Raw genomic sequence first — 139,347 nt, forward strand, 5'->3', positions numbered from 1 at the left:
CATTAAAAAAAAAAAAAACTTTGGTGTTTCACAGAAGAAAGAAAGTCATACAGATTTGAAACAACATGAGGGTGAGTAAATGAGTAAATTATAAAACAGATACATACCATTTAAAAGTTTTAAGTTGGTAAGACATTAAAATGTTTTGAAAGTCTCTTATGCTCATAAAAGCTGATTTTATTTTATGAAAAATACAGTAAAAACAGTAATATTGTAAAATAGTATTTAAAACAACTGTTTTCTACTTTAATATATATAACAAATAAAGCTGAATTTTCAGCAGCCATTACTCCAGTCTTCAGTGTCACATGATCCTTCAGAAATCATTCTAATTAATTTGGTGCTGAAAAAAACATTTATTATTCTGTGTTGAAAACAATTGGTTAATGAACAGAAAGAACAGCATTTATTTGAAATAGAAATCTTTAGTAAAAATGTAAGTCCTTGCTGAATAAAAGTCATTTAAAAGTAATTTCTTAAAATATATTTGAATATATATTTAAAATATAACCACAGATATATTGTTCCACATTAACACAAAAGACACTTTTTACAGCTGTGAGAACTGACAAAGCTACACTGCAAAATAATTGCAAAAAAAAATGTTCTGAGAAATGGTCTAGCATTATTTGTTTGACAATTCCTAATGCAATGACATTCAGATTGTTTAAGTGAGGCTCGAGCATACAAATACTCTTTGAGGCCACTGTATAATACATCGCATTGATTCTATTTGGCCTTAAAAAGGAATGGTCTCCTATAATTCTTCTAAGGGGAGGTTAAAAAGTTTAGATGTCAGTTCTGGTCACACCTCTATTACAGTAGAAAGAGAAAGTCTTCCTCTGTTCCTCTTAGAAAGTAAATGGCCAAAGCCCCTTGAGGGATCTTTTCTTGTCTGCCATCAGTGTTTGCTGGTATGTTGCCATGGAAACTGCTCATGGTGATGGCCACTGCTGAGTGGGAGTTTAATGAAGGGGGGGGTTCTCCCATACATTAGGATGCAGACATCATAACAACTGCAGAACATAGAGTCTCACACCATCAAGAGCTTGTAGGTGTGTGTTCGTGCTTGTATATGTGTGTATGGTGGCAGCACGTTTGTTCTTTGTGTGTGTCATGTGATAGAGGCTTATGTGTGTGTGGACAGATCTTATCATTCAAAGCTGGACCCTTTGTTGATGAGAAGACGTCAGAGGGAGTGATTGATGGAGATGTGAGTGATTCAGTGAGATGAAAGGATGGAGGGTCCTCGCTCACCAAACACACACACACACACACACACACACACGTTATGACTGATACATTCAAACCTATTGTATGCAATACACGACCCGTCAAAAGTTTGGAATAATTAAGATTTTTTTCAAAATGTTTTTGTAAGAAGTCTCTTATGCTCACCAAGACTGCATTTATTTTATCACTAGACAGTAAAATTGTGAAATATTATTACAATTTTAAAAGAACTGTTTTATATTTGAATATAGTATTTAAAACTTAATTTATTCCTGGGATGAAAAGCTGATTTTTTCAGCAGCCATTGTCACATGCTGATTTGCTGCTCAATTATTACTGGTACTCAATTATTAATGTTTGTTCTTATTGTTGTTGTTGAAAGCATTTTTTCTGCTTAATATTTTAGTGAAAATAATGATTTTCACTTTTTCTTTTTAGGATTTCAACTTTTTTGATGAATAGAAATTTAGAACTATTTGAAACAGAAATCTTTTGTAACACTATAAATGTATTTACTGTCTCTTTTAATCAATTTAATCCATCCTTGCTGAATAAAAGTATATATTTATTTATTTAAATCTTACTTCAACTCTGATAATAAGAAACGTTTCTTATGCAACAAATCAGTACATTATGATTTCTGAAGGATCATGTGACACTGAAGACTGAAGTAATGGCTGCTATTCAGCTTTGCCATCACAGGAATAGATTACATTTTAAAATATACTAATAATTATAATGTGTCAAAATATTACTGTATTTTTAATCAAATAAATCCAGTATTGGTGTGCAAAACAGACTTCTTTTAACAGCATTAAAAAAAACATAAGTATTCCATTTTGCCTGGAGAATCCTGATCAATCTTTTTTTTGTTCAAAAAATTATTTAGATTTAAAAAAAAAAAAAAAAAAATGCAAAAAAGCAGCTTGGATATCATGCTAAATACCTACGACACTGAAGTGAACAAATGATAACAGAAATTTTGGGTGAACTATCCCTTTAATGGTCTCTAATCATGTCACAGTGCACATACACACATATATGCACACCACGTGACAACCAGGCACACACATAAACTCGTACACACGTGTCATGCTGATATTGATTGATTGCATGGCCCCGAGAGTGAATCTGCCGACACCAAAGAATGAAAATGGAGTAGAATGGCTGAGGGCTTTACGCTCTCTGTACTGACTCAGCATGCAGACAGAGTCGCACACACATACACGGCCAACCCCCCGTCAGCTGAGAGCACAGCAGACCGCTGAGGTCTGGAGGCTTTTCTTGCCACGCTGATGCTGCTGCCACATTCTTCACTGGCTCAATGTCGGCTGCGCACACACACACACACACACGCACAAACAATACAGACAATGTGCTCTCTCTCAGTGTCATTGTCACACTCACATGGACTGTGTATTTGTGTGCGTCTGTGAAAGCATGTGTTATATGAGCTATATTCTGGGTGTGTGTGTACTGTATGTGTCAAGGAGGACTGTAGTACCTGCGGAGAGCTATCCGTTAGCATTCACAATCTTCTCAAAGAAAGTTGCTCCACAGGCACATGCAGCCACTTAAGTATGCAAACTGGATGCTATTTTCTGTGCTACATGGGCACTCAATTCTGAAAAAAAACTTTCTTTTGTCTGAGCTTTAAATGCCAAGTGCTTAAAAAGTAACTAAAAATAAAGAATGTATGTACACTACTGTTTAAAGGTTTGGGGTCAGTACGATTGATTAAAAAAAGAAAAATACTTTGATGCAGCAAGGACACGTTAAATTTAGCAAAAGTGACAAAAAAGCCATTTATAATGTCTCAAAAGATTTATATTTCACATAAATGCTGTTCTTTTGAACTTCTTTGACCTGAAAAAAAGAGAAAATATTTAATGGTTTCCACAAAAATATGCGCACAACTGCAAACTACAAAACTGTACTAATATTTCACAATATTACTGTGTTTTTGTTTAAAAAAAAGCAGCTTTGGTGAGCATAAGAGACTTTCAAACACATTTTTTAAAAATTGCAACAATCCCAAATTTGTTAACTGTATGGTTTATAAAATTATTATTAATAATATTTTTTTTTTCCCTATAGAATTTATGAGACTAATTTTCCAATAATTATGTATTTTAAATATTCTATGCTATTTTATTATGTGCATGTGTGTATATTAACAAAGCTCCAACATTAAAAAATGAACACCTTTGAATATAAATATAAAACAATTACAATAAATAATGTACATCTATTCAATTATTGTACATAATTGAATTATATTAATGAATAATCTACTTTTACATAATGCAAATTTGTTTCTATTTATCTGTTGCATGCAAAAATCTGTCAGAATACACAGCACCTTCTAAATTGTCATCAGAAATTGTCCTTTTTTTCTTTGCTTTTTTTGCCTGCATAGTGATGTAGTTATGGCATATACCAACACTGGCTAACTGCTGAAGCTAACCAGCCAAATCTTGACTGTCCTTGTGTGTGTGTGTGTGCCTGGCATAATTTGGCGGAGCACTCATGATACACTCATGCTGATAAAAGCCTTTTTGAAGTGCCAGCCAGAGAACGCTTCCTTTCCATTTCGAGCTACACTTTTAAAGAAGCAAATGTGACCCAGTACACATCTCTTCCTAAATGTCCAATATTGCCATGGTTTCTCATTGATCCTGGCCACACCTCTTCTGAATAATGACAGACTTCTGAGACTGTTGCACCAAACGATTGCCTTGAAAACACTGGTATGCTCAATTATATTAAAACCATCAATGTCTTTTGTAAAATGAGAAAAAGAGATTTGTGTGTCACTGTTGAATCGCTTTGAAGAGATGCCTATTACTTTCAATCAACACTCTCTTAACACCTACTCATTAGTCCGGTCCAGATGTTCTACGTATTTGTTCTCTGTTTGCATACATTTCTCTCTCTTTCTTTTCTACACGTGCATCACCACCAGCCATCTGTCTCTCATAAGGGGGCTTGCAGGTCCATCTCTCTTCTCCATCACACACACACAACTCACGTCACACACCCCGTCCTGAAGAATGCAGTGAGTGGAACGGGATAGCAACAGCTGGATACACAGGAGAGAGACAGCAAGACAGATAAACATGTGGAACAGTAAACAGAATATACAAATCCTTTTATGGCTTACAAACATAGGGACAGTAAACAAAGCCGGAATGACTGTGGTTCATTAGCCTCGGCTGCAATGTGGAAATCTTTAGTATGACCAGACTCTGATCATCACTATAATTATTTACCAAAAAACTGATTGCCAGTCTGGTTTTGGTCTGTGTTGTTGTGACGGGTGATCTGTCCACTCGGTTTTCTTAACTTAACTACATAGGTTTGACAGAGCAGTCTATCTAGATGAAATTTCTATTACACTGAACTGTTCTGTTACAAATTACTGTTACACCTAAAACGTACTCGGTTACTATCATAACCTCGGTTCCCTGAGATATGGGAATGAGTAGCCTACTGCGTCGTAAGAGGACACATTTTTCTTCTTCTTTTTTGCCAGTGGAGTGGGAAACAAATATTGGACAAGCAAAACTAATTCAGAGCTTTAAATAATTCTGTTAATTTTAAAAGTGATTTCGTAAAAAGTTACTTTACATAAAGTTACTTTTTTAAAATTTTTATTTTATGAATCAAGTCTGATCCATCACACTTATGGAGATTACCGGCTGATTTCGGAAAAGGAGCAAATGAGGCTTCTCAGTATAGTGATCTGATTGGCTGTTTGGGCTGTCACTCATTCATCTGTTGTAAGGTCATAATTTACTTCTGTCATTTATTTTTAATTGGCAGTCCTAGTCCACTATATACACAGTCCAAAAATTTTAATTAATAAATAAACATACAATATTATCACAGACAGAGAAAATGAATCAACGGCTCTCAAGTCTACCTCGGACAAGTTGACAAACCTGACTGCAGAATGGATTACTGTGAAATAACAACAATATATTCATTTAAAAAAGCCCCCCTTTTTTAAAGTCTATTAAATGCTTAAATCATCCACCATAATAAATGTAATTTTCTTAATTTGGGGGCTCAGCCAATATTGATGTATGCAATTAATTGTAATTAATTTGATTAATTAACTGGCATATCATGTAACTAATTCAATTAAAATTTTAATAGTTTTAGCCCTAGTTTTTTAACTTTCAGACAAGGTTTTATCAAGCCAACATCAAGTTTTTCTTGACAAACTTTCCTTTTCTAGTTTGATTTTGAAGCTCTCCTCTGATGTGAAGTGGGGCATCGGCAGGCAGGAGAGGCCTTGCTTGCTTTGGAGAGGCAGATGTCTGGGAAAGCTTATCTGGGCCAGTTTGCAAGATACTGCAGTTGCTAGATGCTTCTACCCCATGGAGCATCAACATGGCACTGCAGGGGGAGCATCAGGCGTGTATGACTGCACCAACATGTGTAAGTGGTTACAAAGATCAGCTACCACCAGATGAGCTTAGCATGGGCAATATCGATGCCAGAGGCAAAAGCTTATGTACACACAAACACAGATCCCTCGTCACAAGTGCTAACAGATTTGTACTCATCATACACTTCTTCTTTTCCCTCCAACCCTCATTCAAACAAATTCACTTTCACTTGTCTAAGAAAACAACGTTGTGTGCACGTGAACATTTATGTATCAACATAAGACACTGCTGCACATAAATTACACATTTTAAACAAACAATACCAAATATACTAAAATACAGCTTTATACTTTATTGTGTAGGGGTGGGCGATATACCGGTAGACATGATTAACCAGTAGACATTTGTTAGGTGGATAGTTTGGACTATCGTCTCTATAGCGGTTACATGCTCACGTGACATTGCTGTGCTACGTGGTCATGAAAACTGATCATTTTCATGTGTTTTTAAGCATTGCGGTTTAAAAACAAGTGATTTTAAGCTGTTGAAATACAATCCGCAGCGAAAGACAACTCATTTTGCTATATGGTTATTTTTGCCTCTTTATAGGCCTTGAATGGTTAAATATGCACACTTGCACTGTATGTGTCAAAATGCCCATCTTTGCAAATTTCTTTGTAAACATAGTAACTTTGGTCTTAAGTGGAAGCAAAATGCAGAGAAAAAAACCCCTGTTACACGTGTAACAGTATCCTGGATCCGGGTAGGTCTTAAAGTGACAGCAGTTATTCATGTTAATCCAACAACACAAATTTCCTTTAGTGTTCCACAGAGCAAGAAGGTTATATGGGTTTGGAACTAATTAAATGATGACAGATTTTTATCTTTGGATGAACTATCCCTTTATATGTAATCAAAAAAATTAAGCAGCTGGATATATAAAAAAATTGATCACTTCCATGATGTCATATGCATTGTTTGTGGCTTCCTGTATGGGAGTGGATTTCCAGTCTAAGTTTACAATAAATGTATTTTTAGTTTCACAGTTTAGGGAAGAGGGAGAGGAAAGCAGCACAGAGCCAAGGTGTGTTGATGGAGCTGCAATCCTGACCATCCCCTGGGCAGCACGCGGAGTTACAGTTACATGGACGAGGGGTGTGTGCGAGATCAAATATTCACTTGTGAAAAGTCCACAGAGGCTGCAGCCTCCTCCCATTAATATCAGCTTCCGTCTGGATTTTGTCAGCCAAACCCAGTGGGAGGAAATCGTCTGTCATCAGAACTGTACACGTGTGCGCTCACATATAGGCTACAATCACACACACACACACATACACACACACACGCGCGCGCTATTACAATGCAATGTAAGGAGAGGCATGCAGCACACAATGTCGATTTTAGAATTTAGTGCTGTCGGAATTTTATACGCGTGATATCATTCAGCCGACAAGTGTAGCAGACCGTGAGAAAATTTTGAGTGGTGTGAGAATGACGCCTGGCCCTGCCCCCTCCTGTTCCTGTATTAGTGAATCACGGTTTGGCTGGTTAGCCTTAAAGTTGTCATTTAATCAAAATTGACAATTCCTATTTTTATGGAATATTGTATGAATGATATTATGAATTATTATGTCTATTATGAATGATCTGTCATGTGCTCTCATAATCTTTATTCACAAAAAAGAAGTGCCCATTGTCCTGACTGGGCGGTATATCGAGTTTGTACGACATAGCGATATATTTTTATAAGCGATACGGTATAAAGCAATACCCTTAATATCGATATACAGTAGTTTGATACGAGCGCATCTGAAAAAAAATATCTAAGGAGGACACAGACTGAACTGCTGCGGTGAAAGTGCATAATACAGTTTGTTCTAAACATGTGACAAGCTTTATATGAAGGGCTTTAAAAAACCCAAGATATAGTAGCCTATATTTAATAGTTTCAGTTTAAAGCGGCTCGCGCTCGCACCGTCAGATGCTCTGATAGAGACTCTACTCGCGCAGTTTAATGTGTTTGAGATGTGCTGTTTTCCTTAATGCATAACTTACATTACACAGGTATATTCTCCATCTGTAAATGTTAGAAAGCCATGGAAATATTTCCATTTTGCTGTCAGAAGTGCATGAGCTTTTGCTTTGTGATTCTGCGCTAAACTTCACAGACTTCTCTTAGAACGAGCGCCGCAGCGCGCATGCGCGCCAAACAGACGGCGCTCAATGAAATAGAAGCGCAATAATTCTGACTAAAATATGTATTTTGCTGAAATATTTGTAGTTGGACAATAAATGTGACAAACGTAGAATTTTAAACTTACAAGTAACTGTAAAGTGCTTGTAGGTTTGGTAGTACAACTGTAAAGTAAGGCTGAACGATTAATTGCATTTGAGATAATATGGCGATATGAAAAAACATGATTTTTCAACCGCAGAGGCTGCGATTACACGTGACACGCAAGAGTAAAGAGGTGAGGCTTCCTCTGAAGACTGCTTAGACGTGTTCGACTTGAAGAAGCGCTGCTAGACCGATCGGTGTATGACATCATCAAAGTACGGCGAGAGAAAGCATTAAGGAGACGTCCGCTCTCGGTACGACACACACCGATCGGTCTAGCAGCGCTGCTTCAAGTCGAACACGTCTAAGCAGTCTTCAGAGGAAGCATCAAGTTGGCACGCTACAATGTTGCCATGTCCGTGGTTTGCCTCCAAAAATCTGATATTTAGCCCCTGAAATGTTAACCCTAAATATTAAGGTTCTGCAATATATAAATATATTGTGGAGACTTAATTTCCTGTAGAGCTGCTTTGCAATGATTTGTATCGTAAAATGCGCTATACAAATAAACTTGAACTTGAACTTATTTATTTAAAGTCTGTCTGAAGTTTACAGACAGTGTTTAAAAAGTGCAATCCACATGTTTACAGATATGTTTATTACAGTGACTTTGAATTACCTACATATTGAGTGTGGTAAAGCAATATATTTGTTTTTATATTTCTGCAATCTACTTTAGTTTGTGTGATTTGTTACTGACTTTCATATTAATGTTTACATCAGGCTTATTTGACAGTGCTTTATGTTGTCATAATTATTACATGCTTACAAGGCTGGAAGTTCAACAAATTAGTTAATATACTACTGTGATTGTAGCTGTTAAATAAAAATGTCATTCATATCAATTCATGCATCACCTAATTTCATCGTAACATATGCCTTGCCTACAGAAAAGAACATTTAGGTAATATGTACATTTTATGTAATATATTTATTTAATATTGTGTTGGTCATACTATACAATGATTTATTGCTTGTCTTTGTTGAACAATACAGAACCTAAAGAGCTTTAAAAAATAATTGCATATTAAATCGCAATCACAATATTGGTAAAAAAAAAAAAAAAAAATCGCAATTAGATTATTTTCCAAAATCGTTCAGCCCTACTGTAAAGTGTAATGGGGTAATCAAAATAGCCTTTTTTCAATTACTCAATTAGTCTGTGCTTTTTTATTATTTTCATTTTTAGTTTAAATTTAACTTCTGCTTTAAAAGCATTATGTTTTTTTTAGATTGCAATGTTGCAATTTTAGAATATAGGCTAATGTTATTTTAACCCTTTTTTGCACAATATATGCCATACGTTCACTTTATTTGTTTAATCCAAATACAAAATACAGAGATATATACAGTATAACGAAAATCAGCCAAAAAATACAGAGATATCAATTTTTGCTCATATCGCCCAGCCCTAGATGAGATGTGCACTGGCATTAGGGTGGGACAAAAAAATTTTGTCCCACTCCAGCAAACTGCCACTCACATGACTTAGAAAACAACATTGATCCACCAATCCAATGGACACAATGAACAGTCAAGCCATGGCCTACATTTTTTCTCAAATAAAGAAGCCATCTCATGCCAATAATCATCACAACAGAGAAAATAAAAACAATTACAATATGTATTTGATGCCTTTTACAGTTAGTTCCTGCAACTACAGCATTTTGTGAGCAAAGAGCCTATTTCTCCGTATCTGATGGAATACAAAATTTTCAAAAAAAACAACACGATTTTCACCAGGGACAGATTTTTTAAACAGGGCAAGATTACATTGAATCCTGTTTTAGACATTTGATCTTTTGTGAGATCAAAATTAGTAAAACAAGAATTTTCCAATGGGGTAAGAAAAATGAACTTGTTTTCCCTTTGAATAATGTTTATTTTTCTTACCCCACTGGCAAATAGTTTTTTTCTTGTTTTAGTGAGCTGACTTAACCAAAAATAAAAAATATATATTTTTTTAATATTTTAATTTTGCCTTTTTCCTTCTCAGATAAATATACATTGTTTTAAGGATGTTTACAGTAAAAAAAAATTCACAAGACAAAATTACTATTTTTTTAAACAGTACAAAAATACATCAATGACTGCACACAACGATAGTAGTATCCAGGTCGTGTACTTTTGAGGCTCAATGCACCAGCCGAGCAACTACCATTAAGATGAGTGGGAATGTTTACAGATATCTGAAGAATGCGATGCTCATGGCATGAAAAAGTACAAAAACAGCGAGGCAGTGCTGCGGTCAAAAATATGCATGTGCACATAGATCAACATTATCATTTTTTCATTTTTTATAATTTTATATATTTATATATATATAAATTAGTAAACCTCTCAATCATGCCAATTCCAATTCTAGGCATTTCAGACATTTATTGTGGCATACAGTCCTGCTCATCTTCTTCAGCATGGAGAGGTGGGAGAAAAATAAAAAGGAAAAAAGCAGAGAAAACTATTAACCACACAACAGCTTTGTTGTGTTTGTATTCCTCTCCTTCCTTTCAGACTACATTGCTTTTACCAGCACGGTCCAATACACATGCAAACACACATTCACACATGCACAAGGACTCACTATATGAGGGCAGGCAAAGGGGTGTACTGGGTTTAACCTGTCTGATAAATAGCCTGTTTACTTATAGAATACGTCAGACAGAGACTATGATGGATGAGAAAGACAGTAGCATCTCCTAACACATACAGTACTATCCATAAGACACACACCTGCCAGACACACAGAACACACACACTATTTCATAGCGCTTACTCACACTCCAGTCTCCAGACCTTTGACTAAACAGCAAGGTTTCTGAACCACACTGCAGCTTACACTGGCCAAGAACCGCCCACTTAGACAGGAAGAGACTGTCTGACCAAAATGTAAAACGACCAACCACAGTTCAGTTTTTACATGCTATTAACGGAATGGAATGACCTGAAATAGATAATACATGCACTGAAAATTTTATTTCAATAATGATAAAATAGAAACATAGCAACTACATCAAATTAAATAATCAAAAACAGTACCAAAATAAGTAAATAATACAAAATGTAATTTAAAAAAATTGTGTAAAACACATTTTTTTTTTTAAGTAATACTGTCCAATAGCAATAACAGAAGAGGCAGCATCAAAACAAAACAACAAAAAACAAAACACAAAACATCTTTGACTGAAATAAAACAATCTGTGAGTGTGAGTTAAATGCTGTTTTATACAGTATGTCTTTTATGAGAAAACTGTAAATATCAAATAAAAATTTAATATTCAGAAGTCTGCAGCAGTGGCGTGTGGTGGACTTCTGAATATTAAATTTTCATATCATATCCACTGCTCACATGCACAAAAGCACACCTGCATATATATGCATAGGAAATCCCCCTGCCAAGTAGAAAACTCAGACTTCTCCTTTTCCTTTCCTGTCCCTCTCAAATTCATCCACAATCCGAGAACACACACAAAGACAAAAGAGAAATAGAGAGAGATTTATCACTTTGTTTGTGCATCTCACTCAAATGGAGGCTTTTAAAACGCAGAACGGTGAGTAAGCGGAGTGAGGTTTCATGGTTACACTCATATTATCACAGAGACAAAATACAGCCATTGCATGCTGGTCCGGCTGACACCCCCAGTTACTGCTTGAGCAAGCGAACACATCAGCGGAGAGACTAAAAGATGAGACGTGATTAGACAAGATGAAGAGATTGTGCTGGACTGTTACTGGCTGCATGTTCATAATTTCAAGAGGAAAAACTCAACTGCACTGTGGGAACAGAGACACTATATATAGGGTCTCCATTAACTTTTTGGGTTAACTTTTTGGCCAATTTTATTATTTTAGTCTTTAATGGAACACAAAATGAGAAGCTAGTCAGAATGTTCATGCAGCTCTTTTCCAGACAATGAAAATAAATGGGGGCAAATACCAAAAAAGGAACCACATCATTAAAGTTGTCTATATGACTCATGAACTATATTTCAAGTGTTCTGCAGCTATAATTTGGCTATGTGTGACAAACAGAGCAATATTTAAATCCTATGAAATATTCTGTAAAATGTAATTTGTCCTTCTACATTATTTCAACCTGCAAAATTTTATATCAATTATGCCAAACGTTATTAGTATTTGCTGGTTCTTCAAAGCTATCATATGGCTTCAGAAGACTTGGAAAATAGTGTTGCTTTTGTTTTGTTCTGGTTCTTTGTTCCTTTTGGAGCTTGACATTTTTTGACAGGAATTGAAAATAATCTTAAAATATATATATTTTTTAAATGTAATAAATGATTAAAACTGTGCCAAAATAAAACTAAATATTACAAATTATTAAATAAAACAGTTTGTAAAGTACTTATTTTTCTTAAGATATACTGTCAAACAGTAACACCAGCAGATAAAGTTTAAGGAGGCAGCATCACATTTGCCTCAAGCTTGGTATGTTCTTATCTTAAAATAAATAAAATAAAATAAAATAGCTTGACAGCCCCTGCTCACTGACCATCGCTTACATTGTTTGAAAATCATCAACATGAAATTTCTTCAACATTTTTAAAGAAAAAAACTATTTATTGTGCAACATGAGTGCAACTTAACGACAGAATCTGAAAATTCTGTAATCATTTGCTCATGATGTTCCAATCTTACATTACATTCTTTTTTTGTGGAACACATTTTGTGTGTTAAAAAAAAATTCTCAAATGTATTTTTTTTGTAAAATGTCAATGGGCTCTGCAAAATTTATTCTATTGTGTTCCACAGAAGAACGAAAATCATACAGGTCTGTAATGACACCATTAAATGAAAACCGAATGTTCATATGTAGGTGACCTATCCCTTTAAGAATAATAAGCCAATGCATTATGCTTATGCGGTTGCTTCTCCAAGCAGAGCTCCTAGTGTCTCTCCAGGCGTCTGCCCCAGTTCCCATAGCAAGAGCCCCTTCCCCCTTGTTTCCCCTGTGTTGTCTCTGCGGGCCTTGGACCGCCTGCCCGAGGGACACGGGAAAATCTGCATAGCTGGCTTGTCTGACAGACGGGGATGTGTGTTGTTTGGCCGAAAGAGGTATGTGCGAGAGTGAGCATTCTGTGCCATGGCTGCGTTATTGCTGCCCAACTCTGCCAGTTCTTCCCTTCCTGCGTGACATCCGCCTGATTTACAGCACCCTGCGGGGGTCCCCAGCTGCCTGACGCCCACCCTGATACCAACACGCCTGCCCGGGCTCCATATGTAGGGGCGACGCACCTGCTTACATAAAGTCAAAGTAAAGATGCAGTAGGCATGATGTTTACAGCAGGCGGATGTATATATTTATATATGCTTTTTATTATCAGAGTTGTTGGCAGCAGAAGGAGTTATGATGGAAAACATACTAGGTGCGGGGCATTTAGAGGGGGACAGTCTCAGGTTCCTGACGGATGCTGTGCAGGTGAAAAACCAGTGTGGTTTGAGCACAAGCATACGCACACATACTGATAAATTCGAGTTTGTGGGGGGTTACAGAAGTGGTCTTGCCAAGAGCCTTACTCTGCCTTGGAGACAGCAGGTGAACATATATTTATAAACACAGATAGCAAAAACTGTCTGCCTCACACTGACGCATTCACCTGCTACATATTAAACAGGATTTACAGGGTGTGGATTCAAATATACCCCCATAAAATGTCCACAGTAAAACTGGTTCACCTGGAGTCAGGTGGTCTATCAGATCTGAACCCGGGAGTCCTGTTACTGTTTTAAATTACACCCTTCTCTTTATATTTCAGCTTTACATACAAGAAACAAATCTACCTCAGTGGTTCTCAACAGGGCAAAAAACTAAACAAAATGCAATTAATGAGATAACATTAATCTTGGCTTGTGCAACTTATGTACTATCATACATAAAACTGAAATATGTGACCCTGGACCACAAAACCAGTCTTAAGTCGCTGGGGTATATTTGTAGCAATAGCCAGAAATACATTGTATGGGTCAAAATTATTGATTTTCCTTTATACCAAAAATCATTAGGATATTAAGTAAAGATCATGTTCCATGAAGATATTTTGTAAATTTCCTACTGTAAATATATCAAAACTTCATTTTTGATTAGTAATATGCATTACTAAGAACTTCATTTGGACAACTTTAAAGGCGATTTTCTCAATATTTAGATTTTTTGCACCCTCAGATTCCAGATTTTCAGATAGTTGCATCTCGGCCAAATATTTTCAACAAACCATACATAAATGGAAAGCTTATTTATTCAGCTTTCAGATGATGTATAAATCTCAATTTCAAAAATTGACCCTTATGGCTGGTTTTGTGGTCCAAGGTCACATATGGTTAAAAGTAATGCAATTTTTTGATGTTTTTGAAAGAAGTCTGTTCATGGCTCATGATGGCTGCACTTATTTGATTGAAAATACAGCAAAAATGGTAATATTGTGAAATATTATTACAATTTAAAACCATTTTAAAACAGAATTTACTCCTGTGATGTCAAAGCTGTTCATTGTAACATGATCCTTCAGTAAAATGCTGCTTTGCTGCTCAAGAAACATTTTTATTATTCAAATGTAAAAAATATTTTTGTTGCTTAATATTTTTCTGTAAACTCTGATATACCATTAAAAAAAATATGGATATATGATTATTTTCAGTTATCACTTTAATTTTAGTTTAAACTTGTTGTTTGGTTATGTATGTTTATGTCATTTTTAATTATTATTGTTGGTGGTTTTTTTCTTCAGTTTTTTAAAGCTGCAGTCCATAAGTTTTGCCTCTTTGTCGCCATTTCTGTGTGAAACCTGCAATTGCAGTTATTTGCAGAATTATTTTCTTAATGTGGGTCGTCTCCAGCAGACGAATCTAATGCTTTGATGTGTGGCTGTCAGTGACTGCACTGGTGTGGATACTGTACTTCAGAAATCACAAATTCTACATCTTGAAAGTATGACCCAAATAAGAAATTTTCACCAGATATTGTCATCTGAACAAGCAAGTAACAAGTCTGTCAATTTTGTTCTGACCAACTGAGAAAAAAACCATTACAATAAATCGTGCTACCAATGGTGATTACATTTACATTTAGTCATTTGGCAGACGCTTTTATCCAAAGCGACTTACAATTGGGGAATACAAAAAGCGATTCATCTTGAAGAGGCAATTAGACAGCGGAAGTGCTCGTAACACCAAGTCTCAGTCATTGTTCAAATAAGTACAAGCAAGTAAGGAAGGGAGAGAAGGATAGAGGGAAAGATTAAGATTTTTTTTTTTTTTTTTTTTTTTTTGAGTTTAGGATGAAGTCAAGTACTGACGAAAGAGATGTGTTTTCAGATGTTTCTTGAAGATTGACAGGGATCCAGCATTCCGGATAGGGGTAGGAAGATTATTCCACCAGCCAGGAATGGTGAACGAGAATGTTCTGGAGAGTGATTTTGAGCCTCTCTGTGATGGTACCACAAGGCGTCGCTCACTAGCAGATCTCAGACTTCTGGAGGGGATGTAGGTTCGTAATAGCGAGTGGAAGTAGGAGGGTGCTGAGCCTGTGGTAGTTCTGTATGCAAGCATCAGTGTCTTGAACTTGTTGCGAGCTGCCACTGGTAGCCAGTGCAAGGAGATGAAGAGAGGTGTAACATGCGCTCTTTTGGGCTCGTTGAAGATCAGTCGTGCCGCTGCATTCTGAATCATTTGGAGAGGTTTGATTGTGTTTGCTGGCAGACCAGCCAGAAGAGCATTGCAGTAGTCCAGCCTAGAAACGACAAGGGCCTGGACAAGAAGTTGTGCATCATGCTGTGTCAGAAAGGGCCTGATCTTTCTGATGTTGTGTAGTGCAAGCCTGCAGGATCGAGCAGTCTTTGCAATGTGCTCGTTGAAGGTCAGCTGGTCATCAAAGATCACACCAAGATTTCTGACCGAAGTTGATGGAGTAATCATTGATGATCCTAACTGAATCGTGAAGTCATGCTGTAGAGTCGGAGTGGCAGGGAAGACAAGAAGCTCCGTCTTTGCCAGATTGAGCTGTAGGTGATGTTCTTTCATCCATGCCGAGATGTCCGCCAGGCAGCCTGAGATCCGTGCAGCTACCGTTGGGTCATCTGGTTGAAAAGAGAGACAGAGCGGTGTGTCATCGGCGTAGCAGTGATAGGAGAAGCCATGTGCATGTATGATGGGACCCAGCGATGTAGTGTATGTGGAGAAGAGGAGGGGTCCAAGAACCGATCCCTGAGGAACTCCAGTGAACAGTTGATGTGGTTTGGATACCTCTCCTCCCCAGGCCACCCTGAAAGATCTACCGGTGAGATAGGATTCAAACCAGCGAAGTGGAATCCCAGTGATGCCCAGTGACGAGAGGGTAGACCGGAGAATCTGATGATTGACAGTGTCAAAAGCAGCAGAAAGATCCAGCAGAATGAGGACTGATGATTTGGAATCGGCCTTTGCAATTCGCAGAGCTTCAGTGACAGAGTAGCGCAGTCTCTGTTGAATGGCCACTCCTGAAGCCTGACTGTTTAGCATCCAGTTTGTTGTACTGCGAAAGAAACCGTGAGAGCTGGTTGAAGACAAGTCGTTCGAGTGTTTTCCATACAAATGGAAGGAGAGAGACAGGTCTGTAATTTTCTAAAACAGAAGTGTTTAATGTAGGCTTTTTGAGCAGTGGCATTACCCGAGCCTGCTTGAATGCTGTGGGGAAGATGCCCGTGAGGAGAGATGTGTTGATAATGTGTGTGAGTGCCGGTAAGAGTGTGGGAGAGATTGATTGGAGAAGGTGTGAGGGGATTGGGTCGAGAGGACATGTTGTAGGATGGCTGGAGAGGAGAAGTTCGGATACTTCTGCCTCGGTGAGTGGACAGAAGGAGAAGATGGGAGTTAGAGCAGTGGATGCGGTTGATTGGAGGTCCTGTGGAGTTGAGAACTGGTTACTGATTGTTCTAGTTTTGTCTGTGAAAAAAGAAGCAAAGTCATCAGCGGTTATCGAAGTGGTGGGAGGTGGAGGAGGGGGACAGAGGAGAGAATTAAATGTTCTGAAGAGCTTACGCATGTCTGGAGCGCTGTTGATCTTGTTGTGGAAATGTGAAGATTTGGCAGTGTGAACTTCAGTAGAGAAAGATGAAAGCAAAGACTGATACCTACTCCGGTCCGACGGATCGTTAGACTTGCGCCATTTTCTCTCTGCCACTCTGAGTTTGGTCCGATTCTCACAAAGTACATCGGATAACCAGGGGTTAGAAGGGGCAGCTTGTGCTGGCCTGGAGGAGAGAGGACAGATGTCGTCTAGACAAGAGGTTAAGGTAGAGCATAAAGTGTCAGTAGCTGCATTCACATCCAGAGAAGAGAAATGGGTAGGCGAGGGAAGAGAGGAGGATACTACAGAGGAAAGAAGGGAGGAGGAAAGCGAGCGTAGGTTGCGTCTGAAAGTAATCGGTGAGGGAGATGGTGGCACCTGGGTAGAAAAATGTAAAGTAAATGTAATGAAGAAATGGTCAGAGATATGTAGCGGTTGTACCAGAATGTTATCTGTAGTACAATTGTGTGTGTAAATTAAGTCAAGTTGATTGCCCGATTTGTGCGTGCTAGTAGTGGTGAGGCGTTTGAGATCAAATGAAGCTAGGAGTGAATGGAAGTCTGTAGCATAAGGCCTGTCTAGGTGAATGTTGAAGTCGCCGAAGACTAAGAGTGGAGTGCCAGCCTCCATGAAAGAGGACAGCAGTCCGTCCAGCTCATCTAGGAAGGTTGCTAGAATTTGGCCAGGGGGATGGTAGACTACCACAATCTGGAGTTTTATAGGAGCTGTTACTGTAATAGCATGATATTCAAATGAGTTGAGATTGCCTAGGAGAGAGTGGGTTGAGTATTTCCAATTGTTTGAAATGAGCAGACCAGTGCCCCCACCCCGACCAACTTGCCTATAGGGGTGTGAGAGAAAGACAAATTGTTAGAGAGAGCAGCTGGGGTTGCCGAGTCTTCTGGATGAATCCATGTCTCAGTCAAGCCCAGGATGCTGAGTGTGGATTGTAAGGAAAAAGCAGAAATGAAGTTGGCTTTGTTGACAGCTGACTGGCAATTCCAAAGACCCACAGAGAAAGAAAGAGGTGCAGTGGAAGATGTAGCGAAAGGGCGCAGGTTAGCAAGGTTACGTAGCCTTCTGTGTGTGTTTTTAGAGCGAGGTTGAGAGAGAACCGGAATGCTTTGGAAACACATGATAGACGTTGGAGGATAGAGGATAGGAAAGTGTGAGGGAAGATAAAAACGGTACTTAAGTGTGTACTCGGTGTAGTTGCTCGGTCAATGTCGCGGAGGAAAAAGTCGTCTGTCTTTACACTCGTTGGTCTTCACACGAGGAGGCTGAACTGACATCAAATAAATACAGTCTAAGAAACTAGAGTGAAAACAGCTGTGTCCGGCTTCTGATCAGCCCAGCCAATAAGGTTAAAGGACTGCTAATAGCTCAAGAAGAAACTAACACTTCCACAAATCACACACGCTCGTTCTCAGCTGACGCGCAAATTATTCTAATTACCAGTAAGTGCAATCAAACATAAAAAGCTCAACGAAAATGCAGAGTAGAAATAGGTAGGAAACGAACTATGCCTTCCTAGCAGCAAGTAAATAATTTAAACAATAGAACTGCGACCAAGTATTTAAAAACATTTACGCAAGCTGTCGTCTGTCCGTCTCTCCTGGTGACAAATCGTTTGATTACATCTAACGATCGGTTAGCTCATATCACATTAAACCATTCAGGTTATTATTATAGTTATACTTTGTTCTCAAACTGATAACGTTAACAACATCAGCATTGCGTGACTACGTTTAGTGTATTAGCATTACTTAGATTATTTTAACCCAAAAAGCAAATTATTATTCCTTAGAACTGGTTCTTTTTAAAATCCAAAACTTGTGTAATCCATGTAATCAGATGCACATTTTAAACTGGAATATAGTCTAATTTCAGTCACTTGTGTTTCATAAACACATAAACATTACAATCCGCCATCAAAATGATGAATTTAATCATTCCAGCTGCTGCGAAAAAAGGCTATAAAGGATCCACCACCTGCAGCATCCTCACATATGATGTAGTTTATTAGCCGATATGTCTTCTTCATGTTTACAGACGTGCCGTAATGACGCTGTGTCATACTGGAATTTCCCTCAAATTTCTACCAGTAGCACTCAAATTAGAAAACATTACTATAAGCTTACTGTTGTGAATCATTTTGAACACTGGCTGGTTATGTTCTTGTTCAAAAATTGACTGTAGCTTTAAATATTCAAATATTTCAAATACTAGTTTTATATTGTTTTTGTTTCAGTTTTAGTAACTTTAACTTTATTCATTTCTATTGTGACATTTCTTTTACATTTTTTAAGTTTTTCATCTAATATTTATATTTCATTTTATTTTATTTCATCTTTATTTCAATTAATGAAAACAATCTCTAATTGTTTTAGTTAACAATAACAACACTGGTCATCACTCCGATTTAAATCTCAATCCTAAACAAAACCTTTTGAGAACCTCTGCTCTATCCCGACTCCCAAACAAATCTCATGTGAAAAAATGAGAGGGTCTCACAATGGCATAGCAAGCATTAACCAAAGGGGGAAAAGATAGAGACAAGGAAAAAACCATCAACAAATGCAGTCTTGCGCAAGGGCAGAGAGCAATATAATCGCTGGCACGTCGTTCCGCGCATTGACCTGAAAGTGCACACTGAATGTGCTGTGGATGGATATGTTGTGTGCACAGGGGCCCCGGCTGTAAGAGGGATAGATGGGGTGAGCTGGATGGGTTCCATGCCCATAATCCCCCTCCTCAACCTCCGCAGCAATGGTCTGGATCACCATATCCAGCACTTTTACGCAGCTGACAGCCATTCATTTACACACGTGGCTCATAGAGAGATGCATCAAATTTAGAATGGAAAGGGTGTTAGAAAAATGCCATGTTGGGAAACATTACTTTCAATAGTACTCCACTTACTTTTTCTGCAGAAATAAAAGAACAGCTTAAAACAGCCTAAACAGGTCTTCCAGCCTGATCGGGTTTGTCTATTGGCCATTTTAGAGGATTTTTGTGTACTTTTCATCTGGAAAACAAGCTGGTTTACCAACTAAACCAAGCCTGGCAACCAGTTAGACCAGCTTGTCCAGGCTGTGAGACCATCCTAAACCAGTAAAGACCAGCAAACAAGCTTAGACTGGTTTAGTTTTTTTTTGGAAGTATATGGCTTAAATTTAAAACATAACATGTTCTTCTTACTTATAAACTCTGGTGATGTACAGCTGACGACATCTTGTCCTTCACAAGCATTTCTGTTGGGTCAACAAAAGGCCTGTAGATAACGCCAATTCTTCACATATCGATGTCTGTCACTGCCAACATAAACTAAAAGACAGTAAAACTGATTTACAGCAGAAGCCCCTCTGTAACCCTATTAATATTTAATGATAGGAAATACAGCTGAATCTCCACACACACACAACTTAATGTCAAATATGAGCAAATAACTCCAGATCACGAATGTATTACACCACAGAAATGATGTCTATTCCAGCATTAGAGAAGATTTTGCCAGTATATCTGTTCAGGAAACAGCCTAATCCTGTGTAATTCCAGGTTAAAGGCGTCCTCAAATCCAGTGCATCAGAAATTCAGTAAATGTCAGAAATGATAAGTGGCAGGTGGATAGTGGATTTAGAGAGTTAGTAGTTTAGGGATATTCAGTGTATGGATATGCACATGAGGTATTTTGGGAGCACACAAAGACACTGAAAGTCATTGTTGCAAATGTTGTTAAGCTATAGAGTGTGTTGACAGACAATATAAAGATAGATGATTTTTTTTCTCTAGTTTAGCTGTCTAACATATGTTCATGTTTTTCTCCCTGTGCAATGGCTAAATTCAGTTCTTAAATCCCTAAATATTCTGGATGCTCTGACTACAGGAGCCTGATGGCATAATTTGTGCATAAATCTCATTCACTGTCTCAGTGTCTGCTTTTTTGTATGTTAGTTTGAGCACTGTTATTTATCTGCCTAGTATCTGCACTTATCTGAATTGAAACACAATTAAGCAGTATATTTTATCAAAGCAAACCAAACAAGCCATTCCAGCTAACGTGGCAGCTTTCAAAAAATTATTATTCAAAATTATTAGTCTTTTATGCACGCTACATCTACATTCATTTGATCAAAAATAAAGTAAAAACAGTAATATTGTGAATATTTTTTTTCAGAATATTTTTTGCATTTTAATATAAGCCTACTTTAAACTGCACCCTAATCTTGTGATGACAAAGGTAAGCCACTCTTCCAGTGTTCAGTGTCATGAGATCCTTCAGAAAACATTCTAATATGATGATTTGTGCTCAAGAAACATTTCTTACTATTTTCAATGTTGAAAACAGTTATAATATTTTTGTGGGAACCGTGATCCATTATTTCAGAATTCTTTAATAAACAGTTTAAAGGAACATTTATTTGAAATAGCATTATAATGGCAAATTGTGGTGTATTTGTACTGCTGAAGCAGTATCAGGTTAGATACTCTCTCTCACACACATCTCCATGTATGTGTCTGCTCTCTGCTCAGGCCTTTCACACACCGACAGGTTTGGGACCCTTGAGCAGCATGACACTGCATGATGGATGAGCTCTCGGACCTTCAAACCACCCCCACCATAGGAGGGGTCTGTGTGTGCTCTCCGTCTCCCCACCAGCACCTCATTCAGAATGCCAAACCCCCACCCCACCCCATCCCACTCCACACACTCTCCTCTCGTCCTCCTGAGAGCCACTCAGCAGGCGGGCCAGAAGAGGTCATGCCGAGGGCAGGACATTTATGAGGTGTAGATGTTTGCCTTCTCTCACAAAAACACACTGTGGCATTGACACGGTCTGGCTTCTGCTCTTTCAGGTTTTCAAGTTTCAGGTTCAGCGAGTTGCTGGAATAGCCGGCTGTGTCTGATAGAGCTAGCAAAAACAGAATATTTGTTTATTTGTGTCAGTATCCGTGTCAGTGAGCTATACATGAACGAATCCTGGAGTGCTGCCCATAAGATACTGTAAAAGTAAACTGCCGTTATAGTGAACAAACTGCTAAAAAAGTCCTCCCTCAGTGGTCACATGCGTCTGATGCATGAACAGGCCTCCGGCTCTGGGTTTGACTGATGTGCACTCATTAACTGGTTCTTCAGGTCAGCTTCTCCCTCCAGTACTAAAGTAGTCACAAGCATCCCAAACCTTACTTTCTCACCGAGGTGACATAGCAAACACGGAAACCTTGCCTGAAAATAAAGGTTAAGAGACAGTTACTGAAAAAAATACCCCTGCTGATTCTACAAAAGATTTTCTTTATATACATTGATTATAAATTATTATTAGAAGGGATAAGGAGAACTGATTTTAACATGATAATAATAATTAATGTTTCTTGTGCACTAAATCAGCATATTAGAATGATTTATGAAAGATCATGTAGCAATGAAGACTAGAGTAATGATGCTGAATATTCAGCTAATCACAGGAATAAATTACATTTTAAAATACATTACAATATTTTAATATAACTGTTTTTGCTGTATCTTTTACCTAATAAATGCAACCTTGATGAGTATAAGAGACTTCTTTTAACAACATAAAAAAATAATTTATTCCAGACTTTTCATAAGTAGTGTATAAAGTATGAAATGTTAAAATTAGGTATAGGTTTTCTTCTCTTTTTTTCTGATTTAACACATAAGATAACTTTGAGGAAACACAATTAGACATGTAGCGGCAGAAAAAAAGGTTACAGAAGTGTTCCTGCTGTGTTTTGAATATTAATGTACTGGTGTCTCCACGAATCTTCATCAGAAGAACCTGTTTTCACTCATTGTTTTGCTTAGGGAAAAGCCCCTTTCCAAAAATAAGGAGTTATCAAGAACATAAATCACACACAGGATACAGAACAATCTTCTACCGGTTGCACTTTTAGCTTTGTGCACAAGCCATCTTCTTGCTGCATTGTGAAGGTGTTTATAATACAATTACATTACACATACACACACAAAACTTTCAAAATGGTTTTACTGCATGATGCATATGAAAACTTTTTAAGTGGTTCTTTTGAAAGCCTTCTATGGTGCTTCAAAGAAACCAGAAAGGCTTAATTTGTCCGGAACCAAAACAATGAACTGAAGACCCTATAGCCTAACGCAACATCAAGACCTTTTTTAATCTCCAGAAAACCATAAAGCCAAGTAAAACATGATTTTGCTGTTCCTAAGGTGCTACAAAGTGCCTTTATGTCTAGTGTAGGTGAGTGAATCGACACAAATGCTGTATTCATTCTGTAGTCATTTTTCTCAACAAAATCAAAAGAGAATTTTTTCAAGAAATAGAATTACGTGCAATTATCATGATTGTTGTGTAATTTTCATGAAAATGTTACAATGTAAATCATTTTTAATTACGCATGATTCATTTCCTTTATACAAAATATTTAATTTCTTTCTGTTGATTTTAAAGTGACATGTTCCTGACATTCACCCAGGTTTAATCTGTTTTAGCATTCAGGTTTTTTATTAGTGAAGTGAAGTGAAGTGACATACTGCCAAGTATGGTGACCCATACTCGGAATTCGTGCTCTGCATTTAACCCATCCAAAGTGCACACACACAGCAGTGAACACACACACCGTGAACACACACCCGGAGCAGTGGGCAGCCATTTATGCTGCGGCGCCCGGGGAGCAGTTGGGGGTTCGGTGCCTTGCTCAAGGGCACCTCAGTCGTGGTATTGAGGGTGGAGAGAGCGCTGTACATTCACTCCCTCCACCTACAATTCCTGCCGGCCCGAGACTCGAACCCGCAACCTTTGGATTACAAGGCCGACTCTCTAACCATTAGGCCACGTTATTGTTTGCAGACTTTACAGTATATCTCTATATTTTTCCATGTCCTCTGTTTCGCCGCTGTACATCTCTCTCTCTTTATCTCTCCATTCTCAAAAGGGTACTGGAGGAAAATGACCGGCATGTGTTCATGACCTTAGTTAGCCAGCTGTCTGCTCTTTGCTGCAAAACTGCTGAGCTCAAACTGAACAACAACAGATCAGTTGATACTCAAAATATTTTTAACATTATTTGGTGTTTGCAGACAGTTAATCAGATTAAGGTGCAAAGACATTAATATAATATGCATATACATTCAAGTAAATCAAAGGTTTCAATATACATGTATCAAACAAGCTTGAATAAAATACAATGAGGCATGGTAATTTAGAATTTTTTTAATTAAATGCAACACGAATGCAATAAAATTAAGATAAATAACATATTTTAACAGTGGAAATATCTTAGAGTTATATTCCCCACAAGGTCAAAAAGAACATCCACCGTAAAAATCAGTTCCAAGTGGGTCTCAAATTCAGGCTACACAATGATTCTATTTCCTTTGAGGCTTGGCCAACTTCCTGGCACGCTGGTGGTGCCAATGCTACCATATCAAGCGTTGAATCCAGTGTTTGTTTATAAAAATACCATTTTTCTTTTTTTTTATAGACCCAGAAAGTGACATTACATTTATTTTCACATCAGATTTCTTAAAGCTTTAGCTTCTGCAGTGTAACAGCAACAATGTCTTTAAAAAAGTAAGTCATCCTTTAGGATTGAAAGGCATATCTGTCCTTTTTCACAATTCCAACACGGAACAATCTGTACAGGCTTGCATATTGAACAAATAAGAGTACAACGTTGACAATGGAAAAGAAAAAGAAAAAAAAAAAGGAACAATTTTTGGCAAAGCAGGAAGAAAAAGTGACAAGAGGCAATATTTTAGATTAGATCTGTTTTAAACTGCCCTCACTTACAGGTTATGATTGTCCTTCATGATCACGTGACACAGGACAGCAGGAGGCTTCAAGTGCTGGATGCGTCTGTTCACGCTTTACATTTCCATACCCACTCCTTGCAGACATAAAATCCTTGGCCCACACTTTGCTACAACATTGCTGAAATATTGTGAGAACAATATTTCAGCTGTTTTCAAACACAAACGCATTTAAAAAGTTATCTGCAAACGTAGTTGTCAGTCATCTAAAGTACATCAGGCAAAAACATTGCAAGTGCCCCTTGTTTATGATTCAGTCTACATATTTATTGCAGCTGGAAGTATAGTAATTCCAAGGACATACTTTGGTTTGACATTTTGGAGGCCAGATTCCTTCAGTCAGTATTTAAAATTAATTTCCGGACGGTAAAACCACCTCCACATGTGCTATACGGACCTGGCACTTTTAACTACGGAGTGTTAGCTTTTTGCGCAAATTGTTACCAATTAGATCACACAAAGATGATGAAATGCAATAGAAACAAACCATTCTTTCAAAGCCAAAATCAAACTCCAAAAGAAAAGATGAAAGAGTGAACACAGACAGCCTGTTTCCTCTGACTGGACTGCATTGTGTCGGTTCTAGCGTTTGCTCCGTGAGCAGAACGTCTCCCAACCCTCCCTTCCCTCCTATACAACAGTGAAGAGGGTATTCAGTAACTAAGGTCTCCCAAATCATGCCTGTCCCCAAAACAAACCTCCCAATCAGAACAGTTATTTCATTTAAAAAAAATAACACAATCAAGAGCAATAAAGAGGATTAGAGTTCTCTCTTCATTTATATTATATTTACAGTTTGTAGTTTTTAATATATATTTATATATTTACACACATCAAATAAATCAATTGTACAACTATACACCTGAATGAGAAGATACGCAAGAGGTACAGAAGTGTATGGCTTGACTGGAAAAATCATTCCTTTTGTTTTTTGTCTGTTTGTTTTTTGTTTGCTCATAAACCGACTTATTAATATATTGACATTAGCGCCAAAATGAACGAGAAAAGAACAATAAAAAAATCCCTGGTATTGTCAAAAGAGGTCATTAGACTGTACACATATGAGAGCATCATTCAATTTAAAACACCAGTTAGGCCTCTAATCTCCAGGTTAACACCCATTCCTGTTTCTTTTGTTTGTCTTTTTTGTGGCTGATCTCTACATACAAACATGGTTGTTCACATATTTGCATACGGCAAAAAATGACCCTCTCATTCACATCTCCTCTCACACAAACATACAAACAAACAGATCATACCACAGCTCAAAGTAACAGTGTATTTGGTCCTGCTGGGATATCAAAAAGTCCTGGGGACATCAGTTTGACGTGCTTGACCAGTGAAGATCTTTCTCAAAGAAATTTCCCCAAATCCAAAAACACAGTCAGTGTTTTTCAGCTCCGATTCATTGTCGTCAGTCTAAATATCCTACTCTGAATGAGTCCAGTGCCTTTTTCACTAAAATATAAAAAAATCATTCCATGTCTGTGGAACCTTCTCAGAGCGATCACCACGAGTTGTCCTCCCCACGATCCATTCAATAATATACTGATACTCCAAGAGTAGAGATGAAAGTGGCTACAGAAACCCATGGTTGTGGGTTACACTCACTTTCCACATCATGCTAGTTTTGTAAGACTGGCCTGATTATCAGCCATTTCTTGTATCTCACGATTTCAGTAGTGCTTTCAGCCATTTTTTAACGTTAGCAGATGATCGACTCTCCCTCAGCTGTCACTAGTTGGCCACTGGTGGGGTCGTAGGTTCCAGCCAGGTAGTAAAGATCTTGACTGTTGCTGTTTGGTTTTCTGATACGGCTCAGACGCTCATATTCAGCTCGGCTTACCACCTGGCACTTATGGGAGATGGTTTGGACGTCATTTTCATCCTCATGGGAACTTTGGTACAAGGCATGCTGTGAAGAGAGAAGAAAAATAGGTTAGGTATGCAATATCTACCTAAAATCAATCAAAACCAAACAAGACCTCTGGTTACTACTGTACCTTCCCATCCCGGTGCCTTTTTCCAAGCTTGGTCTCCTCAGGGTGGTAGAACCACTTTACTTTGACCACCATGTTGCTGGACCAGGATTCCCAAAGACTCTCAATGCGACCAATGAAGGGGAGATGGGGCCGACCAGCCGAGAGGAAAACTGCACAGTCGCCAACTTGGACGGTGTCTTTCCCCCTAACAATGGCCTTGTAGAAGAGCTTCCGAGCTTTTCCTTTCAAACCCCGTCTCTGATGACAAGAAAGTGAAGTTTAAGGGACTCTTTCAGAAACTGCAACCGTCCATTTTGGACTGGCATTAAAACAGAAAAATCAGGACAGGAAATTACCTGAGTGGGGTTCCCAGACCACCTCCACAGCTGCCGTCCTGGCATGAATGAGGATGAGTTGGGTGGACCCTCTGAAGATGGTATCTTCTGTTTTTTAGAGAAGTCTTTGGAAGATTTGGACTGAACTACAGAGGAAGAGTTGTTGGCAATCTCCTTTCTCCTCTGAGGTTTTCCTGTACTACTATTGACTGCGGTCTTTGAATTAGAGATAGTCATAGTTTTGGCTCCGAAAGTGTGCCGTGGTGGGGCGGAGGGAGGTTCAGGATGCTGCTGCTGTTGGAGCAATGTATGATGAGAAGAAAGGCAACCCTGAAGCAGAAGGCGTGATGCCTCTTCTTCATCCGAACTATAGGACGAGTCATTGTCAGATGAACAAATGCTAGAGCTGGACAATGAGCCTGAACTAGATACGCTGGAGGACCCTGAGGATGATGACGAAACAGAAAGACGAGATAGAAAGCGCCCAGAGGTGCGCATTGCCGCCCTTCTAGCATCTTCTTCCTCGTCTTCATCTTCATCCATATCTGAATAGGAGCTTAGGCAGTCGCTGTGGCAGTTTGGCCCATAATCTGCATATTCAGTAAGCCCGAGACCCTGAGGGTGCTTACGCATGTCTGAGGAACTTTTGAGAAGATGGCAACTGTTCCTTTTGGCATCTTTGACTAGAAGAACGGACTGGGAGTAGCCCATTGTTGAGGTCAGTTCTCCTATTCCTTTGGCTCCAAAGCCCTTTTCCATCCGTCCACCTCTTTGTACCTCTCGGTTTCCAAGAAGCAACAATGCTTTTCCGTTCTTAGTTTTCGGGGACGTTACCCCTTCATGGTCCAGTTTGACCAGAAATTCCTTCCTGTCTCCTGACTTTCTACCCCGTAAGCCAGGGATGCCTTTGTGACAAAGAGGCAGACCTCTTGCCAACTGCTGATTTCCAAAGGAAGTACAACCATTCGCAATGCTGCTGAAGGAGTCCACCTCAAAGGAAGTGCTGAAGATGCCTTTGGCTGGAGTGGTCACGGTGGAGCTAAGTAAGGGGAACATGTCTGACTCCTTTCCCCTTAGAGCTCTCTTTGTTAACCCATTAAACTGGAACAAATCCATGGAGGGTTTCCTCCTAGACATGGCATCAACCGGCCAGCCAAGAAGAGGGGAAGCAGTTTCAGTCACATTCTCAGATGCACAGCTCTTTGATGATGCATTGACGGATTTGGGTCTTCCTGTTGAGGGAGACAAACAAAGGTATTGCTATGGGGATGTAGGAAAACAACCGTTCCATCAATGCTCACTTATTTGGATTTTCTAAGCTCTGTTACTACCATACTACCTTTAGTCCCTTAGAGAAAACAGATACAAACAGATATGCCTGACAGCGGAACATCTGATGACTCCATGTTGTTATATCTTTGCAGATAACATCTGATGAGTTAGAGCTGCTGGACTGGTAGTTCAGGGCTTTAAGTTAGACTCTATACTTAAGTGGCGTTCAACCTTGAGGCCAGTTTCCCTCATCCATTTGTTCAGTCAAATATGTCTCATTCCATTAGTCAACCAAACACTGATCTCATCAATGCTGATGTGTTAATTGCACAGGGTGAGTTAAAGTAATGAGCGAAAATGTTTTTTTTCTCTCGCATTTACACAGATTATCCAACCTTACATCTGATAAGACTTTTAGGGCTCTTGACAAACATTAAATAAATCATTTTTTGGGAGTGCCAGTTCCAGGAACAAGAACCAAAGAAAGTAGTGAAGCATTAGCCTTAGGGACAAACAGGTTGAGAAACATCTACCCAGCAAGTTTCCCTGACAGTCCTTGTGATCAGTGTGTAAAACACTAAATCACAAAAACCCGTTGTGGAATCTTGTTTGATATATGTTTCTTAATGTGCCTTTGATGTTTAATCTCTTGCATTGTAGGTTCAACGTAACACTTTAGGGATATATGTGAATTATGAGAGATTTTAATCTTAGAATGCAAAAAGCATCAGATTAAATTGTATAACCCAAAATATTTTTAATCCAACCAATGTGGAATTTGGGAAACCATAAGAATGTGGATACTGCAGCTGTCATCACGCACCTGGCTTGGCTTTCACAACATTCTTCCTGGGCTCTGAGTTAATGGAACACTCTGAGGACACATCAGCCTGTTGAGTCATCTTCTCTTGAGTGGAGGTCTTCCTTCTGCGGCAGCTAGGTGAGACCAGGTGGGCTGGTGATGGCTCTGCACCTGCAAACCATCAACAATGCCATAGGCTTAATGACAAGCATGGAAACTTGGCACAATGTCGAGCATTGCTAAACACGAGACACTTTGTTTATACTGGAGATGAAATGTGTTTATCTGCAGACACGTACAGTGGATTTGGTAGCCTGGCGGAAGCAGGCGAATATTCGAAAGAGAAATCCATCCCCGGTCTCCATCGTCAAACTCTACCATGATGCAGCCCTCCTTCTGTTCCTCACCTGGACTTCCTGTGGAAGACACAAACATACAGCTCTGAACCACAAACATAAATGATTAGTAATGCAATTTTTTTTATTTAGATATGGATTATAATCCTTATATATCAAGAAATAATGAAAAAAGGCAACATTATAGGTGATGGGTATCTAGGTTGCTTTTGAGTGTAGACGGAGTGTGAGTGTTTGCACATGTGAGAATGATCTCACCTTTACGGACATATCCAGGATACAGACAGCGGGAACGTTCACTCCAGTAAGCGCACACTCTTGTTCCAGCCGTCAGAATTTCCACCGTCTCAGGCTGCACATCTAAAACCTGAAACACATGGATGACTTTAAAAATTAACCTACATATTTTGCAGACAGGCAGCTTATCAAGCATAAAAAGTTAATTTAGTTAAAAGGCACACATGAAGAACATGAGACACGTCCACTTTGCAAAAGCATAGATATCTTTGAGGCCCTCCCCTTAAGGCAATTACAACCATGGGTATACCTTTCTCAAGAGACGCTGTTGTTTGATTTTGTTCCCATTGACATTTTCTAATACTGAACTAGAATAAAAAGAGAAAATCAGCAGCACTGAATGGGGTGTCTGCTTTGAAATAATGGAATAAAAGAACAGAAAGGTGAAAAAGGCCTAAATCGATGACTTTATTGTGAGGCTGCCAGCTCCCCTCCCACTACACAGAACACATGCACTGAGGGCTCTTTCAGGCCCAGTTCAAATGGGTCTGCTGTAGATATGGCCTTTCTGACAGACAGAACAAACGGCGAGCTGGGAACTTTTTGCCCTGGATATGCAGGTAGTGGTGTTGGAAGCAAACGACTGATAAGATGTCTTGAAAGCAGCACAGGAAAAAGTGGGTATCACTGCACTGGGGTGGGAGGGGGGGGGGGGGGGGGGGGCTAATGGCTAGCAGTGTTTCCTTTAAAGTTTTTTGTAGCCTGATTCCCCTTGCCCAAACATTGCTTCAACCAATCACATGCGTTTGGGGCAGGACTGTGTTTATATGACCTAATGGCAAATGGGGGAATGCTTAGGCAACCTGTTTGAATACAGTCATTATATAAGTAATTCACATGTGTAGAAATGACAGGATCCAGAGAAAATGGTGAGTAATACAGAAGGGACGAGCCCCTCAATTGTTACGACCCTGTCTAGGGTAACATATTGTATATTTATTTAGTTTTTCTTTTGTTAGGGAATTTAGTCTTTTTTGTTAGGAGCTAGCTTGGTGTTTGTTTGTTGTTTTGGCCTTTGTTCACCCCTGAAGTTGAGCTTTCACTTGTGGTTCTGTAAATAAATGTATAAAGGATCTTTGATTGTCGATTTCAGTTTATGTTGTGGCCTTACCCTAGACAGGGTCATAACAAAACCAAAAATATTTGATTACCAACATTCTTCAAAATATTCTTCTGTGTTTTGCAGAAGAAAGATATGCATACAGAATTAAAATAGTTTTAATGCATACAGCATTAAAAGATTTTAGCCATTGGTAATGGATTGGGATGGACTATGAAAAGTGGGATTTACACACCAAAATTGACCAGACAAAATGAATTTGAATTACCGAAAAAAATACGGTGAATTTTGGTTTCACGTTCAAGTTTATGTAAACCAGAGCTGTGCTTGCTTTGTAATTCCACTCTAGATCCAGTAATGCTGATACATAAACATACTCATAGGAACAATGCTGCAGGCTTATGGGCAAGTCTAATTTGTTGGAGTAGAGTGTAGCGTTCAATGTCAAATCTTTTACTCTGCTAGCCTTCTCATTCTTTCTGTTCTCCCAGCTTTATCTCTCCCACAACTATGCACAATCGCATCCAACACTGACACAAATGACAACCTCCTCTCTTTGTTTTGCATTTTGTAAACAATCAAGAGCTTTTTGTGTTGCAGCTTGTGGATTGTATCAAGAAGAGATATCTTCAGAAGTTTTGTGTACTGTACTGAATTTGAGAGTTGCACAGAGTATGCTCATTAATACGTCTTTGAGGGAAACTGGGGACGGGTGGGTAAAGCTTGCAATAGGCGGTCCCTAGGCAGCGAGACTCTTTTTTTCAGCCTATGATACTGAGAGAGATGAATGAGAGAAGTAACGCATGTAATATATTCAAATTAATGCATGCCAACAAAGAGCTGTTGGTTTACGGTGTGTAATCAGCTCCCTTTTTCCCCGTCGGCTTAGATAAACTATGCGTGTAAGTGTAACCCCCAGTAAATAAAAAAGGGATAAAACATGCTCCTCTGTACGTCCTCCTGGGGGGCCACGCAGAACTAATAAGGAACAGTTATATACAATCACAACGTGAAACTGTATATGCAGGAATCTAATGGACTGCTGGACCGCATTAGAAGCAGCTAACGAAGGGTACCGCCTAAAAAAAGGCTATATTAGCGAGTTCCTTGGGTTGTCTACTTTTCTCTATCACAACCAGATGCTGAAATGTTCCTTTACAGATGAATTTGATGCTCAATGAGATAAAAAAATAAGCAATAAAAGACGCAAATGTGAAAGAATGCCTGAGAGTCCTTCACACATTGATCATGACAGTTTACATGCTTCATGGCTAAGTATATATGCCTATCAGTGCACACATGCTCACACAACCTCAGATGCTATGTTCTTAACTGTTTTAGCAGAGAAAGTCACTGAGCTGGGCTGGATTCAGCCTTGAGCTGATGGGGCTCTTGGGGGAGAACAAGGGGTCTGTGAGAGCCTGTGAGGGTGGCCTGAAGGGCTGGTTCGACCCTAGGCCTGTATGGGAAGATGGAGGAGGTCTTTAGGGGAACGAGTCCCCTGAAGAAGCTTTTTAAAGGGTCTCACCGCTTCCTGAAGCAGCTGCTCCAGAGTGTAGATCCTCTGCCTGTTTCTGCGCTCTCCTTCAACAACAACACTATAGCTGAAGAGACAGAAATAAAGAAAGATTTTTTCATTATTTGAAATTCTGAATGTAATCAACCATCCATCCATCCATCCATCCATCCATCCATCCATCCATCCATCCATCCATCCATCCATCCATCCATCTATCTATCTATCTATCTATCTATCCCTTCATCATTCTATCCATCCATCGTTCAATCCATCTATTTAATTCTCCATCTTTCCATCCATGTATATATGAAGAGTTAATTTGCAAAAACCGATAAACGCCACTTTAAAAAAAATTGAGCTGATTGCCATGCATTATTCTCCACATATAGCGCGATCTGAACCCTAAACACGTTTTGTCAAAAAAGACGGTTTTGTCCAGTTTCAAGGCATCGTGAATTCACGTTTTACTGCAGAAGCCAGCAAACCGATAAGTCCATTTTAGCAAATCAGCACGCTGTATTCAGGTCAGGTGACAAGGCTACTGTCACTTTGAAAAGACGTGCTAGCTGAAAGGAGTTTCGTCAAAGCTGACTAAAAGTGATCAAGGACGGATCATTTCGACGAACATGAACCTGTGATATCTTCTTCAGGGCGAAAAAGGAAAATAAAAGCTGAAACGTTTTCACGGAGCCTTGCAAAAGCAGCACGTTACAATTGTGAGGAAAAAGCTCCGTATTGCGTGTAATCACATCCATACAGTTTATGATCACAACAACAACAACGTTTGTCAGGTATTTACATTGTCATCTGAGGAGATTACAAAGATTAAACTAATGTTTTTTTTGTTTGTCTATCTATCTATCCAGCTGTCTGTCTGTCCCTTGATCATTCTATCCATCTAACGTTATCTAATCCATCTATGTATTTAAGCTCCATCCATCTATCATTCCATCCCTCCATCATCCATCCGTCCATATATCTATACATCCATCCATCTGTCTATCCAGCGGTCTATCTATCTATCTATCTATAGATCTCTTCATCATTCCATCCATCCAGTGTTCAATCCATCTATGTATTTATATCTCCATCCTTATATCTATATATCTATTTATTCATTCATCCATCTTATGGAAAATACAGAGTGGTTGTCTTACATATCAGGTATGTCCAGTGTATGTACATAGGCAGCATACAGTAACTCGTCCTCTTTTGAGATTAACACTTTCAGTCCGTCCCTCAGGATTTCTTTGGTGAGAATGCAGTTGGGCAGGGCTGGTTGTGACAAAGGCAGATTAAAGTAAGAGGGCATCCTCCTTTTACCACATGCATATCCTGTCTCAACATGCATGCAAATGTAACAGCATTATGCATGTTTGTTTGTATATATCTTACCTGGTAGTGCACTGCCCATTGGCTCTGGTTCCTCCTCCTCCTTTTCTTCTTCCTCTCCCTCTGAGAAGCTGCTGTCGTCATCCATCCAGAATCCCTCATCGGCAGCAAAGCTCTCCAGCAAACGACTGACTGCTCGCCCCTTAGCCTGCTAACAGTCACGAAATTACATGTGAGTCCCTCTCTCATGCACACACACACACACACACACATACACACACTCGTAATGGCCCCGGAGAGAGTGATTCAGGGCTCCAACATTCATTCAAACTCCCATCCAAATATATCATAACCTCTCGCACCTTAACAGGTCCATTCTTGAGCACTCGGTACTTAACATTGCTCAAAAAACTGTCATATATTAATGTGATGGAGGTTTCGTCACTTGGGGTGATGCTGTTCGGTTTTCATTTTACAAGTGTGTCTCTAGGGTGAGGCCCAGGTGAAGAATGATGCGTGTCTTAGTTCTCTATCGCTCTCTTTGAGCAAAGCAGGAATTTTTCCCGCCCGCTGATTAGGCAGGCAAAGTCCCCTCGCATGCCTCGCTGATGACCTCACAATGATGACAGCCTTGATGCCTATGGTGTAAATCCTTTCAAAACTATTGACTGTTTTATTTAGACAATGCATGATTCAGCCTGTGAATTAGCAGGCAGATCCCATCTTATCTTTATTGTGAGCAGATTTACGAGAGCCCCTGACAGGACAAACCACGCGAGATTGCATTACTTTTTATGGGCGCCAAGAGGGCAAGGCAGATAGATCTAGGCCACTAGGGGGTAATTCGCTATGTGGCGCAGCAGCCTCGCTAGATCTCAACAACTTTCATTAGAACTCTAATAAATAAGCTCAAAAGTACCTTGCATTGCTGTTCACCAGTAAACCTTGTGTTTTGGATGCCTACTAGGTGTTTTAACTAGCTTAGCCTAACCAGTAAGACTTTTAATAAAAGTGGGAACCATTCCATACCTGCTTGTTTCTGATTCGTCTGCTCCAAGTGATGTCATCATACTGAGACGACAGTGCTTCTAACCAACAGCTTTTCCTCTGAAACAACCAGAGGGAACACGTTAGCACAGTTAGACCTCCATAGAGCCTTGTTTGTAGCTATAGTATTGCTATAAATCATAGATATACCTTTCCAAGAAGCACAGCGCTCTTCCTGGTGGTCTTTTCTCGTGGAGTAGGTGAGGTATTGAGAACCCTAGTGTGGTCAAAGGTGTTCTCCCTTGACCCCTCTCTCCACTTGGGGCCAGTCAATCTCCTCTCCTCCTTCAGTTCTGAGTGGTTATGGTCAGCACTGACCAGGGCCGGCCTACAGGGGGCCTTCCTTCTCTTCACCTCTTCTTTAGCGATGGACACATTCATAGACCCTGAAGGGAACACAAAAAGAGCATTAAGTGTGAGAGTGAAAAATGAGTGTTTGCAAACTAAGGTGATATCTGTTCATCTCTGCTGTCTAATTAAATAAGGATGTAACATTTACCGAATCCTTGTCTTTCCGTTTTGTTCTTGGCTTTGTGATTGGCCTCAAGCCTCACGATGGAGCACTTTGAAGGATGGCCGACTCCAGACAGTTGCTCTTTAGATGATAGATTCTTGATGCCCTCTGCCCCTTCTTCGCTGTCATAGATGCCGTCATCTTCCTCCTCTGTGAAAATGATAGATCGATTGAATGCATTGACATCTTGACTGGACTACAGTTCACAGCGGGCATCTGAATCGGTCATGGTGAATGCAGCCTGACGCTTTCTCTCACTGTATGATTTGTTCGATATTTAGCAAAGTTCATGAAATGGGTGCCAAATGTGGCTGTGACTGTCAACGTTCACAGGAACTGTGGCGGTCAGAGAAGTCTAGTCACTGACAGGTTTGACCACCAGACCTTTGCTTCCCACAAGTGTCTGATTCCTGTTTACAGCCACATATACATGATTATTCACAGGTTTGGAGTCACTATAAAACTATGTTTTTGAAAGAAATTCACCAAGTATCAGCAAAAATGGCAAATGATTATATTTCTATTTGAAATGAATTCTGTTCTTTAAACATTCTAAATAATTTTGGAATAATACACATAAATCGCTGAATGAAAACACTAAGATGAAAATATAATTAACATTTTCTGAAACTAATACACTTTCTGCACTGAAAACTAAAACTTTTAAAAAATGTTGGTAATTGAGATGAAGCTGAAATAAAATATATATATATAAAAAAAAACTAAAACTGAAACTTGGCAACTAATGTAAGTATTGAAATAAATAAATAAGTTGAAGTGCTAAAATTGCTTAAAACTAAAATTGAACTAAAAATAAAGCTACTGAAAAGACAAAAATATATAAAAACCTGAAAAGATTATTTAAAAAAAGCTTATACAAAATGTTAATACTCTGATATTATATAAATAATCTTAAAATCACACTGTTTCCCAATGCCTACAACTTAATAGAAACAGTTATTGACACCTTATGCATTCTAGCTGTCATTTTATTAAGATATTCAGATAAAGTTACATCTCATGCTTTCTGTGGCATTGTTTTTGAATCATTTTGTATTTTGTACTGTATTTTTGATCACTTAAATTTGAATTTCTTTCAATCACCTTTTTGAATCACGTTTGTGATTCCAAATCTTTTGACCTGTAATGTACGCACAAAAAGTCATGCTCGCATACTTGGGTGTCACAGATACGTATTGGCAGATGCCGTCTGTGGGCTATGTGTCTCACATAGAGCGGAGATGGCACGGTGGCAGCAGTGTCGGGTGTCAACCCAGTGCTGACACACTTGTCACTTACAAGGCGCTCGTCAACACTCTCGTAAGCTCGTGAAATGTGAAAAGGATAACTTTCAGGGCAATTAACAGAGCAGCGACAACACCGCCTAGCTCGACCGCAGGCGTAGCTCACATTAGCGTTCATTACCGCCATGATTTCATCTCCACTTTGTTCACTTACTGAAGTGTGTTTGCAGGCAGTGTGGACTAAAACGTAGCGGAACTGGGGCAGTGGAGGGAGTGCATCTCTTTTTTCCCTGTAGGTGTGGCATTCTAAACACAGCATGACGCAGGCTAGCATTACGGCTTGGGTTTTGCCCAATGCATGCCTGAGGAGGTGTCGTTAATTTTTTTTAATGGCATGACAGTCGAGCAGGGAAATGAGAGGATCCGCTGATCGTCATGGTGGGATGCATCTCTCTCAGCCCATAACTTACCTGTGTCGCTGTCAGTGGGAGAGATGTCCTTCTCGGTAGCTTCTAGTTTGCTATTGGTCACAGCTGTATTGCATAGCAGCTGCTGAGTTCGGGTTGGCATTAGTGAGGAGCTCAGGATGGCCTTTGACCTCGCACCTCTTCTTATCATAGTCCCCTTCCCATCTGATCTCTGGTGGACTGCTGCTCCACTGCCTGTTGGGACAGATTAATTGTACATTAATCTAAAATAATCTAAAGTTATCTACATATCAATGCAATTAAAATACCTGTCCTATACATCTAGCATGTATTATGTTTACCTGTGTCACTGTGCTCTCCAGTTTTATTACTATGTGTGTGTTCTTCTTTTCCACTGTGCTCTCGGGACAGATGTTCAGTAATGGCGCTTGGTGTATTGGTTTCTCTGTGACACAACAGGTTCACCAGTCTCGATCCACGATTGGCTTTGGCTTTCTGCTTCAGCTGTGAGCAAGCTTTCTGTTTAAACTTAGTGCTGAGCAGTCTCGGCCTGCCTCTTGGCCTACAGTGAGCCTTCATCTGAAACAAAGAGAGAAAGAGAATTAAACTAAAGGCAAAATTCAGTTGCATTATTACAAGACAGTACAAATGTTGATGTTTCTCAACCAATCCTTCTCTAAATATTTTAATTAATTTTGTCATAACCGAATGTTTGTCTCCTTCACTAAAATTCATAGTCCAAAATCAGCATTCAAAATCTTACAACAACGGTGACATAACTGTGATTTTGACAAACTGAATTGTGATTGGTCTCATTTCTTATGTTTATTTGAATGGGTTTTTAATGTTTTACCTGTATTTAACCATGCAAGTCAGAAAACAACTAACCAATAGAGGGAAACAGTGTTAAGCATCATGACAACAGCAAAGTTTAAGGTGGTATTTCAAAAAACAGGAAGAATGGACTTAAAGGGGTCATATGATGCGATTTCAAGTTTTCCTTTCTCTTTGGAGTGATACAAGCTGTTTGTGCGTAGATGAGATCCCTAAAGTTGCAAAGACTAAAGTCTCAAACCCAAAGAGATATTCTTTATAAAAGTTAAGACTCGTCCACGCCCCCCTAAAACAGCTCATTCAAATACACCCCACGTGTCTATGTCACGATGTGGAAATATTTGTGTAATGCTAAATTGTGATTTGTCTCTTTCTTGCATTTATTTGAATGCTACATTGTGATGGGTCTTTATACATTTTTAACCATGTGAGAGAAGAAATAACTGACCAACTGACAGAAAGCAGTGTTGAGATTCATGATAATAGCAAAGTTTAAGATGACATTTAAAAAAACAGTAAGAATTAACTTAACTATTTAATATACATTCAAAATCTACCTGATAACAATTATTTAAATGTGATATTTGCACACAGTTGTGACTGTTCTCTTCGTACATTTAGCTGAATGCTAAAATAGATAAGTCTTTCTATTTTTACATGTATTTAACCACGTGACAGAAATCCAACAAACCAACAGACAGAAAACAGCTTATAACAGCATACTTAGGATGACATTTCCAAAAACATAACACAGTTTTTCAGCCGTTTAAAATTGATTAGCTACAAACCTGTGTGCTACTGAGATGGTGGTAAGGGCTACTGGTCATCCTTCTCTTCTTCCTCTTCCTGTCTCCGCCTCCAGTCAAGTCCTCCGCCGTAAGCAGGCCCGGCCCCGCCCCCGCTCCAGCCAACCTGTCCATCACAACAGAGAGGTATTCATGAGGGGAGAGAAGAACGAAGGATGAAAAGGAGAGATCAGAGGCGAGCGGAGGGCTTGCCTTCCCTCTCTGTGGCTCTCTAATAACCTTCTTTTCAGGCTTTGATGAATGGAGAGGCAGGGGCCTGGTTCCCCGCTGCACGCTTGAAAAATTGGGATCTGACGCCAAACCGAGAAATATCTGAGAGAAGTGCTGGTAAAGCAACCTCCCACTCATAATTTTGTTTGTTCTTTTTTCCTCGCTCTCCCTCATCTCAGTCTCTCCGTCTCTGCTTACTCCTTTTCCATTCTGTGCCAATGGTTTCGGGGCTGTGAATTCCAGCATTACATTAATAAAAAAAACCTTCTCTGTCTTATTACCATATCAATGCATCTATTCCTGCACAAAGCAGCACAATGCACAGGCCTTCAGGAGGGCAACGAGAGTGAGTGGGTGTGTGTGTGTAGCCAACCATCTAGCAGACCTATTACACTGAAATAAGGCTCATACACTCGCTCTGCGGCAATCAGCATCTCGTTTTGCAGTGTGTAAGCATCAGTGTTTTTACTCCAGAGAAGCAGACAGCTACTTCAAACCCTGCCACGGGCTGCCTTAGTCGGTGCTCGGGGCGGGGGGTGGCGGCACAGACATCAGCTGGCCTGTCAGTCACCGGGATGATTGGCAGGTGAGTGTCGGAATCAGTGTCGACATGTGGTTGGTGAATTCCAGCCTTCCTTCTGTGTCCTAGAGATAGCTATAGTCAGTCACTTGCAAAGTGACTCCCGAGTCAAGCCATGAAGACATTTTTTATTTTTCTAGCTAATCGAGGTGCCACATCACCAACTTGACCCCATGATTTCTACAATGTTGGATGCTGGACTGTTACCCAGCATGCACCACAGTATGCATAAATCACTTACTGTCTCTTTGTTTTAATGTTAATTACAATTTATGCAACTGCATTGTAGTGTTTCCTTGAGTTGCGCTCAACTTATTGTGTATCAATTTAAGTGTATCTTTACCATTATGACGTGTATGATGTTAATGGTTATATGAAAGGTTCTTAGCATATACTTGTTCCTATTGGTCAGAAATTCTAATTTTAAAATATTGCTAATGGCAACATCTCCTAATTTATACATCATATAATTCTGCAACATAAAAGTGGACCAGTTTTGCATGGTGCGTCCCAACTGGGCGTACCGTTTATTTGTGTGACTCACTAATAGTGAAGCACTGGCCAAATTGATCGGTGCATAACCAATCTGCACTGTCCACTGGGTTGCACATGGACAATTTGTCATGAATAATTAATATAAAAATAATTGATTAATGAATAATGAAATACTGAATCATTTGTTCAGCTGAACAACGCAGTCTTGTCCTACTTTTGGAGCATTTGGACTCCCATACAACTAGCAGCTAAAAAAAAAAGTCTGCATGAAGATGAAGAAGATTAGTTTGGCATGCATATGCGAAGAATAAACATATCAAAACAAAATAAATACATGTGATATTTCAGGATTACTCATCCAATTAGAAGAAGACCTGATAGAAATGTATGATGCATATACACATGCATGAAGGCATTCGTTTAGACAGACACACATTCACCGTACAGGACCAGCATTGGCTGCGTTGTGTTCCACTCTTCCTGTCAGCTGTCTGAACACTGGCTGTCTGCCCTTTACTCTGGCCGGTGCTGTCAGAAAGAATCAGTGTCCTCCTCAATACAAAGAGCCCCTGCTTTATCTGGAGATGGAGGGAGGATCCCGCAGAGACAGAGAGGCACAGATACATGACCAGGACAGATGGGTGGAAAAACATAGACCGTGGTCCAAAAGCCTCAGCAGAACATAAAGCCCTGGTCTACAATAATGTTTGTGTGTGAAAAGTCATTTCGATTTGCAGACTGCAACTTTCTAAACTAATATAACAGTTCATAATGCTCACCAAAGTTGCCAAATACACATCTGCAAAGGTTGAGTAAACTCATCATGAGTCTGTTTTCATGTCTTAGGGCTTGTAGGTGAGATAAAACATACTATCTAACTACCTTTGAAACAATATTATAGTATTATATATAAAATTAATTTAATGTAATTAGTATAATAAACATATACAATTTATTATCTATTTTATTATAGATATTTAATAAATAAATTAGTTTTATGCTCACCAAACATTTACCTTAAATCAAAAACAATATTACTGTGAAATATTAATGTAATTGAAAATATGTGAATATATTTCAAAATGTAATTTATTACTGTGATGGCAATATTTTCCAGCGGTTGATTTTTTGAATTACTCCAGTCTTTAGTGTCACATGATTGTTCAGAAATCTTTCTAATATGCTGATTTGGTGCACAAGCGACATTTCTTATTCTCATGGGTTGTGCAGTTTAAAACATTTTTTAGAAACCATGACTATTTTTTTTAGGATTCTTTGATGAATAGAATGTTTAAAAGAGCAACATTTATTGTTAATAAACATGTTTGTAACAATATAAAAGTCTTCTCTGTCACATGATTTAATGAGTCAGTGCTTTAAATGACTCAAAATGTTTGAATGGTTTTAAATTCATTAAATATCTATATTTATATATAAATATGTAATTTGCTTGTGCAAATAAAAGTCATTATGGAAATTAGTATTACTATGGACAAATGCAACTTAGTCAGCGTAAACAAAACCAGAAAAGCCAGAACACCACTCAAACAATACTATAGAGAAAGAGAAATGGCTCAAGATCAAAGAGGACACAAATGAGAACAACTGATGTAGTGAAGTGAAAGAAAGAAGAGAAAGAGAGAGAGCAATCCAGCGGGAGTCACTCGACTGACCAGAGCTGGATCAATGGACACTAACCTCTATCGACCTGCTACCACATGCAACATGAACATGCCCGTCTATGCACCATTCTCCAATAAATTCATCCAAAAACATTATATTATCACTCCAAATGCTCCTTCAAAACACACCTGGAGATTAATTATTGTTTTTTGGGGAGACATTGCAATGAGCACAACAAAACTGAGTGGAACTGTAGGAAATGTCTTAAAGAACAAAAGCATTACCAAGAGTAAACTGTTCAGCTCTGAACAGAGTAAAGAGAGTGCCGAGTGCACTTCCCTTTCTCCTCCTTGTGGCACAAGTACATCTATCTATAGATCCTCAACTACGGCCTTATGAAGTCGTTAAGGCCCTGTTTTTATCAAAACAGAGAATAAAGTTTTGGTCTGTAGCAGGTAGGTATTTTCTCCCTGACCGTGTGCATCTCCGATTCACTTCTACTGCATTTAAATGCCACAGAGTCTCTAAAACCCCCAAGGCCCAGGAGACCAGGTAACCGTGGAAACCTGATTAGTAACCCGACACCAGGTCCAAGGCAGGGTTTGGTGTGCGGTTGCTTCGGCTTGATGAGGACTGTGGCATGGGCGTCTATTAAAGAGCAGAGCTGACAGCCCCCCGCCCTCCTCTCTGCTCTGCCTGTCGCCACCCAAAGGCGACCTTCTGACCTCCTGACCCCGAAAGGCCCCTCTAGTCCTTATGTCAACTCCATGTCACATTCCTGCTGTTGAGAGAGAGAATGTGTGTGTGTGTGTGTGTATATATATGTGTGTGTACTTGAGCGAGCATGCTAGTAGGAGAATTCTCAGTCCTCTAATTACAAACCCCTTCCCCTCAGAGAGGTCAGGATTACACAGTAATGCTATTCAGGGAAGGGCATTGATTAGCAAGACACAATCATCAAGAAGAGAGAGAGAAAAGAGAAGAGGAAGACAGCCAAAGAGAGCAGGAGAAAACGGTCATGTGTGTGTGCGTGTTCCTGCCATGGTCTCCTTCACAGTCCAATAATCAAATTCTAGGAACTGAAAAAGATGCTGTATGTTGCTATTATTTACCATTGAAACCCTCAATCATTCCAGCAAATGAATATATATCGGCATAAATCCCAGCATATGAACATTCTGCTGAGTTTTCATATGCAGGAAACCGTTTGACAACCACAAAGTGCCCAAATATGTTTTATTTTGGTCTAACCCAAAACACTTGGGTAAAATGTGTACTTTTGCTATTTTTCACCTCCTTAAAATAAATGTCACTTGCTTTCATGTGTTAGCTAATGTAATAAAATGTACACAGTGTCCTATATATATTTTGAGGCTAAAGTACAATACCATTTAAAATTTGTATGATTTTTTAAAACGTATCTTATGGTCAACAAGGCTGCATTTATTTGATGAAAAAAACAGTGAAATATAGTAATATTATGACATTATTGCAACTTAAAATAACTGATTCTATTTTAATATATTTTAAAATATAATTTATTCCTACCTCATTACTTCAGTCTTCAGTGTCCCATGCTCATTCAGAAATCATTCTAATGTGCTGATTTGGTGCTTAAGAAACATTTCTTATTATACCAATGTTGAAAACAGTTGTGCTGCTTAACATTTAAATTTTTTCAGGATTCTTGGATTAAGAGTACTGCATTTGATGAAGAACCTACATAATGACCATTAAAATATTCTATAATTTTTGCAAAAAACCAAACACTTGTCTAATTTGAGTTAAAATATGAAAAAAAATTATTTGAACAAGATGAATTTGCCTGAGAAGCAACACTCCTTAAGATATGTGGCTTGTTTTTTAGTGAATGTATCTTTAATGTACGTGTATTTTGTCTGCACTAACACTCAATTCAAAAAGTTTAAGAAGTCTGCAGTGCAGCCAGACAAGATACACTTATATTCAAGATCTAAGAATCTATGAAAACAAGTCTTAATATCTTCACCAGGGTTGCATCATAAGTAAATCTGTTTTTGCATTTTGTATTTGTTGGTTTTACTCATTTTTAGATATTTTTTCCTGGAAAAGTCAAAGTCAAACAAGTGTACTCCCATGGCCTCTTGGGACAGTAAAGTGTTCATCAAAGAAAACCAAGCATATTCAGACACAGAGTTAGGTGTGGTCCAGTCTAAAATCTGCAGACTGTGCAGGTCGCCAACCCATGCTCCCAGGATGCACTGGGGCAAAAGGCGCAGCGTGCACACGCACACATCACATGACAAGCCTGTTCCTCATGCTCAGATGGGATTTGATCCTCTTGGCAATGCCGCAACGACCCGTCAACACCCTTAACCTTGTGTAATGACCTTTGACCTCAAACAGATTTGGCCCGACGCCGAAGGATGTTACACTTTTTAGTACGCAAATGCATGAGGGGAATGAGAGATGGAAAAAAAAAACACAGAGCCGACACATAACCTCAAATCCAATAATGCAGACAAACACTACAATAAATGTTACCGTTCAATTGCTCAACAATTCATGTTGTCTGCCATCAAACTGACGTAAACCATGATGAGAAAGTCAAACCTCGGCTTCTCTCTGCCATTCCCTAAAGGGACTCTAAAAAAGGCTTTTTATGACTCGGATAAATTTTAGTGGCGGGAAGTTGTCATTTGTTTTATTTGGCAGGGGAGCTTTATTAACGACAGGGATAAATGTGCGCTGGGTATAGCATGTGTAATTAAGCTCTGGCTCCTGCTTTTCATTAGCACGCTGCTAATCAACCAGGCTAGTAATAAAATGGGAGTTTTGTTAATCAGGTAGGGTAAACTTGATTTGACCGAGTTTATCAAAATGTCTAAGGCCTGGCGTAAACAGAGGTGTATCTCAGGGGAAAACGCTCATCCATCAGAGTGATAACTTAAAGCCCTGACTTGGTGCAGGCAATTGGTCTCCGTACTTTATCAAATTAATATCGCAGACGCGTCATGGGTTAGAAGGGAGTCGCAACACTTGTAGATAATCAATGGAAGTTGTAAATATGATTAATGACGGCTCTTTGCACTGATTAAGTACTTAGTCTGCCTTATATGAACTGATAGGAGCCTTCTAGACTTATTTACATACACACTCATAATACGTGGTAGCGTCGGATTGCACATACACGTACAAAATGAGTTCACAAACATAATCTTTCAAAACATCTCCTATCTAGACTGTTATTAATGCATGTGAAGCGTTTGGCGACAGGTAATGAATTGTTTCCTGAGCTAGGCTTCATACTGGTCACAGTAAAGTACTAATTTAATCCCAACTTTTCCTCTAGAAACTGTGGAAGAACATTTTCATTATTACTATAAAAGAGCAATAGAACAATAACACTATTTACTGCTCTGCAGGATTATATGATTTTAAATGTACACACACAACTTGTACATTTATACTTGTGAGAACCTCCTATACTTATACAGCACGTACATAAGGCTAATTACAACTAGATTTTTGTTAACTAGTCGCAAGGAAAGTAGTGAGAAATTTTTTCTTCTGTATTGTGACATTTAACAGGTTATCAAAAAAGTTAAAAAAATGATTAATTAATATATGCATCATTGGAATCAATAAACCAAAACACAAAGTAAATTACAACTCTATTGAACTATAAAATTAAAATATGAATTAGAGGAATATCTCCAGAGAGTCAAAGACACAAAGCAGAGGCATTCTGACCAAGTACGGGCTCAGTGAGCACAGACTAGCCATCGAGCCCGGCAGACACAAAAAGAGCTGGTTACCCAGAGAGCAAAGAGTGTGTGTTCACTGTGAGACGGGAGAGATCGAGACAGAGACACACTTCCTACTTCACTGTTACCAATTTAAATCAATCAGAGACATATACATCAACAAATTCACAAACATCACAAGAACTTTACAGCCATGACTGAAGAAGAACAAATAAAGATAATACTAGGAGAGGGACAGACAGCAGCACACGTGTAGATGTGCCACAGCCTGAGAGACAGCAGGTGAATGTACATAATGTGTGTAATATGTGTATTATGTCAGACCTCAATGTGTTTCCCTACCGTCTACCACAGTTACCCTCAGCCTGTGTGTGTTTATATGTTAAACATTGTGGTATGAAATGTTCACACAAGTTCTTATTTGTTACACTGTTTATTTAAGTTTATATTGTTATAATGTTTTTATTCTATTATTTTTATATTTTCATTGTTATTATATTTCTCTATATATATTTCAAGCTTTGGCAATATTGTATTTTTTACAGTCATGCCAATAAAGCAATATTGAATTGAATTGAATTGAATTGAATTGAATTGAATTGAAAGAGAGAGAGCGAGAGAGAGAGAGAGAGTGAGAAAGAGAGAGCTGGGTAGATTACTTACGAATTGTAGTCCATTACTGATTCCAAATTACATGACAAAAATTGTAGTTAGTAACGTAATCCATTACATTACACATTTTAGGTAATATAATCAGAGTTATTTTTACATTACTTTTAACGTAACTCGTTTATCACATTGATTTAAATAGGATAATATTGTACTACTGATATTAAAATGCAAAGAAGATATATTCATTTTGTTGTTATTAACAACATAAAGTGATGCTATTACATAACATCAAGGTTTCCCAAACTGGGGTTTGTGAAAGAACTGCAGGGGGTTTGTGAGTTTAATGAAAAGCTAATAATTAATTAAGTCATAAAAATGTAAAATTAAAATAAATAATTTTAAAATAACTTCAATGAAAATAAAACACTTACCAAAAATGAAATATGTTTTTTGCCTGCATGACACAATTTTAGAAAGGAAAATTTTAAAATTTTAAATAATTAGGAATTTATTGCTATTGTGTGAATATATGGAATCAAGTAATCAATAAAAAAGTAACTAGTGTAATTACGAGTATTTTAAAATGTAATTTAATCTAATTACAAATACTTAATTTTCTGAATCCTGATTATGTAATCCTGATTACATGTAATCAGTTACTACCCAACTCTGTATATACTGTAAATTATATACAGCTGCTAAGGTGTATATATCATGTTGTCAAGCCTAGATATGGCCCTAGATATGTCACTTTTTTAAATCAATTTGCTAGGGTAAAATCGTGAGTCCAACTTCTTAGAAATACAACAGCATAGTTTGAGGTATCATTAAATTTAATTACAACAAAATCATGAACCTTTCTTCTATCAAGGAAAGTTTCTGCAAGTCAGTTGTACTGCATTTGTACTATATTTCAGGAATTTGGCCTTGAAAAACACGTCGAAACTGTAAGTACAGTGAAACTAGTACAAAAGGAAACACTCACTTGACTTTTTTAGGGGCATCTGTGGGGATAGGGGGTGCCGACGTGGACTTGCGCTTCCTTGGCCTTCCGGGTCCTCGACGAGCCGGACTGCGTGAGGTCTCTTCTTTCCTGTAAACACACAAACACGCGCACACACACAGCCTGTCAATCACTCTAATTCACATTAACGATGTTGAATGGAACGAAACACTAAGCCATCCTAATTGTGAGAGTGGACTAGAGGAAAGACTGAAGCACAGCTCAGGCTTATGCAAAGAGGGCTCAGCACACACTGGGTGGTCTCAGCAGAGCGTTGCGAGGGGACAGAGAAAGAGCTGGAGAGGGACTGTGAGAGTGTGTGTGCTGGAGGATCGAAGAGAGTTCGATCTCTCCGCGCATGTGTGTAAATGGGTTTTGAAAGGTGTGCGGAGTGCATTTATATGTGGAGGGTGTGTATTTGTGAAAGTGGTCTGTGGTTTGCTCACTGGTGGTCATGTTTTCTCTGTAGTTTGGCCAGCTCCCTCTGTTTTTCCTTGTAACACCGCTGCAGTTCTGCCAGCCGCACACGCATTGCTAGCTCCTCCCGGTCCAGCGTTTCCATGGTACCCTTAACAGGACACACCTACACATGGAACGAATAATCTCCAGTGAGTTTATAGTTTCTAAATGACAGACAACATTGTGCCGCTTTGTATGATTTCTTTCTTCCGCAGAACACAAACGGAAATATTTTGAATAATGTTCACAATATTCTTTTCCATACAGTGAAAGGATACAGCGATTGAGTTTTAAAAATGATCTTTAAAATTGGTCCATATGACTCATGCGTTATATTTCAAATCTTATGAAACCAAACCATTTGTGTAAGAAACAAATCGATATTTGAAAATAATCGAATTACAATTTTTCTGATAAAAATGGCAATTTTTTGTGTTGGCAGAAAAAAGCAGGGAGCCATTAAAGCTTTTCTTTTGTTGAAAACAGCTGGTTTTTGAGTCTTATTTTAAGTATGGGAAAATTGTTGCCACATGTTTTATTCCGTTAATAAATTAAAAAATTTAAAATACATAAATGTTAATAAATAACCACGAGTTACGTGTACCGGTTCAGGACGTGGCATCCACTTGCACTTCCTTCGCAGATTGAGGATTCTGCGAAGGGGTGGAGTTGAGTCTACTGGTATGGGTGGGACCAGTTCCAAGGCCCGGGCGGCAGCTAGGGTCGCCAAACTTTGGAGGTCAAAGGTCAACATGTCGTCTTCTACACAGAATGAGAAGAAATAAAGGAATTGAAGGAGAAATCACATCATCTGATCTTACAATGACAGAAAAGAAGAATATACAGGGAGACATCCATCTAGGATGGGATGTCCGATTCTGTTTCTAGAAGGCCAACTTCCTGCAGAGCCTGGCTCCAACCTGGAAGCTTCGAATAATTCTGAAGACCTTGATTGTATTTAATGAGATTTTAAGCAAATTTGAAGTTCATTTGAAGCCAAAGTTCAAAACCCAAAGAGCAATTATTCAAGGGATATTTCACCCAAAAATGAAAATTCTGTCACCTACTCGCCTTCATGTCGTTCCAAACCTGTATGATTTTCTTTCCTCTGTGGAACATAAAAGATGTTTTGAAAAATGTTGATAACCAAATCATTTGAGTTAAAACTGACTTTCAAAATTGTCAAAATTTTTCAAAATATCTTCTTTTGTGTTCCACAGAAAAAAGTCAGTTATGCGGTTGAGTAAACAATATCAGAATGTGCCCTTTTGGTTGAACTATCAGTTGACCAATTGATCATTGATGCATGTCTGAGATGCATTAGGATATGGTCACATGTTTTTTTTTTGTTTTTGTTTTTTTACCCTTTTCAAATGTGGTTTAAGGGATAGACCCGGTTTACATGTGTATTTAGTGAAAATCACTCGAGACAGATGTTAATACCAGGTGTAAACAGAGGCCTCTGTCTCTCCATGTATATTCAAAAGTGACCTAGCAAAACAGACATCCAGCCTGTCCCAGAAGATGCAAGCAGAAAAACCTGTAAAGGAGCAAAAATAAAAAGAGTCGAAGAGAGAGAGAGAAAGAGGAAAGACTCAAACGGTACAAAGCCGCCTCCAAGCACGCCGCTGTTTCCTGACAGCACTTTGTGCTTTCAGAGGCTGAATGAGCAATGATGATAGCTATTAACCAGAGAGCTTATCTCTGTACATGAGGCTTAGATGCCAGGAGCCATGTTACAGAGAGAAAGAGAGAGAGAGGGAGAACGAGAGAGAGAGAGATGCAAAAGGGCGAATTCTCAACATTTATCACTGTCATTAGGGCAGGCCACATGCTCAGACTCCACTCAGCCAATGAGGCTCGAATATTCATGACAGCCAAAACTGGCCTGGGGATACTGAGAAGACTGCACGAGTGTGTATGTGTGAGCAGCTGTGTCTGTGTTAGTGGGTGTCCACGGCTCGCTATTTTGTTGCGTCACGGCAAGGCAGGGGCACAGTATGGTATTGGCGAGGAGAGAGACTGAATAAGGGGGGAAACAGGGAGGGAGGGGAGGGGAGACAGGCAATAAGAAGTAAAGTGTTTATTGAGCTATCTATTTATTCGCAAACATCCCCTCATTACTAACATGGAAAGAATCCAATTTTCTCCTCCGAGGGGAAATGCATGGTGCACGAGCAGACCTGCGCGCAGAGGGCAGAGAGCAAGAGAGAAAGAGAGCAAGAGATCAAAACCGAACGAGAGGACAGGAGAACTCGGGGGAGAAAACTGTCAGAGAACATTTTATCAAAAAAAAAAAAAATGTTTTGCATTAAAAAATAAATAAAGCCTATTATTAAGATCAGGTGAGGTGATCAGGTGTGTTGTGACACGTCTTTTAAAAGTTGAAATTCTTTTAACGTGGTGCTTTTAAGCCACAAAATGTTGAAAACACAACAAGACGATGCAACAAAGAAATCTGTCTAGCATGTTTACAAAGAAAGACATTTTCCCCACAAATTCTCTGTATCACAATGTTTCACACTTCATGTATTTCCCATTATTCTCAATGGTGATTCTAATTTTAAACAGTGATATATGGTAATGATAAATTACTGTAATCATGAAGGTATCCTTTCAGCATTACAGTAATGAGAACTGATGGAAAATGTTTTTAATTGTCATTAAAATAAGGTAAAATATAGCATGTTTTTAAAATGGTCCTAAAATAAGCTTAATTTTATAAATGAAATTGAGACTAAATAAATAATACATTTATTTTAAATAAATGAAAACAATTATTCTCTTTTTTTTTTTTTCTTTTCTTTTTGTTTTTGGGCTGTAATGTAATGTGACTGTAATATAATGTGTGTAAAGTTCATGACAAATTCTGTGAGATTCACCTAAAATCAGAGTAAAAGGAGGAAGAAATTTGAAAGACAAGTTGTACAGGCTTTAAAAGAATTATAGCATGAAGGAAATCTCTCAGCTGAAACGGAAAGTGAGAGAGACAAGTGAACTGAAAGAAAAAAAAGAAAGAAAGATAAGATGAGGAAGACTGGATTATGGTGGTCTGGGAGGGTCTTCGGTTTCCCACCTAGCTGAAATCATCATGGCACTTTTAGCCCTGTGGTGGTCTTTTTGAAATCGATGCCCATCGGCCTGCAGTAACGAGGCCGGTGGGGACCGGAGCCACGGAACGGCACATGGATAGAGTGATAGCATGAAAGCAAGACGCACAAGTGTGATGGAAAATCTGAGGCCCAAAAAAGTAATGAAAATGAGAGAGGGAAGGAGAGAAGACAGATAACGCTCTCTGAGAGCATTTAGCCTAGAGATCTGTGGGGGGAAAAAAAGAGCGGGAACGCTGTGGTATCACTGACCAATCAATAACAACTACCAACAATACTTCAAAGAACCTCTCAAAATCTATATAATTTTATCACACGTTATTTGTCCGTACTTCACAATGCCCATAACACCACAAGGGATGTTAGCAGAGCGCCTGAGACGTCTGCCATAGATAAGAATGCTTGAAATCAAATCCGTAAATCACTGAAGAGTAAACCTAATCGCATATGAAATCTTTAGCCAGCGAGAGACCGGGTCCTGACAGCCCGCGCGACCGTCTCACCTCCAGTTCTTTAATAATTCAGTGGCGGGCGTGTTTATTGATGACTTCTTCCCCACTGCAAAGAGCTTCATCATATTCTCTTATTAGTCCCTTTAGTGCAGCTTGCTTAGACAAGAATTACACAGCAGATTACATCGCTATTTTAATATGGGTGGAAAACACAAACAGCGAAAACGCTGCACGCCGCCAAATGCGGTTAGATTTTTTTTCCCTGCACGGTGTGAGCGTTGGGGATTTCTTTGCTGCTAGAGGATGCTGGCGTAAATAAAAACATCCTTTGGCAGGGAGACCCTAAACGGTCCCTGGAAAAGCAACAAGCCTTTAAAACAGCGCTCACAACAATGGGGCCTAATTAGCCGACAAAAAAAGCTGTCGTCCTGAGAGGAAAAAGATCAGCTGTTTTTACTATTTCATCAACTTCGCACTGAGGGACTCAGAAAGCTGTGGGAAAGCGCCAAGGCTTTTTTCCATCTAAAATGAGGCTTATAAAAGTGATCAAACAGGTTTGAGGAGCAGGGGCAGGGGAGCCGTCCCTCAGGATGAGTGAGTGGACACAGTCCAATCCGGCAGACCCGGGGGGAACTAGCTATCATTAGAGCTGCCTTTTAAGACAGGCTAAAGCCCTTTAAAAACACGGCCCCCTCCTCACCGCTCCATCTTAGTCTCTCCCACAGGAAGTGCTGAACCCCAAAAGGCTGGGGAGCATTTGATCTGTAGGCAGAAAAAGAAGGCAAGAGCGCGAGCTTGTGCGCAGTCGAGTAAGCGAGTGTGTGTGTTCCTATGAAAGTAGAAAGCTGGATGGTCAGCTGAGAGTTAGCATTTGTGTGCATTTCGGTGTGTCTCTGCATGTATTGTCGGGATGGTGGTATGGGGGGGGGCTTTGTTATCTTTCCTTCACACAAAGCCTGGATATCTGGCTGGGCTGAAAACCCTATTTTTTGCACCTCTTTTTGTGAGGAGAGAAAAAGCAAAATGAAAGCCTCCATCGTGGTCTTCCCCTAACGCCTGTATCACAGCGCTACAAGACTACTCATGCAAATCACTGATGAGGAATTAAATCATGTGTGTGATTGGGTGTGCTTTCTATTGTGATAAGAAAGAACAGAACAGCTGTTTCTCTGTCTTTTTAACCACCTTTTGTAAACCTGTTGGTGCTGGAAATGTTACAAGATGGACAGTCTTCTGAAATCATTGGAGTCGATGCGGTGTTGGTGTACAATGGGAAGGATGTAAGTAAATGAGATCGGGGTGCGAATAATTAAGGCCAAAGGGAGCCACAACAAAATATTGGGACTTGTAAGCACATACTTAAAAGGTCTTTTTAGGTGGAAATATATTTAAACAAATTTCAGAAAATTTAAATGCTTGTTAGTGATCTTATCATGAATAATTCATCAATGCATATGTTTATTTTTGCATAAGTGGAATTTTTTATCAAAATTACTCTGGACTTTGCAAACTCACATTCAGATGTAAATCCATCCGATCAACATCCAGTGGACACAACTAAGTGCCCATCCTACATTTTCTTTTCTTTTTTGATAATCAGTTTCAATAGGATGTACGTCACCATATGTAAGAAAAGATATGTTGCTACTTCAGTTCCCTTGCGACGTAAATTTCTTTTGACTAGCTAGAACATAATATTGCAATGACATGCTACGTTTTAGGTATTGCAAACAGATTCCACATGCATAAAATCTGGCACAAGAGCAGTAAATAGATGCTCACGAACAGAAATTGTTTGCCTGAGAAGGTAACTGTAGCAACAGCTGACCATTTAAGCACTTTTTGTTCATTTCTAAAATAATTTTTGGGGAATCATCTTGTGCAACTCAGATTGTCTTTTGGCACCCCAAGCACTTTGTGTCCTTTTCAGATCATTATTGGATGACAAACATTCAAATGCATATACACTGACAGTATCACTTTATAAATGATTTTCATAAAACTGTTTTGTTTAAAAGTCTTTTTAAGTAAAAGTTCATTTAAATATCTGGCTAACTGTGTTGGGTCAACACAAGCCATTTTGGCAAGATTAACCTTAATATTGTTAGCCAAATATGTCTTATTCCAATTCCTTTACAAAAGCTCTGCACACAGAATGAAAACAGAGAAAGAATTTGCCATTGAAATCCTTGATCAGCTGGTAATCTGAATATTGGGGGGCACATGTGTATGTTCATGCTTACCTCTGTTCTCTTCAGTGTTGTTCCTCTGCTGTTGGGATCGCTCCAGCTCTGCCAGTTCACTCAGTAACTCTATACCATAATTTGGGGCCACTGCATTCCCAGACACAGGCACAGGGGCCGCCATTTGGGCATCTCGAGTGGCACACAGCGCTGCTGCGATAAGGAGCTCCAAGCTCCAAATGCAGCTCCCAGGGTACTGATTCCCCAGGGCAGAGGGCACAGGGCAGGGGGAGAAAGGCGGCGAGGGTGAGTCAGTGGGTGCCGTTATATCCATTATATCCTCAGCGGTCCTCTCTGGATCCTGCTCGGTAAGTTCCACAGTCTGACAATCCTGGGTGGAAGTCATGACTGAGTCTCGTAGCTCCTCAACCTGCTCCTTGTTGTCTTCAGCTGGTGCTGGACTCTCTATTCCACTCGCCTGGCTGTTGGGGATCATAGTCGCTCTGTCCAGGTGGAGGTCTGCTATGGTAGAGTCAGTAACGGGGCAAAGAGAAGTTTGTGAGAGAGTGGCATCCACCTGTCCGTCTGTTTCCATTACTTCTCCCTCCTCCTCTACATCCTCCACTTCCTGGGATGTTCTAGTAGGAGAACCCACTCCAGTGTGGCACACAGGCTCCTCCCCTTTGGGAGAAAGGGGGTGTGGCTGGGGTGTAGGTTCAGCTGGTTCTGCTTGCTCCGCCTCCAAATCTGCATGCTCAGCCAATTGGACTTCTTGAGGGGAGGGGCCACCTTTGTAACCCATTGCGATGGCAGGGTAAGTGTAGCCAGGAGGGAGATCTATAGGAAAAAATGGGAATAAAACTGATTGAGTGTTTCCATAAACACTGATGTTGGTTTGGGCTCCTCAACCTTGTTTGAAGTCACTCTATTACAAGCATAAAGATTTAACTGCTACTGAAACACACTTCAGCGCATAGCGAACCAGCAAGACATTACCATTCATTTGTAATACACATCACAATATGACCTTGTCAGTTAAGGGGCATGGCCCCCTGCCGCTGAAGTGCAGAGAGGGGTGATATATATGCTGTATAAAGAAGCATTAGCGACAGTGTGTACCATTCGCTGCGTTTATCTAGTATAACTCACACACATAATGGAGCCGGCGCCATAAAGGCTATAGCGCAGGCATGAGCGAATTTTCCATGAATATTGAATTATGTTCAAGTTGTTATGGATGAAGTGTGAGTGAGACAGAGAAAGAGTGCACGGAGGAATGTTTGTGTATAAATTAGTCTTTAAGTGAGAGTGTGTATTCGTCTCGTCCGCCGCGCGAATGAAAACGATTGCATGGGAAACGTTGCTTGCATGAAAGAGCGAGAGTGTCTGTGTGTGTGTCTATATGAGATCTGCAGCATAGCCAGGTATATTGATGACAGCATGGTGTCGGGGTGTGATTGCACAGCCAGGCCTGTCACCTCAGTGCTGTATTATTGATGGTATCCATCCGCCAGATGAATGCGTATCCCTCCGCCAGCCAGCACTCAAGGACCTCTGAAGGATAAGAGAGGCCCTGTCTGCTGTCTCACTGACCTCCCTACTGTTTTCTGTCTGTCTCTATCGCACCTACACAGTACGGCAAGCCGCTCCCTATGGCGTTTATGCTTTCTTGCACATACAAATGTGTCACAAATGGATACAATGGTGCAAAGACACAAATATAAAGTGAAAAGTCAGCGCTTACACTTCCATTCATATTAACAGGCTGATTGTCTTCGGTAATCAAAGGGCAACAAATCCTTTAAAGGCCCTGTGTATCTTATCTGGAGCAAAATATCTCTCTCTTCTGTTCACTGTCCCTGTGGTCAGGGTCTTTTTTTCCATTCGGCCATCTCTTCTCTTCTTTTTTCTCTCTCTCCTTCACTTCACTCCCTCTCCCCCAGGGGTTTGTGGAGCCAGACACGATGGCAAGACCCTAACCTTGAGAATGAAATGAAATGTTCCAGCCTCTTTCCTCTAGTCACTGTTTTTTCCGACTCAAATGCGAGGGCACTGGGGTAGGAAGCATGTTGGAGAAAAGCACTATTCTTTGCTTTATTCTGTAATTCAGACTGGATTATTACTCCAAATAAACCAATCCACTACCTTTTTATTGTCAGACTCATGTTAGAATGCGTTCTGATTCAAATACTAAGCACGTATGGGGCGTAGCAAACATAATTTGAGCAATTTCAAACTATGTCCTCCCTCTTTTTAGGAAATAAGGAGGGCTGCATCAATATAGGAATTTTGTCTGAAACTGATGCTGATAATTATTAATATTTTTATGCCAAAAACTGATGTATTGGCTTATATTAGATGCAAATCTATGATTTTGTAAGTCTGATAAGACACACACAAAAAAAAAAAACGCACAAAAGTACAGATTTCTATTTGATCATTTGTACAGACTGCGTTTTACTAAGACAATTAGAACTGAACTGAAGTCCTATTATCAACTGGCTATAATTTATTGGCTTATATTGGAAAATTTATTGGACAATCCTGAAAAGACCATAAGTGTATCCTGTATGCCCATAAATAATCATTATATTTTAGGTTTCGTTTTACTTGCTGTGGTGGGGGTGCAAAAAAAAATATAGCCACCCATGTAAATGACAATTTAAGACAAAGCAGAATGAATCCAAAAGTGGCATTTGTTTTGGCTAATACTAACATTAACTTACTAGCATTCGGATGAGACGTTAAACCGAGGTCCTGACTCCCTCTGGTCATTAAAAATCCCATGGCACTTCTCGTAAAGAGTAGGGGTGTAACCCCGGTGTCCTGGACAAATTCCCTCTACTGGCCCTTGTCTATCATGGCCTCCTAATAATCCCCATACACTTGATTGGCTCTATGACTCTCTCTCCTCTCCACCTATAGCTGGTGTGTGGTGAGAGCACTGGCGCCGTTGTATTGTGGCTGCCGTCGCATCATCCAAGTGGATGCTGCACACTGGTGGTGGTTGAGGAGAGACCCCCCCACATGATTGTAAAGCGCTTTGGGTGTACAGCAATACACACTAAAGCGCTATATAAATGCATCATTCATTCATTTCATTAAATAAGTTGTGCAAATATCACAAAACCTAATTAATATTAATGAGCTCAGCTTACAAGGCATATGATGAGTCCTCCTTCAATCATGCCCATGTGAGTTAGAAACTACATTTCTTCAGTTACAGGTTTCTGCAATGCATATTTGTTCCTGTATGTACACTAAATACATTCACCATTCGTCCTACTGAAATAACAAACATGAATGCTGTCATTTTCACACTCACCAGGCTCCAGGGACTGAGGGTAGTCCTGTGGCGGCTGGCCCTCGCCCCTCTTGTCCTGGGACTCTGCAGGTTTTGGCAGGTGGTGGGGGGTGGCGTGGGGGCTGAGCGCCGGGGAGCGAGGGGCAGCCACGGCCGGGCTGGGCTCAGGGCAAGGCGTGCAGGGCGTACCCTTGAGGTGGGACCGTGGGGCGGGCGAGCGACAGCAGGGTGAAAGACGAGAAGTGCAGCCCCCTGGGGATGAGGAGGAGGGGGGTGGTTTAGCAGAGGGGCCAATGGAGAAGGGCTTAGTGTGCTTGGACGTGCGGAGCTCAGACGATCCCTCAACCAGATCGATGGGGGGATCCTCAGGTTTCCTCTGGAAAAACACAAGAAACACAAACGGTTTCATAGACTGTAGACAAACAGCGCACTACAGCAACAGTGGGAAGTCAAACATTATGCATATCAACATTATTCCCAGTTTCCTCACAACTGAAATGCATTTATAGTGGAAAAAGGATGGAGCTAGTTATGATTCAGTCATCTCAGGTTTCTTGCGTAAGGACATGCACCAGGGACACAGTACAATGGGTGCTAATGATCCACCGTACACTTGCATTCTGCTCTGCTCCTTTGTACAAAAGCAGTGAGATAAAATCCTGAATCCTGCCCCGTTCCTGAGAAGAATCCCACTCTTTCAAAACTTCCAACATTAAAATGTGCTTTGAAAATGAAAGCTGGCCGTTCTTTGGCTATAACTGCTATGAATTTCTGAGAGCAGGAATAACAGGCCTTTCACAACCTCAGGCGCCCTGGGTAGGCCTGCTGAAAGACGGGCTTCTGTAGAGAAATAGCTGTTGGGAAATCACCTTGAGGGGTATGGTTAACTGAATGTACGTGCACTTTTTCCTTCGTGTGTTACCTGCAAGTGACTGTGTCTGTGCACCAGCTCCATCGCCTGTGCCACGCGGTGCTGCTGGTGCTGATGTTGCTGGAGTGCATAGAGTTCCTGTTGCCGTAGAAACTGGGAGCGGGAATAGACAGCGGGATGCTGCATGTGTGAGGCGGGCCCTCGGGCTCCGTAAACAGGGGGCCACAGTCCCTGCTGCTCCATTACATCTACAGAGAGCGAGAGAGAGAGAAAGAGAAAGGAATGAGAAAAGAATGAACAAAGGTTTTTCTTTTGCCTCAAGGCAAGTCTCACTATCGCTCTGAAGGCCTATTGATTTACAGCTATAAGATTCCACTCCTATTCCGTCCCTCTTTTCTTCCACTCGCTTTTTTCTTTCCAAAAGTCATCCTTCGTCCCCAGGGCAAAAAAAAACCCCTCACATTTCCACATCTCTTTCCTCATCATGTAGCGCACTCAACCTGTAGGCAGAGAGAGAATGCAAACTGCCTCCTTTTTACATTGCTTGTCCCTCGCACTCACCATTAGCCTGGTCATACCTCAGCAGATTAACGCAAAACGACGGTCACCAGTGAGCTCACCAGCCACACTTGCCTGATCTCTGACTCGCGCACACCGCAGTGCCAGTCAAGATGATTCAGCGCTGCTGTCTCAAACTGTCACATGAATGTGGCTCCTCGGAGAAGACCTTCCTGACAGCCTGCTGAGAGCGGGCAAGAAGGGTCTACTCCCAAATGGCTCACTCATTCACAAGAGCTGGGCTTTAGTTATTATGCCTGTAATAAGGGTTAGGTGATGGGTGTTGGCCTTAAAAAGGAGCACAGATGTTATACCCAGAGACAAACTCTTGAGGAGGGGAGACAGGCACGGAAGCGTTAAGGTCACCCGTTGTTTTGGCCCCAAAAGGCAGCGCCCACTGGCCGTCTGATGCGTATTGCATGCAAAATGGCAAGCTCTAACTTAAAATAAATAGCCACTTCCTATTTGACTTGGTGATGCAAAATAACTTAACTGGAAACAAAGTTGTTTAAAATGTCCAAGGAGCTTTTTTGTTTTGAGGATGAAATAAATCACTGGATTTGGCATGTTAGTGACATCAAATCTTTAAAAAATTGTTTTGAATTTCATTGGAGACACTTAGCTGCAAGTTAATGGGATAGTTCAGCCAAAAGATTAAAAAGCTGCCATCATTTACTCACCCTCATGTTGTTCCAAACCAATATGACTTTCTCTTGTGGAACACAATGACAAACAAAATTAAAGAAACAGTTCTTCAGAATGTCATCTGTTTTTTGGAATGTTGTGAGCATGAGTAAATGATGCCAGAACTTTCATTTTTATGTGAACTATCCCTTTAATTAGATAAACTGAAATGTCTGCCTATGTGTGACTAGGCATCTCACAGATGCACTTCTGTGCTGTTCAATTGCTAAGCGAGCAGGATATTTGAAAGGAGTCAGTCATTTCTGAAACGAGCTGATCAGATAGGAAGGATGGAGGAAGGGGGAGAGAGGGAGAGAGAGTGCAGAGGGATGAAGCGCAGCTGTGCAAAGCACTTAGTCTCAGCCTTGAGCCTCGGCCCACAGAAATTTCAACACAATATGTTTTTCTTTTAGCCATTCGGTTTTGCATGCTGCATATTCTCCGCCCCTCCTTCCCTGATGTATGGCAAGGACCTTTGTTTGGGAAAGATTACTGGGACAGGGTTATGTTTCCCTAGGGAGGGATCCAATGGATGCACTTCCCTTCTTTGTTGCGGAAAGGGGAGTGTGACGCTAAGGAGCAGAGAGCTAATTAAATTTCACAGCCAGTGTGGGGAGGAGGAATGTCGAACAGAGGCGCACAGCACAGGACAGCAGAGCACAGCACAATACTGCAAAAAGCCATGCAATGATGCGCCGCACAGCAAGGCACAGTATAATAGGATGGAAAGACATTCAGAGATACACAACAAATCAAAACACAATGCCAGAACTGTGCAGACACGATGGCACAACCGAGCACAGCATGGCATGACAAGGCACAGTGCAATACAGTTTAAAACCATTAAAGAGATGTTAAGAATACCACATCCAAACTTGCTCAGATGGCATGGTGCATCAGAGAATGACACGACCTGCTGGCATGAGCTGATCGTAAACATTCCTTTGGTTTTAAAGAGCATTTTCCAAAATAAAATACATTTGCCTATATAATCTTTCTGAAAAATGTAACTACTATGACTACTAACTACTAAAAAAAGTAAAAAATAATAATAATAATAATAATAATAATAATAATTTAACTACGTAACTACTAAAATTACTTTTCTTTTTCGTTGGCATCATCTAGGCCACTCAGACTATTAAATAATGTTAACTAACAAGCAAATACCTAAATCTAGCTCTATTCCAGTATGCAACGCCGCTTTTCAGGTAGAGTAGGGATGCATTGTTAATAAAATTCTGTTTGAAACTAATAAGCAAATGACTATTTTCATATGTCTGTTAACCAATAAATAAAATGATATACAATTTTGTCTAAATCAATAAAAAAATAAAAAATAAAATCAATTGTTTTAACTGTAATGAGTGAATTTAGGTATTTAAGCACTATATACATTATGAAACATTTATATTCATTCTGAAATTTGTTAAAGATTATATTTAACAGTGTTATTAAATTATTATGCTTTTAAATATTAATTTTAAGTGAACATTAGATGACTGCAAAGGTAATCTAAACATAAAAAATAAAAGAAACGAGCATGCACTATTAAATATGATATAGCCCAATACCAATAAATCCATAATATTGGACAATAACAGATATATTGTGGCTATATATTGTTCGTCCTTACCATGACGCAAAGGAGACAAACTCCTAAAAACCCACCTGGGCCAATTCTGCCTTCTGTGCGAGCACTTACGCATTCATACAAATTTAATCTAAACCAACAGACCCTGAAACGTACACCCACACAGTGACTTTAGATCTCCATTTCTCTCACTCGCACACGCTTATCTGTGCATACGCCCCCCTCCCCCCATACACACTCAAAGTCAAATACGCAAGCTATCTACTTGAAATGATAATTTGTTTAAACAGTTTGAATAATTCCACTTTGCGCATTCAGAGTGTGCATTAGGGTCGCTTGTGAAACTGTTCCCATTAAGTCCATACTACAATGTGCTGTAAATGCCTGCTTGGCTTAGTGAAGCGTTTCACAATAATGATTACAGAATGATACAGGGGCAGAAGGGGATGAGATGGAACCGTACAGAGGGGGAATGGACATTAGACCCAAGGGGAAGGGAATTCAGTGTCGAATTCCAGAACAGAACAAGTGGTCTGGCTGTAAAAGAAAAAGTTCACCCAAACATTAAATCTCTATTTACTTCTAGTAATTAATTTTATTTGGGGGGGGGGGGGGGTGTCTTGGTGAAGATTCTTCAAAAATCATCTTTTGTGTTGTGTTTTGTGCATCAAACTATTAAAAAAATATTTCAGAGTGAAAACAAAATCATGAAAATTAATTTCATAATTTGGATGGCGTGAATATGTCTTTGAATATGTGGAGCTCAATAACCTCCATTCTCCTCCATATCCTAACCTATTAACAATGTTGCTACAACAACCGAATAAAATACCAGTAATGTTGGGCAATGTACCAAGGTGATGGGTGGCAGGGTGGGCTGCTGGCTCGGTAGGCAATACCACCAGGGCAGCAGAGGGGTCCTGAGGCAGGGGCAAGACTGGTTGCAAGGGGCTGGGCATGGCTGCGGAGAAGCCGGGGGTCAAGTTCTGGTGCAATGCTGCATGACTGAGACCTGAACAGAGACATGGAAAGCTGCTTAATGATGAAAGATTTCAGCATATGTTTCAATACTAATGGGCAATTCAGTGATTATTTAGTAGGGTAAAACTAATTAACCAACACATGCAGAAATTCAACAAGACTGTGAAGTATATTGCAATCTAATATCATCAAAATGGCAAAAACAGATGGCATTTGCTTACCATAAGAGTGTCCCATCCAGAGGGAGGGACTTCCTGTCCGAGGCATCCAGTGATGATGGGCGGGGTGGGCGTGAGCAGATGGATCAGTGCCTAATTGGCTACAGCCTGGCACAATAAGGTGTGAGGTCAAATCTCCATGGCAACTACTGGAGGGGTGGATCCTGGCAAAGTCAACTCTGTCTTTGTTTTCCCTGAGGAGAAGCCATCAAAATGGCACAATTTTACTCTCCAAGGAATTACAACTACAGTGCGGCATGCTAACTCTTCAAGTTGGTCTTTGTTTACATATGACTGATACAGAAATTCAATTGGAAACATCATTTTGACTAATAGTCGTACCTGAGGAGGAGTTCTGGCTCTCTGTCATATGGAGGCAGTCCAAGCTGTTCCTCGCAGACTCTTTTCGTGTCTTCATCCATCTCCCGCTCCAGCGGGTACATTGGGCGTCCAACACCTAACACAGAACAGTTCAGCACCACAATCTAGAAACCCACCGATGATCAAACTAATTTATTTTCTAATTTCACTGATGCATATTCTTCTGAATCAAATGCTGAATCACACATATAGGATAGCAGGATATCAAAGTAAGATACATTTATTAGATTCAGACATGCCTTGCTGTCATTCTATCTCTGTATACTACTTGAAAAAGTAGCATTTTCAGATATCAGACACAGTTAAGGTGTTGCAACTGGGCTATAGCAACTCAGCGCTTTAAACAGGTGGCTATAAGAGTATTAGAGCAATTTGGCAGTCACAGTAACACCTAAATAACCAATCTGGCAAGATTATGCCTCTTCAAGGGATGACAAATAATTTGGATTAACAACCAAAAATGTCTTGTTTCTGACCACTCTCTTAAACACAAGCATGTTTTTCTACAAAGTTTCCATAAGTTGATCAAGTATATCCGGTAAACTGAACATTTATATATAGCTTGTTAGAACACACACTTGTACACACACACACAAACACCAGACCTCCCGTTGAGAGTCGCTTACCCTTCATGCTGGGCATCACTCTGCTATGGTGGCTGTGGGTGGGATGCCCGTCTGGCAGGCGGCACAGGGGCTCTCTCTGCCTGGCAACGGCCACCGCTATCCCTACAGGGGGCTGTCGCACCTCTCCCTCCCCCTGAGCTTCCCCTGAGTCCTTGCCTGCCCGCTCCGAGCGCTCATTCTCCCCAGATGACGAGGCTCTCCTGGGGGGCAGGGTCTGCTTTGCCTCCTGCAGAGCACAGCTCGAACCACTTCCACTTTTGTCATTCCTCTCGCTCCTCTCCCCAGTAACTGCCCCCTGCTTGAGGCAGCCCAGGCCACCAAACGGGCTCTTCTGAGAGAACAGCAGTGGTTGCTGGCTGCTATACTTCATCAGGCTCCTCATGGCATTGCTTTCAGGTCCCTGGGGGCCCAGTGTGGCCTCCTTTGGGGCAGTTAGAGGGGGAAGAGGCCCTTGGTCCCCATGTGAAGTCTGGGAAGCAGCACCCAGAGAGTTGTAAGCCTTGTGCGGTTCTTCATCCGGTCGAGCTGGGTGTCCTCGCACCTCCCAGGAGGGATGAGTGCCGGTCTGATGCCCGCGGTATCCCTGTGATGTCGATTCCATGTCCATCTTCCTCTTGTCTTGTGTGCCGTTGCCAGGCTCCAATTCTGGACCCTGTCCACCAGTGCTAGCTCTATTACTGTGCTGCTGATGACGTATCCGTGCAACTCTCTGACTGTTCCTCTGAAGAGTACACTCAACATCTGTTGCACCTTTACCTTCGGACGATGCCCTGTTTGACGGACCTGAGTGGGAACAGTCCCGGAAAGGTGGAGTGCTGGCATAAATGGTACTCTTAGCTTGGTGCCCACCTTTTGTCCCTTGTGGCAGAGAGGGACGGAAGGCATCAGATTCCTCACTGCCGTCCAAGCTACAAGAACGAGCCGAGTGGAGATGCTGATTCTGACTGTGCTGAGCCTCGTTTGTGCGTGAATGAGGGCCCGGGGGCCAGTCTAGGCTCTTGTCTGTTTTGCCATATACGTGTTGCTGCTGGGAAGATTTTCTTTGGCAGCTACTCGGAGGAGGCAGTAGGGTAGCTGCTCGACTTCCACTGCTACTCCTCTCAGGAGTTTTTGTTTCTTTCCCCGTGCTGCCACCAACCGCGACCACCCTACCTCCCACACCTCGACAGTGAGGGTTCCCCAGCTGGAACGGTCCGCTGGTTTTGTCTCCCTGTGGCCCCACAGAGGGCACAAAGGTAGGCCCCGTCACCTCAGAGTCCCTGCCAAGGCTCTTTTCCTGAGCAGTGGGCATGGTTAGTGGAGCAGGGGGTGGTGGGCAGAAGAGATCAGGGTGGGGATGATGAGGATGGTGATGGTGTGGATGACTCGGGTGCAGCCAGGATCCTCCCACAGCAGAGCCTAGGCCCAGGGGAGGGGGTATGGAGTAGGGCATTGGGTGGACATGGCCCAGCATGGCACTGTGGCGAAGACAGTCTGAGGGTGGCTCGCTAATTCGCATCTCTCCACTGACCTCCTCCTTGCAACAGTGACCATCTCCGCTTGTCTGCCGGCCAGTCCCCAGACCAGAGGCCCCTGGCCCCACACAACTGGGCAGGGAGCCCCTGGTGGTGCCCCCTGGATCAGAGCCATTCTGGGTCTTGGTGTTAAGCAGGCAGGAACTAAGGTGCTTGGGGTCATCTTTGTGCCGGAAGTCCTCTTCTAGGCCTTGAGGGTGGTGCTGGTGCTGGTGGTGAAGGGTGGGAGGACCGTGATGTTGCCGATCCTGCTTGGACTCTTGTTTACTCTTTTCTTTTTCTTTTCCTCCGGGTGCTACTCTTCGCTCCGCTACACCTGTCTCTTTGGAGCTCTTTTGGGAAGCTGTGCTCCCAGGCTCCCTCTCACGACTGCAGGAGTCCAGCGGGTGGGCAGGCACGGTCCTAGATAGTGGTGGGAGACTGTGATTTGTGGATAGAAGGTGGGGCTGCGACGGGAGGCTTCGTAGATAGAAATCTTAGGAAAGAAAAAAATTTAGGCCAATTCGTTTGCATAGCTTGTTTACTGTTGATTGACAGAAGAAATAGAACCTCACTCACCTTTCTGAGAGTCATAGAAGCGGTGCTGTCCATAAAGTACGCTGCTGTTGCCATGGTGATCCAGGGGGCTCATGGACAGGAAGGTGGGGGCTAGACTCCCTGAAAAGCGGGGATACCCTGGGGCTGAAAGAGAGAAAGGAAAGAGGGGAGATAACATTGTCAGTATAAACAAATGTAACAAAAGAGAGCGACAGTTTTGGCCTTTTGCTGTGGCTGGACGCAGGTTCATGAAGCCCTACAGCACGGTACAACCTTTCCCAGAAACCCCTGCACAAACAAGTTCAGTTCTTTACTCAACATTTATGAGTAGTTCAACTAAACAAGAGATTTTAGAACTTCTGTTTACAATTACAGCCTTTAAAATACATTTTAGTTGCTCTAGCTAAAGCAAACATCACACACACTATTGTATACCCAAAGATACTAGAGAGACATTATTTCCCAAGCAGTTGTATATGTATCAATATATATAAAAGACAGAGACATACACAGACAAACAGTAATACAAGATGTTCTTTTAACAGCTATGCACATCCCACTGGTTCAGAGGGAGGTAAATGGCCGCTCAGTTTGACTCTGCATCTTCAAGGACACTGCACTCTGTCCTGAGATAGTGAAGGCTACACTGGGGTGTATTTATGTGTAAACTAAGCACATGGCTGAAACCCAACCACAGAGCAGCAGAGGTCAATGGCCAGGCACACAAGGGTCATGCGCTTAAGCCGCCCACAACACAGAGCTATTATAGCCATCTGTGGTGTGTGTATGTGTGTGTGAGAGCGTGTATTTCTGTCTGTCAGTGAAATGGAAGTCTGTGTAAGGGTAGAGTATAACGGTGTCTTTTTGAGTGTGTGTTCCTGTGTTTGTGCACATATTTGTTTGAGACACCCTGTCCTTGCACACAGTTTAACTGGATGCAGTTAAAAGTTTAACAGTCTGGGGCCAAAGTAAACAGCAGTCCATAATGCCTACAAAACACACACACACACTGTCATAACCCTGTCTGTCCTGACACAATAGAGAACTTTGGAAGAAGACAGATGGACGAATTAATGCATGATATATTGGTACCAAATCAATCACCAATGGTACCAATTTCATTACAGTAACAGACATTCAGGGCATTTGTGTAACACATATATCAATAACGAGCAAGAGGGTAAAAGTGAGAACGAGAGATGTGACGAGGGAGTGTGAGTGCGATAGAGATGGAGCATATCTTTCAGAGAGGCAGATTACGAGAGAGACAGACCGTAAGTGTCTGTAGGTACATGTGTGAGTGTGTCTGAAAGAGAGAGAGCGATTGAGAGACAAAGGAGGAGGGAAGGAGATCTCCCCCTCTCCTGCCTCTCTTACTAATTGACACCAGTGGAGCGTCCTGCTGACAGTGACATCACAGGGGAGTCCAGATGTGTAATATCAGGCCTTCTGGCTGCACCTGTTTCCTACAGCCACAGAATTTAAATTTTATCGACACACACATATGCAGTGCACATACATACACAAGCTCCTGCAGCATGTGGAGATACAGAGAGATGCACACATTAACCGTGAACATGCACTAAGACGAGGGACGGTTAGCACAGTCATTTGTAACCATGTGCATGTCCTTGAGTGCATATATCTGTTGAATGCGTTCAAACATTTGAGGTCGATAAGATTTAAAAAAATATATTTTTGAAGGAAACCTTTTGCTCAACAAGGCTGCATTTAATTGATAAAAATACAGTAAAAACAGTAATATTCTACATTCTTGCTACAATTTAAAATGCATGTTTTCTATTTGAATATATTCTAAAATGTAATTTATTCATGTGATGGCAAAGCTGAATTTTCAGCAACCATTTCTCCACTCTTCAGTTTCACATGATCCTTCAGAAATCATTCTAATATGGTTATTGGTGCTCAAGCAAAAACAAAAAAGTGCTATTTTTAATTTTGAAAACAGCTACCTAATATTTTTGTGGAAACTGTTTTTTCAGTAAAAATAGAAACTTCAATAGAATAGCATTGTACAATGTACAATATAAAAGTCTTTAATGTCATTCTTGATTAATTTAATGCATTAATTTCCTTAAAACAGTTGTACTGTTTAATAATTTTGTGTAAACCGTGATACATTTTTCAGGATTCTTTAATGAACAGAAAGTTCAGAAGAACAGCATTTATTTAATGCATCATCGCTGAATAAAAGTATTACTTTCCTTAAAAAAAAAAAAAAACTGACCCCAAACGTTTTAATGGTATACGCAGTCTTAAAAAGGAGACAAAAGGAGATGAGATCTGAACAGACCCGACAAGACCAGACCTCCACAATTGAAGTCAGACCAGAGGAGAGAAAAGAAGAGGAGACAACAATCACCACAATCCCTCCCTTCAACAATTAATTTAAATGGCAACAATTAGAGCAGAGCGGCACGGCAGTCTGAAAGCAATCACACTCAGTCCAATGATGAGCAATAAACGCAGTCCAGCACAGACCATTACAGGCTAGAGGAACGAGACACACACACATAACTAATCAAACACACTTATTGTAAACTACAGCTCCCCAGTCTGAATGAAAACTGTATTCATCTAAATGAAGAATGATGGAGCCACAGGAGCTCAGTGTGCCAGATCAAACTGAGATTCGTCTCAGAAGCCAAGACACTGTTTTTGTTCTGTAAGACTGAGAAGCAGTGAAAAGTACAGGTGGGGAGTGTTGGACAGTATCCCAAAGAAAGTCAAAAAGGATCTGTGGTTGTGTGTGTGTGAGAGAGAGAGAGTGAGTCTATGAGAAAGAGAGGGAAAGAGGAGGAATGGAGCCACACAGAACTACCCATTCAATCATATACATACAGAGATTAACTCTGGTGAGCTGAACGCCAATGTTTGTTTTAAGGAGGTCATTTTCTCTTTAATCTATGAGAAATTATTAACAAATTATTCGCTGCCACTCCATACCTCACCTACCTCCCCTTTCTCTCTAAAATACTTAAAATTTCTCTTTTTATTTTAAAATATTTTATTGCCATGACTGTTTAATATAAATAACTAAATCACTGAAAGAAAAAAAAATTAAAATACCAGTAATAAAAATAAAATACGAATTTCTAATAACTAGTCAATCTGTTCCAATCATTAAGATTCGCTAAAAGTGTAACTCAATACCAGCTCTACTGGCACCCATGACACAGTCATATACCTTTACAAGTAAGGCACAATAAAGTGCATCAGATTACAGCCTGTCATGTGCATTACAAATTCACCATCCATGTACAAACCCCAAAGCATGTCGTGTGACCTGCTGGAAGAGGACAATGGAGACACACACACCTCTCTAATCATATATATGTGAACAAAGATTCCTGACAAAGAAAAAGAAGTGAGAGACTGTGAGAAAGATGCATGTCTCTGTTACAGTTACTACCACACCTTTCTCCATTTTATAGATATTTAATATTTGTTGTCTTGATTCCTTGCTTAGCCTAACAATTGTTTAACAAAAGTGTTTAATTTATTCTGTCATTTATTTTACTTTTATATGTTAACACTACACCACAAACATTTTATTTTTGCAATACATATTTTGTCTATGAAACTGATATTAAGAGAAAGAAAGGAGTACAATATAAAAAGGAAACAGGGCTGACTCAAACGTGCCCATCTAACCCTCTAATAAATTGAAGCGAAGCAGCAGAACGAAGCAGGCAGACGGAGGGAGGAGAGAGCAGAACAGAGAGGGGAAGAGGAGGAGTAGGAGAGGAGGGGATCTTGTCAGCTCTGTTAATTGCGAGATTTGCTGAATCAATGGCTGCAGAATGTGGCCAATGTGGGTGCAGGAAAAAAGATGCAATAAGCCACACAAGGGCACTTTTCTTCAAAATCTGTGGTAAAACTACTGTAACGTACAGCCTCAGGTGCCTTATTGCTTTAATATAATGGCAAGAACAGAAATACAATAAAAAATGCCAATGTTTAATTAGTAATTAAATTTATTGTTACATAATAATAATAATTATAATTAATATAAACAATTCTTTTTAGTAAGTTATATAGTTAATTAGACTAAAGGATCATTCACATAATAATACATTTAGATGGACAACAATGGACTGAGATAGCATGCAGCTCAACTGATTTTTAACTTAAAGCATTTAAAAAACTTGGTGCTCACTGTTTTCTATTTCAGAATATTATAAATGTCTTCTGTTTCCATGTATTCTAAAATGTTTTTTATTCCTGGAATAGGAAAACTGAATTTTCAAGCTTCTTATTACTTTAGTTGGATCTGTGATACTTTTTTTCAGGAGTGAATTTTAAAACAGCTCATCCGATCTACACTTTCAGTCAGAAAGATGCGTGCGTGTGTATGTGTGTGTGTGTGTGTGTGTGTGTGTATGTATGTCTGTGTGCGTGTGTGTGTGTGTGTCTGTGTGTGTGTATATAAGTAAAGTAAAATAATTAAAGAAAAGGATGTGGGAAAAAAGAAAATGAGAGATGATGGGCTATCAATAATCAATAGTAAGAGAAGATGTTAAAACCTCAAAGCAACAAATGATGGAAAAAAGTTTTAAAAGCGAAGAGGAGTGGATAAAGTGGAAAAAAGAGAAAGGAATGAAAAAAAAACATTAATGTAGAGGAAGAGTGGTTCAGCACATCAAGGAGAAAGAACTCAGGTATTGAATGAGTGAGAGATAAAAGAAAGATGGACAATGAAACGGAGAGAAAGAGTATGTGCATGAATAAGAGAGAGAGAGCCTCGGGTGGCAGATCTGTGTGTTGGCTGGGCGCCCGACACTGGAGTTTGGCCAGCTGGCAGCATGCCGATTGGGGCTTCCTGGATTCAGTCCTTAAAAACAATAATTTGGACAGAGTGTGTGTGTGTGTGTGGGAGAACATATATTTGAGCGGGTGTACATGAGCTACTGTAACCAATTATTTTCCTCTTACATTCTCATTTATTATTAAATATACAAACTGTCTCCATGTCTTTTCCCAGGCTAAACACACTCCACACACACACACATATTCACAGTCACTGCATGCAACGTGCCAAGCCAAGCCTGGCTTCCTCCACCAGCTGGGACTTCAAAGGTGATCCCCTCTCTGTTGCTTTGAGCCAACCCCCTTGCTCTCCTTTTCTCTCTCGCACAAACGTACTGCGCAGACCTACCTAACACCCTTATACGCACTCCAAAATATAAAATCTTAGAGCTTTTGCTGTTCCGACTTCACTTCTACCTGCTCCAGGCGTTTTACATTAACACCCAGCGAAGCACTCAGCTGCGCGGTTAATGCCTCTCACAACACTTGTTTAGAGGATTTAGAGGGCACAATTGTGTGCGAGTGTGTGCGTGAAAGAAAGAGGGATAGAATAAACACAAGCATCCTCTGGTCAGGCACAATCACAACCTGATGTTAATCAGAGGGCTCACACAGATGGGAAAACAGGTGTCCAGATTGCTTTTAACTTGATAGTGATGTGTGTACTGTACACACACAGCCTCACTTTAGTTTTACAGGAAAGCATTTATGGACAGGTTAAAAATAGCGCTATTTTAAAAATTCACTCTGACAAACATGCTTAGAATTAAAGGGACAACTCACCCCAAAATGTGCTTATCCTCATGTCATGACCTGTATGAAACCTAAACCTATATGAGTTTCTTTCTTCCATGGAACCTAAAAGAAGATTGTTTTCAGTATAATGAATGTAAATGGGGCTGTCAAGTTACAAAAATCACAAAAAGCAACATGAAAGTATCATAAAAGTGATTCATATAATTCCTGGGCTGTATTCTAAATTTTTTGAAATCATACGATAGCTTTGAGTGTAAATAAAACTAAAAATTAAGTCATTAATCACTGAAAATCTTGAGAGTTCATGACCTACGGAATGCAAATGAATCGTTCTTTTAATCAGATCTTTGATTCGCATTATTTAGTTTGTAAAATGAGAAGAAGAAAAAAATTATCTTTATGAAATGATTCAATGACAAGGAAACTGGATTCGGTTCTTGATACGATTCAGTCACATCACTCAAAACTGTCATAAAATGAAAATACATATTATTTATTTAACTGTGAACGATTTATCCATGCATGTGTTTCTTTTTTTTCACCTCAAAAATGTTCATAAAAATATCTTAACTGTCATCCAAGTAATGGACAGAAGCAAGTCCCTGCCCTACTTTTTTTTCCATTACACTTGGATGTACATCAAAATATGGGAAAAAAGATTTGTCACTACTTCCATAACACTAAAAGGGGAAGATGATCATTGTGTAATGACTTAAATTTCAGTCTATTTGCCACAACCACTTTTATGGTGTTTCTATGTCCTTTCTGGAGTTTGACAGTTATTATATATACTTGGCATAGAAAATGCATTGTAAATTACTCTAATTGTGTTCCATGGGAGGGGGGAAAAAAAGCACGTTTTGAATATTTTGGGTATAACGGTTTGAGTCCACTCCATATCTTGTGTTTTCTGTTTGGAAAACACACACCTTTGGCTGATCTGTCTGCCATGGGGCGGTTGAGCGTTTAGTTATCTGGTTATCAGTTAGGTTGAGCCAGCATGTCCCATCGTTGGCTTATTTTTATGATATGACTACAAACACAAATTTTCTCAGATACACATTTACATACACGCACACACACACCTGACCGGGGGAGATAAAGGAGGCACTGAAAAGCGGTGCCTGACCACAAACCGTTCATATCCAAAAGAGGAGCCGAGGGGCTAAAAAGCAGAGAGGACACACACACACACACGTCCGGAAGCCAGCACCTCCCTGTGGTGATGCTTCTAACCCTCAGCATCTCTCAGTTAAAACCGCATTCACGTACCCACACAGATGCACACCCCCTGTGTGAGTGTCGGTTGTCTGAGCAGGAAGTAGACCGTTGCTGTTGGGTTTAACCGTAAGGGTCACGAGACCCCTGGGTCTGGCTGAGGAAACCCCGCATCAACCCCCCCAAAATAGTGAGCCTCTAATGTTGAGCCTCACTGCAATGTCTCTTGGCAGTCAGGTCACCAGACGACCGTAGCCCAACTTCCCCATAAAATCCCATCACAATTATGCTCAAAATGCATTTCCTCGCCTTTATTTTTTTATTTTTTGCTTTTAAGGTAATTTACTAAATTGCCGACAGTCATTACAGCACCATCCTCATAAAGTTAATGAATATTAATTAACAATTTCCCAGACCACACAGGAGATCCCGCTGCATCCAATCAACTAATGCTTTTCTCTCCTGTCCTCCCCCTTTCACCCCCCTGGCCTAATTGGTCAGGTGGGGCGTCACATCATCGGTAGCTGGACCGTCTCCAGGGGAACGGGGCTGGGGTAATTGCATGGCTCGTTTTGATGACATGCTTTTTATGCAAATGAAGGAGGGAGTGCAGGGACACGGCTGGGGGGGGCATCCAATCAGCTGCTTCGAGGGGCTAAGCACAATTAAAGACTGATTCAGATAATGAGCTCTTATCATCACGATGGGGCCGTTTGCATCATTATAGACACATTCTTTTATTAATATTATTGTTATTAGTTCTATTATTATTATTTTTATGGTAGTAATCAGAAGCATCATCATTATAGTTATGATTATTGTTATTGTTGTAAGGTTATTGATGGTTTATATAAAGCTCCGTGCACAGCAGAATAAGTGCTAGGTCGGCTACGGCACCGTATTTTTTTCCCTCTCCCTCTAACTCTCTCGTTCTGTCTCACACGCGCAGATTTGTTCAGTCATTCAGTTACAGTAGCGCTGGGTGCCAGCAGTAACACCACTGTGTTCGCTGCCAACCACAATTACTGTTCCATTCTGCCAGCTGCCAAGAGCTCCGCAGATACAGAGCAGTTAACCCGCACCGATACACACACACATACACTTGTACGCGGTTCTACACGGATCTGTGAAAATACCAATAGCAAGTGCTCAGCTGTGCATACTATTTAAAAAGAACAGCCATGTGCGCAAGTTAACACAAATACACGCTATGCTCACACACACACTTAAGGCATAAACATTTATATTAAGAGCTATATACATTCAGAAGAACATATTGCACATTATGGACAGTCTAAATTAAATTATAAGCAGACTGAGTGCTTGCAAGGGGAAAACACTAATATAAGCACTCTAATATAGCACAGCACATTGACTCTCAAACATACTGTAAATTGTGCTTTTGTCTGTATTAGAAAGCATGCTGGGTATTTCTACAGATATCACAGACAGACAGACAGACAGACAGACAGACAGACATACAGATAGATAGATAGATAGATAGATAGATAGATAGATAGATAGATAGATAGATAGATAGATAGATAGATAGATAGATAGATAGATAGATAGATAGATAGATAGATAGATAGATAGATAGATAGATAGATAGATAGATAGATAGATAGATAGATAGATAGACAGACAGACAGACAGACAGACAGACAGACAGACAGACAGACAGACAGACAGACAGACAGACAGACAGACAGACAGACAGACAGACAGACAGACAGACAGACAGACAGACAGACAGACAGACAGACAGATAGATAGATAGATAGATAGATAGATAGATAGATAGATAGATAGATAGATAGATAGATAGATAGATAGATAGACAGATAGAAAGAACTAAAGATGCTATAGACTGCAGATAGAAAGATGATAGATATGATATGAGATATGATATATGATATGATGTATGATATGATATGGTATGATAGACAGAACAATAGACAAAACAGATAGATAGGCATAATATATAGGATAGATAGAATGATACTTAGAACTATACATAATTTATAAAATGATAAATAGAATGACAGATAGAACAGACAGACAGAAGGATAGATAAATCACCTTCATGGGAGTGTGGGAACCAGATCTGTGACGCGGCTGTGGAGTGCGGTCCAGAGCGATAGGGTGGAGAAGAGGGGGATGATGGGGGTCCGCTGGGGTGGGAGGGAGGCGAGCCCAGACTGCTGGCCAGAAACGTTCCCATGAAGGAGGCAGAGGAGTTCCCTATCAGTCCACTGCCTGCAGGAGAAAAATAAAAAAATGGTACAAAATCAGACCAATTCTCAAAATGACAGTATTATTGAATTGAATTATTGAAAATTATAAAGTGGACCTCCACAATTCCAGTGCAGCCATTATAAAGAGACAATACATGAAGATTTGATAAACGTACCAAATTCTAACATTCAGCCTAAAATAATCGTTCTAACTAAATTAGACAGGAATAGAGTGCAATTGTGGGGAAAGACTAAACGAATTATCAAGAATAAAAGTTAATGAGAGAGAGAGAGAGACGAGAGAGAGAGAGGCAGAGAGAGAGAGAAAGAGATACAGAAAATGGGGGTATGAGACGCTAAAAAGAAAGAGAGAGAGAGAGAGTTTTGGAACATAAGTGTGCAGTCTGTTCTAATACACGGTTCCTTAATGAAGTCCCTGTGATCTCTCTGCTGTAGCCTCTTTCTCTCTTACACACATACACACACACTCACTTTGCGACAAGACATACAAAGGAGAACAAGAAACAGGCTGTAATCTCATCCAAATAATGATTTCCACATGACACCCAAAGATGGGTTTCTGTCTGACAAAATAATGCTAAATGCTGCAACAAACCACAGTTAGCATAGAAAACAACAGACTTTTAAAATGGACTTGATCTGAGTCATGAAGCAAAACCACTGACCTACAACACCCAAAACACAAAAAAGAGATGGAATGATAATGAGGAAACCCTGGATCGAAGAGCATCAAACTTTATTCATCCCTGAAGGAAAATGTGCAAGACTTTATACATTCAAGCCAACAAGGGTTAAATCAAATCTATTACACATGCACAATACATACAAACCAAACGGACGGTCATTATATTTCCACACACATCTTTTGTTTTTCTCAGCAGCGAAAGAAACAATGTGAATTTGCAACGCTTCAATAAGCTTGATTAACCTATATGCTACAGAGGCACGGCTTTAATAAACTTTAGACATAATGTAATTTAAAGATAAGGCAGCTCGCTGGAGACGATTTGCTCGTGGTGCGATGCAGCATATAGAATCATCAAATCAGCCTATTAAACACAGAGTTTCATAGAACGATTTGCGCTTAAGTCGATGTCTGCATTACATTTACAAGATTAACAACAGTGAATTCTGTGCTGATGAAAAAAAACACCACACGTGATGTTAGTTTCAGCACATACCGCTGTGGTTTCCTGTGTGTCTCTCCTGACAAAAACTCTGCCCTCGTGTCCTCTAAAACAACCAACACCACCAATTAAACAGCGAGGTGAAGGCGAGTGCGGTTTCATTTCCTAAACTGATAAAAGTTAATTAAAGTGGGTGAGAGGGATGAGGTTAAGGAAGACGTTTATGGGTGTGAAATTACTAAATGACTGCTCTCAGAAGATAAACAGAGCACCAGGCCACAGCTCAAGCCCCAGGCAGAAACGACAGCAAGCAGGGGGGAAAAAAGTCAAGAAAGCAGGAAAAGACCAGCGGAATTACAGGTCTGGAAAGACGTTAGGGTCTTAGGGTGGATCACAGCCGTCAAGACACTTTGTCTCCTCTCACCCACTCACTCGCCTCAGGATGAAAGAAAACAGGCTTTCCCGCTACATGAAACGGTATAATCGAAGCTACAGAATTCCCAGCACATTACGGCCGTCTTCTCCTCCCAAATGTCCCCACCACCTTCCCACGGGCTTTACTACCGAAATGAAAGGCCTGTGTTCTCCGAGAGCACTGCAGTCACTATTTACCAATGCTTTATGGGTGTGTTCACCTCAAATCTGGCACAATTCACCACTTTAAAACGGTCTTTTCCAGTAAAAAATATAAGACTGTGTTAATTTTTCTATCTGTTTTTATAGTCATAGTCTATACGTTTTTGTTTTAGTCGTAGAATTAATTCAGTATTTCATCATGTCACATTTGTTAATTCTAGTCAATTTTACGCGGACTAAAACGGCAACTAATTTTAGAAAAAAAAAAACATTTTGTTGATGAGACAAATAAATATTAAAACAATTTACATGAATTTAAACTCTTTATATAACTTTATATAAAACAAAACATATCTTGTGTTTTCACCTCATATTTTCACAAACTTTATATTTCAATTACAATAAATGCACATTTTTCTAAATTAAATAAAAAAAATCAATTTTGACAGTAATTTTGTTGACAAGATTAACATTGTGCTTAAAAAAAACTAAAATAAATTAGTTGACAAGAAAATTTCATATTTAACCAATTTATATATAAACATATCTATTTATAAAAAATTATCAAAAAACTAAAAATATCTTGCATCTCCACCCCATATTTTAACAAAATGTATATTTTAATTAAAATCGACATTTTCATCTTGACAAACATTTCTTTAACTAAAATGTACTGTAATTTTGTTGACAATGTCAACACTGCATTTTATAAAAACAAAAATAATTATGCTAAAAAGTAAATTTAATATTTAAACATTTTTGCATTAAACTATACTTTGTCAAAAAAAAACTTGCACATTTACCTCATATTTTAATTAAAATTGATGCAATTTTTTCTTGACGAAAAAACACAAATTGTCAGTAAATTGGTCGAGATTAACACAGCATTATACGGAAAACATCAGAAAACATCTAATAAAATATTAGATCTGTGATTCATTTAATGAAAATTAATGAAAGCAGAAAGAAAGGGAAACCAGATCCACTCAGGCCTAGTTTAAGACTATTCATGAATTTAAAACCTTGTGCATGATTCAACTAGCCGGCATGTAGCCCAGCAGCCTCTGCCTCAGGCAGCACACCCACAGACCGCTGACACTGACCGCCTGCTGAACACAAAACTAGAAAGCACTAATGAAACTCACAGCAATACAAGTGCAGTGCACAGGTTCAGTCTGAGAGAAACAAAACAGTATTTAGAAGGCACCAGGTTAATATTATGAGAGCTGGAGATGAAGTGCCACACTCAGACAAAAGCAAACTGAATTCAACGTTCAGTTTTGGCCAAAGTATGCAGCAAAGTGGACCAGACCTTACACCATAAGTCAGAAGTCTGGTTTGCACTACCCCCACTGTACTGAACAGCATATAAAGCCCTCGCTCCTCTTTTACGTCCTCCGCCAACTTCCCTTTAATAAAACGTTTCCTCTTGTTTGCTTTGCTTTATTAAGTTTTTTCTCTCTTTTTTTCTCCGTCTCAAGCACGCCGTAGGCCGAGCGTCAGCTGCAAAAGCTGAAATTATTGCCTGTGCCCATCCTACTAACTTCCCCCTCCTTCCACCACCTCTAATAAACCAAACTGCAGAAATGAAACACTGTTGATACATGAACAGAGGGATTGGAGGAAAGGAATGGAAGGCAGGAGGTCTAAAAAGAAACATAGCTGCCAAATAAAAGTCCAAACTGCGTGTGTGCGGCGTGCTGAACCTGGGGAAGCCGTCGCTGTGAAAAACCAGCGGCAGAGCCATTATGGCAGGAATACAGTGAGCTATAAAGGATGTCTTGTCAGGCGGATCCCCAACGGGAATGTGTTTATTTACGTCCGTGGCGCGAAACGCGGCTGAACGAGAGAGAGTGACTCTTGTGTGAGCGCTTAAGGAAGTCGGGTCATGTGCATACTAATAGCCTGATTCCAGGCTCAGAGCGACATTAATCCAATTAAGGAATTAAAAGGAAGAATCTTGAAGAGTGGGAGTCCCGAGTGTGTCTGCCACACACAAACACACACTCACGTAACCGCCAATTGCACAAGTGCATGTTCAGCCTCGTCATCAAATGAGAGTCCCCCAGTGCTGCCCTTCAGTGGAACAAGACGAGTGCGAGAAACCGACGGAGAGAGAGACAGAGAGCATGATGTGGGGAAAAAAGTCAAGTCAGAGGTTTGGATTATGTGTTACTTGTTTAAATCAGAGATCCAAATGAAGTGCAATCCATCAGCAGACACAACAGCTCGAGGTTCTAATGGGTCTGTGTGTATACATTACAACAGCTGTCTCCCTCTCTCTGTGAGTCTCGCTCTCTTCACAGGAGGATGTTTATGTCTACTGGTGCCGAGTACTCAGTTCAACAGACAGAGATAGCACAAGTGCTACCACAACTACAGTGGAGAAAAGAATAGAGATCTACCTAAACTGTGTCAAATTCTCTCATTTTATTTATTTTGTTTCAATTAAATAAATAAATGAACATACATACAAACATACATACATAAATTGTATAGGTAAAAATAAAAATAATAAAATATAATAAATTAATAGATGTTTTGTATTTTATATTTTCCTGTAATTAAAACGAATAAATAAACGAATAAATGGACAATAATTCATGAAAATGCAATCTAAAAATGGTTACACTTTATTTTAATGTGTTCTTGTTGCAGTATACATTTAAGAACTGAGTAATATTAATTAACTACATATACTTACTAGAGAATTAGGGTTTGGTTTAGGATTACTTGCAGGTACTTATGCATAATTTAATGTAAAGACTGCTAAACTATGTCATTCACAGCACTCGATTTCCAAAGTAGCTGTGCCAGTTTCATGCATCTTGTATCACTCTGTATCTTCTTTCTCTTTACATAATAAACAATTTAACTCATTCTCATCAATATTATATATGCCCATTATTTACTCTGTAAGTAGCTGTGCAAGAAGTGGGATGATATACAGTCAGCCGGTCAATATTGCAAAATAATCCCTGATAGGACGAACAGGATCCCGGCACATATGGTACACGAATCCCGTACTTTATTTAAGGACAACAGATATCTCAGCAGAGAAACTAGGTAAACATGCATATGTAAGTGACCAAGCAAGCAGTAAGTAAGCTCCATAAAATCACAAATACAAAAGTCCAACTGTAAATATCACAAACACACAACACATTGTAGCTGCATCAGAGTGAGAACTGGAATATGCCATAGATGGCAGAGTTAGTGGAGGATGGGCATGAGAGACTTCATATTAAGGGTTTTGTCAGGGGAGTGGTTACCGCATATGTGTGTGTGAAATGGGGGAGTGTGAGACTGTTTACACAGCTGGGTTCCACGCTCTCACACAACCCCACGTCTCGCTGTCCCCCAAAACATGTGCCACTCCAGAAAACCCCAATATTTCTCTCTTCACAGTCATAATAAATATCCTTTGGAAGGGAGGAAGGGCAGGGTCTGCAGAAACAGTGCACTTCTCTCACTGCCAGTTTGTTTTCCGTCTCTATGCCGTGACTCAGTCAGGTTGGGATCGTGCCGTACGAGAGGATATTTTCGAAGTCGTTTGGTTTTGGCCCGATCGCTTGTGCGAATGAGTCTAAACTGACAAGGGAGTATTTAAGGTAATCCACATGTAAAAGTAGCATTAGTCATTAATCATTTCTGTTCCTAAAAACAGAAATGGCAGAGACAGGAAGGATTTAAATGAACATGACACTGAATGTATAACACCGCTCTTGCTGGAGGCCTATCCCCAGGTTGCGCTCTAAAATTACATTCGTAGGGATGCTGCTGGGAGAAATATAATAATATAATAGTTTTGCGTGATGAACAGACTGAAATTTAAGTTATTCGCTGATAATCTTCCGGTACTCTTGTGAACTTGCCAAGGAAATCTAAGGCAGATGTGAAGGTTTTAGTGATTAACAAGTCAATTTCTCACACATGACTTTTGTCATTTCAATACATTCATAGTAAAATAAACAGTAAATTAAACATATTTTGTATTGTTAAATATAGTAGTGAAAAATTTTCCCTTTTGGTCAAGAAAAGTGTTGTGGATAAAAAAAAATAAAAATGAAAACAGAAAATAAAATAATATAAAATAAAATGGACAAGATTATGATCATACAACAATATCTGTGAAGCATAAATGTCCCTACTCTCCTCAAGGATAACTAGTTTCATCCGAACAGGGCTTTAGAGAAATCCGCTTAATCACATCACAACTCCACTCTAAGACAGGAAGCAAGAATCAAGGTCAGCTTACATCTACAATGGCTGCTGCACATTTCTACTTGAAATGTACACCAAAAACAGTTAGGAAATAAAAGGCGGACCGATTAACAACTACAGCTTAAACTGTGAAGAGCATGCTCCATTTTTCCGAGAACCACTAGAGATGGGCTGCTGCTGTGGAATTTCCTCCCTAATGATGTCACTTGTGAATATTGCGCCAAAAAGGCAGATTTGCTATTTTAGCGTTTACATTTTCATTTAATTCGTCATTGGTTTGTGCATAAACATTTTTAAACTTTGACTGTTGTGTGTGTGCGTGTGGGGATATGCCATCCGTGGTATTCCCTGGTCATGAATTAAATTATAACTCAGAGGAAGCGTCTTCTCCTGGGAATCGGGTAGAGGCCGTATGAGTGGGTGTGTGGTCTTGTGTGTGTGTGAGTGTGTAACTCTGCATCTGTGTATTTTAAAACAGGAGGTCAGACTGGAAGTGAGTTAATTCCCAGAGGATTGGGACACGCCACACCCCAGAACCGCCACAAACTTTTGGCAGTGAGCAGTCGCACAATCACAATGGTGCGTGTGTCTATGTGTCACGTGTGGGTCGTCCTATGGCAGGATCATTAAACACAGCTATGCAGCTTCTCAGGATGAGGTACGTCAAACCCCAGTAAATGACTCACACAGAGGCATTAAATATGTCGCAGAGGACGAAAGGCGATTTGAGAAAAAGACAAAAAGGAGAAGGGGGAATTTTAAACCGGGAACAATGAAAGAAAAGGGTACACATAAAGCGCACGGAACACAGCAGAAAGCCAAAGGCCCAAAGATCTATAGCTGAAGTCCGACAGCCAGGTCTGCGGGTCGGAGTGTTTGTGTAGGCACAGACAGCACAGCTGGCGGGAACAACGGAGCATCGTTTGCTGGACAGTAAAAGTGCATCGTGCATGTAAAGAAACAGAACTGCACACCACCCAAAGAGAAAAAGAAAACAATGACGGATAGTCTAGAAGCAACATCATGAAGTGAATGAGTAATGCAAAAAAAAACTAAAAAACATTTGTTTTCTGGTGAGATAAAGGCTTAGCCCTGTAAGACACTCTATGCAAGTATGTGAAAAGACTCCTAGCTATGCAAGCTCGATTTCATACTCAAGTTTGACCTGGAATGCGTCAAAATACAATTCATAATGCTAAACAAGTATATGCTGTGTTCTCAAGTTACCACAAGAGGCAGTATATTACGAAACCATGCATTTATTTACTTATTTTATTTCGGCAAAATATTTTCGGTTGCTGACATTTTGTTGTCCAAGTAGTTTTGGTGTGCCTAAATTATTAACTGAAACATTTAATTAGCATTTAATTAGATGTTTAATTAGCTCTTGTGTTTTGACTGTTTCAGCGTCTGTTTCATGTACATGAAAAAATGGTGCTAGAGTAGCAATATGTAAAATTTGTTTGGCTGAAATATTAAGAAGTGGCTCATTGATGAAAAACTTTACTACAACTGGTTTAATTTATCACCCGAGTTCAATTACTCAAATTTAATCACCGAAACAGTTTTAAATTTAGGTTTTTTGGTCAAATGAAAACTTTTGAATTTGTATTTCCGGTAACAAAATCACTATTATGTAAAGATAGGCAAGGCAAGGCAAGTTTATTTATATAGCACATTTCATACACAGTGGTAATTCAAAGTGCTTTACATAAAAGAAAGTGAAATAGCCATTAAAAATAATAATCACAGCAATAAAAACAAGGAATTTTTAAATTATATAGATGATGATTTAAAATGAATTTAAAACAGTTAAGAGAAAATGATTATACATAAAATACAGTGCAGTCAGTTCAGACATAGCACAGTGCTCATTCAACAAATTCACAGCTAAACAGATGAGTTTTGAGTCTGGATTTAAATGTGGCTAATGTTTTAGCACATCTGATCTCTTCTGGAAGCTGGTTCCAACTGTGGGCGGCATAATAGCTAAAAGTGGACTCCCTTGTTTTGTGTGAACCCTTGGTGTTTCTAACTGACTCTATCCTAATGATCTGAGTGGTCTGTTCGGTTTATATTCAGTGAGCATATCAGCAATGTTTTTAGGTCCTAGGCCATTGAGTGACTTATAAACGAGTAAAAGTACTTTAAAATCAATCCTAAATGCAACTGGAACCCAGTGTAAGGTCCTGAGGACTGGTGTGATATGCTCAGATTTTCTGGTTCTAGTCAGAATCCTGGCAGCAGCGTTCTGTATGAGCTGCAGCTGTCTAATGGTCTTCTTGGGAAGGCCGGTGAGGAGACCATTACAGTAATCCACCCTGCTGGTGATAAAGGCATGAACAAGTTTCTCCAAGTCTTGACTGGAAACAAAACATCTAATTCTTGCAATATTTTTGAGATGATAGTATGCTGATTTAGTTACTGCTTTGACATGACTACTGAAACTAAGGTCTGTCTCCAGAATCACCCCAAGATTTTTGACTAGATTTTTAGTTGTTTGACCCCTAGAGTCAAGGTATGCATTCACCTTGATAGATAAACTATAGCTGAACTACAGCTAGTTAAACTATAGCTAAATAGATACATCTTATAGCTAACTTTGAACTTGTAAATAAAACAAAGATATTTAAGTGTTTAATAAAAATTATTTCTCCCTCAAAATGTCATGTTTTAATCAATGTGTTACTTTTCATTTCTTTGCAATTATATGTGAAATTTACTAACAATTTCTGAGTGAAAATTCTTTCAAAGTAAATGCTACACCAATTGGGTTTTTTTTCAGTTTAGCTATGCAAACTCACTTACAGTGTGACATTCCAATGTCTCAAAGCACAATGCATTCTCCGAATTGCCACAGGAGGCACTATAGCAAGAATTAGCATAAACTGTCTTCTATGGCAAGTTTTCTCTTTCAGGTCAGCCACTGCATGATGGAGCAACAGTTTGAAGACTGCTGAATTACTTAAAAGATAGTGCAACTGTAAACGTTACATAGCTAGCAACCTAAAAAATAGCCCATCCAAGATGTATGCCACAGACATCTGAAGGTAAGTCTATCGCCCTTGAGTACTGGCCTAAGATTATTTTCAGAGAGACGGTTACAGTGCTTGGCAAGAATGGTTCAGACCTGGAAAGAAACTCACGATCTTATTTTCTGACAAAAACCACAAGGACAAAACATTAATAAGCCGGCATGGCCACAAAACATTGGTGAAATTGAAAGGCTGTCTCTCTGTTTTATAAAAATTAGTAGGTGCTATTCATCACCTCCAGATGTTGGATTCGGACTACATATAATTTTGGTCTGGAAAACTGGAAGGATGTGTCCAACTGCATTTTCAAATATGACAAATAGCTGTTACGCCTCCATTGCGGATAAATTAAAATCATTCACACAAGCCAGCACTCACACGGGTATCACTTTAAATCAGCGACAGGTTTTCAGCCCCCTTATTTAGAACCCAGTCAATTCATACAGTCGCTGTCAATCAAAAATCACAGCCAGACTACTGTAAGTACACATCCTGAGAGAGTGTATGTGTGGAAGCATACATGTGAGACTCAGTGATGAGAGTCAAACAGAGCAGACGAAACAATAGCGGTGATGAGCAGACGTACACACACTCCAGGACACAACACACACACAGCTCCCCGCTAGCACTGCCGCCCTTCCATTTCCATGTATGAATGTTTGAATCAACCCCCCTGGGTGCAAAAACACCCTCTATGATCAGCAGGTCTCTAAAAATCACTCCACCTTCAGAACATAACACAGAGAGGGTGAGAGGGGATAAACACAGCAGTACAAGGTCAAACATTAAACCCATAAACACATAAAAATCACACACACACAGTGCTTTACAATGCAAACACGGCAGTCTAGGTCAACTCAGGGTTCGCAGATAGGACACCAGCCTCACATACAGACAGAGTGTTGTCCAAAAATGAGTTTGCACAGACAGCAATAAACTCTTTCCCTCCTAACCATGGTATGGCAGGAACACTAGGTCAGGAGGGGCAAAGTCTGCTACATTCATGATAATCTACCTTTGCTAAAAAGACCAGCATATGTGGTGTTTTGTGGTGTTTGCTAGCATGCTGGTGTGTAGACCAGGTTTCTAACTAGTGAGATTCTATGGGTATCGGAGACTTGGTCTGGTTTGAATCTGACTTGAGCTGTTTCCTGCTTCTTTCCCATCTATGGAAGCCTCTTTCTGCCTCAGAATACAAATAATAAAAAAAGTAGCTTTAAGATGAAGTTTAAAATATGAAATAAAATCACATTTGAAACAACAAGATATAAAGCTACATTATGAGATAAGGTCAGATTGTAGCATGTAAGGTCATAATCAGGAGATATAAAGTCACAACTGCATGAAATAATGCCGTAAATGTGAGATATAATCTCACATAAATTTGCAAATATGAAAAAGTTGCAGTTATGCAAAACTGTCACATTTTGCAATATACAGTCGAAAATATGAGAAGCAAAGTCGCAATTATGCAATAAAATCACATTGTGTGATATACAGTTGCAAAAATGAGAAACCAAGTAGGAGTTATGTGATACTGCAAGTTGCATAGTACAACATAAATCTGCAAATATGAGAAACACAGTTGCAATTGAGTGATGTAAAGTCACATTGTGCGATATAAAGTTGCATATATATAAGAAACAGTTGAAACTGTCATGTAAAGTCACATTATAAGATATAAAGGTAATTTAAAAATAAGTCTTTTAGTTATTTTTATTCTAAGGCAGAAACTTCTGAGGCTTCCAGGGTCGTCACTTACATTCATGGACTGGGACAAAAAAAAAAAATCATGTCAGGCTATTCGGCAGGAATGTTTTCTTCTTCTGTCTCTCCTAATACTTCATGTTACTTTTATTGCTCTATTCTACTATTCTGTTGCTGTTTTTTCTCTGACACATAGATTTTAACCTCAGTAGCCATGTTATCTACATGGATTTAAACCTGGCCAGATCACAGGTACACTCGCCCATCACCCTCCCTCCACACCACCCTGGACTTTAATGAGGAAAACCTGCCCTCATTCCCCCGGGATCAGATTCTTGCTGTCACCATCACTTCATTGTGTTATCTTAGCAAACATGAGCTATGTTGAATTGTCATTTTTCGTGCTCTCTACCTCATTAAATCTCTCTTCCTCCCTTTGCCACTTCCTGCGGCTCCTCTCCTGCTAAAAATGCTGCGCTAGTGGCTAGCGCTCTACGCTCCAGCGCTTACGGTAAACTCACACACGCTCTCGCACCCTCTCAGACATATGGATGCTGTCAGCCCGTCTCGGCTAGGCTAATTACATGCAACAAGCAAAGCCACCATTTGTTCCAAACAGGGAACGATTCAATTGTCTGCTACGAGCATTTGTTTTCATGCTAATCGGCCTGTTGTCACAAGAGCACTTTGGCTCAGGAGCCGAATATCATTCCACGTCCCCCCGATCCACCCTCTGTTCTATCTTGAGTGTCGGCATGGGAAAAGAGGCAAGGACTTATCCAGGGAATATCAGATGGAGCTCTCAGTGTTAACTAATGACAGGACGGCATCCAAAATCTGGTGCTCAGCAAGAGACGTTTCCCAACCCGAAGGGTGAGAGCGGAGCAACTGGGGAGAGTGGGCGGAATTAACATGGAGTCAAGCTCTTCTGCTCTCTGGGTCGACCCGGCATGCCGAGCTGGAGGCAGAGGCCGAAGCTTAATAGATCTCAGCGGGCTACTGGATGGACCAAACGGGTTCTGGAAGGATGACTGAATGATGGTTTGTGTGTTTTCTCACCAGAAAAGACCCGCTAACAACAGTCCCTGTACGGGATTCCTGATGTAAAGACCAGCAAGTGCCTCTCTCGTTCTCTTCCCAGCATTCTTCTCTCTTGCTTTGACTCGAGTTCTTCTTTTCCATTGGCACTGTATGGAGAAAATCATATTCTCTTTCCCAGTGGGCTCATGCAGTTGCAATGATATGGAAAATTATTTCAGAGGCAGCCTGAACCGTAAACGCTATGTTGTTTTCTTTTTTTCCTTTGCTTCTCTCTCTCTCTCACCCCCCCCCCCCCCCCCTAATTTTTTCCCCTCTCTCTTTCAGACTCTTTCTCCATTTCTTTCATTCTCGGTAGGGAGGATATATTCCAAGACCTTGAGAGCGCACTCAGCGAGGGCGATTTGGCTGCTCTGTCCATTCCACAAAGAGCGAGAGGTGAGAAATCCATTTAGCATGTACAATACCCTCCACGCACACCTGAATCACACCAGGTGCATGCTTTCAAATCGACCGGCTCGGCTAACACTCCTCCATTCAGTCCATTCACAGAGGCGAAGTCAGACTCGCTGCGCCTCTCTTTTCTGGATTATGTTTTGTATCATCCACACCTCTGGTGGAGAATTTGACCCACTGTAAGCAGAGATTCTTTGCCAGGTCAGAGCCGTCTCCCATGGGCAGCGGGTTTCTGTGAGCTGAGTCTGGGGGAAGAAAGCCGCTCTATTTCATGGGTGGAAATTCACAAGGCATCCAGCGAGACTGGAAAACAGGCCCAGTGTGAGACTGATTCCTGTAAAAGATGACTAATACATTGCTTATCCTCACGTCACTGTGTGTTTGTGCATGTTGGCGGCGTCTCTTTGGTTTTAGCTCGAGCGCGTGCGTGCATTACAGTCTTCCTTCTGGTTTTCTGAGCATCCTTCCATTCTGCTTTCTCTGGCCCAATCCTGACAACAAGTTGCCACGTGGCATGGCAAAGAAAAATTACAAATGACATCTTAAATGTGCAAGTGTTAGACTGCAATGAGATTACGTAAATCTCCTGCATCTCAGGTTTTTCTTCTTAGAAAAAGATAACCCAGAAAGTTTACACAGGCCTCCACTAGATTTTCCAAAAATATCTCAAACAGTGCTCAAAAGAGATTTCAGTATAAACATTTCTCATAAAAGTTTTCAATAGCATGTTGTCTGAGGTATCAATGATGTCAACATGAATTTTATAGCTCTGTTACACTCTCTAATTTGTTTCTATTGTTATTTCTCGTATTAAAGTTTAGGAGAAACATCTGACAGTTTCTGAAAATCAAAATTAAGTCTTCTGAGCAACCTTCCTATAGAAACAATTCCATTCAGAATTGACTTCGAACTGAGGTAGCATATAGGAAGTAGATTTGAATTTTTTATTTAAGGAGAAATTCATATAAACAAAAGTGTGGTTTGAGACCATTTTTGAATACTGGAAAATAAAAAATTGTCTGAATAATTTATAGGCATACATTCAGATTTATGAACCAGAATGGAAAAACACATCCCCACGGTTTCACAGATAAGGCTTAAGCCTAGTCTCAGACTAAAATGTAAATCTGAGCTGTTTTAACTGAGATCAAATTGCACTGACTGATCTTAAAATATATCAGTGTCTTTGTTTTGCCAGTATTGCCAGTATCACACCAGTATTGTTTTGTCTAAGGCATTTTAATAAAAATTACTTAAATGTCCTTATTGAACTATGTCCTAATCCTGGCTTAGTCCAGGGCTCGCAAAATCGCTAGCCCGACGTCCCGGGGCTATTGTGTTTTCCAGTAGGGTTACCAAAATGTATCACTGCCCTGCCTGACGGGCTATATCTTAAATACAGGGCTCCCAAGCAATGTTCCCTTTAAGCTGCGTGATTATTTCTCAAAAGAAATAATGTGCCTAGCGCACACAAAAATGAGTTAGCAAGCCATTTGATTGAATGCTGCCAGTAAAAGGGAAAGAATAGCAATGCTCGGGCAAACAGCTATAGAGCTGATGTCACGACAGAGTTAGAAGCGGTGAATGCGGTTTATAGGTTTCATAGAAAGAGAACGATATGCACCAAATGAGTCGCTGTAGAAACTGAATACTTCAATGGTTGAAGTGCGCTCAACACGAGAGACGACACAAACGCAATGACATGTGAGATAAAACGTCCTCACGTATTAAAAAATAGTGGCTTGATTAAATGCTGGAAATAGCGGAGGATGGGCAAAGAACAGTAACAAAACTCTGAAACATGTACAGTCACACACAAGTGTATTGTACAAACTGTACTTCATAATGATGTTTAGACAGCTATAGAAGAATTCATATGTTCACGTTTTCTTTTTTATTTAACTTACAGATCTCAGCTTAAGTTTTGCTTCAGTTTCTATTCTATTCTATTCTATTCTATTCTATTCTATTCTATTAGTTTAAATAGTTTGTTTTGATAATATATGTTAGGCCTATATTATAAACAAGATAAGTTATTTATCAGGTTTTTGACTTTGAGTCTCTTGCTCATCAAGGCTGTATTCATTTAAAAAATACAGAAAAAACAGTGATATGGTGAAATATTATTGCAATTTCTAATATTGGTTTCCTATTTTAATACCTATACTTTAAAATAGCATTTATTCCTGTGATCAAAGCTGAATTTTCAGCATCATTACGCCAGTCTTCAGTGTCCCATGATCCTTCAGAAATCATTCTAATATGCTGATTTATTATAAGTTGAAACTGTTGTGCTGCTTCATATTTGCTTGGAACTTGTTACTTTTTTCTTTGATTCTTTGATTAATAAAAAGTTTAAAAGAACAGCATTTATTCAAAATAGAAATATTTTCTAACAATAGAAGTCTTTAATATAAATTTTATCCATTTAACACATCCTTTCTGAATAAAGCTTATTTAACTTTCTTTAAACTTTTTTAAAGTATCTTTAAAAAAAGAAAAAAAAAATGACCCCAAAATTTTTAATAGTTTATATTGTAACACAAAATCTCTATTTTGACTAAACGCTGTTCTTTTTAACTTTTTATTTTTAAAAAATATCACAGGTCCCAAAAAATTCTGTATAAAATTTTATTTTTTTTAAATTTAAAAAAAGCAGTACAACTGTTTCCAGCATTGATTAAAAATCAGCATATTAGAATGACTTCTAAAGGATCATGTGGCACTGAAAATACTGCTTTGCTTCACAGGAATTAATACAATTTTAAAGTATATTAAAATAGAAAACATTTATTTTAAATTGCAATAATATTTCGCAATATTATAATTTTTTTTACCTAAAATGTTTATCATTTAGTTACATCAAGGGTCAAATCAAATATAAATACCACATTAAAGTTGTGTGCGTGCTGTACAGGTCTGGTATAAAGAATGCTTTTGCTCAGGTGACCGAAATGTCCGCCCAATAGAGAAAAGTTTTGCTCAGCAAGAAAAAATTATTTGAGGGAACATTGCTCCCACAGGTCCTTAAATTTGATACAACTAAATTGAAGAGTTTTTAAGGTTTTTAAATACGTTAATGGTATAAGAAATAATTTTTCAAATTGCCTTAAATAGATTTTTAAGAATTCTGCAGATACCTTGTAAATAGTAAAATAAAACTCTTTCCTTTATTCGTTGATATTTGTGTATTGAAAATGTTTTTGATTGACATTTATGGTCTTTATTTTATTTGGGCTAGTTAAATTAATTTTCAGGCTACCAAAATCTGAAGAGTACCTGCCCGAAGGGCTACCAGGGATTTAGAAATTTTGCGAGCCCTGTAGTCTAAGCCCTGTCTGTGAAACCGGGCCATAATTTCCCCAATTCCATACCTGCTGAATTTATTTGAAAAATGCTTTACTAAGTTCCTGTCATTCCAATTTCTAATTCTAATTAAACGTTCTGTAAGCCGAGACCTATTAAATTCTAATTCCATCTCATTGAAAGACCATTTTTCAATTCTAAATTTTGCACACGCATAAATATGCAAGAGAAAAAATAAAATACAGATGACAAATGTATACCCACATGAGCCCACTGCTCTATCTGAAGAGTCCTGGGATCAGGTGGCTGGGTGGTCTGGCTGGGGAGGATGGGACTTTGGGCTGGGCTAGACTGTCAGCTGGGTGGGCTCCCAGCATGCAGCCTCAGGGGCCACTCAGCCAGTACACACACACACACAGTATGTCCAGTGCACAGGACTTAATTCTCCCTTAGGAACAACACATTTCAAAAGCAAGGACACGCACTGTCTGAACAGAAAGAGAGAGAGGGAAAACAAGTGTGAGAGGGAATGAAGAAAAGAGAGTAGAGCCGGAGCAAATTATGCGACGTAATAGTGTTTTGGTGTTGGCAGGTTACAGTTGGAGGACGATACTTATCCATCTATCTTTTACTCCCTTTCATTCTAATTCCCAGATCCTGTCTTTTTCATTATCATTTCAATCTTTCATTTCATCCTTTCTTTCCCAGAAGCCCTTGCCCTTCCCATCAGGCTGATTCTTACGCACAAAGCACATCATCATTGTTTTTAATCAATGTCCATCTTGATTATTTTCAATGTCTTCACCAGTCCTACCAAGAGCATATGATGCACGTGGTCTTGGTGCTCATTAGGCCCACATGGATTCTGCGCACTTTGTTGCATTTTCTACACTGTAGAATGCTGTGGGATGTATTTAAGCATGGCAAGAATGCATTAAACTGAGCTGAAAGAACTAAACTCTTCATGTTTAGCCAAACGCATAATTAAATTAACCATAATATTAATAAACAAATATGTGCTGAAAAGGTTAGAAATGACAGGCATTTCAATGCTGTGGAAATTTGACATTACTAAGGAGTTCTGAGCCCACAGATTTCATGTGGGCTTATGTTAGGAAATGAAATGATAGTAACACTTTACAATAAGCTTCTACAGTATATGTTAACATTAGTGATGAATACTTAATGTTTCTTTCTACATAATATTTACTAATATAAATTATATACCATAGAAGTTGTATAAACTAACAAATGCATTATCAACCACAATAACAATAAACAAAAGTATGCAAATTAACATTAACAGATTTTTTAAATGTTAACATATTGCCTGGGTAAAATGTTACACAAAATCTCTCAAATTAAGAATGCATTAATATTACATTTTACTAGTTATTTTCAGGTCAAGGTTGTTAAACTGGTAAATGGATATAAATATTTGTCAAGATTTTTAAATATTAACTAAAAACACACAAAAAATTAAACTGAATCAATTTAAATGAAAAGAATTCAGGCATCACAACATTATCATGTACAGTATGAAAAATCAATATTAATTTACAACTTTTTCAATTCAATGTTTTACAAAATTTTCATATCGCTGATAAGTGGCTGATATGAAAACTGCATACAATTTTGCCTAAATAAAAATAAAACACTAAATAACAAAAATCAATCATTTTAAATGTTACACATATGAAAAATCAATATTAATTTAGAAATTTGCTGTTTATTGACTTTGAGTGTTAGATGGCAACAAAGGCAATTTAAATTGTAAAAAAAAAAACTGGGAAAATGAGCTTGAATAATTAAATGTCCAATAATCACTTACAGAATCTGGTAAATTCCTTTTTTAGAGAGATAGACATAAAATGAGACATGTCAATGTGCAGACAAGAAGTGATTCGGAATAAAATAAACAATCATTTTAATCAAAGCAATGATCTATAAAGCATATTCCATTCTTTTCCAGTTTCCCAGGCTTCTTTTCCCTGACCCTGGGCCACATCATCACTCCAGAGGCCTTTTTGCAAGACTGCAGCCTCACAGAGGAACCAGAGATCCCACACAACACTGACAGCTCACTGAGAAGTCATTCCTGCCCTTGACTCACAAGACCTTCTAAAACTTTCCATAAAGCTGTAAAGAGTAAACCAGGTCAAAAGGACTCTATAGGGAGTCAGTACGCCTGAGGTTCAACTCTTGACAAATCATCAGCAGTCAGTATTTACACAAGCAACTCAAAATTCGTGTCATAGATTTCAGGCAGATGCAAAATTGCACAGTCACTTTCAAAAAAGCCAGACGATGAAAGTTCATGAAAAATCTGCCGCCGCTGTATCAAGAAATAAACAGTACATGAGACAACTTCACTTATTGAGAGAGTTTTGCCACACTAATCACCCATTCCCACCATTAGCTCAGTCCTAACATTTACACAACTTTGAAGCATGGGCCAGATCAGTTTTTTGGAACGACAGTAAACATTCATATGCCCTGCGCTAGTATCAAGACCTGAGCTTTCTCAGGGCCGCACTCCCACTCCTGTGAGTGAGAAGATCCAGAGCAGGCCAGCAGATGCAAGACAGAGCTGACCACGACTCGACACCCGCCTGCATCTGCTCAGAGCCCAGCCCTTGGTGGAATCTCCCCGGGGGTGAAAGAGTGCTCAGATTGAAAGCAGAGCTGAGAAGATAAGCCTGCCGGCTGCACCGGCCAAGGACTCTCCGCCCTGCGATGCAAGGCCTGGTGCTGGCGTGTACTCTGGGGGAGGCGAGGGAAGATTCTTTTGGGCTTGGAGAAAGAAAGACAGGAAGAGCAGAAGAGAGAGGAAGGGAGTAAAGGTGAACGGGGTACAGATGGCCAGGTGCAAGAGCGACCACTGGTTTCTGTGTGTAAATGTGCTTTTGTTTAAATGATCTCAGAGGAGGTTTGTACGTTTCCATAGGAGGGAAAAAGTCAACAAAACAAAAAACAAACGTGATCCTCGTAATGTCTGAATTGTTTCTCCAAGACCGCAATGAGATCAAACACAAGTCTAAAAAATTTGTTGTTAATTTACTCCAGAATTTACAGTTCACACCCTACCTCAAAAGAATGTACTTTTATATTTACTATAAATAATAGATATTTTTAATTACATTATTCAGATTTTTCAGTTTTATTTGTACAGTTTTTTCCTTCACAAGTTTAAAAAATATATATTTACCATGCCATAAATTGGAAATTATACAGGTATAATGAAACTCATAAATAATTCCCAACTCATAAATTCATAAAATATGAAATTAGTTATCAGGACAGTCTTAAGGCCTGTCCACATCTAAGTCCACACCACAGTTATAACAATAAGGACAGAAAATTCAACATTTTTTAAAACATTGAGCCAATCAGAATCTACCTGAATTTAAAGAGCTCCAGTCTTTAAAGTGGCAGACAACAAAACTGCAGCACATACTTAAACAGAATATTACTGTGTGTTGGTATGGATGCTAATATAATTAATAGTTAGAATTATTGATGCGATTAGGTCTTTACTTTTGATTTCAAAACCATCACAAAGAATTATTGCAATTTTGGCAGAACCTCATCTATGTTAGCCAGAAAACATGATCTTGGTGGAAAGAAACAGCAGAAACTGCAATAAAAAAAGCATAATATGTAATAAATATGAATGAATTTCCATTGGTTGCAAAAACAGAAACAGAAAAGACTTTTGCTTAATCGTGCTTCTCGGATTTTTCTTTATGGAAAAATATTCTGAAGAGTTTCAGATAAGGTCTCTGTGTCTCAAACTCTTAACATATGTCAACGACAGTTTCATTGGTTGAAACCTCTGCTAAGAAGGTTCCTGAGCCACGAAAGAGCAACCTCTGAGCAATAATTTAATCTGCTTGTATTTGCGTGTGAGAGCAGGTGCTTTTAGAAACCACACGGGTTAAACATGTAGATGAAAAGGTTCATATACAGAGATCAGACAGTCGTCTTATCTTCCTCTCCTCATCATTGCTCTACTGAGGCCTAAAGATTACCCCCTTATTCCTTACAGTGAACCTGCCCAGGGGCCTCTTTCATGTTTTTCCAGCCTCTGGACTCAACCAGTCATGGGGCAAAATGGAGAGTCGGAGGCTGGTAAAGCACTACCAGAGACACATCTGAACCTGACTTGCACTAAAGTTGAATTACGCCTTCCATCACACAGCCGCATTCATCCGTAGCGTTCAGATGTCTGCTGGACATCTGGTGAAATAAAGCTGCAAGCCTTCCCAGCTGGGGAGTTAAATTAGGGAGCACTTCCTGCAATCTGTACATTCGCAACAAAGGTCATCTTCACAGGGGAGCGCGCACATAGAGGCGTCGTTTGACCTCGTGACATAACTGCCAGAGATATCAGCCAATACCTGCACTGCTCAGAGGTCGCTCTGCTACAGCTCAGCTGGAGACACAATGGAGCTCTCAGTTATATTTAAAGGCACAGTCCACCCCCAAATGAACATTCTGCCATCATTTAGTCTACTCCCCCTCATATCATTCAAACCTGTATGAATTTCTTTCTTCAGCAGAACACAAAAGCAGCATGTTGGGAACCATGTTCTTTCAATTCTCATAGACTTCCATTTTTTGGTCCATACAATGAGTGTCAATGGGAACTAAATTCTTTTGTTACCATTCAAAATATTTGCTTTTATTTTCCACAGAAGAAGGAAAATCATACTTTTTGTCCTCATAAAAGTCTAATAAGATGATGTATTTGATGTTTTTAAAATGTCTTCTGAAACTGAGACAAATTACCAGGCTTATTCACTCAGCCTAAAAATGTGAGAAGCAAACAATGTCTCCATTTGCTTTCTGTTTAATCAGAGTCTAGGCGGGAAAAAAACTGATATTAACACAGAAAAAAATCTTTTGGTTTTTAATTGAGTATTGATTTAGTCAAAAAAAAAAAATTATATATATATATATATATATATATATATATATATATATATTTAAAATTACATTTCAAATTTAAATTTACTAGCAATACTGTACAACATAATAAGACATATCATAGTTTATCTTCAATAAAGGTCAATTAGCACTTTGTTTTCTTCTAAAAGTCTAAAGAGGTGCGGTCAGGTCAAAAACCTCTTTTCTACAATAAGGAAAGCTTTTTATTTATGTATGACACCCTTTTGTCAGAAAAAAGACAATGAAAAAAAAAGAAAAAAGAAAAATCCCAATATTTCCTCTATTTAATTTAACTGCTATTTAAGAACAATGTGGCAACAATTGAGATATTAAAGAGCTTCCTTTAGCCCACACTATTTTCACTGATTAAAACCAATGAATGTACTTTCACAGGCCACACACACTCACAAACACGTGCTCACAGTGAGTTCAGTCATGATGGGAAGTAATACTCTACATATTCGATCCCTGGCCGATCTGGAATCAATAACTGCCAGTGTTCTATTGTCACAAATGCCAATTAACAGGGTCTCTACAAATGCTGACTTGTTGATCCGGCACTCCTTCTCATTCTCGCTTTCTCTCTCTCAGTCTCTTCCATTCGGTCTCATTCTCTTGGTTTTTTTTTGTGTTTTTTTTTTCACACATAAACACAGCATGTGCACGCACACTACCTGTGTTGAATTACTGCATGCTTCCAGGCTTGTGAGGTAAATAAATCTGTTGAAATAAAGTGGGAGGACGGTTGCCGTAATGGAGAGAAACTGCTGCCATATTTCAGCAGAAGAAAATCTCTGAATCTCCTTTACAACATATAAAAAGTCAGTTGAGAACACAATAAAATGTTATAAGGCATTCCTTATGTATCTGACCACAGCTGTGCGCTTTTGTGCCAAGAGATAGTAAGAGTTGTCGCAGTGCATCCTGGGATTGCCTTCTCTTCAAAGGCTACATGGAATCCGGCCAAAACGAGGCAGCATAATTAAGTTTGGACCTTTTTGAAAAGCATTCGCTCTGGGAACGCACCTATGATTGCTTAAAATGCGGCCTACGTAGGCAGCTCACTATGTGTGTGTGTGTTGCAGGCTGACAGGAGAGCACAGGGCCTCTGTGCGGTGTGCTCAGATCAGCACCTTCCCAAGAGTTCAACCTTTTAACAGGTTGAGCTCTGCAACCACCCAGAGACTTGGCAGCATGCTGCGTACCGACAGAGTGTGTGTATGCATGTGTGTGTGTGTGTGTGTGTGCGTGAATGTGTTGAGAGTCAGAGCGCAGTCCCTGCTTTGAGATGTTTTGACATAAAGCAACAACACAAGTGACAGGGGTACTTACTCAGACAGGAAGCCTGATCTCATATGCTTACACACATACGCAAACACGCACGTAAGCACACACACATATGCAACATGCTCATTAATGCAAGACTGAATTCTTATTAACACCAGAGAATCTCTCTGTTAAAAGTAATTAGGAAATAAATCGTTAATTTTCACTTTTTGTTTCGTGGACGCGAACAAAATGTGTTAAAAGAATTGTCTGCCCTCAATGGGTTTATTCATTTGTAATTACATACACACTGAAAAGCTTCAAGAAATGTTTCTGTCAGATTCACTACAGGTGCATACGCACATAAATTTGTTCTTTCTCTTAATCTAATGTCGATGAATCTGGGTTATTCAAAATGAAGGAGCACGTAATTAACACAAAACACACTAAAATAGTCTGCATACTTTGACATTACAGCTATTCATCACTCTCTGCAAATATATCATTACACTCTTTAAAGAGGCACTCAAACACAAACTTTTCTCAATAAATTTGAGCTTCTCTCATATAAGTTATTGTAGGATCACGTAATGATTACATTATTGAAAATAATGATTACAAATATTTTTCATTCAAAAAAAAAAAAAAAAAATCATATTGAACCAGTAAAAATAAAAAACGAAATAAAATACAAATAAATAAAAAATAATATCCTTCTGAAATATCATGTGACACTGATAACTGGAGTAATGCCGGAGGAAAATCATTTTAAAATTAACAGCATTTTAAACTGTATTATTTCACAATATAACATTTTTACTATATTCTTGCAGCCTTCGTGAGCATAAGACCTTTCAATTTTAAAAATCTTAGCGACTCCAGACTTTTAGAGTATTAAAAGAAAATAAAGTGTATATCTATATATAAAGGGAGAAAAAATCTACGAAGCAGATAAAATACAAAGTTATTGATGAATCTGCTTTCTCACACTGGTTTTCACAGGACACCCATAGTCAAGACAACATCAAAGGCCTCATGCAGTGCTTTACAGCCAGCACAGTGCGATAAAAGCGCTGGTCCTGGTCCAATGTGGTTCTGATTTGTGTAATGTTTGTTATGTGAAGCTATTTGAAGGGATGAGCTGTGGTATCAGTGTGGTGCAGGTTCAGAGCATGTGGATCTGGCTGGGTTGGCTTTGGCCTTCAGCCCTGAGCGCTCGGCTAGATCATTAACTTGTTGTTTTAAATCTGCATGCGACTGCGCAGGCTGTAGTAGCATGCTGTACGCACTATACAGACAAGATAAACTGAGTATTTCCTCATTAGAGTTGTGCGCAGTGACACACACACACACACACACACATACAGAGACAAACACACACATTCATGCACACAAAGGACTCCTGTGTTAAGAATGTTTATTCAGGGCTGACCGTGTACTGCTCTCTCTGATAAGCGAGCAGTTAAGTCAACAGTGGACAGCGGGTCTGCCGGTGAGCATGTTAGCCGCAGTTTGTTCAACAATCTGTTTACAGCAAACACTTTGACCGCAAGTCTGACCCCCTTCACACCTTACTACCTACAGCACCCTCTAGCAGTGTCGCCCCCTACTGATAGCAGACAAGTTTTGCAAGTCAAAATGAGGAAAAACATTAGGAAATCCATTGCACACAACCAGTGAAAAGTTTGGACTCGCTCAACAATAATAGTAAAAAAAAAAAATTTTTTAAAAGACTATGCTTAAATTGAAACAAAAACAGAAATAAGAAATAAAAAAGTTAACACTTTAGAATAAGGAACACTTATTCACTATTAACTACGACTTTTCCCTAAATAAATTCCTAATTTGCTGCTTATTAATAGTTAGTAAGGTAGTTGTTAAATTTAGGTATTGGGTAGGATTAGGGATGTAGAATAAGGCATTAATATGTGCTTAATTATTACTAATAAATGGCTAATTTTCTAGTAATATGCATGCTAAAAAGCAACTAGTTAAGAGACCCTAAAAAAAACGTATTAAGAAAGATATATGCTATTGAGTTCATGAATTTGATAATGTTACTATTATCATTACTAACGTTGCTAAAATATGGAAATTCAAATCATTTGTATTTACAATGGATGGTGTTATAGGCCTTTCAGTGTTAATGAAAATTATGTGATGATAGTACTAACATTCACAGGACAAGCTCTTTGGGCTACTTATTATTGAGATAAATTACAAAAATGTCTGATATCAAAATTAGGGGGGGTATCAAGAACAGTGCAAACAAAAAGCAAAATATTGAGCCCAACATGTGTGGTTCAAAACCCAAATGGATAACTCATATGAGATAATTATTTTTAAGAGAAACAAAAACATTCCATGCAACCAGTGTAGACCGATTCCCCAATGAATGACTCATATGAGTCGGTTCTTTTTAGTGAACAAAAATGTCCAGTGCAAACAATGTAGACCGACTACCAAACCAATGGCTGTTATGAGCTGGTTCTTTTTGTGGATCAAAAACATAGCGCAACCAATGCAAACCGACTCCCAAACGAATGAATCTTATGAGAATTAAAAACATACAGTGAAACCAACTGCCAAACTTATAATAAACATGATATTTTAAATTAATCATAAACATACATCTGACAAATAAAATGCACAAATAAAAAGGCTAATAACTGAAAGCAGGTGACACAATCAGGCTTGACTCTGCTGCATTCCAGGTGAGAGAGCACTAATGTGAGAAAAAATCTATATGTTCAATTAACTAGAGACAGATAAAAGTAAGAATGACCAACAAGTCAGTCTAAACCATCCCCTTCATCCTCTCACTACTGTGAATTTTTACTAAAACAGGCACAAAAAACCCGGTGCACCTATTTTTCTCATTTCCATTGGGAAGACTTCTACCTACTCTTACGCTCTTGTCTTTCTTTTACTAACGTTTCTCGCCCTGCGTTCTCATTCGTCTTCAGTCTTTCAGTAATTGAGGAGAAAAGCAGAGAGGCAAGGAGGCAGACAGCAGATCACCCAAGAGAACCAAACCAAGTGATCTGAATCAACTTAAAGGAGCAGTAAAAGAATAGAAATGGAGAATAAATGAAAGATAGAAAAGGATAAACCTTTGCAAATGGACAGATTTACATGGCACAGTTCAAGAAAAGCAGACTCTCAGTCATGAAAAATAGAGGCTCCTTAGAATTTGAATGTGACCACCACTTTGAAAACACACAACAACCAAACTGGAACAGTGTTGGTCCAGAACTAGCACTCATAAAATTCAACAACTGCTCAAATCAGCATGAAGTTTCCAATCAGTCATTTGCACTACCATGAGCCACCATAAAACCAGCAAGCAGCAGGCTCCCATGCTCAAATTAAACACAGAATTGCATCACTAAATTTACAACAGACAGTAGCATATCATGATTTTCATGTTCCACGTCATTCAACGTGTTTATAAACAGTAAATAATGTCACCTTAGCGATGGTAGAAGCTGATACAATAGCACTGGTTCAACCGCAAGTTTGAGGCGAGAACAGAACAGGTTCCTATTTGAAGTTATTCAGTCATATTTTGTTCTGTATCAGTTCTTACACTTGCATTTTCTGTCCATGATTTGCAGTACGCCATAATAAAAATACAATTACAGTGTCTCCTGTAATGCAGCACCACAACAGAGCTACTTGAATGCAACGCGAACAGCGTAATCAGCTTCTTGAACAAACAACTCTTATGAGCGGATTCATTTTAGTGAATCAAACACATAGATTACCAAACGAATGACTCATATGATTCGGTTAATTCAGTAAATTGAAAAGATACAGCACAAACAGTGAGGTCCGATTCCCCAATGAACTCGGGTTGGTTCTTTTTAGTGAATCAAAAAAATATAGCATTTAGGCCTATTTACTGTTTTTTTTTTTTTTAGTGCGGTTGACTGGATGTTTATATGACAACGTGTTACAGATACACACTGTCAACAGTTTTTATAAAAATTAATTTATGAATATATATTACCACGTTTTCGTTCTATCTTAACAGATTTTACAAACCTTTTCCCAAATATTTCTTGATTTCCATCTCTAGGCACGATTTGGATCTCAGTCAATGGCAATTCCATGTTTAAAGCAGTCGTTATTTTTGCAATTCTGTTTGGTGTCACTAGTGATGCAAAAATTACACACTTCACCTTTAACACTACATCTTTTACAGTTCTTTGTTTCCACATTCCCACTCTCTCTTTGGAGATTTGTATAGGTTCAGCAGCTGTCAGTCAAACCCTTCTGGCACCAGACTGGAGGTTTCTGAGAGTTCACTCCAGGTATCCGCCCCTATACTCTCACACACTGCCACAGAAATCACGCAGCAGTCCTTCAAGCGCTCATCCATCTGCCTGTCAAGAGACTGAAAGACACCCCAGACTATAGAGCTCAGAATCCCCCAGAGAAGAGAATGACAGAAGAGACAAAGAGAGAGAGATGAGTGAAGAGGAAGGGAGGAGCAGAGGGTGGATGAGTGTGTCTGAGGAACTGGGGGACGCTCTCACATCATCAAGGGCAGAAGTGCATGCTGCATCTCTCACACACTGAAAGGTGGCTGAGTGTCTAGACACACACACACACACTCACACATATACACATACAAGCATTTACACAACACAGAAATGCAAAGTTATGCATTTACAAAGATATCAGCATGCAGGAAATTGGGAACGAAATGCATAAGAACCAACACACTCCCTATACAAACAGAATGCACGTGGTTCATGCTAAAATCAACCCATACACACACACACACACACAAGTTCTCCCAGTGGTCTCAAAGAGAGCTTAGCTGATGATTGGCTGACAAGTCAGCTGGGGTTTGTGTTCTTCCTGCAATGGCGGAAGAGAGGAACCAATCAGAGGCAGCCGCAGGGGTCCAGGCACCAGGCTGATTAGATTCGCCAAAATGGCAGTTAACATGGAGGTAATAATAACTAGCTTGCACCATAAAAACAACAAAATTCATCTCACATCAACACATTCATATAGAAACAACTGTGAGCTATAGGTTAAAAGCGATTGCACTTCAATTAATTCTATTGCCATGATGATATACATAATGACTTGTTTAAAATTTGTAATGAAATGTCAAAGTTATTTACATACAAATTAAAAATTATTTTTCAAAGTTGTAAATAAAACCAAAAATATTGGAGTACATTTTACAAGAAAATACTATTTCAGTTTTCTATTTCAAAATTTCATGTTAATTCAATGTTACTTGCCATTTGTTTGTAATTGTTTGTGAAATTTACTAGCAATTTCAGGAAAACAAAAAATTCAATTTATGCTGCATGTCAAACCTTATGGATGTCTTCAAAAGAAAAAAAAAACTGCAAATTGAAATTTGCAAATTGAAATTTAAAAGTAGTTTTAAAGTAATTATTTAAAAATATTAATTTATTTAAATTATTTAAATAAATTAAATAAATTGTATATAGCCTATACATATATATATATAGGCTATATACACTCACTGGACACTTTTTTAGGTACACCTTGCTAGTACCGGGTTGGACACTATTTTGCCTTTAGAACTGCCTTAATTCTTCGTGGCATAGATTCAACAAGGTGTTGGAAACATTCCTCAGAGATTTTGGTCCATATTGACATGAGAGCATCACGCAGTTGCTGCAAAATTGTCGGCTGCACATCCATGATGCGAATCTCCCGTTCCACCACATCCCAAAGGTGCTCTATTGGGTTGAGATCTGGTGACTGTGGAGGCCATTGGAGTAAAGTGAACTCATTGTCATGTTCAAGAAACCAGTCTGAGATGATTTGAGCTTTGTGACATGGTGCATTATCCTGCTGGAAGTAGCCATCAGAAGATGAGTACACTGTAGTCATAAAGGGATGGACATGGTCAGCAACAATACTCAGGTAGGCTGTGGCGTTTAAACAATGCTCAATTGGTACTAAGGGGCCCAAAATATGCCAAGAAAATATCCCCCACACCATTACACCACCACCACCAGCCTGAACCGTTGAGACAAGGCAGGATGGATCCATGCTTTCATGTTCTTTACGCCAAATTCTGACCCAACCATCTGAATGTCGCAGCAGAAATCGAGACTCATCAGACCAGGCAACGTGTTTCCAATCTTCTATTGTCCAATTTTTGTGAGCCTGTGCGAATTGTAGCCCCAGTTTCCTGTTCTTAGCTGACAGGAGCAGCACCCAGTGTGGTCTTCTGCTGCTGTAGCCCATCTGCTTCACGGTTCGACGTGTTGTGCGTTCAGAGATGGTATTCTGCATACCTTGATTGTAACGAGTGGTTATTTGAGTTACTGTTGCCTTTCTATCATCTCTAACCAGTCTGCCCATTCTTCTCTGACCTCTGATATCAACAAGGCATTTTCGTCCACACAACTGCCGCTCACTGGATAATTTCTCTTTTTCGGACCATTCTCTGTAAACCCTAGAGATGGTTGTGTGTGAAAATCCCAGTAGATCAGCAGTTTTTGAAATACTCAGACCAGCCCGTCTGGCACCAACAACCATTCCATGTTCAAAGTTCACTTAAATCCCCTTTCTTCCCCATTCTGATGCTCGGGTTGAACTTCAGCAAGTAGTCTTCACCACATCTAGATGCCTAAATGCATTGAGTTGCTGCCATCTGATTGGCTGATTAGCAATTTGTGTTATAAGCAATTGAACAGGTGTACCTAATAAAGTGGCAGGTGAGTGTATATAATTCATATACAAAATTCATAAGCAATGGCAATGTCAAATTGCACCTTCAAAAAATCGCAAGTGTTTAAGCATAATCACCAGAGACATCATTTCAGAATAACATTGATATTTAAAGGTGCTAGTTGTAGCACTAGCACGAACAGGCTGCCATAAACAGCAGTTACGCATTCCAACTTTAATCACAGATGCTGGATACGTAGGTGAGCCGCACGCCTCCTTCCTGGTATAATCCAGCAGCCTAATTACACTCGTCTGAACATGCCACAAGAATCAACTATCAGTATTTATACCGGCACAAACAGACATCGGCATCTGTCTCGGTGCTGGATGGCAAAGACGACCAACGAAAGCACGACTCACATTTGAGTCACACAAGCAGAATGTGGACCCCGAGGAGACGTACCTACAACTCATTAGTTTCTTGTACTGAGACTGTGGGAACAGCAGGAACTGTGGAAGAAACCATGTTCAGCATGCGTACGTCTCTCTCTGTGTGTGTGTGTGTGTGTGTGTGTGTGTGTGTGTGTGTGTGTGTGTTATGATAAGGCTCTGATGGTGCTGGAGGCGACCAGGGGTCAGACACCTCATTAAGCCAAGAGGAGGAGGAGGAGAGGGCAATTAACCATGATGGGGGAGAGAAAAGCAAACACACTTCATTCACTCATACTCACACAAATATGCACACACACACACACACACACACATATGCACAGAAACCAAACAAAACAGGAGTGGCTGGATGGGTCCTGATCATTAATGAGTAATCACAGAGACAAATGACTTTTTCCGCTGCTCTAGGTACGTGTCCACATACGCACACACGCATCCAGAGCTTGTGCAAACAGGCATGCAGAGACCTGTAGATGAATTACTCAAGCTATTCTCTTCTCAACTACTTTAGTCACACTCGCTAATTCCTTCAGGTTGCTCTTTTTGGTCTTTTTCTCTCTTTTTTTTTTTAACCATAATGATATTTCTGTGCCCTGCCATTGTGGAAGTGTGTGTATGTACAAACCATGTGTATATATGTGGATTCTGTTGTCTTTCTTGGTTTGCTAAGACTGTTTTTGTTAATCTGCTTAAGTTTTTCTTGGGATGTTTGGTTTATGGTCTTTTGTGTGTTAACGAGTGTGTGCGTGTGTGTGTGTGTGTGTGTGTGTGTGGGTTTGCTTAGCAATACTTTGGTGACTTATTTGTCCACACAAGTTAACAAAATATGACAAACCTCCTTTTGGGAATGTCTGGAGATGTCCTTAAAAGTAAAATAGATTTTTAAAAATGTATGTGGAAGTTTACTTTACTATATTTGGGGAAGAAAGACAAACCTTTTCTAAATTAGATTTTTTTTTAAATAACTTTTAGTTATTTTTAACCAGAGTTTTGAATAAATAAATAATCCTTTATTTACAACACGTATGATGTCATAAATAAGTATTGCAAAAAGTTTAAATTTAACTTCATATAACAAGCAATAGATGTAGATGGTATATTGGTAAGATTTTCTGATGTTTTGAAAGAAGTATGTTATGTTCACCAAGGCTGTATTAATTTGATTTAAAATGATGTAAAAACAGTAATAATGTGAAATAATGTTACAATTTAAAATAACAGTTTTATATTGTAATATATTTTATAATGTAATTTATTCCTGTAATGAAAATGTCATTTATTCCTGATCACAAATCATTCTAATATGCAGATCTGTTGCTCAAGTAAAATTTACTATTATTATTATCAATGTTAAAAAATAATTGTGCTGCTTAATATTTTTGTGGAAATGGAGATACATTTTTTTTTTTAAATTCTTATATAGAAAGTTTAAAAGAGCATAATTATTCAAAATAAAATTATTTTGTAACATTATAAATATTTTTCTTTTTGTCACCTTCATCAATTTAATTTATCCCTGCTGAATAAAAATATTCATTTCTTTTTTTTTTAAATGGTTACAAATACAAGAACCATTACAAACCAGTGTATATTGTGGGAACAAAACTCCCACCAAAAACAGAAAAACCAGAAAAATTGCATGCACAACAAAAAGCTAAATGTAAAAGTGTGAAAACAATAGAGGCCAAAGGAAAGTCCCCACCATGATTTGTGTGTGTGCGTAAACGTTATCAGCACAATATCGCTACACTTTAAATGGTGAACAGAGATATTAAATTGCCCTTTTTCCAACCACAAGCGCAGCTAAACAATGGTCGTTTTTGCAGCTTTGCAAACAATGACACTCTATTGTAAGAGTAAACGAGGAGGAGTGAGGGATGAGGGAGAAAGCAGATACAGAGGAGCACAGGGGGTGAAGCAGCTTCCTGCTCTCTGACGCCCATTGGTAACTGCTCATTACATCCGATATGCACACACACAAATGTTCTTCTGTCCAACGTGAGATTAACCTGCACATGCGCGCATGACATTAAAACCCTCCTTACTTTCTCTTCCACACACACAAATTGAAAAAGCCCTTGCTAAGCTAAAGCCACACAGCTGGTTTCCTGTTGGAAAGTGGAAATAGCAGTACTTGTTGTAGAGGGGTCTAGTCTGGTCAGGTCTGGCGGTGTCTTGCACCCACACTGGAACGAGCCTCTATATTTGGCCTCTGCAAGAGAGCGTGAAGCACGCCTGAAACCCCAAAGCTGAGGTACGGCAAAACCCTAGCCCTCCCATGTTCAAAATAAGTGATGGGAGGGAGAAAAGGCAGCAGTTTCCTTTTTAACAGAAGTGTAACCAAAAACCACATCTGCTTGGCTTGAACACACATGCAGACTCAAATCAAATGGAAAGGGCCACTTCTAGAGGGAATTGTTCAGTACGGCTTAGGCTAAAAAGAGATACAGAGAGAGACAATGGCAGAGGGGATGTGTTCACACCGCAAACCGAAGAGCCCAAATTATGATTTTCTGCATAAGTTCACTTTTTCATGTGGTTGTTTACATGACTTTTCAAATGTGACCCATATCAGACATCAGTTTGAACAGGTGACACTCTTAAACCTAAAGCTGATACACTACCATTCAAAATGTTTTTGAAAGACGTTTCTTATACTCAACAGGCTGCATTTATTTGTTTAAAAAAATACTGTACAAATGGTAATATTGTAAGAAATTATTAAAACAGTTTTTATTTTAATATATTTTAAAATGTATTTTATTCTTGTGGTGGTGGAAAGCTGAATTTTCAGCAGGCATTGCTCCAGTCTTCAGTGTCACATGATCCTTCAGAAATCATTCTAATATGCTGATTTGGTTCTCAAGAAACTATATTTTTATCAATGTTTTGTTGCAGCATTTTTTGTGAATAGAAAGTGCAAAAGAACACAATTTATTTAAAATCTTTTGTAACATTATAAAAGCCATTTTTCATTAATTTAATGCTTCCTTGTTGAATAAAAATATTTCATGATGAATAAACAAAACTTTTCTGTCTACTTTTTCCCTCAATTTTCAACAGTCTAAAACAAGTCATAAAATTATTTAAAACCTTAAAAATTCCAAATTATATTATTTAAACATAAAAAAACTGTATTTTTATAAACGCGAATAACTAGAAAGGTCATGGAAAGTGTAGCAATGAATGTGGTTTTTGCTGTTCAGACAGTGTGTCAGATCTGTGTCACATGTGAGGGGAAAAAAAATCAGATTTAAGGCACATTTAACTACAACGTGAAGCGAGAGAGAGAGAGAGAGAGAGAGAGAGAGAGAGAGAAAGAAAGAGAGAATGAGAGAGAGAGAGAGCATTCAGCAATCTGTGATCCACCCCTAATTATCCTGTGTTCATGCCTCTGTGTCTGTGTGTGTGTGTGTGTGTGTGTGTGTGTGTGTGTGTGTGTGTGTGCGCATGTTTATGTGGTTTATGAGGACACAAATTTGTATAATGACATGGGTATGACAGAGGTATTACAATATGAAGGTGGTTTATGAGGACACTGCCTATGTCCCCGTAATTCAAAAGGCTTAAAAAACATACTAAATGGTGTTTTTTTGAAAATCTAAAAATGCACAAAGTCTCCTGTGAGGGCTAAGTTTAGGTGTAGGGTTGGTGTAGGGCAATAGCACAAACAGTTTGTTCAGTATAAAAACCATTACGCCTATGGAGAGTCCCCATAAACCACAAAAACCAACATGTGTGTGTGTGTGTGTGTGTGTGTGTGTGTGTGTGTCTGTGTGCGCGCAAGCGAGCGTAGTAGTTGGGTCACACTAAAGCTGAGTGCAGTCAGTGAAAAGGTGAGACCTCCCACATTAGGCCACCGCTTCCTCTGACAACCAAACACCGTCCTCCTAATCAGACACTTTCAGGACACACACACACATGCAGGTCAACATGTCACACAGTTCTCACTGTCTAAAGCCATCTCTCACTCTAGCTTCTCCTTCACGTCTTCTTTTTTCCTTTAATTGTTTAACTACATTTTTGAAAATAGCATGAAATGCCATTAAATGTAAAAAAAACACAAAAAAAAACTCACAAGTAATGAAGATTACATTGGACTTTTATTGTTAATCAAAAAATCAATGGGAATTTTGACTTTTTAAAATGAACATTTTCTAATGTAAATTAAATATAAATGACTGTAACAATACAATGCAATTAATAACTTTACAAATTAAATCAATAACTAAAAGTTCAAGTTGATGAACACTAAATGTGCACATTTGACCAACAGAGGATCTAAAAGTCACAGTGTGCCCTTTTGATTCAATACAAAACCAGTTTATTATAAATTATTATTTGTGATTAATTTACTATTATTCGTGATTTATTACAATTTCAAATTTGCCAGATACACAGAAAAGCAACGCAAACTACTCCCATTTTTCAGCATGTGTGCCACAATGTTCCCTCTCTTTCCTCCTTCATTCCCTTCTGTTCATTCCCCTCCCTGTCGCCACCTCCATCTATCTGCCTTCTAAATCAATGTGTCTAATAAAGCCATCAACTGCGCTGAAGTATTGGGCAAACATGCACTCAATCAATGCATGCAAATGCCAGCCATCCATTCAGGGCCCTTCTGAATATCGACGGCGCTGCATGGGCGCATCGTTCCGGGGGTTTGTGTGTACGTATGTGTTCGACAAATAAAAGCAGAAGGAAGGACACATGAAGGGTTGAGAGAAGAGGGAAGCCCAAGATAAATGTGTTTCATTTTCTTCTCTCATGGCTCCAAAATGGAGAGAGAGCGAACGACAGGAAAACAGACTTCCTCTTGATCCGACCCGGGGGCCACAAACATGCCCCTGTTTGAACTACTGTAGAAGCAACGTTCACCGTATGAGGAAAAGCAAGGCTGATCCCAGATCTGAGGTTAAACGCCTCTGAAAATGAGAAGATTGGAGTACTATTGTAGCACTGTAACCTTGAGAAAACAGATGAGACTGCGTGTGTTCCACTAAGCACTAAAGAAGCGATTTCTCCCAAGGAAAAAGGTAAGATTCATTAGGAGCAAGGGTGAGCTCAGACCGGCAAGATCTGCAGGAGAACCTGAATAAGCCACCTGCAGACAGTCCTTCCAGTCCTGGACAATCACACGCATGGAAAATAACATAAAAGAGTAAACACGGCCGATTTACTGAACTCATCCTAACCCTTGCATTTCCCTGTTGTATGATAGAGGCAGAAGTAAAGACTCTGGCCAGTGTGAGAACTCTCTTTTGAGACTCTGAACCAGTCAACAGCAGAGCATTGAGCTCTTTCTCTCTCTAGCCCCACATCTACACTTGAATTGACCGTGAAAACCCGACCATTAAATATATAAGAAATAACAAACTATACACAAACATGTCAAAATCTGAGCTTATTTTAAATTTGAGGTTGGTAATGCTGTCCTAATTCACCAGGCAGCAATTTGCGTCAACAGTGCACACAGTGACTTTGGACAATTTTCTTGTGGTTTTTGAGAAACATTTTGCCAAAATACTATTTTTACTTAGAGTCTTAAATATACAGTGAACAACAGACGTCCATCGGGGGAATGTGCACATGAACCAACATCTGCAACAAATAGAACAAATGGAATTTGATTGCAAAACTAGACTAATTATTTTTGTTCAAAGACATAACATTAAAAATTGTAACAAGCTACTTAATAAAAACATTGTTTTCAAAACTTTCATTTTTGAATGAGGCTGTTTTCATTATGATCTCAACTGTACCACCCTAATATTTTTTCCTTTTTTCCCCCAAAAATCCGAAATTTAAATCATACTTATTATAGAAGTGGGAAATTGAAATCATTGTATGTATTTAATTTGAAATGTTCAGTAGACAACTGTTCAAAATGTTGCTCCCAGTAAGACTGCATTGTTTTCAAAAAGAAATATCTTATGCTCATTGAGGCTGCATCAAAAATACAATAAAAACAGCAATATTGTAAAATATTATTACAATTTTAAAATATTTTTTTGTATGTATTTGTTGAATTTACAGCAGCCATTACTCCAGTCGTCAGTGTCACATGATGCATCAAAAATCATTCTAAAACGCTGGAGTAATATTTCTTATTATTGTCACAGCTGAAAATGGTGGTGCTACTTAAGATTTGTGAGGACACCATGATTATTTTCCCCCAGGATTCTTTGAGGTAGAGAAAGTTCAAAAGAATGGCATCTATTTAAATCAGTAATCATTCTAAAAGTTTTTACTGTTACTTTTAATCAATTTGATGCATTTTTGCTGAAAGTGTTCCTTTCTTAAAAAAGAAAAATCTTACAAACCCCAAACTTTTGAATGCTAGTATATTTTTGTATAAATAGTGTACCCTCATTGACCCAGTAATCAATTTCCAATTAGTTTTTATAAGAATATTAAATGTCTGTTCTTCAGCTGAGGTGGACTGTGTTGCATTGAAATGTAGAAATGGTGGTTTTGCTCACTTGCTCTAACAAACAGCTGCCATGTTGGAAATTCTCTGCACAAGTGAGGTGAGGGGGGCTCTGAAGTGCATGACTTCCGGCTCTTACCAATACTCCACAAAGAGGATAAAGAGTTATTGAAAGAGTATTAAAGTGCAACAACTCAAGGAGATATGTACTGAAAATAAAGGCACAGAGAGATGGAGGAGAAAAGAAGTGAAAGGCATGAGCAGGAATAATGTTAGTAATATTCAGAGGGGAGTGAATGTGTGACTATAAAAGAAATTGAATCACTTTTGCAGATTATAGGTTATGGATCAAGGCTGCAATACAAAGGTGTGTTTATCTGCACATGCATTAAGTATGAAACAGAAAGTGCATTGAAGGTCCTCTCAGCAATATTTGCAATATGACGCACGAAATGCGATTACCGGCCAGACTTCGCTGAAATTGGTGTCCAAAGAAGGCATACCTGTCTCTGTGACAGCCTTAGGCTGAAAGTAAGTCCTTTTCTAGCCAATCACAATCATTTCTGACTGTAAATAATTTAGCACGTTCGAGTTTTGGAAAGAGGGTGTGAGAATGAAGTTAACAACAAGGCTGATATTAGCAAAACAGCACCTTTAAACTGAGTATCAGACTAACAGTTGGAAGTGAGAGAGAAAGAGAGCGAAAGAGAACAAGAAGTGAGTGAAAGAGGAATACAATTTGCAGAGTCACACGGAGAGCTGAAAGTGTAATCATAGGCCGGTCTCTTGGCTATTAGGAGAATTAAAGACTGATCGAATGGTCTTTACAGTGGAAACATAACATCGGGCCGCCTAAACGTGTTTGTCTACTCGCTGCAACAGCTGGCCAAAACACTCCTCTGCCCCAGCAAGACGAGCCAAGTTATGAAAAGAGTTTAAACCATTAAAAAAATCTGAATCGCTAACTTTCATACAAACCAGCGCTCGTTCTATCCTTAGACATCCGTCAAGGAGCGAGAGGAGCAGCGCTCCTGGCACCCGAGATGTGGAATCACTATAGCCTCGATTCACGCCTCACATCTTCCCCTCTTTCATCAGGCTGGACTGGCTCCATGTCCTGATCGTATTTGTGTGTGTGTGTGTGTGAGGGGGAGATGATAGGGGAGGACTGTGGGACTTTGACTGCCTCTGTGTTGTGTCCACAGCTGTGTGTAAGGCTCCTGACCTCCAAACAAAGCCCAGCACAGAGGAGCCACTATCTGGCAGGCATGATAGAGGACAGGCCAGGCCAGCCAGACGTGCTGAGGGAACGACCGTAAAGCCTGAGAGACAACACAGCACCCACAAGGCCTTTGATAACCGCTGGAGACTGGAGCCAGCATGACACGCATACACTCATAGCGTTAATACAGACAGACACAAACACACACACACACACACACAGACAGACATGTATTTTCAAAAGTTCATGTACATGTATAAGAAGCGGAAAAGCCCAGACAGGTTTAATATGATGTTCATAATGACCTGTAGGAAATAAAAATCATAAATTAGATGTTTAGCATCTCATTTGTTTCTCCTAAACAGCAATGAGATCAGCAAATTAAGACTTTTAAGGAAATAAAGGGATATTTCACCCAAAAATGAAAATTCTGGCATCACTTACACTATATTTTTATGTGAAAAAATGCTGTTTTTTATTTTTAAGCAAGGAAGCATTAAAATGATTAAAAGTGACAGTAAAGATCTACATTGTTACATCTTGAACTTTCTATTCAGCAAAGAATCTTAAAAAAGATGAATCAACATTTCCACAAAAATAATAAGCAGCACAACTGTTATCAACATTGATAATAAATGTTTCTTGAGCATATTAGAATGATTTCTAAAGGATCATCTGACACTGAAGACTGGAGTAATGGCTAGTAAAAATTCAGCTTTGAGTTCACAGGAAACAAATGATTAAAAAAAATATTAAAATAGAAAATAGTTATTTTAAATTGTAATAATATTTCACAATATTATTATTTTACAGCATTTTACACTGAGTATAAGAAACTTCTTTCAAAATCATTATAAAATCTTACCAACCTTAAACTTTTAAACAGTAGTGTATGCTCTCCACATTCATTACAGCTCTAAACTATTCATTTATGTTGACAAATGACTCTATGTCTATTTTTTCATATCTGAGACATGTCAGTGAAACCAAACAGAACTAAAAACGAGCTAAAAAGGCACTGAAATGTTCCTCTGGGAAGAATAAACTTGAGCTCAAAGACACAACTATGAGGAAAAAACAAGGTAAGCGGATGAGTATTTTCCTTATCATTGCAAACACAGAATCTCTAAACTGTAGGCAAATTATTTATGTGACCATTTTATTTTCGCCTGATTTCCGTCAGCTCCTTGAAAACTGCTTATTTCCTTCATAATCAGATGCAGGATGTTGATTTGAAGGACAAGAACAGGAATACAAGAATTATCAAATCAAAATATCCCTGATGAATGCCATAATCTATTACGTAGCATGCATGAGGCTCTTGTAGCAGCATAAGCAGCGTTACATTGACGTGTCTCATGTAAACGCATCTTAATTACAGCGCTGTAGTGAAAACAATGCAAATGCTGTGAAAGGAGAGATGAAGGAACGCTCCTCGCATTAATGAACATGCACTGCTGCTGATGTCATTGGTGTGAGCCATTAGAGAGTCATTACACAACTTTCCCTTTTATTAATCAGACACTTTTTCTTTCACCGCACTCTCGCATTCTGTTACTCATTCTTGCCTTTTTCTATCTTTCTCTGTCACCGTCTCATGTCTCCCCGTACCCTGTCCCACCGTCTCTCTCTCTCTCTGCAGTGTTTAATGTGCCGGCAGTGTTTACACCCCAGACAGCGGGTGCAACACTTTAATCTTGGTAGTGTCTACATGACATCAGCACTCTCGCTGAAGCATAAACCATAGTGGAAAGAACACACACACACACATATACATTATATTCACACATATATCACCTGCTTTCTTCCTCTCTTGTCTGTCTTTGCCTTCCTTCCCTCCTCATTTCCTTTCTTCCAGTCCATCCATCCCTCCTTCCTCTAAATTCCCATTTGCTTTCCTTCCTTCCTTTTTTCTCTCTTTCCCTTCAACATCTTTTTCAACTCATTTCCTTTTCTTTTCTCTTCATTCCTTCTTTCCTGTCCACTCTTCCTTCTATTTTTCTACCCTTTCTCCTACTTTTCTTTCTACTGTTCTCCTCTTCCTCTCTTCCTTGTTTTCTCCTTTTCTTTCCATATTTCCTTTCTTTCTGTGTGCTTTCCTTCTTCCTTTCTTTTTCCTTCTTATTTTCTGTCCTTCTTTCCAACTCCTTTCTAACACATTTATTTTTATTTTCCTTCATTTGTTTTCTCCTTCCTTGTCTTCCTCCCATTGTCTACTCTTTCTCCTCCTTTCCTTCCAGTTTTCTTTCCTTCTAGGGGTGTGCGATAATATCGTAATTGTTGTTTTAACGATGTGCAATTTCACAATATCGAGTATTCTGCAAAAACCAAACAAAACACCAACTGAGTGCACGCTCACGTTAGCCTGCGTGGTGATGAAGGGGGTTAAACAGTGCACGCGCATTTAGAATTTGTTCTTTCACTGCATGATTCAGTCTATTAAAATGCATTAAGAATGATCGCAAAATTCAAGATATGCGGACAGAAAATGTATATATTTTCGCCGTTTTTTCTTCAAAAATAAACATGATTACAAATGCGATATTGATTTTATACAACAGTTCAATAAACAATAAGTTAATATTAAGAGACTTATGTTTTAGACTCCATATTGCCTGTTTTTACTCCATTTCGCCAACAAAAAAAATAATTCCAAACAGATACAGCACTGTTTATCGTCTCTGAGCAACATGACTGTGATTCGTTCCTGAATGAATCAACTATTAAATGATTCGGTTCAGTCGCAATGACTCACTTCTTAACAGTGACTTTCTGCCACCTACTGGTGATTTTAATATCACAAGTATAATATCACTATTTAATATCACTATTTAAAGTCTTTTCATTTTTAAAATAATTTTACATATCGGTATTCAATGTTTTGTGTTTAAAATGTCAAAACATTATGCATTTGTAACCGGTTAAAGCACTCCATGTCCCTCTGAGCTGCATTAAATAGTGTGTAAATACATCTAAATGCAACTTCTGCAAAGATTAATTTTGATGATACTGGTTTCATTTGTTTGGTAACAGCATAAATGTGTATTATCTTAATTGGCTGATTAAATGTAACAATTTGACTCAAAAGATGTACACTATTAGAAAAAAATAGATTTATTAAAGGTAAAAATCAATTTAAACTTAAATGAAAAGATAAATTAATCACTGATGTGAACTGACCACACAGAATATGAAGAATATCAAAAATCGCAGCTGTCCACGGTAGTCTGATATCAGCACAATAACACACTCTGCAAAATATAGTCTAATTATCGTTATCGGAAAAATAAAATACAGAGATATCTTTTTTTTTCAATATGGCACATCCCTATTTCATTCCAACCTTTCTTTTGTTTGTTTCCTTATTTTCATTCCTTACTTTTTTCTTTTTTTCCCATCCATTCTTCCTTTTTTCCCCACCTGTCCTATTTATTTTCTTTCATTCTTCCTTTTTTCCTGCAACACCTTTTAAATTCTATTTTCCTTACCATACCTTTCCCATTCTTTTCACTATTTTCGTTCTCCTTTTTCTTTCTTTCCTTCCATTGTCCAATACCTTTTCTCCTCCTTTCCTTCCTCCCTTTCTTACCTTCCTATGTTTCCTCCAATTTGTTCCTTACTTCCTTCTTTCCTTTACCCCACCTTTCCTAACAGTTTGTCCCTTCCTTCTTTCTTCTTTCTTTCCATTTTCCTACCTTTTCCTTTTCTTTTCTTTCTACTTGTCTTCCCTTCTTACTTTCCTATACTTTTTCTTCCTTTGTTAGTGTTCTCCTTTTCTGTCCTTTCTGTCTTTTTACTTCTGATTTTTTCCCCTTCTTCCTTTCCTTCCTCCCTCTTCTCACCCTGATCCACACCTCTCTTCTGGGGTCCAGTGAATGATGAAGTCCTCTAATCCCCCTCTAACCAACCAGTATCAGTGTGAAAGCGAGGCTCAGAAACTCCGAGCCCAGAGAGGAATTACCAGCAGCCCCGAGCCTCATTCTACCACCCTGCAAACTCTGACTCAGGAGAGACTTATAACAGCACGCGCTCTCATGTGCACCAACCCTATAAGTTGCATCATCTTTAAAAAAATTAAAGTATAACACAAAGCAACTTGCTGTATAATTGCTTACTTGTCAATAAGCAGATGCTTTCATTCAAAGCTGTTTAGAGAACATTAATTACAGGGACGATTCCCCTGGAGCAAGCTCAGGTTAACAGCCCTGCCCATTTTAGGGGCCAAAATGGTGCGGAGAGGGAGGACTCTTTCAAATTATTGGAATGAGACCCGCATGTTTTGACATGTTGTTCGCTTCGCAGAATTTGACTTGTGGGAGGAGTGAAGCTGAGAATTCGTGTGGTCAAATAAGGCTTCGTTTTTCTGTGCATTCTCGGTAAAAATGGCAAGGCCGGGGTCCAGAAATAGAACAAGGGCTATTATAGGATGCATGGAAGGCTGGCTCCGTGTTCAGGCATGACTGTGTGGTCACGGTGGTCACGGCACAGTCTTCCCCCACAGCTAGCCAACCTCCTGCTGAGTCTGAGAAATGCTAATCAGAACCAGAGAGAGAGAGAGAGAGAGAGAGAGAGAGAGAGAGAGAGAGAGAGAGAGACAGACAGAGAGAGTGAGACAGAGAAAAAAAACAAGCAAGTTCTTGCCTAAAAGAAAAAAAATAATAATAATAAAAATGCAAACAAAAAGATTCAGGAAGACGATTAGGGAGGGATGAAAGTGAGCAAGGAAAACTCAACAAGCAATCAAAGCACGGGCCAAAGACAAAGGCGACACGTCAACCGGAGTTATGTTTTAATCAGAGAACATGAAAATATTCAGACATGCGGCTCGAAAGCAACAAGTCCCTCTCGAATTAAAGCCTTCGCTGTAACGAGAGAGAGGAGAAAGAGAGAGAGAGAGAATGTCCCTTGAGACTGATTAATATTGAATTCCTGATGCTAATCTTTGTTTTGTGCTTTTTTTCTTTTACTGGTGTGAAAGCCAATGTGTCCTTAAAAAGCATGCTTTATGTATATTTAATGAAGGCTCTGCATACACTTGGTGTGCTCGTCTTGCTGTGTGGTATCGCATGATCACATACTGCCACATACTGCTCAAGATACCCAAATATCGAAATATACAACGTGTATTTTATAATAGTCACATGAACGGAATGATAAAATGCGTTTGATAATGCAAAATAGTGAGAAGCGTTGAAAATAATGTTTTAAACTATAACTGCATGAATAAGGTAGTTGGATTCTGCTTCCATCTTGAGTGTGGAATAAGCTCGTTTGTGTGTGTGTGTGTGTGTGTGTGTGTGCACCTGGTACATACAGGTGTCAGATGCCATTGCAGCATAAAATCCTTGATGATATTGCCTGATTACATCTGAGTATCTGATGGTGATGAGCTCAGCACAACTGTGAAATTACATGCGCCAAGGCGGGACAATCCGACCTTGTTGAGGACACACAGATTGATCGATTATTGATTACTGTATGCACACACATGCACAAACACACAGAAATTATACAGCATCCATGATTAAGAACACACACACACACACACAATCCCAAAAAAAGGGAAGTGAATTTCCCAGTTCCTCCTAGCATACACAGTCAGGCCTGTCACTAGTTTCCTCGTCCAATCACACATCCTCACCACAGAATGGAAGCACTTTCAAGGTTTTGTTTTTGCAGCCTATTTAAAATGTCATTTCTCTCTTACTATCAGACATCAAAGCCAGTGTGGAGGGCTTTTATTTTCTAAGCCAAATCCCAAAATTGTTTCTCATTTACAAAAGCTGGCTGCAGGCCGAGTCAAAGTTTGGAATTAATAATGACAGCGGTGCAAGAGACAGTGCGAGGGAAAGAGTGCGGGAGGAGAGAGAGATTCCCCACATGGTTATAATATGCTGTGGTGGTTGAGTCCATCAGTTGAGGTGTCACAATGAAAAGTAGCTCACAGGATGTAGCAAGCAGCATGCAAGCGCGCACACGTACACATGAAAGAAAGAACATATTCTGCTCAAACCCCATACAAACTAGTGAATTTACAGGACTTAACAAAAAAAGATAGCTGCTGGCCCAGGTCAGTATATGAAATATCTGAATATCTTTTTCAAATACTTATTAAAAAAACAGACATCATAAAATATTTGGTGCAAATTGTTTAATAAAATATTAAATAAAAAATATAAAAATAATTTTTCTAACATTTTTTTTATTAAATTCCATAAAATATATTTTAAAAAATTAATAACAAAAAAAAGGAAAAATAAAATAAATATAAGGTCTTGATTTATATTAGAACTATTCACACAATTAACAGGAACATTCAGTGTATTTTAATATGCAGTTTAATCTCATTTCCAAAGCACTAAAGCAAGCCCCTCCAAATTTCAGAGAAGAACTGTGTAACACCCTGAAGGAAATGTGTCAAAATTTGTGAGATAGCTGAGAGAATCACATATACATGCTAAACAAAACAATAATAAAATGAAAAAAGAAAAAAAAAATGCTGGGTGTTAAACTGATGAAATCCAAACAGCAATGTTGACGAGTCAGGAGGGCTGTTTTCTTGTGAAAATGTGAGCCAGTAGGAAACAGAGAAGGAAGAGGAGGAGGATATTGAGAAAGGGAGGGAGAGAGAGAGAGAGAGAGAGAGAGAGAGAGAGAGAGAGAGAGAGAGAAAGAGGGAGCCTGACAGCTGTATAAATGAGCTCTGTAGCTCATGGCGCCCCGGAGTACTGCCTCATTGTTGTGCTGATCCAATGCACAGCAGATGAACCCAGGGTTTAAAAGTTGAACTGTGTGTGTGTGTGCGTCAGTGTCTACTGACCCTTATTTGCTTGCATCCGTTATTAAGTTTAGCTTATGTGTATTTGTGTGCGATTGTATCTGTGTGCATATTACAAGCCCTCCCATTGAGCATTTTTTAACCCAGTCAGTTCTCAAGTATCAGTTGCACAAATCCAAGTCGGAAGGGTGACAATTTTCAGATTTGGTGTGAAAACACCATATCATATGTCAGGTGTAGCCTACAATAGGTGCCATGTCTGAGTTGCCATGCATGCATTCACACTTCCTCAATTAAATCCTCCTGCTTTGCATTAAATCTATAGAAAACTGTTTGTAAATGTTTTGTCAGCATAAAATAAATCACATTCATTTAAGTAAAGATTTTAAATAACATATTCAATGCTTTAAGATTATAATTATACCCTTATTTCCTCACTTTAATGTTCTAAAACTGATTTTCACCAAAGATTTAGAATTTTTTTTTCCATACAATGAAAGTCTGAAAGTCACTGCAAAACAAATTAGACCACATTAACTTTCATTGCATAGTCCTATGTGGACAAAAAAAAAAATCACATCATAAAATCAAGTCATAAAATGTCATAAATGGAATGACACAAAGATGAGTGAATTATAAAAGATTAAATGATGATGGAACTATTTTTAGATGAATGCAGGTGAGCCGCTTCAGTGTCTTTTGGAAAGCACCATGTTGGCCTGATCTCATGACTTTAACGGCACAGCTGTGCTTTTGGGAAACACGGCCCTGATCAATAGTCACAGGCATCGAAAGTGATGATATTCTAGGCGCTGAAGCGGGTAATACATATTTTATAGGTGCACATAAGAAGGTGTACATATCAAATATTAATAAATGATTTTCTGCCGGCATTGATGACGTGCAGATGCATTGTTTGAGGGGGCAGCGGTGATGGGTGCAGTCGGGCCAGGGCGTTGGGACTCTCTCAGCCTACTGAGGCACATCAAACAGTGAAAGAAGAGACTGTGGGGTGGAGGGGAGGGGGGACGATGTCGCTTCTGCCAACGAGGCTCTGCTGAATCACACACACACACACACACAGAGCGTCATACACTCGCGCACAGCACTCAGCTGGCAGGCATAGTGAGTGGCGATGGAACACGCCAGGCTCTGTGCTACCAAGCAGAGGTAATTGGGCCAGATTACCAACCAGGTGGAAACATTCAGCCGCTCTTTTTCCTCTTCTCCCTCTCTCTCTTTTAGTCACTTTCACTCTTTTACTCTATTTTGGAGCAGTGAAGGAATCGCATGCCATTTCGGAAGTTTTCAAATGAAGGTGGAATCAAACATAAACATTTATTCCAAAGATGCTGTAATTAATTTAAAATGTATGTATTACAAGTGATCTGTTGCAAGTCAGGGATAGTGCAGAGACATGCACAGGTGAAAAGGAAAGAGAAAGGAACAGAGATACTAACTAGACTCAAGCAAATTCACTAATTTAAACTACAAGCTCTATCAAAGGCGAATGGCCTGGGGGCAGCAGTACCTCAGTGCGGAGCAGGGCTGCACTGTAGAGGAACGAGTGGACGGGGAGGGTGAGACAGGTTAGGATCAACAGCAGCGCAGACACCGCATTGTTAAATCAGGACTCAAGGCACACAGAAGCGAGAGAGGAAGAAGTGATATGAAAGAAGGCCGACCAAAGCTTGACAGGGCAGACCACTGCTTTTGCAGAAACATGACTGCTATGGCACAGAGCTACAAAACCACTCTGTAACGCCGAGGGTGAGGGCAAATTTTTGTGATTCAACAGTTAAAGTGTAGCATTGGCTAAAAGAGTACCAGAGTGAATTTCTTATTTATTTTCACAATCATTAAGGGACTTTTAGACTTTCCTCACATCTTGCATGTCTGCACTCTAGGGATTACGGTTTATATGTAGGCCTATAAGTGTGTGTGTGTGTGTGTGTATGTGTGTTTGTCTGAAATAATACATTTTAATTAAGGGGAATATAGGGATATCAAATAATTGATCAAATAAGCAGAAATAAAGAGAAAAATATTATTTATACACAGAACAAGGGAAGGAAAATATATACTAATGTCTGCTTAGGCTATATAAATGCTTATCCCATGCAAACAAAAAAAGAGGAAGGTCTAAAACTTAAATGTAAATTACTTTTGTCCCAGTACATGATGTAAAATAATACACACAGTATCATCGTATATTACCTATTCTGTATGAGCAGAAAAAACACCTGTGTTGATTAAAAAAGCCACAGCGGAAGAACAAGAAATTGATAGGAGCGCACACACATACTCATACACACAAACACACACACACACACACACAAGTAATGATGCACCTGTATGGCATGAGCTGGCGTCCGCCTTGAGGCAGACGTTACAGACATCTGCTGAGGATATGGAGGAAAGAAAAGAAAGAGAGAGGGGGGTGAAAAAGAAAGAAGAAAGCGAGATCCTACTGTACACATTATCCGCGCGCACTGCCAGAGCAGCATTTGATGTGCACGCGAGACCTGAGAAGCACAACAAAATCCATCAATCTAGCGGCGGTGCGGCTTTTAAAACGCATTGAGCTCGACGACAGTCGTCGAAGAAAGAGAGAATGAACCGATTCAATATATTAGAGATGAAAAATAAAGACAGGAAGATGTGCATTTACTCGAAAGCAGCTATCGTAAAAGAGACTGTATGTTTTATAGAGTTTATCTTGCGGACCTTAGTTTGTCTCTGTATGAGGTAAGAGGATGGAGTTATTTGTGTAAGGAACAAATAAAAATTACTTTAAGAAGGCAGTGGGTGAGGGAGGGTATAGCAGCAGGAGGCTGGAGAGAAAAACAGCCGCTAACGACCCATCAGTACCCGCGCGCATTCACCGTGCGCCGGGGACCATCAGGACCAGCGAGCGTTGTGATAGATCTCGCTTGTGAAATTTCAGTTGAGTCTACAACACAGAGAAAGTTATGCATCGAATACGAATTCGACTGAAAATACATCAGCTGAGCCTAAAGCACAGTGAATGAGCGAATGAAACGTCTCATTCGAATTCAACTGCAAACTAAAAATATATATATGCTATACACACACACACACACACGCATATACACCAGTTAACAAGCCATATATATATATCCTATACATACACACACACACCAATTAACAAGCCAAGGGTTAATATGAAAAAATATACATGAAAAAAATAAATGTTAAGATACATGAAACAAAAAAGAAAAACTAAATTATATTTAAGTACCGACTAAAACAACACCAAAGCGAGTTTAATTCATTGTTTAAAACTACACTGCTGAACACATTCTTTAAAACAACACATCAGCCAAAAGGATTGCTATGTCAACTAATGCTATATAAAAAATAGAAAATAAAAAATTTGGAATTACATACAAAATGTGATATTCTCTGCGATTAACAACTGAAGATGAAGCATACACAGGCTGACGTATTCGTGTGCACATATAGGCTATATGAATTTATATCTCATTAATAACCAAAATGCAAAGTGTACCTCTATCCCAAAGGTAGTTTGAATGCTGGAGACACTTGTTAAATGTAATGCATGCACTGTCAACTCATTCGCACCCCGTCACATCACTGCTCAATATAGAAACCGGATTTTCTGGTATTACAGACGCCTCTTTTAGCGCGCTCGCGCGCACACACACACACACACAGAGCTACTGACCCTAATCTTGGAGACTTCTCGAACCACAGCTCACACACACCAAAGCTTGTGTTATTAACTTAAAGCAGCTGTGGCAGCAAACCGCTCAAATATGCACCCTAATAATTAACAGAAAATCATGGGGCTGGATACTAGCTAAACAACTTATTTTGTCAGAGAAAACTAGATGTCTGAATGAGCGCGAAACAAAGAGGGCAATCCAGCTATAAATTAACTGTTCATTATCAACAAAACTAAATAAAACTAATTTAAAGACTAAATATAGCCTAAATTACGGTGCCCTACAATAATATTCCCAGATCAGGTTAAAGGTAGGCTATATATTTTCTTACTGCTCTCTTCTGATACGCACTGCTCAACTAGAAACGGCCAGCCTTTCGCAGCACGTCAGATATCATTTAAGTAAACTGTCCGATAAAACGCTACAATGCAGTCAGATTTGACTATATGGAGACCGTAGCAATTGCTTATTTACAAAAAAGACCTTTATTTCCAGATAAAAAAGTAAGTGTAGGCTAAGTACACGTCAATGCGCTATTGTGAAGTTAAGCTATTTTAATCTGCAAAAAGTACGTTTTAAAGGCATTCACTTATCGACAGGGGAAAACAAGCATAACACTTACCTGAATGTGGAGGCATCGATATGTGTGAGGTGTAATATTTCCCAGGCTGAAAGTGACCGGGATGCTGCACAGCCGTGTGCCCGGCAGGAGTGATCCTCGAGGCGCCTCTGTGAACCAGCGCGCCTCTCTCTGCCAGAAGATGCGGCGGAGGAGCGAAATCCCGGCCTTCCATCCCGATAAAAACTGATAAATCCGAAATCCAGAGCGGGAAACCACGAGAACCGAACCGAACGCCGCCCAGATGTTATAATCCCGTTAAGAGTTTCGTTTAGGTCTTGCATTCAGCACAGTTTTGGCTCTGACGGCCAAAAAAGTATGTCCCAGTCATTTTTTCTGCAACACAAAAATCATAAAATGTAGTTTAAATTACAAACCAGTTACACGAGTGAGTGATGCAAATCCAATCGTATCATGTTAGTTTCCTTCAGATGTGTAATGGTAATCCTTCATTGAAAACACCACGAGTGTACGTCCATTGCTGCGACTGCTGCCTAAACACAAATTCTCCGCTCGTCTCTCTCATCTCACCACAACCGAGCGAGCTTGCAGCACACCTCCACTTTTACACAGAAGACTCACTGCAGGCTATACACCATTCACAGAGAGATGCCAGGATCAATACATTTTTACAGTATCCTTAAGCCTATATTGAAAACCAAGGACATTTTAGCAAAAAAAGAGGGAAAACTGACAAAGCCACATCAGTCTTTTTGACAAACTGAAAAACATTACGAAAATCTATAATCGCTGACGTTTGGAATGACTGATTTCATTACAAACACTAATTTATTTAATGCACCCAACTAGCTATAAATGTAATTTCCTCAGTCATTTTTGTCAGTCATTTCAGTTAATTAAACTGCTTTGTTCATCTGAACTAGGTTTTCCATAACATTGTATAATGGGGGAAATGCACACGGATGATGGCGTCTATATGTCACCTTTGGCCTCTAGTCCTTAAATTTCCTAAATCACGGGTACAAGCAATAGTATGATCTTACGTTTATGCAGATGGAGTCTTGTCAAAATGGTGCATTGAGAGAATTGGCATGCGATGTTACTAATTGCTTCGAAACATGCTTGCAAAATAAGTACTTTTGCCATTGCCAGACTACTGAAAATTGTAAGGTAAAAAGAAAGTCTGCAAAACCGAATTACAAAAGCTCGTGCGAACGATCGTAAGTGCTCTGCTTATCACACCGAATCAAAGATAAGGAAACAAAGACATTTTGATCAAGTTTGTATCTCCAGCTGTGCTTTAAATTTATTCTAAATTACAAACTATAAACGAAAGACATAGGTTGTATCTCCAGATATTTGACGCTCAAGGAACGTCGAGGCCTTAAAACGGTGGAAGTTCCCAGTTTGGAGTGTAAGGATGGTTGCAGTGCCAAATTGCTGTGGCCCTACCGCCTTCATTAAAAACACAAAAACTGAAAAGAGAGAGAGAGAGATTATAGAATAGTGAGTGAATTGACGGGCACTAAATTACATATTTTCTTAAATAATGAACATAAGCGGAAATTCCTAAAGAATAAGCTCCCTGAAGCACAGAATTAAATGTAGTGCACCATTTTTGCGCTGACAAAGGACATTTCCAGCAAACATGCATCATTTCTGTGACATCATTAAAAGAAATTGGGCAAAAATTTTAAGGCATGTGGTATTTGAACGTAGTATCCTCCCACTATTAACCAAAGCAGAACTTTTAACATTTATTGGGATCTGAGATCTATTAGATTTGGCTCGGAGGACGGATGGGAGGTGAGGAGGAGCGCATGAAAGAAGAGGTTTCCTAAAGAAGGAAATGTCCTCTGATAAAAGCCAGACAATTTTATGAATCATGGTATATCAATGAAAAACATGAAACTTGAGTTAAAATGAGATTTTCAGTTTTAATTTAATAAACAACTGCCTAATATTCATTTTACGTATAAACTGTAGAAAGGTAAAAGCGCTTGTGTAGCTTACTTCTGCCATCACGTCTGCCTCATATAGCAGTTTGCGAATGAATGTCTCGCAAAGAATATAATTATTCACACTTGTATTTGATCCTTTATTAGTCAATAAGACACTGAGGTCTTCGCTCTAAATAAAATTCCCTTTTATTCAAAATAATGCAGGAATTTGGTAGAAATTCAGTATTGTACAAAACTTCTATTATTATATATAATGATTATGAGTATTATTATAATTGTTTTTGTTGTTGATGTCATTGCTATTGTTATTATTGCTCAAAGAAAGCAATAGACTCAGATGAAAATTAATAGATAGCTTTTTTCACCCCCCTGCAACACAAACTCCATAATTTTGTATAACGCCAGATGTTCTTAAAAAAAAGTAAGAGCAGCTCTTGAAGGCAAATGTTTATTATTGCACGCGTATAAATGTATACAATATAAACGAATTACTTACTGGTAAGTTATTCCTTGCAAAACAATAAATGAGTTTAAAAAAAACATGATACAAAAAAATACGTAAACGAGCAGAAGCAGAATAAAAACATGTGGAAATGGTTACATCCTAGAGTCTGCTGATTGCAGTGCGTGTGCAGTGCAGAAGTTCGGAGATGCACCGTAGTAGTAAGAGCTTCTGCTGAATCGAGCCCCGTACAAGCAGTCAGAGGCTCTTTCCTGAATCTGCTAGTGCCACTCAACAAGAAGAGGGGGAGGTGACTGGGGGAGCAGTCGCGCCCATTGGTCTAATACCTACATGTCAATAAGCTCTTGCAGCGCGCCCCAGGATAAACAGTGGCTCCGATTGGATGGCGCTCTGAGCCAATGGCGCGTCAGCTGGATCAACTAAACTAAACGGCGGGCGCTTTATTTGAGCTTTCCTGTCTCGCGACGAGTTCAGTGTGAGGCACGACCACATGGTTACTTATGCAGCCTAGAGTGTCATTATTTAAATGACTTGAAACAAAGGAAGAAACGCATTTCACAACATTTGAGTTTTTAACCCTGCTTTAAGTTGAGGAAAAGTAAGCCTTTATGGTACACATATATTTATTATTTTAAAATGACAGCCAGTCTTATGGAGTATAATAAATCTAAATAAACAATCAATTGAACAACTGAATGTAAATAAAGCCCAATCCAGGAAGAAACAGGAAATCTCTATATTTTATGTTTTAACCAACTTGTGAATTATACTATATCACTTAACTTTAAGCGCGTCACTGCACGTTAAGTTTAAAGAGTTAATCAGATCACGAGTCAAATGAACCATTTTAAGCCAGACAAATTCAGCATGGTAAATAATCAGTTAAAGCCCAAACTACGGTGCAGTGGTAAACGAAGGGTTAAAAGCCTGGGCCTCGTTCTGAACATTGTTTGATTGGTTGGCGTGTTACCAGAGCGCTGTCAATCATAGAATGTAAACAAGGCTCTGATTGGCTGCTGTCCAGTCCGCACTGGGCTGCCTGAAAAAAGCAATTACTGGCCTTGCGGTTTCAAGGCGGCCCAGAGCTGGATGATGAAAGGAGATAAGGAGGGGCGGTTTCAAGGCCTCCCCTAGGCGAACCTCGTTGGCCCCAAAGCTAAAGGAGAGTCAAGAGTGACTTAATCAAAGGGAATGCGTTAAAAAGGGGGAAATTACATGTATTAAATTTAAAGTATAGATTCTCGGATTAATATCGCTTAATTCAACAGCAACATGATAATTCTAATACATGGAATCTAACAGGACAAGGCTGCAAGTGAAGGCAAAAGCGACCAAAAACGAGCGCGTGTTGAGGATTTTTTACGATGAAATGTAAAAACTTCACTCCGACTGCGACTTCTGACTTTGACTGGATATTTAATAACAGTAAGTAGTAAATGGCTGTAAAATATAAAGTAACAATTACACGCTATTACGGAAACTGTTATACGCTGTTCGGTACAAAGTGAGTGAAAAACTGAAAGACGATTATTAACTGAATGTATTCAGTTCCTCTAGCAGTTGTTTATATTAATGTTTGTATTAAAATGCATGATTATTAAATTATAAAATATAACAATATGTTGCCTGTCAAACGATGTTATTGTTTTTTCCCTTTTAATCATTAAACATATTAAATATATACTGCAATGAGTTGTCTTTGTTATTTTATGATTTTCTATACTCTGCTATTTTTCTTTCTTCATTATCTCTTTAACTTTAACCCATGAAACTTCATTCAGGAAAACCTGTTCAGCTAGGCCACTGGAAGAACTGTAATTTCATGAATATATACCATACCATTTTATCATCACCGTCCTATTGTAACAGTACAGTTTCTTGTATCATTTTGTTATTAATAGCTTCATAGTGGATGTTGATATAGGCTACTGCGTTTTTAATATTTGCTCAATATGGTTGAAGAAAACGCATGTAGCCTAATCAATAACGATATAATACAGAGAACACTGCTATATTGAAGAAGGCTTCTCTTTATATGAATATTTAACATTTAGGACTATTCTTTAATCTACATACGCCTATACTTTTTTAGATAAAAACTAAGCTGAACTTTGGAGGGAAAAAAAGAGAGAACCTATAGGCTAGATGTACTAAAATCTATATAATTATATAATTTTTAAATGAAGTAATAAGACATTCCACAAGGTGTAACCAATTAATAACAGTTCAATAAATCATTCCATTAATGTAGAAATTGTTTATGATCCTATAGGCGTGGGGCTTGTGGTAAAGAAGATAAAACGTGAGAAATCAGGCCAGTCCTAAAAGAAAAACTGTTAATCAGATTCAACAAAAATTTTGGCCACGGAAGTATGAAATCAAGTATGCAAACGACCCATAAGCAGAAGCTCTTAATATGACAAAGTACCCAGTCATAGTGTTAACCAACTTTACAGTAATTGTTACTGAGAGTGTGCTATGGCCTACCACCGACCTTCCTATAAAATAAAATTAAATAAAAAAAACAATGCTGGAAAAAAGCAATAACACTGGGGGCAATAAAGAATTCTGTTCTGCAATATACAAAGAGGTGCAGCGCTTTAAGCAGATATCGGCACTTAATTTATTTAGTGACAAGAAAGACCCTTTTATTGTTGGGTTTTTATTGGCTCCTTTTCGCAACTTGAAAGGTGGGGGTGGGGTGCATTTTTAGTGGTGTACGGATAGCACACACACACACACACGCATAAGAAGCCCATGCAAACACACATTTACACACAAGCAAAGGCAATAACTCGTCTAAATACATACATACATATTAACCTGAACACAAACTCTTTTTCTTTCTGTCACACACACACACACACAATCTCTTTCTCTCCCCACGCGCGCACTTACACACATTCTTTCTTTTTTTCTTTCACTCACTCACGCACACACAAACAGACACACTGTCCATGTGCCAGCGCGAGCTGCCCTACTGTGGGACGCGGGGATAATTAATGCGGAGTGACTGATTGCTCTCGAAACAGACCAGTCCCGCGAACGGCATTGTCCGTGATCAATGAAGCGTCTCTGATTGACACTTTCCCTCCATCTTCCAGCCACATTCAAACTACCGGAACGGGGCGTTTGTCACCAGCGTATAGGCCAAGGGTGCGCAGAGACCCAGTTATTATCAGGCCTAAGTTGCACACCAGTTTTAGATAGTACGAGATCGCCCTGGTCTGCCATTGGCAATAGAATAATCCAGACAGGACGCCTGAATTCAGAGCCCACTCTGATGCGAATGTATAAACGGTGCTTACATGCGCCTACACGTCCATGTAGGTTAGGGGATTGTATGTACGCGTCCGTTAGATGAATCATTGTGACAATGCACTCCATAGCTGGTGATGAGGATGAAGCATGTTCAGTCAAGACGTTCATTTTGCTCACGGCCTAGTAAAACGGCCAGAGATGTCTGCTCGAAAAATTGCACGAGAAACACGAATTGTGGTAGTTATTAATCATATTGTATAATTTAGCATGAACGCGAAGTGTAATAGCCTATTGCATTGTTAAATTATACAATAACATCAAAATATTTAGTTCTTCAAAAAGACTTTATTGAAAACAAATAACTTAAATAGATATTTGATTTGCGTTTTAAATCCACTACACGATCGAAATAAGTTTGATTGTTATTTTGTGACCTCTCCTTTCCTTTAGATTATTAAGTTAGGTTACTGCATTTGATATCCAAGTGAAATAAATTTGGACCTTCTATTTAACATTTTGCAACCATTAGAATTGCTAAATTCTTGTGAAATGACTTGGCCTCTGGTAAGTGTCGGGCAATAGGGACGCGTGCGCACACGGCTTGGACAAACTGATTAGAAGGCCCGATGTCTGCAGTACTGGAACATATATCTGAAATAAGGACTTAGGCCTATGTGTACACTGACATTATAAATAAGCATTTATACGCATAAGAATATTTATTCTTCGTCGTTATTTGTGGTATCGAACTTCACAAGAGCAGCAAGTTCCTATGAAATCATAGCGCTGCAGAAACATTATAGGAGTCGTATATGAGGGGATCATGATAGACACAGTTGACACCGAAGTCAAACTCAACCTGAAAGGATGATGATACGTTAAATATAGTCAGATCTTGACCCTATAATCCGAAGTAGGCACTTTAGGTTTAGGGTGGTACATGGTAGATTGTGAATGATAGAAAAACAACTCCCAATAAGGGTGGATACCGACTAGCTGCCCTTAATAAATTCCAAGAAGTGGTGTTATCGATAGAAAAAGCCCATCTGTGTCCAATTAAGGGAAGTACTGGTTCACCCCCATAAATGGCACAAACCTACCTCATTACGACCTGTTTTATTGTAAAGCAAACCACAGAGAGGCAAATACATGTAACAAAATACAAAAATGAAAATAAAAGCAATTGGACAACGATGCTTTAACAAAAATAACTTTCTGGTATGCCCGTTTTAGGACAAAAGCAGCACAAAACAGCGCAGATGAACGGGGAATAAATATCTGTGCCATTGTTATGCACCAATTCTTGACTGACCCATTTATAATGAACAAGAAACTGACGACTGCCCCCCATAGTGCTTCATTAATAAATACCTCTGTGATAATTCGTAAAATGTCTCCTTAAAGCTTATCTCCCAAATTTACTGAACGTGACTAAAGAAATTGAATATTAATCGGATGAGTGGTCTAATTAGTAGAAAATTAGTGAATAAAATCATTAATACCTATTTCAAGTAGCCTAATCGTCTTCGTATTGTAGCCTACCGTTCTTCAAGATACAAGTTAGAAAACTGTAATCCACATACAGGGGAATGAATATTGCTCTCTGCTGCCATAAATTTAAAACAAAGTAGTACAACCATAATTAAATACATTATCTGAAATTTGGTGAGAGCTGTAGTCATATATCTACACAGCTCGCCTTATCCTTAGATAATGAGTCTGCATGTAAAGATTCAAATAAATCAAGGGGATGGCTCAGCCACATGCTTTTAAGGGATTGTCAGTGGCCCACTCGGTTTTGACATGGGACACGGTCTTGATCCGAGTGTAGCCTACCGTGTGTATGTAGAGTAGGCTATATGCTTGTATCACAGCCTGGTGGGTGTCAGATCTTCACAGTTCCTCTCACAGGTATTTATTCAATGCATTACACGTTGTTATCAATCAGCGACAGGAGTACATCGACTTCTCAGTGTCCCTCCGTGAAAGCCCAGGCCCTTGATGCATGCTGATTTATTATGGGGAAAAAATAAGTAATTCCGAGTTTAATTTGGTTGTATAAACAAATGTATAGTATTGAATTTCAGCAATGGCTCCATCCAAACAAACTGAAATAATATAAAACCACACAGCATCACTATGTTTCGTTAAGCAGCAACAATGTTTTGCCCTTGTGACCCAGTAGCATTGGTGAGCAACGCAATAATGAATGAATTAATGTATGACTGAACAATTATTTAGTAGCCATGTGTAGCCTATACGGTGCTCTTAAAGCATAGGCTACATATTTGACATACATACGAAAACAAGGAAAAAAGTTTAAATAAAAATATATTTAATTTAATATAATTTCTATTTGTTATAAAAATCCATCTTTTTTGTTAAGTAAAGGATTTGAGAGTGTAGCATAAACAATGAAAAAGTCAGAACAATCAAATATCCGGTCAAAAGGCCCTCTCCCACATTACACAGAACAGTCTTGTACCCCAATAAACAGTGATAAAATCTTAAGAGACATAACACATTGATATCTTTGTAAAATTCCTAAATGTTGCTACATGTAAGAATATTGTTTAAGCTTTGAACCATTAAAGTTAAATCCAGTGTAAAACCGGTTTTAGAAATAGGCTTCACTTCTCAAAAATGCTATAAAAGTCACTTTTTACTGACCGCTAAATAGTTCTTGCTCGAACGGTGCATAATGAAAAGTGTATTTTTTTATGTTAGAAACAACCTTGTATAAAACCGTTATTCATTTTGACAACCCATATACCTTCTGCACAATGGAAACAAACAAACATGTAAAGCACGATCTTCTAAATACTTCTGCAAAAGTCCTGATGGCTGCGATAAATTACAATCAGATGAGCAGAAAACACCTACCTATAAAAATGGAAGTCCATCCAGATAGAAAATATTTTTGAATAAGCATTGACTATTGATTTACGCAAAAAGGGGTAAAATGCGCCAGTGATCTGGATTGAAATCTTGATCAAGAAAAAGCCGTCTGAAGTGTCCCTTCCTCGTGCAGAGCCTCCTAACAAATATTAACAGTCTTTGGGAAAACAAATAGAGGCTATTTAATTTATCATGACTACTAAATCATAGGCTAGTCCGGTAAAAGTCTTTAAAGCTTAAACGGTATATAAAAGAGCACTTGAATGGTTTCTGGTTGAAGATCTGTCTGAAGGTACGGAGCAAATCCGTCCGAATAGAGCCAACTGCCTCCTCGAGCCTCTATAATCACAAATTTATGGCTGGATGACGCGTCCTCTTCTCCCACAATGGAGCTCAGTGACATTAAACAGAAAATTGATGGAGAGGCGAACGAAATTTAATCTGCTGTCATATCCAGACCATTGCATTTTGCCTCATTTAATTAGGGGAGAGGGCGCGTGTCTCTTGAGCATACCCCAACTCCTTACACCTTGAACTATTCTACTCTTTTGCATGTTTGCACTGAACGGGACCTTGGAGTAGACCCGTTTCCTCCGCTTCGTACAAACCTTGGATACACTTAATCATATCTTCTCCACCATATTGGACTTTCCGCATGGTCTGCGAAAAGAACCTATGTTAATCGAAATACAGTAGCCGATTTAATGTGGTAACTTTAAAAATTTAAAGACATCGCAGGCAAAGCACGAGCCGATCGTGACCGTTCGAAATTCGAAGACATCGACACAACTCTACAGATTAGAACATTGTCGTTTTAAACATTTGTGCTTTGAAAAGGGACACACTGTGTGTCGATACAATGTATTCGATAAATCCAACGTGTCTGCGCACAGAACATATGTAGAGGTGGTAAGATCAGTAGCTACTAGAAACACCACAAACACACATTCGCTTCAATATGTTGTTTACTTGAAGAACTACAGATTTACCTTGAGGAAACACAGGCAATCCATTACAAAATACATATGTTGTCCTGAAAGAAAAGCAATGCCCGACTCTTACAAACAAGTTATGTTTTTACATCCAAAACAGGCTATTTGCCTTGAAAGCGAGGCGTATTTCCCACTGATCCCCGGAGCAAAAATTTGCCCCCACCCCTACCTTTAAGGTCACCGCCCCGGGAATGATGACATCAGAAAATTAACGCTTTCTTTCCCGAGAGCCTGAGCCTGGTCGAGTGAGAAAACTTTAGCTTTACACATATATCCTGATATAATGCACTTACACGTCTAAAGACAAACTTTCAAACCTGAGTTACAACTATCAAAGATGGACTCAACACACAAAAAAAGTTTTACACAAAGAAACAAATGACACTTCTGAGAATATTTTTAATTGTAGAATAAATAGTGGCGTCTAAAACTCCTACAAAATTATTTAGAATTAATTAATTAACAACAAAAGTGATAATGTTAACTTTACTTATGTGCATAACAACAAGCATATACAAAATATTTGATTTTTCATTACCTAAGAGTTTTTTATTTGTAATAATATTACAGAAGGCTGATGGAATTAAGACCAATTACAGTTGATATACTAATACTATTATTTGCTTCTGTCCAAAATTAAACCAGAAAAGACAAAAGAGATTAAATGACATTTATGATTTGGGAGATTATAACCTGTCAGGCTAATATCAAGCCTATTTTCAAAAATTAAATAGTGGTTATGGGAGAGCAACTGTCAGCAAATATTAAACAAATAAATTAATAACTTGATGCAATTGTTTATTGGTTTGATCATATGGTCTTAAAAAAAATCCCTCACAAATCTCCACTGTTTATAAATACCTTTTAGCCAAGATGTTTTAGAAATTATAAACACCCAGGCAAATTTGCTCATGAACTTATTAAGTGTGTGGAAAAGCAGAAAGGTGCTGAACATAATATTTTTACTCATTACGGTTGTCATATCATATTTACCAGACATAGACATTCAGTGAACAGGCCTACCCCAAATGACAAACAAATCAGAGACTATCTGCTATGCTTACGTGTGCACACCCATAATTAGCAGTCAAAGTGTATTTAAACAGTTATGCATCTAGGCTGGGCACAACAGCAAGCTGACAGAAGAGACACCACAGCACATCTACATATACTGCATATACAATAGATGCTCATATGTGTTTATGAATACAATTTCAAAAGGGAAGGGAGGACAGTTGCCTAGTGCTTTTTTTCATGGACACAAACTCGTTACCCCCAAATGACCCTGACTGTGCCATTAAAAACAGTGTCATTGGTATGACTGCAGTGACAGAAATTATAAGCATCATTTACTTGTGTGTTGAATATTCTTAATAACTGTGTGTTTTGGGCACGTTCTTGTTTGTTGCATAAACATATGTGAATGGTAAGTGTTTGAAGGAGAGAAGCATGGAATAATTAACACTATTGTCTGTGCTAAGCAAGCTTCGGGGCAGCTAACAGAAGATTAAAGTACTGGAGCTCAACCTCTCCATATTCATGAAAGCATGAATGATAGTATCCTGCTACAAACTCCTAACCTTTCTGCGTCTTGTATGTACGCGTTAATTAAAATTACAGTGTGACAAAATTTAAGATCCATGCTCCTTATTTGTTCCACAGTGCTACCAGAATAAGTGTCAGAAGATGCAAATATGTGACTGATACTGGAATGCTTTAATGCACGTTCCATTTATTTCAGTTGGAATGTAATCTAATCAGTCCCTCTGTACGAAGATTTTTCTTTGCCCCCTCCCCCCTCATTTATTACATATTGGAAACAAAATGTATAAATCTATTTAAAATAAATTTAATATAGTAATTTTTATAGAAGAACAAATCCTCATTGGCCTTTCAATCGTCATTCAACCCCTCCAGACCAGCTTTGATATGATGAGATTAACAGATTAATCAGAATGGTGGATTAAAGAAAACACAGGCAAATATCATGGGACGACAAAATATTGTTTTGGACTTTCGAAAACAAGACATGGACTTAAGCAAATTCAATTTTAGGTAAGGGTTCACTAGCCTAAATAAACAATTTTTTAAAAAGTCACTGGAAGCTAAATAAATGTGGGGAAAACCAATAAAAAAAGTGTCCTGCTTCAAGAGGTAATAATAATAATAATACTTTCCTTCCTTAGGCCCACAGTTTTGCCTTTGGACAGACTTATCACATGTTAAAAGTGTATCTCTTTCCCCACTGGAGAAATCACAGTCAACCTGTCTGTGCTTAGTCCAGTGTGATCACAGATGTAATATGTTAGAAAAATAACACTCTAAATTCCTCTCTGTTTTTAATCTAAAGCTGTGGACAAACCAATGAATGGACAACTTTTTAAAGGGTCATTTTCAAAACATTTTAGAATTTTTTTAATACATTTTTTTGATCGTAGGTTATAGGTGTGATTCCATTCTCTGCTTCAGTGGACAAAGAAGCGGGAACTTCCATGAAATTAACCACTGAAAGCAACTCATAGGCCACGTATAGCCTAGACTATTTAAACATAAGTGAATTCTCCCGTCTGTGTACGGAATACATAAATCACATCCGAAACATCGATGATTGACACAGGCCTAGTGATAACCATAGCAACATTTTGACTTCTCACAGCCAAACTGAAAACACAGATGACACCAATTTAATCCGTGAGGTGGAGCTGTTATGAGCGAAGTAATATTAATAGGAGAAGCATTGTCGTGCGCAAAACCGTCGACAGAGGCCGCATGTTTTATCCTCCTTAGTTAAAGGGGGAGGGAAGGGGTGTGTGGCCAAGTATGGTGACCCATACTCGGAATTTGTGCTCTGCATTTAACCCATCCAAGTGTACACACAGTGGTGAACATACACCCAGAACAGTGGGCAGCCAATGATGCGGCGCACGGGGAAAGATTGGATGGGTTCGGTGCCTTGCTCAAGGGTCTCACCTCAGTCATAGTATTGAGGGTGGAGAGAGTGTTGGTTATTCAATCCCCCCACCTACAATCCCTGCCGGACCTGAGACTCGAACCCACGACCTTCGGGTTACAAGTCCGAATCTCTAACCATTAGGCCACGACTGCCCCATAAGGGCAGTATTAATAAGTGTTGGGGAAAGTTACTTTTAAAAGTAATGCATTACAATATTGCATTACTCCCTAAAAAAGCAACTAGGCCTAATTACACTACTTTTTATGGAAAGTAATGTGTTGCGTTACTTTTGCGTTACTTTTTAACTATGAGAAGGGCTTGATTGTTTTTAATACAAGAAGTTCTAATCATAGCAAATGTAAAAGACCTTTCACACCAAAAAGTGTAATGAATAAACCTCAGGCTGAAGGAAAAGGAAATTCACGTCTGTAAAGTTATAACGCAGGAGAAGAAGGTTCAACACTCTTCAGCAATAAAAAACAATGAAGCACAATTGTTAGTTTATCTAAAGTCATTTTTGCTTATTAGTATGGTTGAACTGGATCATCAAAGGTCAGCAGCAAAGACATTGGTTAATAAAATGGGATTAGATAAATTTGTGTTGTTTAAAATTTAATTATTGCAGGTTTGCGGCATATTCTGAGTTTGCAATTCACTGTTTTAATTCATTTCGATGAATACTAAATCTGTTTTTGCGAGTGGGATGAATTAATGCACATTCACATTTAGTCTAGAACTACAGTAACAGCATGACACAGCACACCGTCAGTCACAGCCATATCACCCTGCAGCCCAAGACTGGTTGCCCACTGAAGCTAAGCCTGTTGAGCCTGGTCAGTACCTGGATGGGAGACCGCTGGTGAAAACTAGGTTGGTGTTGGAAGAGGTGTTAGTGAGGCCAGCAGGGGGTGCTCACCCTGTGGTCTGTGTGGGTCCTGACGCCCCGGTATAGTGATGGCAACACTATACTGTCAAAAAGCACCGTCTTTCGGATGAGATGTCATTAAAAAAATCCCATGGCACTTCTTGTAAAGAGTAAGGGTGTAACCCCGGTGTCCTGGCCAAATTCCCTCTACTGGCCCTTGTCTATCATGGCTTCCTAATTATCCCCATACACTTGATTGGCTCTATGACTCTCTCTCCTCTCCACCTGTAGCTGGTGTGTGGTGAGCGCACTGGCGCCGTTGTATTGTGGCTGCTGTCGCATCATCCAAGTGGATGCTGCACACTGGTGGTGGTTGAGGAGAGACCCCCCCACATGATTGTAAAGCGCTTTGGGTGTTATAAATGCATCATTCATTCAATAAATGCGAAAAAAGTAACTCAGATATTTTCTTGTAAATTAAAAAGTAATGCGTTACTTTACTAGTTACTTGAAAAAAGTAATATTATTACTTAACTCGCGTTACTTGTAATGCGTTACCCCCAACACTTATACGGGCCTCCCCTGGACAGGGTTGGTGTGAGTAACTGTAGTGAAGAAAAACAAAAATCTAAATTTGTGAATGAGTAAAGACACATACCATGTTTTGGGGGTTTTCTTGCACCGCAAAACCAGACAAGCTGTCAGCGTCCAACACAGCGTGACCTCACTGGTTGCCAGCTTCGCGCGACCCTGGTGTTTCTGGGATGCGCGGAACGAAATCCACTACACGGATTTTCTATAAATGAGTTTGTAACTAACTTTTCTAGTTTTCTAGAGTAAAATAGGCAATTGGCAAATTATAATGTAAAAATGTTTGAAAACAAACTACAGTAAAAAGACTACACTGAGGAAATGACTCCAGTTTTGGGAAAGTTTAGCTAACACGTTAATTCCCTGATTTATCACGTTTATGAATAAGAAACTAAAGAGAAATATTCAGTTCTAAATCCACAGCAGAATGACTTGGGCAAAGGTTGATGGATGTGAACAGGGTTGAGCAGTGCTCATTCTTTTATCTTCAGATCAGAGCAAGAGGTCTGATTTAAACACTTGCATACATATGCATGAGGCATTAGATGTTGTAGTACAGAGAGAACAACAAACAGTCCCTTAAAAAGTCTGAGGCATTCAATTTTTTCTTTTTTCAGGTTTTTCAAATAGGCTAAGCTCTTTATTGCAGCTGTTAAATACAGCAGCTGGGAGAAAGATACAAGGACAGTATTGTGACCCTCACTTTGTATCTGACGCATTCCTTTTTGCCCTGGCTGTTAAAGAAGTTCCCTCACCACATCTGTAGCGCCATCACGTGGCAGGGCAGGCATCTTCTGTGACCCCCCGAAGCCATGGTTGTTGTTGGGAAGAAGAAAGACAGTTTGTGAGGGCATCAGAACCCAGCTGCAGGGTTGAGGAGCTCCACAGTCATCAAGTGATGGGACTGCCCACCCAACAATGAACCATCTCTTTTCCTCCTCCTCTCCACTATCCCTCGTTCCTTTCTTTCTCGCATTCTGCTGTCTTTTATCAGTCTCTATCTCCAGGCCTTGGGCATAGCTTTCTTTTAAAGATGAGCAAAGAGAACGAGATGACCCTGTGTTCACCCTCTGATACACACCAAGGTCACAAGACCACTGCTGATTTGATTTTATGAGAAGAATGAACAACCGACTCCATCAGCCGCAAAATGGATGGGAACAGTGTTAAGGAAGAGAATGAGAGAAGCAGAAAAGAGAGAAAAAAAATAGTGAGAGGACGAAGGGAAGGATGAAATGAGCCTGCTCACCTCTTGATCTGTTTGTTAACTTTTACATCACATTCGCACTTTTAATTATATTTAATTATCTTGAAAACAGTAGTAAAAGAATTGTGAAGGTCACTCAAAAGAAGTTCACCAAAGAAAAAATAAATAAATGAAAGAAGTCTGACAAGTTTGGAATGATATATGGGTGAATAAATAATGACAGAATTATATAAAGTATATATATATATATATATATATATATATATATATATATATATATATATATTGTTGTTGTTGTTGTTGTTAACTACCCTTAAACGTTTGCATATTTACTTATATGTAACCCATATGCATTAAAGAGCATGGCTTAACAACAAAATGAGGACTTAAGCGACATATAATATTATCTACTAATAATAATTCATGTTGTATCTCTCTTGTCCTCTGCAACAGGTGGCCTCTTCTGTAGATCAGTTCCAAATCCTGTTGGCTCTTTTATCACTGGACAGCAAGAACACGAGTGATATTTCATAGGGAAGGCTTAAAGGGTGCCCAGACATTGAGTTTTACAAGCTACATGAGCAAACACCCCCCTTGGCAAAAGGCAATAGTGCTGTTATACACATATTCTCTCACACACTCAAGCACACACTGTATCCTGACAATGTTAGCTGGAAATAAAATTTTAGTACCCCTGGTAATAATGTGCAAGTCGTGCTGAAGACCAGGGCACAACTGAACACATACTTACAAACTGCTATGTATTGCACACATTTTTAGGCCTTTCTATCTGTTGCTTTATTGTCATAATGCTCAACCCTGGTGCTACAAGTTTTAGCATGTATGCAATCAAGCACATTACACAAAATACAAAACACACACACAAAAAAAAATAAAGCAAATTATTCTATTTTGTAAATTGTGCCAATAAAAGTCGAACCATAATTGACAAATAAGGTTTCTGCATTTTTAGAGCAGGTTTAAAAGTCTCTAAAAACCAATTGCATTCAAAAACATATCTACTGTCTGATCCTAAAACTTCAAATCAAATCCAAAATGCCTCCCCATTCCCCTCTCTGCACGCGCTGCTGTGTTCTTTATAGCTTTTAAATGGGGCTCCTTACAGACCACCACAGGGGGTCTGCAGTTAGCTCAGGGGTAAATGACAGCCATGTTATGTTTATCAGAGTTAAAGTTGGAGATTGCATCCAAAATTCCAAATATTATTGGCTACTTATTGCACTGTAATCCCGACATGCAGAACTCTCTTAAAAACACCAGCCAAATAAATTTAAATAGCCTAAAAATGTAGCATGGTTTTGGAAAAAGAAAGAACTATAACAGCATCTTTTTGATTTAGCTACTTTAAGTAAAAATATTTAGGCCTATTTATTTATTTATCTATCCATCCATCCATAGTGGACATATTCTGTTTACAAAAAAAAAAGATAGATAGATAGATAGATAGATAGATAGATAGATAGATAGATAGATAGATAGATAGATAGATAGATAGATAGATAGATAGATAGATAGATAGATAGATAGATAGATAGATAGATAGATAGATAGATAGATAGATAGATAGATAGTCCAGTTGATTAATAAACCAGTGCAAGAGGGACACTGTCAATTCAACTCGAGCGTCGTGGTAGTAATTCGCACATTCACGGGGTTCACCAAATGTGCGTCAAATGATCAATTGTCATGTAGCTGGTGACAGACGGACTACGAGAAAGGCAGATCAACCCGAAAGTCGAGTAATCACCCCTCTACGGAGTTATCCATTAATTCAGGGTTAAAGTCTATTTGCATTTAGACAAAGAGAGATCGTCCATCCATCACCGAGTCGAGGCTAAGAAGGAGGGGTAAAATAGTTCTCTTGCAAATAAATCTGTTGCCCTCCGGGGTGCGTTTACATAGGTGTGAACTGCGACTGTTGGAAAGCCGAAAGTAATTCATTTGAAATGCGAAACCCCAACTCACGATACTTTCCAAATAGCCATGCTTCGACTTTTTTTAGTAGCGTTGTACAAAAATCTTTATTTATAGCATTACCAAGTGGTTTTACTCTAAACGATGTTTAAGGGATCATTGCACCGAAAAAGTGTTAGAAATCTTATTTTATTCATACTTTCACACACACGCAGATCATATAGGCTAGCCTAAATATCATCATCAATAGATGGCAAATCGATCTTGATTTCATCACTTAATTTCTTTCTAATATTATATTGCCCCTTGTATCGTTTTTACAAATCGATGAGCTACCAAGAGATCTTAGCTTTCCAAAAAGTGGCCAAGCAGAACATCCGACCAGGGCATTAACCACCACCACCATCATGAGCTCTCTCCATTTGAAAGTGTGTGTGCACATGTTTTAAGGTGGACACGTTTTAAGCTCCAACATAGAGTCAGTTTTATTTAAAACAGGCTCGAGTCGAATTTAAATTCGCCAACATTTCAGTCGGTGCTCACTGGGAATAACAGGCTATGCAACGTATGATCGCCATGTGATCTATTTGTGGACATTTCTAAATTACTTTATCTATAAACGTCCCACGCACCTTTGCCTGTATATTAAAACAATCTCTTCAACGCTGTGTTTTTATGAGGTCTAAATAAAATTGTGGCACGACCGGAATGCAAATATAACATGGCAGTTGTTTGTGTCTATCGAGTCTACGGATCCCCCTTAAATCTGGGCTACGTTTGGTGGGAATTCCTTTTTGCGCTGCTGGCCAAGGGCTCCCTCCAGTAGATCCAGCGGGTTTGCCCTCCCCCTCTCCACCTCAGCGGCTGGGTTGGGGAGGGGAGATCCCCTTGCACGATTCCTCTCCAACCCTGCTACCTAAAGACGCCCGTGAATTAGCGTTAAGAAGAATGGCGCGCCTCCGGTGCTTCAAACCCTGTCGTGGAAATGGACGATGGTGCACCTACAGCGGAAGATATACAACACGCTAAATGTCTTGCGTTTTTTGATTCGTCTAGATCGTCGCTGTGGTGGAATACAACAGTGAGGAAGATTGCAGAGCGGACTGCATCGTCTGGAGCAGAGGGAGGGCTAGATAGCTTATTCACAGTTCTGTTCGAGAGCGGTTTTTTACATGTAGTCTTTATAAAGGCAATAAATGGCACTTGGCAACGCGAGCAAGGACGTTCTTT

The 139,347-nt window shown here is 39.2% G+C and overlaps 1 protein-coding gene across 1 annotated transcript; it reads right to left on the bottom strand.

Annotated features, from left to right (window-relative positions):
- Window positions 1–24,217: 24,217 nt before the first annotated feature.
- Window positions 24,218–121,205, bottom strand: LOC306857960 (BAH and coiled-coil domain-containing protein 1-like; the record flags this gene model as incomplete). Its single annotated transcript, XM_079398266.1, has 28 exons — window positions 24,218–26,745; window positions 26,834–27,070; window positions 27,169–28,379; window positions 29,243–29,392; window positions 29,521–29,637; window positions 29,836–29,944; window positions 32,463–32,538; window positions 33,611–33,728; window positions 33,849–33,993; window positions 34,815–34,892; window positions 34,983–35,218; window positions 35,332–35,496; window positions 37,061–37,252; window positions 37,360–37,597; window positions 38,641–38,764; window positions 46,910–47,017; window positions 47,374–47,510; window positions 47,991–48,148; window positions 53,192–53,968; window positions 56,457–56,811; window positions 57,358–57,554; window positions 60,996–61,154; window positions 61,345–61,535; window positions 61,684–61,798; window positions 62,349–64,337; window positions 64,421–64,543; window positions 73,286–73,458; window positions 121,030–121,205. The coding sequence occupies 28 exons, from the start codon at window positions 121,203–121,205 to the stop codon at window positions 26,536–26,538; spliced, it is 8,064 nt and encodes a 2,687-aa protein (XP_079254392.1). The 3' UTR covers window positions 24,218–26,535.
- Between the last annotated feature and the right edge of the window lie 18,142 nt (window positions 121,206–139,347).

Source organism: Barbus barbus (genome assembly GCF_936440315.1).
Source record: "Barbus barbus genome assembly, chromosome: 38".
In the NCBI taxonomy this organism is placed as follows: domain Eukaryota; kingdom Metazoa; phylum Chordata; class Actinopteri; order Cypriniformes; family Cyprinidae; genus Barbus; species Barbus barbus.